This window comes from Acomys minous, assembly GCF_964271855.1.
Source record: "Acomys minous genome assembly, chromosome: 12".
Classification (NCBI taxonomy): Eukaryota; Metazoa; Chordata; class Mammalia; order Rodentia; family Muridae; genus Acomys; species Acomys minous.
Window position 1 is genome coordinate 27050666 of NC_140493.1, and position 141256 is coordinate 27191921.

General features: G+C 53.7%; 2 protein-coding genes across 15 annotated transcripts; one reads left to right on the forward strand and one right to left on the reverse strand.

Moving 5' to 3' along the window:
• The first annotated feature begins 2474 nt into the window (after positions 1–2474).
• LOC311609702 (maestro heat-like repeat family member 5) lies at positions 2475–38309 on the forward strand. 12 transcript variants are annotated; one of them, XM_084802994.1, is made up of 30 exons: positions 2522–3071; positions 3389–3572; positions 3690–3778; positions 4382–4554; positions 7701–7843; positions 9856–10004; positions 10990–11082; positions 11288–11404; positions 11652–11771; positions 12351–12497; positions 13035–13157; positions 13251–13327; positions 13862–13997; positions 17567–17662; positions 18684–18788; positions 22840–22975; positions 23176–23270; positions 24490–24639; positions 25088–25242; positions 26080–26224; positions 27404–27588; positions 27763–27900; positions 28072–28183; positions 28363–28506; positions 29049–29225; positions 30439–30594; positions 31521–31643; positions 32918–33020; positions 33217–33291; positions 33463–38309. In XM_084802994.1, exons 5-30 carry the CDS (start codon positions 7741–7743, stop codon positions 33561–33563), a joined length of 3261 nt encoding a protein of 1086 aa, XP_084659120.1. In that variant the 5' UTR covers positions 2522–3071; positions 3389–3572; positions 3690–3778; positions 4382–4554; positions 7701–7740; the 3' UTR covers positions 33564–38309. The 12 variants fall into 12 exon arrangements, 8 of the variants coding, with proteins under 8 accessions (XP_084659123.1, XP_084659117.1, XP_084659120.1 ...); XM_084802995.1 differs by lacking the exon at positions 3690–3778; XM_084802990.1 differs by lacking the exon at positions 3389–3572.
• Positions 38310–49008: 10699 nt separating this feature from the next.
• ADGRB1 (adhesion G protein-coupled receptor B1) lies at positions 49009–120904 on the reverse strand. Of its 3 annotated transcripts, XM_084751229.1 has the most exons (32): positions 120566–120904; positions 107017–108029; positions 98508–98669; positions 97582–97692; positions 97025–97189; positions 96771–96935; positions 96310–96474; positions 95630–95794; positions 95423–95524; positions 93750–93856; positions 93403–93597; positions 92898–92966; positions 92129–92237; positions 89450–89593; positions 88852–88927; positions 88577–88679; positions 86629–86672; positions 73571–73712; positions 68360–68463; positions 66621–66723; positions 65867–66017; positions 65179–65248; positions 63833–63899; positions 62104–62189; positions 60559–60657; positions 57168–57339; positions 55452–55547; positions 54013–54067; positions 51125–51828; positions 50397–50432; positions 50121–50228; positions 49009–49781 (listed from the first exon to the last, which is right to left on the reverse strand). In XM_084751229.1, the coding sequence occupies exons 2-32, from the start codon at positions 107798–107800 to the stop codon at positions 49584–49586; spliced, it is 4857 nt and encodes a 1618-aa protein (XP_084607355.1). In that variant the 5' UTR covers positions 107801–108029; positions 120566–120904; the 3' UTR covers positions 49009–49583. The 3 variants fall into 3 exon arrangements, with proteins under 3 accessions (XP_084607355.1, XP_084607357.1, XP_084607356.1); XM_084751231.1 differs by lacking the exon at positions 60559–60657 and having other exon boundaries at positions 54028–54067; positions 120566–120902; XM_084751230.1 differs by lacking the exon at positions 60559–60657 and having other exon boundaries at positions 120566–120902.
• Between the last annotated feature and the right edge of the window lie 20352 nt (positions 120905–141256).

A 141256-nucleotide genomic window follows, 5' to 3' on the forward strand; every position in this document is an offset into this window, starting at 1 on the left:
GTCTATCTGTTCGGTGTGCCTGGCCAAGAGGCATCCCTTATCTGTTAACTGGAAGCCTTGCATCCTTGCTCTCACAACTTTCAAGCCTGCTTCCCTTTCAAGTATGATCTATATGATCGGCTGATTGGTCAGATTCAAAGATACCTACTTTCTTTTATTTCAGTTTTGAAAAAAAAAAGACATGTTCCAGGAATAAGGAACTCCAGCTATTAGAGTCTAGAAGTTAAGAAAAAAAATCCCTTTGGTTTTGTCTGCTTGCCACATTAACCATAGCATTCTCTCTTGCCTAACCTTGGAGCCTATGCAGGGTATGGTGAACCCTACGCATCCCCCTCCCCCGGGGGCTAAAGATCTAACTAGGAAAGTTTGGCTCAGACTGCTTTGCTGACTCCTGGTCTCTGAAGGAACAGATGTTTCCTGTCTCCATGGTGGTCCCATGAACTCAGACTTTGGTATGAATATATTAATAGCTTCAATAATTACCAGCTTTGATAAATTATTAGCTTCAATAAATAATAATAGCTTCAGTAAGGCCTTTTTAGTAGAACCATGCATGTCTCAGGTTGTCATTACAGTCTACCAGAGGTTAAGACAGCAGCGGGCTCGCACGGACTCCGGCTTGAGAAGACACAAAAAGAAATAAAAGGCTGAGGCAGGAGGGGTCTAAAAGGCAAAGAAAGGCCTGAGTCTTCCCTAGCAAATGCGCATAGCACGCAGCCATTCCTGGTTGCTCAAAACAATAAAAATAAACAGCTGTCCAGGGGCGCTGGTCTCAAACAGAACCTCCACAGACCTGGGCCTAGGCCAGTCTTTGTGTTCTGGATGGGGCGGGGCTTAAAAGAGTGTGGGGACCCTCTGTGGTAGACAAGCAAAGTTTTAAGTCCAAGGGAATCTGTGGACTGTGGGTGCATGGGAAGAGGCCGCCCAGATCCCCAAGCTACATGCGTGCTCAATGACACCATGGCTGTAAGGCTGTGTCAATATAAGTTCTCAAAAGCAAAGGAGGAGGGAGGTTGAAATGGGGGTGGGTTGGGTTGGGGACGGGGCAGTGACTAACAGTCTAGTGGGACCTTTGCTTGCCCTAACAGGAATATTCCAAACACAACCACTGCTCAAAAGGTTGCAGCCATTGTCACTGTTGCATAGATAAAATGAGATTCTATTTCAAACTACTCCCCAAATCCCGGCTCTTCTGCAGCCGTGGCCAGAGTTTCCGGCTTGCCCCATCACCTTTTGCAGAGTAGGGAAGGGTAGTATGCTAGAAAATGCATCATGATTTTTTTTTTAAAATGCTGATAACGTCAAGGTTGAATCCCAGACTCACACCATCAAAACTTTGTAGGAGGCAACTTGGATGAATGATATAGGAGACTCCACTCCCCACACAGGTTTGGGACAGTTCAAAAAATTCTCCCCCAAATTCAACCAACCTGGTTTCAACCAGGGCTATGAGGCCTTTGGTAGCTATCGTAACAATTCTGCTACAGACCTTGGATCCTTGACCGCCTGAGACTGACATGTCCCCTAAAGAGCCTTAAGATTTATCTCAAGCTAGCCACTTAACATGTCTAATAGTGATCCCTGAGCGATCCCCTTACTCCACAGGAAGTGGGCTCAGAAGGAAGGTCTACACCCCAAAGTTCCTCAGGAATGAGAGGACAAAAATGTCTCAGTGAGTTCGGAGTAGTGACAGCGTCCAGGGCTTTTCTGGAGAGGAAAGAGAACTCTCCAGAGGACCTGAGGCAGCCACAGCAGCTGCCCTGAGGTTTCTTCCCATTCAGGTGTTTTCTGGAGACCTGACACCGGCTCCAATTCCTAGAGCCCGGTTCTTCTTGGAGGGACCTTCTCTCTAGACAACATATGGATGTCCCTGGGTTATTCATGGCGGCAGCTCTTCTCGGCAGCTTCCTCTATGGGTCAGCCTGACCTGCTTTGGCTGAGCAGGGCCTGGCTCTTGTTCTCCTAGGAGTAGCTTTGCATCCAGAGAGACCCTTCCTGCCTTACAAAGGCTTCCACCTGCTGACTTTTCTCTGCCTCAACTTACAGAGAGTCACACCGCTCATCAAAATTCCCTCAAAAGTCCCCAAAGCCTGGCTGTGAACAGGCCCTGACTTCCAGAAGCCCAGTCAAGGGGACTCAGTATCTCTCACTAAAGAAACTAAAAATAAGCAATAGAAAGCCTCGTCACGGATGGGTCACCACGCCTATTTAAACAGGCTTTTGGGCATGAGCCCTGCACTGAAGCCAGCTGATTTCCAGATCAGGGGTTCTTCCCGAGGCCCAGTGAGAGCAGTGCCAGGGGACTTAAGGGGCTGTGTGTTTCTCTACGACAGCTAACCTTTCTACCTCCAGGCTACACAGCTGTTGTCTTCTCTGTTACCCTGGGGTGGGGGTTACTGGCAGTCTTTCAGATCTGCGGGTGGCAGTTGGCTTAGCCACACCCCTTCCAACTGTCATTCTGAGGGGCATTGCAAAGCCTAGTACAAACGCTCTGAGGTAGCCTAGGTGAGTCCACAGGACTGTGTATGTCCTGAGACCATCCAGACAATGTTCATTGCTTGGCCATCAAGTCATCAGTCAGACTTAGAGCCTAGTGGGGACCATCACAAGCCAGATGCAGAGCTGCATATATCACGGGAGCCCTAGGGAGGGTCCTGACCACTTGTCCCAGCCCATCCAAGTCATGAAGCTGACTTTGCCAAGCAGCTGCACATAGCGTTCAAGCCTCCTAGGAGACAAAAGTATCTTCCTGGGATGGTCAAATAGCCAGCAAAGGTTTTTATAAAAAGGAGCTCCTCCTTGGAGCTCTGATAGGCTATTTCCAGCAGCCCTGGGTTTTTTCAGATGACACAAGAGCCTGATTGCCACAGGGTTGGGTAATACATCTGTCTCTGGGCATTACTCCTCAACTGCCCTCAGTGTCAGTTGAGTTGGAATCTTCGGGTGAGGTTTCCTCCTGCCTTCCAGGAAGTGGCTGTTGGGAACTTGTCATTCAAGGCCTCTGGGGCTTCTGGTTGGATTTCTCATGACACAGTCCCCACTAAGCCTTGGGGATAATAACTCAAAGACAGGTCCGTCTTTTGGGGAGGCATTCGTTCTCCCTTAGTGAAGCCCCATAGTTGACTTAACTGGGGACTAGTCTAGTTTTTGTCATCTCAGAGTACCGTTAAAGGCTGTCCCCTGCCTAGGAGAACCAAATCCCAGGGCGAGGGATTGGAGTTTCCTTTAGACTTCTCAACAGCAGATGACAGATGGACTCCTGGGTGCACATGCGCACACTCTGAACAACGAGAAACACCCTCTCTCTCCCTGATTCCTCTCTGTTAGCAAGTTCAGCATGCCTGCCCTGTTTTTTATTTTTTTACATCCTTCTGCTTTCTCTCCCCAGCCGAGGGCCCTCTCTGGACAGCCAAGTGACTACAGAGAATCTCAATATTAACTTCTCCTTAGGAATGGGGTGGGGGGAGGGGAGCCACACCTAGTGTCGGCTGGTCACCATCCCCCTACGAAGCCTGCCCCGACTTCAGGAAGCTGTCAGAAGTTCCAAGGCAGCTTCTCCACTCTTGGCTATGGTTAGTCTCATTTCTCCCTTCCTTGAATCTTGACACAAGCAGAGCCCAAGTCTACAAGTTTACTCATGCCTAGATGCAAACACCCCCTAGTCGCACAGCCTCCCTTTTTCTCCTCAGGCTGCTCAAGGCCACCAGGCCCAGGACTTCAGTGCTAGCAGAACCCTGGACTAGTCCTTGCCTCTCAGTTTCCCACCTCACAGCCAGAGGTATGATTTTACAGACTGTCTTCTGCTTGCCTTTCAGATACACACACATACACCACCGCCACCACCGCCACCACCACCACCAACCACCTCACAGCCTTTTGAGTTTTAAGTAGTATTTTTTTTTTCTGGCAATAGCACCCCCTCCCCCGCCTAGAAATTTTAAAAGAGGATTCAGAAAATAAAATCTATAACCACAATGTCTGGGGAAAGTGGATCTTAAATTAGAACTCTGAGTTTTGCCCCTGAGCAAGACAAGGTCCATGTTGTTAGTATCTTGGGAACTGGTTTCCAGCACTGCCCACTAGGCATCTCTTTTTGACCCCTGTGCCTATTGAAGGCCTGGAAACAATCATTAAATAGCGAATTTTTAGGCATCTCAAGTTCCCCAGTCCCTCGGACTAAATTCCTAAATGTGGAACCCAAGAACAAGCAGGCCATGCCCCCCAGATACGGGAGTCTTTGATGACAAATGACCTAGGCAGGTGCAGGTGACCAGTGACCATTCTCAGCACGTCTTGGTGCTAGCTGTCCTCTGAGTTACTATCCAAGCCACCCATGTGCATGTGTGAGCAACAGGTCTTTTCCATGTGTTTCTTTGCTTAGCCTGGAGGAGGTCACCTCTAAGCTGCCTTCCAGCACACAGAAGAGTCTTCAGCAGCAGCTGCAGTGTGCACAGGCTGGGCGCTGACCTCTTGGTGGCCCTCAGAAGCTCACTACCCACAGGAGCACAGCACTAACCCAGAAAAGGAGTATACGGATACGACTGGAGAGCTCAGGTGAGAGAGGCCACAGCAGAGGGCTGGAAGGGTGGCAAAGGAGTGAGGGGCGTATAGGCAGTCAAGAAAGAAACAGTCCAGGTAATAAGACAGTTTATACAAAGCTGGGGATGGGTTCCTTGCTTCTCCCTTCAAAGAACTAGAGAGGACGGTGGCTTCGTGAGGTTAGGGGGCTGTGGCTGAGTGGGCCAAGCTACGGAAGATGTGCAGGGGCTACAGGGACTGTGGCGCTGGGGACTGGAAGGTTGAGAGAATAAGGAGCTGAGAGTCCCTGGAGACAGTGGAACCTAGAAGGATCCGAAAAGCTGATTTCTAGGTTCTCTGGATGGCCTGGCTAGGTGCAAGCTGATTGCACTAGGTTGAAGAGGAGGGGACGTTTGCATTGGGGAAGCTAGCACAAGCAAGGAATCGGAGGGCAGGGCTGGGTAGAACAGACAGTGATGGCTCCTCTATTCTCTGCAGCCTCTTGTACAGACCTTATCTGCTATCTGTAGCCGCACTTGAATCCCCCTGGGCTTAGCGGCTCCCTCACCTTGGGTTATTGTTTGTTCCCTTTCTTTGGTTTCCTTGTCATATCTAATCTCCATGCGGCCTTCTAGACTCTGTTTCCCTTCCCTTCTACCACAGGCTTGGGAACAGTCACCTAAGAATGGCTCTTGTGGCTTCCATGAAGAGATTGTAAGGGGACAATTTGCAAACTAGAGGTTCAGCTTCCCTGGAGTTTTTTTTTTTGAGATCTGTGCAGACCTCGCTTGATGAGCTATTAAGGGCACTACGTGGTGGAAAGAATTCAGGATGGAACAGCCTAAAGCTGCCGAGGCTAGACATGATCTCAAGACATTGGCATGACCATTGTGGCTTGGAAATCAAGAGCCAGCTCCAGCTGAGGTGGACAATAACTAAAAGCAGATTGGGGGGGGGGGCTCTAGCCAGGGTCTCTTACACAGCTGTCAATAGGTCCTTGTGTCTCTATTCAAAGAACTAAAGAGGACTGTGGCTTCATGAGGGCAGGGGGCTGTGGCTGACCATAAGAGACTTGGCAGGGAACTGTAGGTCCAGGCACTTTGTTATCAGCTAGGACCTTGAGGCCTCAGATGATCAACAGGCTTCTGGAAATGGTGCAGTGTTAAATGCCACCAACACTGCCTGGGCCCAAGTCAACCTCTGGCACTGGGAAGGATAGGGCACAGAAGATGGGGAATGGGCTTGAGCCCCACTTGATGCTCTCCCCTCAGCTAGGAGCCCTCTCCTTGTTCTTCCCCATCCATGGCCATGCTTGCCCAACCAGTCACTCAGTCTTATACTCCTCGCTTGCTCATTCGCTCTCTAGCTCTCTCACCTGTAGCCACACATTGCTTATCTCGTAGTATTTCGTCCTTCCTGGTACAGTGGGCACCTACAGTGCCAGGCCTGCTGAGTGTAGAGGTCTGAAGGTAAACAGAGCTTTACTCTCAGGAGAGGTAGGTCTCCAGTGCCATTGTTAATGGGAGAGAGCATGTGGAAGCTTAAAACAAAAGTCATAAGGAAGCCCCAGGCAGGCCTGAGCCATCAGAACATGCAAAGAGCTACAGAGATGTGAATAGGATGGAGGCGAGTGTTCATGACAAGGAGCCACAGGTTGTGAGGAAGTAGGCTCTATGTTAATTGCTTGACTAGTACTTGACAGAAGCAAGGGGGAAAGTTAATTTTGGCTCACAGCTTCGGGGAGGTCTCAATCTACCACAGCAAGGAACGCATGGCAGAGAAGAACAGCTCAAATCCTAGGAGGCCAGGGCACTGGAGAATGTTGGCCCTCCACCCACTTTCCACTTTCCCCCTTTTATTCCATCTGAGACTCCCAGCCTATGAAATGATGCCACCCAACATTTGGTCAGGTCTTCTCCTCTTGACTGATCCCTTCTGGAAGCATCCTCACAGACACACTCAGAAGTGTGCTTGGCCAATCTCCTGGGTGCTTCTAAATCCACTTAGGTTAACAATGAAGGTCGGGTAGGGGACTGAGGTGAAAGTTTTGCAATAGAATTGCAAGTCAGAGGGGGAAATGCTAGGGAGTGGACCTCGGGGCAGTTGCGAGAGTCCTATACTCAACAAGGGTGTGAATGTGAGATGAGCTAGCTGGGGAAACTGGCTAGCCTGCTGCCTAGGGGTTTGGTGTACACCCCAAATGGGCAAGGCTGGGCAGATGGGACATTTGTTCAGGGTTCTGGGGAGATGTCCCAAGTATGGGGTGAATCTGTTGCCAACATCTGAGACCAGGTAGGTACTCTTAACTGCGGGCTTCCAGGTGGCCTTGTTGACACATAGGGTTCCCAGATCTCAGTATCATAAGGTGCATTTTTTAACAAATCCAAGGACAACCTCTGACACCTATGTGTGAGTGGGATGGCTGATCCATGAAGAAAAAGGGACCAGAGCCAAGTTTTGGGGCTGCCAGAAGAAAGGATTGTCAGGGTGAAGGTGGCAGAGTGGGCTCAGAGTCACCATCACATGCATGTTAAGCAGCTGTCTTAGTCAGTATTTTATTGCTGAGAAGAGACACCAGGACCAAGGCAAGTCTTATAGAGGAAAGCATTTGATTGGGGGCTTGTTTACAGTTTCAGAAGTTTAGCCCCTTATCAGCATGGCTGCATGCAGGCAGGCTCTCAAGCAGTAGCTGAGGACTTCATCCTGATCTGGAGGGAGACAGAGAGAGACAGAGAGAGAGAGAGAGAGAGAGAGAGAGAGAGAGAGAGAGAGAGAGGGAGATATTGGTCCTTGTGGCATGGGCTTTTGAAAATGTAAAGCCCACCCCCAGTGACACACTTCCTCCAACAAGGCCACGCCTACTTTAACAAGACCACACCCCCAATCCTTCTCAAATAGTGTTCCTCCCTGATGGCTAACTGCTCAAATACATGAGCCTATGGAGATCATTCTTATTCAAACCACCACAGTAGCTGAGCAGGAAAGACTGGACCATGGCCTTCTGGACCTCACACTGTCTACAGGACCAACTGTGTTGTCTCTGGAGTGAATAAGGGAGGCCAAGGAGATGCGTGAATTGACCAAGGGAGGAGGGAATGGAAAAGCTTGGGGAGGTTAAGAGTCCCTGTGGCCTTGCTCTGTCTCCAGGTAGGTAAGAGACATGGATGTCTTGTCCTTTCCAGGTCCTGCCCTCCAAAAAAAATCACTGGTTCCATTTTGGCTATGGTTGGCGATGGCTCCCATCAGTCCACACGTAGATTCACGCCTTCTTCCCATGGGAAGGCCAACCACCCACTGCCCAGGCAGGAGCAAGAGTTGGAGCTTAGTAAGTGGGGTACACAACAAGTGGGACTTAGGGGGTTGGCACACTGCTGAGGGAGGCCAAGGACCCTTGAAATGAGCAGGGGCTGAGGTCATATGTTCACATCTATACAGCACATGGGTTGGGGTTCATTCAGACTCTGACTTCCTGAAGCAGGGCACAGGGCAGACAGGGCCTTGGGCAGAGCCCACTCACCCCCATGTCTCCATCCCCAGGAAGGACAGCTGAAATGGTGCCGCCATCCCTATATCCAAGAAGTCAGGTGGGGCAGACTCAGTACCATTGCCACCCCACTGAGCAGGGACCTCACAGCTACTCTTGTGTCATTCTTAGGGCTCTGGGAATATAAGGGGTGGCCTGGATCATCCAAGGACTGTTAAGAAATAGCTATGCTTACTGGGGTGGGGTATCAGTGCCTGGCCAGTAAATAGGCAAACGTTTTTACTGCATGATCAAATATGTGTAAGAATGAATGAATGAATGAATGAATGAATGAATGAATGGCTTCTAGTGGGTTGTGCAGTGTCCTGGCTACCAGCACAAGATAAGGTGAGTGATACCTTCAGATGCTAACAGCAGGATTCTTTCTGCCAGAACTGCACAGGGCTGAGACCAAGGCTCAGGTGAGGACCCTGTTTAGCCTTTCTGGTACCAGATCCTATAGGGCATAGTTTGCTAAGGTTGAGTCTGACAAGAGCCCTGTGGTGAGGGAGCCTATGTGTATGAAGCATAGTTGGACTTTATTTGTACTTCATCATGACTGGCTTTGCAGCCATTCAGAACTTTGTCTGTGTGTCATAATACAGACATGATAAAAATCTCTAGGGTTTCCCCACTGGTGAGAAAGAGACTCTTTATATATGTATATCTTAGCTCTTTATGGTGATGACAATATACCTGGAGTAAGAAAGATGCTTTGGGGTTCATTGCGAGTACTCGGTGCATGATGGGCTACTTTTATGGCCATGGGCCTACACTAAGCAGAACAGTGTCATGGTAGAAAGACCAATGGGCAAATCTCACCAGATGGTGGTCTGGGAGCAGGGAAACAGGAAAGGGCCAAGAAGAAGATATCCCTCCCGGTACCCCAGTGGCCTACTTGCTCTATCCAGGCCACATCTCCCAATAATACCATCAATGCTGACCCCACCAGCAAAGGATAAGGCCATGGAGTGGATCAGAGCCCTCATGGTGTTGTCGTCTGTGTGGACCAAGACTTCAGCCCACAAGCCTTTTGGGGAGGAGCACATGGAATCCATAATGGTGTGGCTCTAACCATGCCTTCCTGTTTGCCCTTGCAAACTGAGGGATTTTTCAGAGAAAGACTCCCTTTCCAGCCACATGCCTGTACGATGCAACTGTCTTTCCTCATATTTACACATTCTCATCTTTGTCTCACAAGTAGATGGCAAATTACAGCTCCAGGGGCCACCTTCCCACTCCATTGATAGTGAGCACAGCCTTTTGGGTCTGTTTATGGGGGGGTGGGCTGAATGGCTAGTTAGTTAGAAGCCTCCATGTGTCCACATACCTCTTGCCATAGATGCATGCAACTCCTTTCCAGCTCACTGGGGAAGTGTCTGCCCCCTTGGAGTGCTGCTTAGGCTTGGAGATGACAAATCCCATGGTGGCTTATGGAGGCTTGCTTTCAGCTTTGTGATTTAAACAAGGGAGGTGGCTACCATGTCAGCATGTTGCTCCAAATGACCAGCAGTTGTGGCCATATCCTTGGCCTCTGTCTAGTCTCTGTCCCCAAGCCAACTGGCTGAACCCTGATCTGATGCTGAGCTGGCCGCCAGGCCTCCTTGATGTGTCTATGTTGATGGAAGCAAGTGTGCCTCCAGAGTCTGTCCCTTCAGTGTGCCAAGCAGGGACCTGGTGCTGGGTGGACCTGTGATCTCCAGCAGCGTTCTCCTCCTCCTTCGCACCCAGCCCAGGAAGGTTATTGGTCCTTTGGTTTTGAGGGACTGGTGGGTGGGGCTTGTACTGCCCCTTTGCTTCTGGAATCATTACAGATAACTTGGATTTGGGGCTCTTGGGAGAGCACTTGAGTATCCACCCATCCTTGGAGGACACGGTAGCCAATAAGATCAAGAACATGATGTTTACAGAGCAGGGCCTGGCACTAAACACCATCTGCCACTTCCTAGAGAAGCACAGCAAGGTAGGATCAAAGAGATTGATGCTCCCCACTGGGTGGGAGATTTGTGAGGCCAGGGAGAAAGTCAAGACACCCTCCAGGACCTGTCCCAAGTCATTATGTTAAATTCACCAACCTACCACCCCTGGACTCCTACAGATCTTGGTCATCCCTGAAGCTCCTAACCATCTATGGGAAGGTGTTGGAGGGCTTCAGGGAGTTGGGGAAGATGTCTAACTTCCCACCTACTGGAGGGAAGGTGGTGTCTACTCAGGGTCTCTTCCTGTCAGGGTTGGCCAACGTATCTCCAGGCCCATGAAGGCTCCGAAAGCCCTCATGGCAGAGTGCTGCCGGACTGTCTGCCTGGAAGTTCCCTTGTCCTCTAATGCCAGAGTGGAGGCCAGAGAAAACACCAGGAGTGGCTGAGGTCTTGGGATATATAGGACTGTTCCTGGTTCCTCACCATCAAATTAGTTTTCAATGACTAACCTCTCACAGCTGTTGTCCCGCTGCGTCAATTAGAGTGGAGCCTTCTTTGAGGGCTACAGCAGGACTGTGTGCTTAAAGAGGGAGGCTAGGGAGGCTAGCCAAACACTCACAGCTGGGCATTGGGACTGGGAATCTAAGCTCAGGTAGGGAGGGGGAAACCATCCAGTCAGAACAGAATGGGCAAAGGCCCAGTGAGGCCAATACAGAGGCACGATAAGCTGGGAACATATCAGAGGACTACAGGACTGACTGTGTCTGCTAAGAATGTCGGTCTCTGTCATAAGGGTCTCAGGGCTACAGCAGAGGCAAGCGTGGCCAAATTTACTGAGACTCTAGCCCCTGGAGCATCCTTACCTTTGGTTTTTTTCTCACCTGTTTGAGAAAAGGCTGTCCTCCATCTTCTCAGGGTCCTGGTAGCCCTACATCTGTCCTGGTGGTTCTAGCAAGCAGTGTAAGACTGCATCTTACCCTGGTGATTGGGTAGGGACAGACAGGGCCTGAGTGCCAGTTTTCCCCACAGCTCTGGGGAAAGCAGGAGGTGTCATACAGGGATGCTTCTGTGCAAAAGCTCCTAGAGTTCCTCAGCCTGGACCCCTGGAGGGTTGCTGATAAGGTGAGCAGCCCACCGGCAGCCTGCAGCTGCTTTGACCTGGTAGAAATGCTTCTGGAGGGTGACCTCCGGATGTCTTGTCCCACACAGAGGGAGGGGAAGGACTCCCTCTTGGGGAGGGAGTGACTCTGATCACACAGCCCAGCTGTGCTCAGACGAGTGGGTTTCTGACCCGCGTTAGCCTGCTTTCCACTCTGCCCTGCCCTAGGCCTTCCTCTTCTACCTCTACGGGCTGATCCTGCGCGAGTGCCTCAGCGTGGAGCAGGTGCAGTGCCACCTGGCCAGCCTCCTGGAGCTGTCCCATGAGCACTCCAGCCAGCGGGAGGTGGGTCAGCACCCTCGGGATATTGCCTTGTGCCTTCCTGTGAGTTCCCGGCCCTCAAGCTCCATTCATCATCACTGTGGTCTTGTGTGGCTCTCACTGCATGGGACACTTTGTCAACTTTGTCAGCTTTCCACCAGCCCAGTCCCTGGGAGGCAGCCTTGGTGGAAGAAGAGGCACCAGAGAGCTTGACGAGGAGGGGCCTGCACTCTCACTTGTGGCCTGCCTCACAGGGTCCTCTGGTCCGCAGGGCATTGCACTGGCTGTGGGCCTGGCCTCCACCAAGCACTTTGAGGAGGTATGGGCCCTGTTGGAACACCTGGGCCGCACCAAGTTTCTGCGTTCATCTGTCATGTCTGAAGACAGCCAGGTAGGGAGCATGTCAAACAGGGCAGCACTGGACAGAGAGGGTACCAGCCGCCACATGCCCATTGGTGACACCAGGACTCTTGCCTTCCCTTAGGGGCTGGTGAGGGGGGGGGTGACACAGGAGGAATGAAGTACCTATTGTGTACCCAGGCTTCATTAGGTGTCCCTTCCGTAGGACCTTGGGAATGGAAACTGTTGAACTAAGGATCTTGGGCCAGGGAGCCCCTAAGACTTTTGAGTGCTATGCCAGGCCTTAGCCTCAAATTCTCACCTGTGCTCTGGACCCAGTAAATACACTGAGCAGCTCCACTTTCCTGGCCAGTTCCAAGCCTAGTAGTTGTGCTGGGTAGTCATCAAAAGAATCCCAAAGGAGGAGGCTTGCCTGGGGAACCAACCAGAAGGACTTCCTAGATAGGAGGGCTAGTGGCAGCCCTAGGCCTGGCCCTGCGAAGGAGGGATGCTTCTGGCTAACACCCTACGTCACCCAGGAGCTTCAACTTTCTCCTTGGCAGGAGGGAGGTGGGGGCTGGGTGGGCTGAGAGCTTGGCGCCCTCCAGCCTAGCTGTCACCCTGCCAACAGCCATCAGACAACCTTCGATGGAAGTGGGTCAGCAGCACCTCCCTGCTCTGCTATGGGCAGATAGCCAAACACGCCAAGGAACAGATCCTGCCCTGGGTGGACAACATCGCCTCGAGGATGGTGTACTATTACTCCTGTGGCCCCTGTGTGAGGCCTGCCCCCACCTCCCCGCAGAAAAGCAGGGTGGGCCGGGCACCTGGGTTAACTCACCGTAGCACCCCTGTATGCATTCACAGGACATCCCTGGTGTCTCAGGAACAGAGCCCACTCGGGGTCTGCTCCCCACACTCTGGGGTCCAGTGCTCTGGCTACAGGTGGCTGGGATAGGGCTGTGTCAGTCCAGGGTAGGGAAGTTGACCCAAGGAGAAGGGAGCCTTGTACTTGGTTTCCTCACCCCACAGAGGTCTGAGTAAGATTGCTGCATGAATGCAACGGCTCTGTGTCCTGAGTATGAGCTGTGTTGTGTATTTTGTATGTATTTGTGTGTGTGTGTGTGTGTGTGTGTGTGTGTGTGTATGTGTGTGTGTGTGTGTGTAGGGGAGGTGTCTGTGTGTGTGTTGTGTGTGCAAGGTACACACCTCGCTCGCCCCCTGATCGAGGTGACTGCTTGGGTTATGTGACAGGATACTAGGGGAGTGTGAGAGTGTGCCTTGACTTGGTCTCTGGCTCACCTGTGGGGGACAGGATGAGATCCTGAAGTCAAGTTTCCTCTCTGCGGCCATCCTGCTCACGAGATCACTCCAGGAAGAGTATGGCTCCCAGAGGTACAAGTTCACTCAGATCCCAGAGATCATCCAGTGCCTCTTGGTGAGTGATATTGGGGTCCACTGTGGGTGTTCCCAGGGATCAGAGTGGCCAGCCAGAGGCTGTGGCCTCACTTGTCCTTCTTCTGCCCTCCAGGGCATCCTCCTGAAGGAACCCAACTCCTTAACCACCTTCTTCCGGCAGAAGATTATACTGGTCATCTCAGGCCTGAGGTAACTCTGCTAGGGTATGGGGAAGGAAGACAGGCAAGGTCCTGGGTTTGTGGTGGCAGGCAGTGTGTGAGGGGGTGGGGACTAAGGGGGACACCAGAATACTAGATGTGCTGAGGCCCTTCATATTGTGCCTAACAGATTAAGCGTACTTTCCTCCATGGCCAAGATAGATTAATACTGGCAAAAGCTGAGCTCTGGCCACAGGCACACACTGAACATCATCCTGAGCATAGACTGGGCCCTAACCTGGGTCATTCATTCAGAAAGCCTACCTTTTTACCTTTAGATGCCGGATCTTACCACCGTCTATCTAGTTTGGACCTGACCTGACCTCTGACCCTAGAAAGTGTTTAGGTTTCCCCCAAGCAAGTACCAGTGAATTAGAACAGCTCGGCACAGCCCCTGTCATGTTAGCTCTTCTTATTCCACTGGGCCAAGACAGGGCCTATTTTCATACTCTAACTGTGCTAACACCTCTTTGCTGGGTGCTGGGAGCCCCTTGGGCCAGCCTTGCACCCCTTTCTTCTCTTGCAGTCACCTGCCACCCAGACTCAAACCCATGCTCAAGTCCCAGGTCCTGCAGACCTGTCTGCAGAGCATGTACATGCTTCCCTCTCCCGAGGCTTTGAAGAGTGGCTCACCTTCTTTGGAGCAAGCCCCAGATGTCATGGTGAGGCCCTGGGCTTAGCGTGTCTCCCTCCCAGCGGTGTGGGTTCCTGGTGCTAAGCCAGGGGGTTAGCCTTGTCTGGTGATTGGCAGAAGGAGGAGCTTTGTGTGGGTTTACAGTCATCTTGCCTGGGAGCACAGACTTGTTCCAATCTTAGGAAGCCTAGGACCTTGGAGGTTTTCTGCTCAAACAGACCCTGGTCTCACTCAGTGCTGCTCTGCTTTGGCAGCATTCTTGGAAGCGTGCCTTCCTGTACCTTGTACTCATTGACTTCGAGTGAGCTGACAACCCTCAAAATGCTGCGATGCATTCTAGTCCTTGGCTGTGCAGGTCTACCCTGCTGTGTCAGGGAGAGTTGAAGCAGGGACAGGGCTGGCTGTCACTCACATGCCCCTATCACCCTCGCTGGCACTCAGCTAAGACATGTTCCATTCCAGGCTATACCCAAGGTGGGTTAGACCACTTCTGTCCACAGCAAGTGAAGGGAGGGTGCCATGTTGCTGGGAAGAGGCCTGTTTTGGGGAAAAAAGCCATCCAGCTTCTGAGGGTGGCTAAGCTTTGCTCAGCAGAATAAGCAAGGAAAGAGACAAAACCTCTAGAGGCAGTTTGTTTCCTGGCCCTGGAACCAGGGTCCTTAGAGAGGCCCAGTGGATGTGGGGAGCTGAACTGTGGCCTTAGGTTAGGCTCCCGAACACACATGAGACACAGCCTTGTGGATGGTCTAGGCTCGTGCTAAGAAAGCCCAGGGAAGTGAGAAAGATGGAGGCGTCTCTCTCAAGGTGAACTTCCACTCACCTCCGTGTGGTCACAAAGGAGGTGGCAGCCATTCCTGTGTGGAATTCAACTGGGACCATCTGCTACCGCATCAGCTGATTGCTGGCAGCTGGCCATAGCCTTGATTCACTGTTACCTGCATTCTGGCTCCTGGAATGAGCACCTTGCCATGCACTCAGCTTTGGTGAAATGTATACTCAGCTCTCACAACTAACTTTAAAATAGGATACTATGTAGGATTTTTTTTTAAGACTAAGTTTTTAAGACTGTGTGTGTGTGTGTGTGTGTGTGTGTGTGTGTGTGTGTGTCGTCTGTCTGTATGTCTGAGTCTTGTGTGTCTGTATGTCTGTCTATCTGTGTGTCTGTCTGCTTCTCTCTCTGAGTCTGTGTCTATGTATGTGTGTATGTGTGTGTGTGTGTGTCTGTGTGTCTCTGTATGTGTCTGTGTGTGTATGTCTGGTGTACAGTGACACACATGTGGAGATCAGAGGAGAGCTTGTGGAAATTGCTTCTCTTCTTCCACCATGTGGGTCCTAGGGATCTAAGGCAGGTCTCCTGGTTGGACAGCAAGGGCCTTTACCCCCAGGAGACATCTTGCCAGCCCTACTATGCGGTTTCTAAGGCTCCTCTTGCACTCTAGATGTAAGCTTGTAGTCGGCATTTGAAAATCTTTTTCTCAAGTTCGGGCTTTCTTATATTCTCTGGGCTGTGACTTCTGAAGGAAAATTGCTACTGGTTGCAAAAATGCTGTTGTATTCTTTTATGGCCTGGGCTTAGGTATGATGTCTAGGGAGTTTGCTTAACCCAGGGACACAAAGGCTGCCTGGGTTTCCTGTTGGAAGTTTTGTAGTTTGAGGGTTCAGCTATATTTTGTGGAGGCAGCTGAAAGGAAGCACCATAGCTATAAAGAACAGAACATTGCTTCCCACAGGCCTGGAGGCTGCAGGCGTCCTCCACAAGCCCATGTGTCTGAATTCTCCGTCTCCAGATGGTGGTGCTGTTTTGGAGCTGGGGGTGGGGGTAGGGGGCCGTTAGATGGAGGAGGTGGGTCGCTGGGGTGAGCCTGGCCCTACTTCCAGTCTGAGCTTTCTCTTTTCTCTGAGTCATGTGAGAAAGTCTGCTGCAAGCTCCTGCCACCACAGCCCAAGTAGCTAGCTACGGTCACCATGCCTTGCCATCAGGATGCACTGTATGGGCTGAGCTGTGGGCTCAAACAAAGCTTGAAATCGCTTCTGTTGGGTATTTGGGCACAATAACGATGCTCTTGCTGGTCAATGCAAGTCGGGGTTGGGTTGATAGGTCCACAGGTCCATGCTGCTGCCTTCAGAGGCCTGAGGCATTCCTTCTAGGAACACATATTCAAGGAAAGCCAAGGTTCTTGACTTTGAGCAAAACAACAATTCCAAGACGACCCAGTCTGAGGCAGCATTGGGTATTATTAGGAACAGAGTTTATCATAGACTTAGCACAGGGTTGGACAGAAGTAGAGGCACCCAAAGACATATCCGACATACTCAAGTGTGAAAAGGTCAGGCTTAAATGTCTTAGCTGTGGGCACACAGGTGACTGCTATCAGTGTCTCTCCAGCTCCAGCTCACACCTTCTTTTGGTAAATGGGATTCTTAGGTGCTTCCAGAAGCGGATAGGATGGCAGTCTGATAGAGCGAGAGGATGCGTTGCTAGGGCCACATGAGGGGGCTAAGCCATATCTTTCACTGGGAGTGGGTTCTCCTCTCTTGCCTGTGAGACTCCTAGAACACTGCAAGTTTCTAATTTGGGAAAGGAGTAAGGCCGTCCTCAGGTCTACTCAGCCTTAAGCATGCTCATTGCTATTTTAACTTTGTTGTTGGTTGGTTGGTTGGTTGGTTGGGTTGGGTTTCTTAGATTTTTTTTTTTTTTTTTTTTTTTTTTTTGGTGGGGACAGGGTTTCTCTGTGTAGCCCATGCTGTCCTGGAATTTACTATGTTACATTCTTGTTTGAAATATCTCTACAAAAGAGCATTGCCTCCATGTCAGTAGCCGTCACAGTGGATGGTATTGGCTGTGCCAGAATTCTCGACCTCTTTTAATGACCTGCTTGGGCCTTCTGGATGTGTTTGTTCCATCTTGGTTTTATTTCCATCTTAGATCCATCCTTCACCTTGACAGAAAATTATCATCTAAAAAAAATCTTTTCATCCAGATTATTTCCTTTCTCTTTTAAACTTTATCAAGAATATGGGGGTGGAGGGAGCCTGGCCATGGTGATACACACCTTTAATCCCAGCACTTGGGGGGCAGAGGCAGGAGAATCTCTGACTTTGAGGCCAGTTTGGTCTACAGAGAGAGATGCAGGACAGCCAGGGCTACACAGAGGAATCCTGTGTTGAAAAAAAAAAAAGCTAACAACTAACTAAACAAACAAACACAATGTTTCATTTGTATCTGCTATGTTTTCAATGGCTGAGACATAGGCCAAAAATCCTTCTTGGGAAGACAGGTGAGCAGGAAAGAAAGCAGAACAGCAGGTATTATCAGTGGCTGCAGGAGATGAGCGAGCAGAGCTGGGAGGGACATGCCTGAGCAGCTGCAGGGACCTGTATGCTCACCCCACACACCTCCTCCTGAAAACACCCCCCATCCCACAAACAAAAACAAACTAGCCTGGAGGCAGGTCTCACTTTGCCGGCCATTGCCAACTGCGTGGTCTGGCCTCACCTGTCAGTGAGTAGATACCTCTCAGCCCTCGGGCAGGAGCTGGAGAGACCAAGAGGTGACCTGGTGGTCATGTGATGCGAACTGGCCCTGTCCTTTGCCAGGTGGTGTACAAGAAGACGGAGCGTGCCCTCGTCCTGCTTCTCCAGAATTTCATCACTGAGAACCCGAGCATGGATGAGATTTGCTTCCTCCTGCAGGTGAGGCCTGTGTACCACAAGTAGGGCTTCCGGCCCCAAGCAGGGCTACTGCAGAGAGAGAGAGAGAGAGAGAGAGAGAGAGAGAGAGAGAGAGAGAGAGAGAGTGTGTGTGTGTGTGTGTGTGTGTGTGTGTGTGTAGTACTAGGTAGAGACTGAACCCAGGCCCTCATACATGGATCTTCAATATGCTGGATAAGTGCTCTAACGCTGAGCCATACCCCCAGCCCTCCTGTGACAGGCTTCATGAAAAGTGAAGGGGGTTCAGAAGAAATGGGCACATAGGTGTTTCCTCTCTTTGATGTGGTGTCCCTTAATGCCTTAGGCCTCTGTCACCAAGAAGGCCATCACCATTCTAAGGCCAATATAAACAAGCTTCTTTGAGCCAGGTGTAGTGGTGCATGCCTTTAATCCCAGCACTTGGGAGGCAGAGGCAGGTGGATCGCTGTGAGTCCAGAGGCCAGGCTAGTCTACAAAGCGAGTCCAGGACAGCTAAGGCTATATAGAGAGACCCTGTCTTGAAAAACCAACCAAACAAAACATAACAACAACAACAACACAAGCTTCTTTGTAAAGCAGTCTGCTTTGGGTAATTTGTTATAATAAGGAAAGGTGGACTAACATTTATAGTGGGTTGGACTGAAACATGAGCCACAGCTGGGGCTTGTGATTGGCTCCAGAATCAGAGAGGTGGCCGTTAACCTGTGGGCTCTGACATGACTTCCAGGTAGATGGTATTGGAGTTTAGTTGAGTTAGAGGATGTCCCACTCCTGTCTACCATGGGATTCTTTGGCTAGTGTTGGAATAATCATGTTGGCTGTGTGAGATAGGAAGGGTTCTTGGGCTTTCTCTGTATCTCAGGTGGCCCAAACTTGTGAGGCACCCCAGAGCTGAAGGAGTGAGTAGTCTGATGAACAGCAGCCAATGATGTGGCTGGGTGGCTGTCACCCTGCTCTGGGCTCAGGTTGCGCTGGGTGTGATGGGGTCTGTGAGGCCCAGGTTCTCATGCTCTGCATGTCTCAGCACACAGAGAACTGGCTGAAATCTGACAAGAGCCACGAGCGCAGTCGGGCAGTGCGCTCCATCTTCCTGCTTCTGCAGTATGTGGCAGACTCGTTGAAGCTCGCTGTGAGTTCCCTATACCCCAAAGCCTCAGGGAGCACCTGATTGGGGGTGGGGTGGGGAAGTAGGGGGGGGGATGGAGGTTAGCATCCAGGTACAGGGTGAAGTCTTGTCATAGACACTCTCTGGGCCCTCAGCCCAGGGACTGTGGCTAGAGCTCAGCATGATGGCCTGACTAAATCCCTAAGCCAAGGGCCCAACCAACAGAGGGCAGAGATTGGAGGAGTGAGACACGTAGGGGTTCTGAGGAAATAGCTTGGGTCTGGCCAAGAAAGTTGCAGTGTGGAGGACCCATGTCTCACCCAGTCCTGAAAACAGCTAGTCTGAATGCTGGGAGTGGAGAAGCTTATAGGAAGGGAGTCACCTTGTCCCTGAGCTCTCACACTCCAGCTGCTCCACATGGAGGCATCAGGCTTCGACGGGGAGGACTGAGACAAGGCAAGTTCCTGAAGTGATGGGCCTCAGCCACCACCCCACACCTCAGGAAAACTGTAAGCAGGCTTCTCACAGGCCAGGTGTGGCTAGTTTAGCACTCAAGAAGAAAGGCAGGAAAATCGTATGAGGCTAGCATGAACTATACAATAAAACCCTGTCATGAGGGGGCGGGGATGGGAAAGATGAGAGAAGGAGAAAATAAAAAGGACAAAGAGGATAAGGATGACTAAAGAAAAGCTGAGAACCTCCAGGTCCCTAGACCCTCCTCATAAAGGAAAGGCAGGACGCCATTCAGGAGGCAGTAGGTATAAATAAGGTGAAACAGGCTGGGGCCATATATAGCTCACTTGGTAGAATACTCACTCAGCACTCAGCAGGTCCTAGAGACAGGAAGCTCAGAGGGTCAGGGTTATCCTTGGCTACATATTGCATTTGAGACCCCCTCATCTCAAAAACAAACTTGATAAAATTGACCTCATCAAAATAAGGAACTTTTGTGCACCCACAAGACACAGGACACAGATGGGCAAGAAGCGTGTGCAATATGTGCATCTCATATGTGCAATGTGTGCCCGGAAAACGAGATCAACTGTAACTCGGTGAAAAGCTAACCAGCCTTTAAAATGGGCCACAGATGAAAAGAGACATTGCAGAGCCTGTGAAAATAAATGTGCCCCCGCATAACTGGTCATAAAGGAAATGCAAATAAAACCACCACGAGGTACTGCCATCCACCCACTGGAAGGGTTAAATTAAAGACTGGGAACAGCAAGTGTTGGCCAAGGTGTGGAGTCCCGGAAACGTCTCGTCTAAGCGCTGGCAGCGTAGGATGTTCAAACTGCCTGCCAGAACTTCCGGCAGTTTTCTTTGAAAGTCAAACACGTACTTCTCCTCTCACCACATAGGTCTGCTCCTAGGTATTTACCAAGGAAGAATGAAACTGTAGACCCATTAAAAGATTAATGCAAGCACACCTGTATGGTTTTATTCATGCAGGAGCCGAGCTGGGAGCCCTGTAGATGTCCAGCAATAATTACAGGCAAGCAGCTGCGGCGACACCCATGCAGCCATGCACAGGGGAGAACGGAAGAGACACAGCAGGGGAGCTGAGTGTGGGGTGTTGTGCTTGAAGTGTGGAGATTAGTAAAGATGTTGGGAGGTCTGTCAGAGGGCATCATGGCTTTAGCTTACAACTGGAGTCTCAGGAGTTGGTTAGCTCCTGAGAGAACGAAAGGCTCCTTTGCCATCCATGCGCTGTTCTGACATGCACTCCCGCCGTGCGCTATCCGACACCCAGTGATGCGGCCAGAGGCCTTCTCCAGAAGCCGCTGCCAGATGCTAAGTGAACAGCTCTATCACTTACCCAGGCCCAGACACTGTCACAGCAGCAGAAAGAGGATGCAGACACGAGAATCTATTCGAATTGCCAAAACTATTGAATTTTGCACTTAATATTTGTAACCTCTCTATAACTGTAATATTAAATAAAAACGACCATAAAAGCTGCTAACAATTTCTGTAGCTTGGGTTTTTTTTTTTACAGGTATGCAGTAATATGCTGGCATGAAACTTTATTCTGTACATTATTCTAAATATTCTGAATTTTTTGAAACTTATACATGAAGGAAGTATGGAGGGGTCTGGATGCAGAGGTCTCCTGCAGACAGACAAGGACCTCCATCAGAGAGAAAGAGAGCATGGCTCTGTGCTAGAGTTGGAGCCAATCACTTGAGTCTCTTAATACATGCGGTCACCTACATATGTTTGTGTATGTAGTGATTTCAGCATGTATCGGGCTTTGTGTGTTTGTAAGGTGTGTGAGGAGTGGTGTGTGTGTGTGTGTGTGTGTGTGTGTGTGTGTGTGTGTGTAGTGTTGTGTGTGAAGTATGACTGCATTGGGACAACTGATGAAGTTTGGCTATAGACTGTGGATTTGATAATGATATTGATGTTGAACTTGACTTTTGTGACCATGACTGTTCACTTGTCACTAAGCGTCCTCATTCTTATGAAACAGACAGTGGAATGTTTGAGTCAGACATCTCCAGTCAGAAGAAGGGGTGAGGGGGTGGGACGGAGGGAACCAAACAGCAAAGAGTAACTCAGGGGAGACACTGGCTGGAGGACGCAGGAGAATTCTGAGCTAACTAGGTGTATGGTGGCTGCTGCACACTCAGGCCACAGTGCTAATCTGGGTGTTGGAATGTAGCAGGAGCTGAGACTTCAGAAAAAGCATCCGATATGGGCTTCACAGGGCAATGGATTCACAAATGATACAAAAGGCCCCAAGCTGACAGTGAGGGAATAGGGTGTCTGCTCTGTCTTCCCCCAAGCCTGGAGCAGAAGCTTCACTTTGAGAGGACAGGAGTATGAACCACAGAGGAAGAAAAGGCCACCTCAGATCAGGGCTGTCCCCAACCAAAGTCCTTGTCCTCTATGCTTCACACTCCTCATCAGACCACTTTCCAAACCACAGAGTCACTGCCAGTGTAGAGCGGCCCAGCCTGGCATGGTTTCTGTTTGGGTCCAACCTAGCACAGTGGCGCACGCCTTTAATCCTGCCCAGCACTCAGGAGGCAGAGGCAGTCGGATCTCTGTGAGTTCAAGGCCAGCCTGGTCTACATAGCGAGTCCAGGACAGCCAGGACTATACAGAGAAACCCTGTCTCGAAAAACAAAAACAAAAAAACAAGCAAGCAAGCAAGCAAGCAAACAAACAAAACCATGGTAACCACAAGAAAGAGATTGGACTGCAAACAAAACGTGGCCTGAAATGAAAAGCTGCTGGTTCCTTTCACTAGCAGCTCAGGTCCCTCAGAAGAAAGCAACCTTGGAGCCAAGACAATTTGGTACGAGGACAAAGGAGCCTATCAAGACCAATGGGAAAGAAAGCCCCGAGGAAAACCAGAAGAGCCCACTGGGTATGGGACAATGTGAAATGGATGTAGAATCCCAAGAGAAGCCAGATGACACTGTCATGGTGGAAACTGCTCACACCGGCTGAAAAACCACACCCTTACAGATAACACTATCAAGAAATCCCAAACAGGGCACACACAAATGAAAACACAGGAGAATACACCACAGCACAAATGATTAAAGACCAGCGAGAGACAGGAAAGTTCTAAAGCAGCCAAGATAAATGGATCACACACACATGTGCACACACACACACACACATGCCCATACGTGTGGATATATACTGGCACACACACATATTCGATCATGCATGTACACACACATGTGCATTCACAGACAGACACATATCCACACACTGGCACACATTCATGCACATCTCATCATGCAGGCACATATACACACACTGGCACGCATGCATGCCTACACATACACACATGCATACAAGCATGCAGGCACATAAACTTATCCACAGGGACACCTGTCTGAAGGACGTAAGAGGCGTACCCAGCCTTTTATTGTTAAAAAACAGAAATGTCTTTTCCCAAGGGAAAGGTCAGAGAGGTGAAGGCCTTCCCAAGATGGGACGCGAGCTCCTCTCAAACCCTAGCTTGTGTGTCTCCCAGAGACCCCAGGGACGGGAGTGGCAGGAAGAAGTGGCACAAGGAAGCTAGACCTGGCTTTGCTCACTGCCCCACTCTCCCCAGAAAGAGGCTGTGCCTTCTGTGCTGGGCCACCAGATAGGCCTACTGACTCTGCTGTGGCGGGACAAAGATGAATATATACAACAGTATTCTCTCCGCTGTGTCTTCCTCCTCATGCAGCTTCTGTTCCAGCAGAAGGGTGAGTGCAGCAGGGTCAGGGGGTGGGGGGTGGGGGGCTGGGAGGGTGGGTTGTGGGGCCAGCACATGATGGCCAGCGGGGCAGGGGAGGGCACCAGTGGCTCAGGGTAGGCTCTCCTTTGGCGTCACTGTGAGTGGAGACAGCAGTGCTGGAGAGAGGAGGCCGCACAGGACAGCCCTCCTGAGCACAGCCGTACACAGGGAAGTTGGTGGAGTCCACAGAATGGAGTAATATGAAGCCCTTTGAAAGCAACACGCCTAGAGAGTGGGAGATAAGCCTCTACCACATGGTGAAGGTGAGGCTGCTCAGGCTGTGCCCTGGGCCTCTCGTAGCCCTGGAACACAGTGGTTATAGGGTCCCGCCTCCCCACTCCCAGCCCTGAATAGATGGGGCCAAAGGGTCCCAGACACCTGTGCAGGCAGGTGGGATGGAGTCCTGCTCGTTCCGGGAACGTTCTGGTTCTGTACCTCCCCTTCCAGCCTCTGCATGGGTAGGACCTTTGAACCCACAGGCCGAACGTTCTCACTTGTAGCTCCCTCTGGGGACAAGGGAGGCCAGCCTATCTTGCTTTTCTGGGGGGTATATTCACTTCTTAGCACTGCCCCTCCATCCTAGGTAAGCTTGAGAGACACCCCCTCTCTGGTCTTTCATGAGACAGCCTTTCCCATATTCTTGAAGCCTGGCTTGCCTATTACATTAAAATTGAGAAGAAAGGGACTGGGTTTGTGTTGAGGCTCCATGACTGGGTGACCTTGGGTCAATCATTCCATCTTCCTGGCCCATCTTATTACCTTCCAAGTGAGTGTCACTTGAGTATGGATCCAGCTGCTCCTAAGACAGGCTAGGTCAGAAGTGGTGATACCTTCCAGCATCTGGCGTCTCCTGGGCCATGCACTAGGCTGAGTCTATTTTCCTAGTGGTCCCTCCTAAGAAGAGAAAGGCAATTTGGGTCCCACAGTTCCAAGGCAGTGGCAGAGGAACACTGGAGCTGGTCATCATTCAGATCCAGTAGGAACTGGATGCTGTGACTCTTTTTTTTTTTTTTCAAGACAAGGTTTCTCTGTGTAGCCTTGGCTGTCCTAGACTTACTTTGTAGACCAGGTTGGCCTCAGACTCATAGTGATCTGCCTGCCTCTGCCTCCCGAGTGCTGAGGATGATCTGGCTGCAACATCTGTCACCCCATTGATCATCAGGGTTGAAGCTGTGACTCTTTCCAAGGCTGTTTATCATGTTGTTCCCAGGGAAAGTCTTTGGACAAGAAGCAGCTGGGAGCTTATGGCAGGCATGCTTGTAGCTACCCAATAATGGCCCCAAGCTGGGGAACTACAGTTCATCACAGCCTGGGACAAGGGCAGGATGGGTCCTTTGGGATCCTGCAAGTCTTTGTCCATAGCACTTATGTAACTGTGTATGTGACCTTCCCTCCTTCTCTGGTAAGAGGCTGGACACTCTGCGTGGCCTGAGCCACTACTGACCAGAGATTCCCCATTCCCCAACCTTTGCCTCTACACAGACCTTCAAGGACAACCTGACAGTGGCACAGCACACACAACTGACCCTCACGCTGGTGCACAGTCTAGGCAGCTCTAATTACCTCCTCTGTGACCTTGCTGCCCAGCTCACACTGATGATCTGTGAGGAGCCTGGCTTTAGAAGGGAGCAGGTGAGGCTGGGTGGGTGTGGCTGACCTCCCTTCTCCCTATCTGTACAGACAGGCTCACGGGAGCATTCACCACACCCATTCATTCACGTGTGACCACAGTGACAAAGGGTGTTGAGCCTTGTAGCCTTTGAGTGGGATCCCATTGTACATGTGGCCAGCTGCCTTTGTCCAGCAGGTTCCTGGCCCACCTGCTGCTGCTTGGTGGGAGAGGGCAGATCTAACTTGCCCTGCAGTTTGGCTTGCCCAACTAAGTTAAAAATTCACCCTTGCAGACTTCCAGGCCCCATCCAATTGAGTGCTTGTACAGGATCAACGATGGCACTTCTCTTGGCTTGTTTACACTACCTTCCTTAAGACAGGCATGGAGAGGGAGAGCGAGCTGTAAAGCCAAGTCCTACCAGGAACTCAGAGGGCTTTGCCCTGTCTGAAGCTGCCTTCCACCTTGCAGGTGGCCGAGATCTTGCAAGGTCTGTTCCAGGAGCTGCCATATGTCCACTCCAAGAGTGTCCAGCAGACCATAAGTCATGTCACCATGGCTCTGGGGACCCAGCATACTCAGGAGGTGGTGGAGGTGGTCTTATCCTTATGTCATCCCTCAGAGAGGTAGGTCTTCCCTTGACCCAGGCACCCCAATATGGTCATCGTCCAGGCATGTGGTGGTCTTCCTTCCCTGGACCATAATTAATTACTTAGCACACTAGGCAAGAATAGGCATCTGAGGCATCTGTCTTCTTCCTGACTCCAGACTCTGGCCAGAGGGGTTCTGAAGATGCTCTAGCAGTCCCCACGTAGAAACAATCTCAGACTCACAGTCACCAGAGGTCAACCTGTAAGCAGAGTCACAGACCAGTCAGAGACTGTGAGAACACACAGTGACATCCCTCCACCTATCCACAGGCACTCCCATTGTGGTCCCAGAGCCCCAGTGGGTCTTGATTCCAGCTGCCACACTGGATAGTCTTTCAAGTGGCATTCTGTTGACAATGAAACCTTACTAATTCAGAACATGCATGTGGGGCTGGCAACAGCAGCAGAGCAATAAGCCTGCCAGGAACTCATAAGCCTGTGGCCAGCCATGTTCTAAGCACCTCATGAATATATATATATATATATACACCCTTTGACAGGAAGGCAAGTGCAACTGTGACGTTATGAGCTCTGTCTGGATTGGTTCCTGACTATACTGCCTTCCATCTTCTCTTCAGACCATCTGAGGGGCTTGCTCCCACTTCCCAAGAGAAAAGACAGGCTATTTGCTTGGGGTCCTGGAGAGAGGGACTGCAAGACTGGGACTCATGCAGAGATAAACAAAGTATCAGGCTCTGACCTCAGGGCCCCTCACCTGCTGCTCCCAAGGGCTCCCTTTCTCACATCTCTCTAATGGCCAGCATTCATAAGAGGCCTCTCTGTAGTGATGCGGCCTGGACCCTGTCCCATCAGGTGGATCCTACTGCTATGGAAGGCCCTGGCCACCAACTACCGTGTGGCTCGTCATGCTATAACTCTGCTCTACACAAAGCTGAAATTGCGGCCACCCAAGGGGCTTCTCCAGTCCACGTATCAGACCCGGCTGGTCTCCCTGATGGTGAGCATCATCCTGTTCTAGACCACCAGCTTGGTCCCCTCAGTGGCGGCAGCAGTATCCAGAACCTCAGTGGGCTCCCAGGGGGACCCTGTGCTGCCTCCAAGGACACCACTTTCAGGCCTTTATCAATGGTTTGTGGTCACTTGTGGAGATGGACAATGCATTTCACCTGCTCCAAATGACTCTTCCGCCCTGCATGCATGCCCCTCCCGTCCCCAGTGTCTGAGGTACTCACCGATGGACCAGCCAACTAGCTGCTGCCATTAGCACTTGTTTCCTCATGTGGATGCCCCATCATAGGCCATAACAGAACTAAAAATCCCATGAGCGCTTAGCAAGTGGTCCCTAGACACAATGCGAAGTAGGACAAAGTCTGGCCTGTCCTGACAAGACTCACAGACACAGTGACCATGCACTGGGCTGTGGTTGGATGTAGGGGCAAGAACAGTGAATAGAGATGGAAGAGTGATGAGAAGGCTCCAGAAGGATCTAAGGAAGTCAGAGGGATTTCTAACAGAGAAAGCAAGGCAGAGGTCTGAGGTGAAGGTGACCAGCACTGATTGGAAGCCAGTGCTAGCACCTGGACTTCCCCCAAGCTTTGGAAGGGCCCGACTTAGCAGTGACCCACTTGTTATCTCTGCCCCTTGAAAAGAGACCTTTGTGTTCAGGAGAGGACCAGTGGATATGGCACCATAGGACGGGCTAGTGGATGATTTAGGGAAAGAGCCAGGAGATATTATGGCCAAACACAGCCCAAGCCCAAAGAAATAGAGCTGGTTGGGGATAGCCACCAGAAACTCAGGGCCAGGGACAAAAAGACAATGGGACCAGGAGAGCTATTCATGAAGGAAGGTCTGAGAAGGGCCTCCCCAGAAGATGGGCATGAGGAGAGATCCATCTCAGAAGGTGGAGCAAGAAAAGTGCAGCCAACAGCACGGAAGGCAGGCTGAGCAAAGCCTGGAGGTCAGGGCCCAGCCCCAGGGAGTACAAGGGGTCCTGGTGGAGCTTCAGGGTTACTGCAAGAATCTTCAGGGATTTACCCAAAACGGGGTCTTGATGGTGAGCCCAAGGGGGCCAGATGAAGACAGTGAGGCCTGGATTAGAGTGGCTTTGTAGCTGCTGTCTCCACTCTTCTGCTCAGGGCTCCCTCTCCAGGCTTAGCTCTGTCACCCACTGCAGGCTCTGGGTACCATTTATGAGCTGCTCTACACCCTGGAGTACAGGGAGACAGTCCGCTGGGCTTTCGCAGGGATCCTCATGGGCCTCCTCACAGAGCTCTACTACCTGCTGGAGGTGGGCTTGGCAGAGAGCATCTTTGACTACCAGGAAGACAATCTGGCCTCTAGGCCCCTCGGGCCCTGCAGGTGAGCCAAGATAACTAGCTGCGGGCCCTTCCCTTATGGCCACTAGCCGTGCTGGTTCTGTGGACCCATGAAGGAAAGGATTTTGAATAGAGACGGGCTAAGGGTAGGCCAGAGTTCCCAACTGAGCCAGTAGAGAAACTCCGTCAGGCACTTACTTGATTCTTCCATGCCCAGGACCTGCCTGGAAGCACTCAAGGGCCTCTTTTGGACCAACAAGTACTGGGAAGTGTTTGCTGATATGAAGCTGATCCAGGGCTGGGAGCTCTTGGGGCAGTTGGAAACTTTCACAAAGGGAGTGACCCTTTTGGCCAGGTGAGCCCTCAGCTTGGGCACCCTCTCCCTGGGAGGGCTTTGAATGGAAAGCCAGCCCATCCTCCCTACACTGGACCCTGCACTCCAGACCCAGATATCTGGCCAGTGCTGAGGCCTTGCTGGCAGGATGGAGTCTTCTGGGACTCTGTGCTTGCCTCTTGCACATGCTAGGATCATGACTCACTATAACTGCGAGATCAAGGCTGTCTTGGGGCAGGCTCTCATATCCCTGAGGAGCTCCGAAGAGCGAGACAACATCGTGGGCATCTGCATCATATCTGAGGTCAGCCTCTTCCCAGCTGCCCCGGTGGACTTCCCTTGCAGGCACCTGGGTCAGGTGTCAGCTGTGCTTGCTGCTGGACTTGCGTCTTTAGATCTCACTCCATTCTTATGACATGGGGCAGACTAATTCTTTGCCAGCTGTGGTTAACAGGTGGACTGATGGTGCCAACCTCTACCCAGTTTCTCAACAGCCCAGATGTCTCCCAGCATGTGTCCCGGAAGGCCATGGACAAATCCCTGAACCTGGGCCTTTCCAGCCACAACCAGATGGTGCAGGCTATGAGCCTGAAGGGGCTGGGCAGCACCCTGATAGTCCCTAAGAAGGTAAGCGGGATAGAAGATTGAGAGAAATGCCATCCCAGAAGGATCACAGGGATGTCTGGGCACAAAGGGAAGTGTCCTGAAGGGTATTTTCTTGCAAGGGGTGGTAGAGAGCCCAGCAGACCTGGTTGACCCAGCTTAATTGTTTTGGATGGGACTCCTTCTAGGTAGGAGTCCTTCATATGATAATCCCCTGGCAGGTACCCAATATCCTACCTTTTTGAACCTTCCAGAGCAGAGCTAGTCTGAGATAGACCTTATGATAGGGCTGGGATGGAGCTGCAGATTTGGCCTAGCCCAGATACATGGTGTGGTTTTGTCTGTTTTTCCATCCAGCCTGTAGGGGAGATAGGGAGTGGACCCTGGAACAGCCAGCTTCGCCACTCAGACCTCTTCCCCACCTGTACTGACTCAGAGATGGGTTGATAACACCTTCTGAGAAGGCCAGGAGCCCCAGTAGCTGCCCAGGGCTATGACCTGTCTCACTGGGGCAGCTGGGAGAAACTGGTCAAAGGTCCCATTGGAAGGTGGTGGTCTCCCTGCAGGTAACTCTGTTGAAAAGTAAGTTGATAGAGCTGTTGGACAACTTCCTAGAGCCTGAATTCAAGGACCCAGTGGGCCTGATGGAAATCATGAACCACCTCCTGCAGTGTCTAGGTGTCCAGGGCATTGGAATCATCAGCCTCAAGATCGCTCAGCACCTTCTTGGCCTGTTCAGAGATGTGAGCTGGGCACGGGGAGGGGTGGGTGGCAGGACAGGGCAAGGCAGGGCTGGAGACAGCAATAATAATAATAATAATAAAAACTGGTACCTGCAGACAGGCATGGTTGTGTATGCCTTTAATCCCAGCACTCGGGAGGCAGAGGCAGGCGGATCATTGTGTGTTCGAGGCCAGCCTGGTCTACAAAGTGAGTCCAGAACAGCCAAGGCTACACAGAGAAACCCTGTCTCAAAAGCAAAAACAAGACAAAACAAAAAACAAAACAAACAAAAAAACCCTATTACCTGCTCTCTGTACCGTCCCCAGACTCCAAGACTCTGGAGACAGGCACTAGTTGAAGTTTGTGAGGGTGCTGAGTCCTGGTCTCAGGATTCTGCCTCCCAGGCTCCCAGATTGCCTTCCATTGGAAGGCAACATGAACTCCTCCTGCTGTGGAACAGGGCCAGTTGATTTCAGGGGGTTGAGGTTGGGAACGACGAAGGCTTGAGCTTGGCATGGACAGTCCCAGGAAGACCACCACAAGGTGCCTCTGAGATGCATTAGAGCCAGGGAGATGAGAGCTAGGAGGAGCCCCAGTTGGGGGTAGGTAGGCAGTCAGCAGCCACTGTACATCTGGGATTGAGGAGCAGGCAGTGATCCAGTTTGGGGCAGAAGGTGACTGCCTTCCATGGAGGGGAGCTGAGTCCTGATCAGGGCGATCAAGAGAAGAAGAAATGATGGCATTTGAAGGCACTCCCTTAGAGGCTGGATTCTGCACTCCCCTCAACCCAAGGACAAAGATGCTGTCGTTAGAAAAAGTGAAACAGAATACAAGGAAGGAACCTCATTCGGGGTCCTAAAGGTAGAACGTCAACAGATGAATAGTCGGGTGTGGGTAAGTGTGGAGGTACGGCTGCTGTGACCCCAGAGTCTTGCAGAGAAGCCCAGAGATGAGAGGCCAGGAAGAGGGACTAAACCAAAGGAGGCTGCCAAAGGATGAAGGAAGGCGAGGAGATGGAGCCGATGAGAAGACCACATGACAGAAGGAGTCAGAGTCAGGGGCTGAGTGGTCACTGGCTCCTGGGGTTAGAGGCAATGAAAGCGGGTCCTGAGCAGCACAGGGGCCAAAGTGAGGCAACCAGAAGCCGCCGTGGGAAGAGAGAGAGGAGGGAAGGTTGGCTTGTTGCATGCCTGAGGATAAGACCTATGTCCCCCCCCCCCGCCCCCACCCCAGGAAAGGGCTGAGGTTCGGGAAGGTGCTATCTTCCTGTTCGGAAATGTCATCTACTATGGTGGCAAGAAATTTCGGCTGATCCTCAAGAACATGGCTTTCCAGGCTGCAGTGCCCCTCCTCTTCCATATGGCTGACCCCTGCCCAGAAGTGGCAGTGGTGAGTGTGCTCCAGCTCCGCTGGGGGTAGCAAGGAGAACCAGGCTGATGGAGGACCCAGTTAGAGACCAGAGTGAGGCTCGCATTCAGGAGGGGCCACCCGGGCAACAGAGGGGGGGCTGGGTTTTTTTTTTTACCCAGCAGCCACAGAAGAGGAGTGGGATCCATCTTGGTGGTATTCCTCAGCCAGCAGCTTCAGATTCTTAACTCCCATCCACCAGGCCCATGGGGAGCCTCTTCTGCCTGAAGAACTCCGTTCCACCATCTAAAATGAGCTGCAGACACCTGCCGTGCAGGACCCTTCTTCCTTTACTTTCCCCTCGCCAGCCAGTGATGTGACCATGTGCTGCACTGGAGCACCTGCTTGTACCCTGCCCACCTAGTGCCATGACCCCAACCCAGAGGAACTTTGTGCCACCCTTCAGGGTGGCCCTGAAACACTTGGCCGTGTCTTGGGTGCCTTGTGTTTTGTAGGCCATGCCTTTGCAAGGCACCCTGATCTCTTGGAACTATCCTCTGTCTCTGCTTCTCCCTAGAGCTAGCTTAGCTTATACACACTACCCACAGGCCAAGCTTAGTCTCTTCAGGCCCTGGGAATAAGCTCTCCCAGGCTTCTGAGAGTAAAGCCTTGTGTTTAACAAGCCAAACCTGGCCCAGGCCCATATCCATTGTGGGAGTCCTCAGAAGGAGGCCTAGGCAGCTTTTCTGGCAGCTCTGTGTGCATCAGAGCAGGACACCCTAGGCTTGGGGGGTGGGTTACCTCTTCTTCTGGTGATGTATTCCCTTCTAGTGCCCCTGCAGGCTGCGTGCCCAGGGCCCTAGGAGTCCAGGGATGGGACCAGTGCTGAAACCCCCACCCCTTGGAGTCTGTCTGGAATGGGCCGGGTGATGGTGGGTGGAGGCAGAGACACTGTTTTCTGCCTACAGAAAGCCAAGTTCACCTTGCTGCGCTGTGCCATCTTGCTAAAGTGGGAGTTCCGGAAGGAGTTGTTCGGCAAGCTGGCATGGGGCCAAGGGCTGGGTGCTGAAAATGACATTTTTGTCTACCTGGTAAGGTGTGGGCCCCTTTAGAGGGGAAGGCTTGGGGCCCGAGAGTTGGTGGCTCTGTGCTCACCCCTGACCTCTCTGAGGACAGGGCATGGGGACAGATGTTTAAGTAGTGGGCCTCTGTGAGGGACATTTTTCCTTTGTAACAGAGGCCAGATTTTCTGAAGTGGGCTGTCCAGGAGGGGTGGGAGAGTCTCCACCACGTGCCTAGGATGTGCCCAAGGCCACCATTGTAAGGCCTCTGAGGAAACAGCGCCCCCTGGTGTTCCAGTGCAGATTGAAGGCAGACACACCTGATTGCCTGAGCCCATACATGGCAGGGCCCAGGAGGGGAAGACCAGTAGTAAATGCCACCCCTTGCTGCCTAGCAGCCAGTTTAATCATTGACCTTACTGGGTCTAGGCTGTCAGAGATATAATCCTAGACTCTTGAACAAGACCAAAGTCACATGGGCATGGGCAAGGCAGGTCATGCCTAGAACTGTGGCTGCAAAGAGCTCAAGGTGCTCTTTGGATATGGTGGGGCTGGCTACTGAGCTCTCGGCCTGCTTACCCATCCCATGCAGTGCACCATGTGGCACCTTGATGACTGTGACAGTAAAATCATGGCCCTTGAGAGACCCAGGGTGGCAGCCACTAGCTGTTTCACGCGGTCCTAACTTGGTGCCATTAGGGCTCATGAAACAGGGAAAGCTTAAAGACTGCAGGAAGGACACGGAGCAGCAGCGCCCACAAATGACGCAGGCTCTTGTGTCATGTCTGCGATGCATGAGAGCCACCAAGGGTGAGTGCTCAGAGAACCTCTCCTCCCACCTCGAAAGTGGCTTTGCTCTTCCAACAGCAGAGAAGCAACAGGGTACAGAAGCTGCCAGAGATGATCCTACCTCTTCCTTTTCATGACATGGGCCTTGCAGGGGACCCTGGGGTGGGTAGGGGTGGGGGTGACATAAACTTTTGGTTTGTAGAGGGATGGCAACCAGGCAGGGATGGACAGAAGCATGTTGGCGGGTCTCCAGAATGATGTTGGGAAGGGCTACCAATGTGGGTGATCCCAGATCCTTGGCATCGGCTCCCTTCATTGGACCAAATGAAGGAACTGAGCTGTCACCACCAGCTACCCTTTCCCCATCCTCTGTGGGACTTGGATGCCCGCCCTCCTCTCCTCCAGGCTTTGGAAGTAGACTTTAATGCTTGGAGTCCCTCAGGAAAGCCATGTCCCTGAATTGAGTTGCCACACAGATCCTCAGTATGGCTACAGGCCCTCTCTTCTCTCCTCAGATAGAAAGCAACATTGGCAGCTACCAGAAGTTTCTCAGTCAGGCCTTAGTGTATCTGGACAGCCCCCACAAGACCCTGAGGCTGGCGGCCATGAAGTTCATCGGTAGGTACTGGCTAAGCAGCTCCAACCCTCACCTCACTGCCTGGGCTTCCATGATGGATGGTCAGGTTCACATGTCTGGGGTCTACCACAGGGGCGGTAGTAGACCTAGGCCAGTGAGGAGACAGGATGTCCTTGCTGGCCAATGCTCTCAGTGGACAAGTCTTGCCACTACTAACTACTTCCTTGACTGACCCAGGGGGATTGCTTCAGGACTATTTCACTGACCTCTGCTACCACTTGAAGAAGGACGATGTGACCATCCTCAAGAACTGTGAGCAAGCCTTTGTACCCTCGGGTGGCTGAAGCCTGTCTTCCCCTGGCCCTTGAGGGAGATTTCTGGTGGGGAGATGCTTCTCCAGGTAGTCTCCCCTCCAGACTGTGGGTTCGCTGGGCCCTTCAGCTCTACAGCAAGCTGGTTGGGCCATGTGGTCTCTTGCTGCAGATTTGGAGACCCTCAGCTATGACACAGACTCCAGGGCCCGGAAGTTCTACCTGAACTACTGGAATGATGTCATAGAGCTGTCTCATTACGTGACTAGCTGAGGCCGCACTTGTTCTCGTTCCTGTCTCTGCTGAGTGCTATCTTTATTAAATGCCGCAGAGTACTCCTGGCCTCCTCCCAGACATGTGTGCAACAGACCAGGCCAGCTCTCTACTTAAAGCTTCATGACTCAGAGCTCCAGAAGGTGCCATAGTATTCCATTGGCTGCAAGAGCTAGGGACTTCAGAACAGATGTTCCCACACCCAAGACTCCAGGAGCCACCCTCAGCAGCCCCCTTCCCCAACCATCATTTGTCCTCAGCCAGGCAAGGCTCTCCCGCATGCCCACTTGGCCTATTGCCTACCCTATTCATCTGCCAGTCGGTATCAATTCCGCTCTCAGGTAGGTCTTATGCAGCCCTGCTACTCGCCTACCTCCCTCTCGTGTCCGCTGAACCTCTCACACTTGCCCAGGACCTTCGCTTAGCTGATATCCGGGCCTTGGTGGGACTTCCAGGCTTCTTGAGACACCCTTCCTACACTTAGCTTGGCTGCTTCTCTGCTGTTGTGTGGTTCCCTGTGGATACCCATTCTCTCTGGAGAAGGCACCTTTCTGCAAGCCCATCCAGGGCCTTCAGTTATGCCCAGTGCCCTTGCATCTCACAGCGGCATTAGTGCACTGCAGAGGCTACCAAGGTAGACGCAGGGTGTTCTTGGGCCACAGCCACCAGACAGTGATGAGATTGTAGATACAGCTGGTGCCCTGGGTGTGGCTCAAGGGCACATAACCTCGTAAGAGATGCTCAAATGTACTGAGGGGTGATGTTTCAGGGCAGAGGTGCTAAGTCACATCAGGTGCTCAGAAAATACTGGAAACACCCATCTGCCAGCCCCGTCCCCTGAAGGGGAGGCCGATGGACAAGGTCGGGCCTGAATTAAGGGGAATCAGAAGCAGGAAGGAGCAGAAGAGGCTCCAGATGACCCCCTGGGACCAGAAGTTCTTAATTAGCCCTAAATTCAGAGAAGGCCCATCCAGCTCCTGATCCTTCCCAGTGGGTGGATCCCAGGCCCAGAGCCCTATCCACCACAGTGAGCATCACGGTTACAAAACGTGGTGTAGTTGGAACGGAATGGCCCTATAGGCAACACACAGGATAAGTGGCCAGAGCAAGAAGAGGAAGCTGGAGGCTACGTGAGCTATGGGAGGCAGGAGTGGAGACGACACGAGAAGGGCAGTCCACTGCTAGCTGGGCTGCCCACAAGAGGCTGTACTGAAGAAAGGGACTGCCATGTCCCTCCAGAGTGCTAGGGGACAACCTATTGGGAGGGGGCAGCTTTTGCAGTGTTCCACCAAAATACAACAGCATGCCTCCATCTTGGACACATCACAGTAACTATTTTTATGTGTTGCTGGAAAATTCCAAAGGCGTATAAAAAGAGCTAAGATCCCCCAAGCAGTGGGCTGATGCAGGAGTGGTGAGGGAAGGCACTGGACAATCCAGGCCCACTGAAGAGGCCATGGGGCCAAGGTTAGAGGAAAGGCCCTGACTCTCACAAGGAGGGGGGGGAGGGTGCTGAGCCCAGGCTACACTAGACCATGACTCCAAAGGGTCCTCAGGATAGTAGTACCCACCCTTCCCAAGAGGCAGGGACAGAGCTGCCCTGCAGTGAGGTGCTCCCACCATGTAGTCCTCTCTTTATGTAGACACCTGGGTCAAACCACACATGGAACCCCTGACAGTTGCTTAGAGACAGGAGGACAGAAGCCTCGCCATGGGAGCTGAGAGAGAAGTTACAGCAGATTTCAGCTCCCAGGAACTCGAGATGGCCACAAGGAACAGTGTAGCAGCAGTCAAAAAGACCCATGCACGCCAGGCGTGGTGGCACACCCCTTTAATCTCAGCACTCGAGAGGCAGAGGCTGGCGGATTGCTGTGAGTTCAAGGCCAGCTTAGTCTACAAAGCGAGTCCAGGACAGCCAAGGCTACACAGAGAAACCTTGTCTCAAAAAAAAAACAAAAAACAAAAAAGACCCATGCATAAATCGTTAGATAGGACAGAAATTAGCATATCAGGAAGGGCTAAGGAGAATGAGATGAAATTTTGAGAAATTCTCCAAAATAGAAGAAACATACACAAATCCATAATCATAAGGACAGTGATATTTACCAAGTAACAGAAAACAATGTAAAGAATTCAAAGTCTTGGAAATGGCTAGGAAGGAAGTGATACTCCCCCGCTTGGGAATAGCAACTTTTGAGCAGTGGTGGTGTCGCTGAAAGTACAGTGACACCTCTCAACTGCTGCCCAGGAATATAAACACTAGCTTCCAAGCAGAAAAGCACAAGCAACAGAGGCAGGAAGAATTCAGTGTCCCTTTAGAAAGGGATCGGCTGGCTGGCCATACACACAGAGTGCCTAACTGGCTTTTTCTCTGGGTTGCTACACTAAAGCCAACACCTGGATAAGATAGGCTGCATAGAGAACAGCTTCCAAGGTATCAGGCTTTGGGAGTGAAGATGTCACCTGTGGGCAAAAAAGAACATATGGATCAAACTTCAAATGCGCAAAGTATTCTTAGCACTTAGGAGGTTGAGGCAAGAGGATCACAAGTTTCAGGCAACCAAAATTAAGATGGAGAGTGATATGGCAAGTGACAAAACAAAAATCAAAAACAAAAACACAAAAACAAAACCCAAACCAAAATAAAGTGAAGCCCCTGAACCCAACATCCTGAGAAGCATCACCACGACTGGGTATGCTCTTACAGATATGTGGATGAAGTGAAAAAGCAGCTGCAGTAGCTGTGATGCTGTGTGCTGCGATGGTTCTCCGATGATGTTACCATGGAAACACATCTGGGTGTGTCTGTGTGGATGAACCCAGAAAGGTCTAATAGAGGAGGAAAGACCCACCCTGAATAGGGGTGTCACTGTCCTGAGGACTGGGGTCCCAGACAGGATAAGGAGGAGACAGACGGCACACCCAGCACCAGCACTCTGCTGCCCTTGCTGTAGCCGGCAAGGTGACTGGCTAGCCACATCACACTGGACCACGGGGCCTTTTCTGCAATAGCGAACTGTATCCCTTGAGCTGTGAGACATACTAATCCCTTCCTTCCTCAAGCTGCTTTTGTCAGAGAAGTAACTAATGCAGGAGGGTTACAAGATACACAAACAGGGCAAGGACAAGCAGCAACTCCAGCAGAGTAATGGGTCAAGAACACAGTGGGAAGTTCACAGAAGACTCAGGGCCAACAAACACAGGGGAAGAAACAAGACACTTGGGAATAATGAAAGGCAATGTGCCTGGAACAAAGGCCCAAATCCATCCGTGCTACTTTGGTATGCCAGACAGCTGATGCCTGGTGTGGGTGAGGTGGTGGCACACCACTTCAGGGTGCAACTGGAGCACAGCCTGGGGTCAGGTGACCCAATGAAGACCATAGAGCACAGTTGGCCGATGCTCCAGCTCTTGAGCTCTCACATCAGGCTGCAGAAAGCCTGTGTGGGGATGTGTCCAGCACGAATGCTGGTGAGATAGTGTTTGAAATAGAGAAAGCTTGGGAAGTGCATGCACAAAGCCCTGTGAGGCAGGACTGGGCCTGATAGAGTGAAACATCCCTCCTGCAAGATGCAGTCATATTTCACACACTGCACAACTGCAAAGTGCCCTGGGCTGGTCTCAGGTCTCTCTCTTTCCTCTGGTATTTCCTAGCCAGTACTCAAAGGCTATCTAAAACCTAGACATAGTCAGCAAGTGCAGATAGATAAAGCTCCAGGAGAAGCCGCCTGTTTGTGGTCCAGGAGGTAGAGATGGCTCCTATAAGGGAGGGAATGTCCTGCCTCCCTCGTGCTTCTGTCTGATGCTCCAGTCCTGGGTAATCTTGACGTGAGCAGTACCAGTGCAGAAGACACAAACCTCAGAGGCAGGAGTGGGGACCAAGAGAACAGGGAATGTGCTTGCTTTTCTGTTTTCTCTTTGCTTCCTTGGGGCCTGACCTACGAAATGACCAGTTGTACAGATGCTTCATAGAGCCAAGAATATAAAGCCCCCGTTTGGAAATCCGGTTTTGCAATCCAAAATTAAATGACCTATAAGGAATCGGGAAACCCTCAACAACCGCAGGGGAAAGGACATGTGACAGACATCAGGCACGACAGGGTCCTGAGGGAGAATTTTCAAAGCCTATAAGCACCATTTGTCACCTTGCTCTGAGAAGTATTGTGAACAGAGCAGAGACCTTGCAACAGAAGAGAAGAAGACTGAAGAAACAGGCATCAGAGGGACAGAGGAAGAGCAGAAGGGTCACGCAGAAGAACAAGACAGAAAACAAGAACCAAACAGAAAAACAAGACAAGAATAGAAAAATCAGGACACAGGAAAAAAAATCTAATAGAAGGATGAGGCAGAGAGAACAGAATAGTCAAACAGATAAACAGGGCAAAAATAAAGCCCAAAGCAGCAGTGTTGATCAGAGACAAACTGGTGGGTAGAGCCAACGAGAGGCCAGGAAAAGCCTTGTGTGCAGTTACCCGAGCTGGAACCAAGGGACACAGACAGCACAGCATAGCTCGGACGCTCTTAGCTGCCTTCTTGCACAGACGGTATCAAACCTGGGGTGGGGGGTGGGGAATGGCTGGAACGACAGCTCACGGGTTAAGCACACTTGTTGCTTTCTTGGGGGACCCAGGTTTGGTTCCGGGCACACACGTGTAGCTCACAGTCATCTCTGACTTTGGTTCAAGGGTACTCAACACCCCCTTCTGAAATTTGTGGGCATTGCACACACTTAGTGCACAGACATACATGCAAGCAAGACACCCCCCCCCAATACATAAAGTAAAAATAAAGGTGGAATTGTACAAGATTGGTTGTGTAGGGGTAGTGGCTCACATTTGAATGACTGAGCCAGGACAGGTGCCATTAGACACAGGCAAGCCTGGACTTACATACTGTGTTCCAGGCCAAACTAGACCAAAGAAATTAGATGCAAAGCTAAACACTCCTAGAAAATAGGGGGGAAAACCCATAATGACCTTGAATTTATCAATGAATCCTTACAGTCAACACAAGAACAACACCCAGGCTTTTAAAAAAAAAGTGATGTCTTCACAGAACATTCTGCTTTGCAAAAGACATTGCTTGGAGAGGGAAGAGGTTGGGTCCTGGGCTGAAAACTGTAGTGGAAGCAACAAGCTAAGTCAGTAATAGGCACTGTGTGTGTGTGTGTGTGTGTGTGTGTAACGCAGAGCATGACACCAACAACTACTGGTGAGGGAAGGCAGGTGAAATGGTGGCTGAGGAAGACGAAGGACAGCCGTGACCTTCTTGGTCTACGCATCACAGTCCAAGGAATTTACCAGAAGGAGGTGAAAACGTATGACCACGTGGGGAAAAAAAAAGATTTTGACAACAGAGCCATAACTTCCCCAACATAGACACAATCAAGAAATGGCTCAGAGGTTAAGAGCACTGTCTGGTCTTCTAGAGGTTCCGAGTTCAATTCCCAGCAACCACATGGTGGCTCACAGCCATCTGTAATAATGAGATCTATAATGAGATGGGTTCTGGTGTGCAGGTGTACATGCAGATAAAGCAATCATATACATGAAATATTTTTTTTAAAAAGATACTTGTCAGTGGCAGAGCGGATTAACTATAATGTGTTCAAACAATGGGCCATTGTTTGCTAAAACATGCAACAATGCTAAGGCATGGCCCATACCCATCCGCAACCCCAGGGTTGTGAAGTGCAGCCAGGCTGATCCCAGAGCTCCCTGGCTAGGCAAACAGTGGGTTTAGATTTAACGAAAGACTCTAATGGTGGCAATACACACACACACACACACACACACACACACACACACACACACACACACACACACACGCACACAGTGTGGAGAGCAATAAAAGAAAGCATTCAGTGCCCTCTAGCCTCTACATGCATATACAGGGGTATGTGCACCAATGTGTATGTGCACATAAGCCTGAAACAGCTGCTAACTGTGCAAGTCCAGAGACTAGAAGGCTGAGGCTATAGGATCACTTATTCCAGGCCAGCCTGGGAAGCTTTCAGAGACCCCCAGCTCAAGGCTGAAACAGGAAGTAGGGTATGACTCAGGAGAGCGTGTTTGCCTACAATGCATAAGGCCCTGGCTTCAACTACAGTGTTGAAGATTAAGAAAAAAACAGGCCTGGGTTCCATGGGAGGACTTGATGAGGAAAAAGGTTGGAGGTTTGGGACACTGCTCTGTGTCCTGCCCATCGCTACAGTTACCCATGCCTAACTCACAGAGCTGTGGAGCAGACAAGCACACACTTGACAAAGCTCACTGAACACTCCAAATGCACAGTTTAGTGTACATGTATAAATGGCGTCCTGCTACACTTGAATGAATGAAACTGTGAAATCCAAGATCCTATGGCCGCGCTCATCAGCATGTGCGGAGAAAGCTGTTGAGTATAGCTTTGTGTTATTTGAGCTATGTACTTGGCTATATATTTTTTTTTAATTAAAATAACCCATGTTGAGAAAGGAAGAGAGGAAAAAGTAACAGATCGGATGCACACGTAACAACCAGATGGGTGGTTTTTAAAATGTGCTTAGTGGAAAATTTTAAGATATGGGCTAAGATATAGAGCGATATTGAATTGAGTTGGTGCTTTGATCACTGGGCCCTGGTTATGCAAGTCACTAGTGAGAGGAGAAGCTAGAGAACAGGCCACCAAACTCACCACACTCTCTTTGTGCCTTTCTCTAAGCCTGCAACGGTCACAACAATTGCAAAGAAGCCTTTAAACAGGAGTCACACACACCAACTAAGTCGAGCAGTTCCTTACAGGCTTGGGCAGGGTTATGGGGGCACAAGTAAAGCCTGGGGCTTCCCAGAGGTTAATGGTAGAATATGCCAATGGGTGGATGAAGTGACTCAGTCTTTAACTGCAGGGAGGCCAACTGAAGGAGGGAGGGAGGGAGGGATGAGGGACAGAAATCAGTAACAACCCAATAGCTACCTACTGCAGGGTTGAAAGCTTACCTCCCATGAGGCCAGCCTCAGACCTCAGCCAGCGCACCCAGATGAAGCCCACACATAGGCAGCACCTCACACTGCCCTACAGAAATAAGACAATAGTGCCCCACTTGCAGGGTTATCACATCAGAGTCCCTGGGTGAGTCCAGGGACCCAGAGCAAGTTTCTGAGATTTTTTTTGTGCTGTTGGTAGAGGTGTGTGTGCCTCCTTGACACATCTTGGGTCTTCTGGCCAGTAGGATGCAGAGGAACTAACAAGATGGAAGAGAAAGAGCCCCTGGGCTCCCCACACTAGGACAAGATGAGAGTGCATCTGAAAGACGTATACAAGTTCCACTTAGTACATAAAATCAAGATTGGGGGGGGGGGACTTCGTAAAGCTACCACAAAAAGACAGGCAGATCCAGACAGCTGAGATAAAGGAGAAAAACCAAAAGATGTAAGTCCAGCAAGTGTAGGAAGAGATTTTTGTAGCCAGTGTAACTGAATTCTAAGAGAGGACTACCCTGGAAACACCATCAAAGGGCAGAGGGTCTCCAATGCTAGCTTCAGACAGGGTAGCCTTAAAAGTCAGAAGCAACAACCCTGTCGGGAGAGATGGCTGCTTCAGAGTGTGACCCAGAACCTCGGCTCCAGAAACACACAGCTGTCCTCAACTTGCATTCCTCAAAACATACAAAGAGGCAGTTGACAAGGACTGCAGGGAATTTTCCACTGCGACAGTGGGAATTTTCCACACGTCTTTTGCAGCCACTGAACGGATGAGCAGATACAAAATACCGAAAGGTTATGAGAGAAAAAAAACAGCAGGAAGGAGTGTCCTGGCTGACTAGTCACTTCCGCAACCAGAGGAGCAGAGGCTGTGTCCTCAGTGGCCCCGTACCTTTCAATTGTACCCCACGCCTTGCACCTGGACGAAGTGTCAGACTCCCCCACAGGCTGAGGACCCCATCCCCCAAGATACTCAGATGTAGAGTGTCCTCTGGGGCTTCTGAGCACCCGGCTCCCATGCGCCATTGCAGGCTCCCAGACCCTTCTTAGGCACAATACTTAGGGGACTCCATGGTCAGGCACTTGGCAGCTTCCTGAATTCAATCCTTTGGGGCTTTTGTGGGGTTGTCAGTATGTAGGCATGGTTAATAAATCACCAACCAGAGCAGAGGGAAGATCTCAAGGACACAGGAAGATGGGCCGTGGGCCAAGAAGAGAGGCCTCAGGAGAAGCCAGCCCCACCCACACCTTGATCTTGAACTTCAGCCTCCAGAACTCTGAGAAACGCACACATCTCAAATAATTGCTTGGCCACTGGTGGCCAATTTAACCTTCACCTTTAGTCCTTCCCTGCCCCACCCCCAATCTCACTCCCCCCCCCCACCCCCCCCACCCCCGACTTCCTGGCTGTTTGAGGAGACGGGCAGTCTCCACCCCATAGCCCTACCCCGGGCTTCCCTGTAAGCAACCCCTTCCTCAGGCTGTGGAAGAGCCCCCCAGGTAACAGCCTTTTCATTAGCTTATCAAAGACACTCATCACCCTGAGACTCAGCAAGTCTCGGGAGCCAAGTGCGCGCGCGTCAAAAAAGCAAAGGCAGGAACCGGATTTTATAAGATCACGGAAGTGTAGATTTAAGCCACAAAACTGAGCATCTTGACTTAATGAACATGTGAGTGACTCTGCTCTGGGTTGAGAAAGATGTGTGTTGAATATTTATGAGAGTGGCCACATCTTATGTAAGAGAGCATTTGTCATACAGACTACATTCTACCAGCATGGTAGTTAAATTAGAAATCACAAATGGGGGTGTACGCCTCTGATCCTAGCACTTGAAAGGGGCGGGCGGGGGGGGGGGGGAGAGACAGGATGATTGAGAGTTCCCGCCTAGCCCCGGATACCTAAGAAGAAAGACCCTGTCAGAGAAAAAAAAAATCATAAATTGAAAGATTTGTTTTTCAAAATACTACAGTTCAGAATTCTTAAAGCATGTATAAAATAACTTGTCTATCCCAGGAAGTATTCTTGATAAAATTAGAGAAATAATTACAACTGGATGATAAAAATAATGCGTACGGGAACCTGTAGGATGGAACTCAAGTGACATGCTGAGACAAACTGGGTGCCCTAAAATGCTTCTATTAGATGCTAAGAAAGGCTGGCAACTACTGTGGGTGGAATCCGAGTGGAGCTGGTGGTTGGTATTCATTGCTGCACTCAGGCAAAGAAGCAATTAGCAAAGGGGCCCAGAGGGGCACACAGCTGCGTCCTGAGCAAGGTGACCCAGAGAAAGCACAGTTCCCATGCTGGGGATGACAAGAGGGACCCGATATGTCAGCAGTTCTGAGACTAACGAGAGGTTATTAAGTGCACTGCAAGGCAATGTGGCTGAGGTAGATTCCTCCTGAAAAAAAAAAATCAAATAAACTAAAAGTCACTTTTAAAAAGCCCCAACGCAAGCTATAATTAACCACTGAGAAATATTTAGTTAAGGGGGGGGGTGTGGAAGAGTGTGGGGTGGGGACAGCCATGGGTGAAGGGTCCGGTGGGGGACTCTAGGATGAGTAGTCAGGCAGAGGTCTGAACCCAACAGAAGCAGGAAGTGGGGCAGCCGGCCGAGTGCTGGGACGTGTGCGGCTTTGGGAGGAAGATTAAGTTCTACCTGGCCCTGGGTTGAGCCACCCTGACTCAGACACACTGGGTGCTGGAAGCTGTTTAAAATATTTGCCCTCACCATCCTCCTTGGTTCAGCACAAGGCGACAGACATGCGAAGACTTGTTCCTCATTGACCCCTTCTTGACAGTCTCCACTGGGAGCCGCTATTAGGATGCACCTGTGTGTCCTCTACTCTAGGGTCCCTCTCAGCCGCCATACAGTCCAAAGCTTCCATTTGAACACATCTTTCTGTGTGCATGATTCAAGGTCCAGGAGAAGCAGCCTGATATGAGGTATATGACGAGTTTAAATAGAGCAGGGGTGAAGCAGAGCTGGGGCCAGGCCATGCCAGGACACCGAGAGGGAGGTCTTACCAAAGTCTGGGGCTACTTGCTTGTTGCAGATACAGGCAGACTGAGGGAAAATCCTGATGTATGAAGAGTCATGTCCCTTTGGTTGAGTCACTTCACCTTTATTCACTCCAGACCATGTCCTTCCTCCCTTTCTCCCATTCTGGTCTTTGTCCCTTGTGGGGACAAAGTCTGTCCTAGCAGGGGAGCCTTTTTAGAGAATCCTTGACCCTTAGCAGAGCCTGGGGTGGGGTGGGGGGGTACATGCAGGTGCTAGCCAGTGAGAAATGTCCCCAGCTCTGTGTTCACTGTGAACTCAGAAGGCACAGCCACAGAAGCCACTCAGCACTCGGAAGTCCTGGCTTGCAGCTCCATACTCCTGTCAGGAACTCCAGGGAGAGAGAATGGGAGGATGTTAATGGAGATGCTGCCTCTAGCCTCCCCCATCCTTGAGTGAGGTACATATGGTGTTCTCAGGAAGCCATAAGGAGCCCAGCAACACCTCCTCTGCTTGGGGACAGCTGTGTGTCACTGTCCCGCCCCATGTCAGCCTCCTTATACCCATCTGGTCCCATTTCCCAGAGAGGCCATGGTAGTGGTGAGGGGTAGCCCCTGGACCTCCATGGTATTTACATAAGCCCACACAATGTCCACTGAGATTGGGAAGGGGTGATTGTCCTATAAGATTCCATCCCTCTAAGTTCATGACCCCAGCTAGCAGCTTCTAAGGTCCCCAAATTAACCTTAGAAGTCCCAGGACCCAAGAGCAGAGTGCTTTAATGAATTTCCCAGTAAGCTTTAGGCACCCTGAATGAGCTAGCCTCCCAGGTCCCTGAGTCACATGGGCTCTGGGGAGACTCTGAGGTGCAGGGAGGGAAGGTTCTGGAATCCACGTCAGTGGTGATGAGCTTGGATGCTGTCTTCCGCTTCGCCTAGGCCTTATTTGGAGGTGCTTCCGCTGCGTGGGGGTGCTGGCTGGCACATTCGCTAGCTAGTCAGAGTTCCTCCTGCCTGGTTATTTTTAGGGCCTGACAAAGGGGTGCCTGAAGCTTCTCAACTACTCAAGAAGATCTGAGTTTAAAATCAGGGGCCCTAGGAGTCCCCAGGAACTCATGGCCCCAGTAGGGAACCTTGGACCCAGAGGGGGCATGTGAGGCATGGTGAAGAGTGGACTTGACCTTCTTTCCCTGGTCAGCCCCAGGTCACCAGTGAGGCCACACTTTTCTTTCTTTCTTTCTTTCTTTCTTTCTTTCTTTCTTTCTTTTTTTTTTTTTTATGGTTTTTCGGACAGGGTTTCTCTGTGTAGCCTTGGCTGTCTTGGACTTGCATTGTAGACCAGGCTGGCCTCAAACTCACAGGGATCCACCTGCCTCTGCCTCCTGAGTGCAAGTGAGGCCACTCTTAACAAAGTTGCTCTACACAAACCCAGCTCAAACCCTTCATGGGCAGGTGCTCTGAAGCCAACTCTGTGATGCCTCTAGAGTCCTGACTTCCTCCTCAGGAGGCCAGTTCCTTAGGACCAAGGCACTAGCAAGCATCTGAGGGCAGAACAAACCAGGATCACAGGATTTACCATCTAAGGGGGCTACCTGGCCCCCTCTGCCCACGCAGAAAGCCAAGGGGTGGTTGAGCCTGGGTGGGAGTGGCAGCTCCTGGTTCTTTGGGCGATTTATTGGCCACCTCATAACCTCCTGGCCATTCAGGAAGCCAGGAGGAGCTGGCATCTCCTCAGCCCTCACCCTCCAACACAGCTCCCAAGGCCATCACAGGGAGATGACCACAGGCTAAAGAAGGGAAATTCTAGCTGGGTGTGGTGGCCCACACCTTTAATCCAAGCACTCAGGAGGCAGAGGCAGGTGAATCGCTGTGAGTTCGAGGTCAGCCTGGTCTACGGAGTGAGTCCCAGACTGCTAGGGTGACACAGAGAAACCCTGTCTTGAAAACAAAACAAAACAAAACAAGGAAATTCTATCTAACAGAAGATTCTGGAACAAGTCCTAGAGCCAATATGATCTTGTCCCTTTATTCTCCTCCAGGGCCTGCCCTTGGGAAGCAGGGCCTGGGGAGGAGAATGGGGCAAGGGGGGAAATTAAGGATAGACTTTTCAGGGCAGTGGGATCCTTCATATGCTGGAGCACAAGGCCAACTGGTTAGATGTGAAGGACTTGCTCATAGTAAGTCTTTTTTGCTGAGTTGGGGCCGGAAAGTGGCAGAGAGGTCACAGTAGAACTTTGCCACAGGGTCTCCATCCTGCCTAGAGGCAAAGCATTATGGGAAGGGCTGGAGCACCTCTAAGGCAGCTTCCGGTGGCGGCGCTCACATTAATCACAGGTGGGGAGTGAGCAGACTGACCAGGTGAGGAGGGCCATCCTCCAGATGGCAGGGGTGTGGATGTTGATAAGAGCTCAGTACTTGCTGGCGGCTGCTCCTGTTGGCTGCAGTCACAGTTGACGCAGCAACCTACTGTTCTCAAGGGTCCTCCTTTCTTCACATTGCCCAGTCCATAGGAGCCAGGAACCAGTGAACTGTAAGACCCAGGTTATAATCCCATCAGCACCATTACCATCCACAGGGAGCACTGTAGCTCCCATCTTCGGCACTACCAGGGCCAATGCCAGGCACAACCATGGTCACCACCAGCAACACTACCGCTCTTAGCTCACTAGCCTCATTACCCCTATGGCCGTGACTATCTGTGGATGTTTCACTATTGCTGTTATTAACCTTATTATCATTTCACCGTCACCATCATCATCACCACCACCACCATCATCATCATCACCACCACCACCACCACCACCATCATCATCACCACCACCACCACCACCATCATCATCATCACCACCACCACCACCACCATCATTATCATCACCACCACCACCACCATCATCATCATCATCACCATCACCACCACCATCATCATCATCATCACCACCACCACTACCACCACCATCATCATCATCATCATCATCATCACCTCCATCACTATCATCACAATTATCACCAGCCTCCCCACCACCATTTCTCCCACTGTCTCCATTAATATCACCGCCATCCTCACCATTACAACTACCACTAACATCATTGCCACTACGCTCGCGATGCCACCACTATTATTGTCAACCTTACATCACCATCCTACCTTACTTTCACCATCATCAGCGCCGTCATCGCTCTATCACAGTTACCACCACCACCACCCTCATTACCAGTAAAATCTCCACTTCTGTGTCTGCAGACAAGACTTTCACCACTAGCAGTGTTCCAGTCATGATGGCGACCACCATCACTCCAAGGTCCCACATCTAAGGATGGCAAGTGGAGGGTGATAGAGAGTTGCTAAAAAGGGTGGCCTGGGTAGCGAGGAGCTAAGGACAGCAAAGTCATGCAAGGAGGGCCCAGGAAGACCTCTCTAGAGGGCTAACCATTTGGGGCTCCCAAGGAGAGGAGTGACTTGTGGTGGTAGCAGCAGCTAAGGATGGTGTTGGTGCCCTCAGGAAAGACAGCCGTTGAGGGGGGAGGGGGAAACATCCAGGAACAGGTCCCAGGAAAGCAGAGTTCCATGTGACACCCTTCCTGGCCTGTGGGATACCAGCAGCAACTTCTAATCACCCCAAGCCTGGGTCTTCACTATAGGTGGGATCATGGCCTTGCTTGCCAGGTGTTAGGAGCACAGCACTCCAAAAAGCTGAAGAAGAGCAAAGGGACCTGAAAGAGGTCCATGGCAAGGCCTCTGTCCCCACAAGGGTTCTGGGCCAAGGCGACACTCAGTAAGTACAGCATTCCCTTTGGAATGTAACAGGGAGCCTCCTGGAGTGGGGCTCTCTGGAACAAGCCCAAGGGGCCCATGAAGTAGAGCACACACCAGCCAGCTTCCTATGCCAGATGTAGATCACAATTGCTGTTATGAGTCACTCTAGGAGGAGGTGGTGGAACCCTGGGCAGCCATGAGTCCTAGGCATCTTTTAGCACAAATGTCCCTCTGGAGGGAGGGCCTGCAGGGGAGGAGAGCGCTGCCTCTGGATACGCAGTGCATCTTGTCAGAAAATTTGTTTCCAACAGTCTGAGTCTCTCCCTTCATATGGAGGGAGTGAGTGGCTGGGTGCTCCTTGTTGCTTTGCGTTTTGTTGTGGGTTGTGCTGGATAGGCAGGGACAGGGAGGTTAGGGGGCTGGCTCAGGGTGCTCAGTCACCCCATGAGAACAATGGTTAAGTCTGAGCAGAGTCCTGCCCTCCAGACCCAGACCTGGCCCACATGCCTGTGCTGCCTGCATAGGCAGAGTGCTGGGACCTCAGGGCTTCCTGCACCCATAGGCCATCCCGGCCTCTTTTATTCTATAATATCCAGGGGTGAGGAGGAGATCATGGCCACTCAACTCACAGGAAGCTCTCCAGTCCTGGAACGTAGGGCCTCTGTGCAGTGTGTTGTGAGAGTGATATCCAAGTATCCTGCAGGGGGCGCTGTGATAAGGCTCAGAAGCCCTTCCTTAGCAGAAGATAAGCACTGGAGCACACAGTTCACATTAACCGTGATTTGGTCAAGGCTGGATTATATTTGGCCAAATCCCACCAAAACATTGGTGATTTTTTTTCTCCTTTGTTGTTGTTTGTGGCCTGTAGCGGGGGTCTTTGCTGGGTTCTATATGACTTTCCCTGGGCATCTGTGGACACGTCAACTCCTCACTATTTACCCATTCATGTTTGTGCACCCAAGGGGTGTGCATGGCCATCACAATTACCCGAGCTCACTGCGGTCACTCTACCAACAAGCACTATCCCTATCTTGTCTCTGCCTGCCAAAAAGGATGCTTGGGAAGTGGGAGTGTGTCAAAGACATACCACAGTGAAAGAATGAAGGGAGAAGACTCAGGTGAGGGTCTAAAAGGGACCCATCCCAGGTGCTACTCCTCTTCCAGCTCCTAGCACTTTCTTTGGCGTGCTAGGGGCTCCACATGCCCCTCAGGGCCAACGGCCTGCATCTGGGTTCCAGCTCACATTGTGATCTGAAGGGTCTGTCAGTGGAGGTCCAGGTTTGTGCAGTCCCAGGATTCCAGGGGAAAGGAGACCTCCTGGCTTCCCAGCCAGACTCCTTGAATGGCCTAGGCTGCCCCCTGCTGGAAACTTTGGGAAATGTAAGAATGCTGAAGTACTGGGCTGCTAATCAAAGCAGTGGGGCAGGCATATCCAAGATGAGCGCAGGGAGGATGCAGGGGGGAGGGCAACACTGGAGTCCAGCTACACCCCATATTTTGTTTTCTTTTCTTTCACCACTTCAAGTTGTTAAAAAAAATTGCTACCTGTTAAATCTGCCCTTCCCAGGAGGCCAGGGAGTCTAGTGTTCCTGAGGTGGAAAATGGACCTACGTCCACCCTCATAGGATCATGTAGAGAGCAGACACTCTGGGCAGGACAGGACTGGAGCTGCCCACCTACCACTGAAGTAGGGCCAGGCTGCTACAGAGAAAAAATAAGAGTACAAAGTTGGGTTTTTAATTCTTTTTATTGAAGAAAAGAAAAGGAGAGAAAAAATAGATTCCCCACCCCGCTTCTTTCCAGAGTGGTCTCAGTCCTGCCCCTGGGGGTCTGGGCCAGGACCATGCTCTCTGCCTGGGTCTGGGAGGGGCCCAGGGTCCTGGAAGGGAGTGGGGGGTCTGGCTGCTTCCCAAGGGGTAGGGGTGTCTAAAAATCGGAGCCAGGCTGGTGGGCCACAGGCAGTCCTCTGCAGTGGTGGCTGAGGTGGGCATCCTGGGGACGCTGGCCACACCAGGCCTGTCCGTGTCCACAGCTGCCCGCTTGCCTGCCCGGGCTTGCCCAAGGAGGGCAGAGTCTGAGGCACCATCCGGCCTCTGGAGCCCTGTACCCGCGGGCCATGCCACCTCCTGTCCTGTGTCTGGCTCTGGTCCCAGCACCGCGGGCCTTCTGCCTGGCCGCCTCTGAGCGCCGAGGCCGGGGCTGGACCCGGCCATCACCTCGAGCGCATCTGTGCCCATCCTGTGACGGAACGGGCAGAGCAGCATCCCACCTCCTGGCCCGGTGCGGGGCCACGGCCCGCCCGCTCAGACCTCGGTCTGGAGGTCAATGATGTCCTGGCCAACCAGTGGGATGGTGGCGCCCGCCTTCTCCCACTCCACACTCCGCAGCTCCAGTGGAGAAGGGGGCAGTGGCTCCAGCTCCTTCTTCACCCAGGCGGGTGTCCCGTGGGGCTTGCGGAGGCTCTCCCAGGCCCTCTTGTTGGGAGTCTGCTGCTTCTCTGGCTACTCAAGGCCAGCGGTGTAGGCAGGGCAGAGGCGAATGGGAGTGGTGCAGGGGAGGAGGGAGAAGAGAGAGAACGGTTCTTAGGCAGGGATTCCCAGAGAGAGCAGCAATCCATGCATCCCACAGCCCGGGGCCTGTGATGGGGTCAGCGCTGTGAGGGAGGGCAGTATGGAGCCTGCCAGGCAGAGCCAGGCTCAGGATCCTCCTGTCCTGCCCTCTGCATGTCTGAGATGGGGCAGACAGCACAGGGAATGGCCAAACAAAGAATCCAGTGAGTGGGCGTGTGAAGAGAGTGGGCAGAAGCCCATGGTGGCCGGAGCAGAGCCCACCCTCCTGACCTTGCTGTCTGCGCCTGGCACCTCCTTCTCCTTCTCAGCCGCATGCTGCAGCTTCCGGTTCAGGTCCTGGAACATGTCCTGGTGTCGCTTCCGCGTGTGCATGATCTTCTGTAGGTTGGGGGCCACGAGTCCTGAGCCAGGATGGGCATCCACAGCCACCCCTTTGTCCCACCTGCTGTTGGCCCTGCCCCAGGCTTGAGCCCCTCCCCAGCTTCTACATACTGAAACGGCCCTAGCACCCAGCCTGTCTGTCCAGAGAGAGGCACCCGCACTTACCTCAAAGTCCAGTTCTGCATACCGTGATTTCCGCCGCTGCAGGAGAAAGGTGTTATGTGCACAGGCAATGTGTTCCCTAAAACTGCCCAGACTACAAGTCCAAGCCCTCTGGCCTGACAATTGGGGAGATACCAATCTGCCTTTAGGGGACACACAGAGGTCCTGTTCCCTAGGGACATGGCCCACCTCTGGGTTTGGAGGCTCTGCTGAGGCCAGAGGGAAGCCCCTGACAATGATGAAACGTGGATGGGGTCTCAGAGGCCTTACCAAGGCTATCCTAAGTTCTCTATGAGCAGTGAGGCCTCCCCTCTCTCCTCTAGGCCTCTTTGGCCCTGCCTTCCCTGTGTCCAGCTCAGCCAGGCCATACAAGTCAAGGTGATCTGGTCTTGTAACCCTATGCTTGGACAGTAAACTCAGGGTGCCAGCTGCACAGAAGAGGTTGAAGGCTAGATGGTGGCACATCCAGGGCAGGGCAAGGGGTTCCTAACGGTCTCATCCTGTCCTCAGTCCCATGTCCTAAAGGCTAAACAAGGCATAGGTGAGTACAAAAAGTAGGGTGACAACAGACTATTGGTCTGCTCTATCAACCATGAGATGGGCTGGACTGAATAAAGATCCTGTCCCCGGGCCAGTCCTAACCACTTCTGACATGCCCAGAGCCTACAGGGCAGGGAAGTGCCAGCCCTTGGCACCCATCTTTGCCTCTGCAGACTCCGAATTACCCTCACCTCCAGTGAGCTCACTGACAAGGTGGCCACGTTCTCGTTCTTGGTCCCAACACCTGAACTGGGTCCTGGGTGGGCCGCCGCAGGCTCCCCTGTGTCCCCCAGGCTGGGAGGTGCAGGCTCCAGGGTGGGTGGTGGGGGTAGGGGCTGCTGGGGTGGAGGGGGTGGTGGAGGCGGAGGTGGGGGAGGCTGGACAGGGGGAACCTCAGGGGGTGCACCACCTGGGGGCTCACGGGCAGGTGGGCTGCGGGTGGGGAAGCCGGCGTCAGGCGCCATGCTAAGGTGGATGAGGCGGGTTTGGGGCATCTGGTCAATGTTGATGCTGTATTTGGGTTCCTCCTTGGGTTTGGGCCGGAGTGTGGCCGTGGCCGTGGGGAGGATCACGTAGCTCGTGTCCAGAGCCTTCTCCTGGGCCCGGCTCAGCTCTGAGTCCAGTTTCTTGAAGATGTCCCCATCGCCGATAAAAGAGGACTTGGGGGCCTTGTCCTTTTTGAGGGTGAGTGAGTGGTTGGGGAAGTCAGGCAGCGGCCCACCAGGGTAGCGGGGCGAGCCGTGCAGGTGCAGCTTGGACACGTTAGCCGGCAGACTGTTGAAGGTGGTGGGTGGGCCCTTGGCCAGTTTCAGCTTCTCCTCTTCCGGCAGTGATGGCCGCTTGAAGGTGCCTGTGATGGTGGCCGTGCGGCAGGCTGCAATGTCTTTGTTCAGTACTAATGGGGGGGGGGGGCATCGGAAAAAGACAGCAGATAGGAAGAGGGGGGTCAGAGTGGTGAGGGTGGTGTGCAGCAGCAGGGCCTCAGCTTAGGCAACACTGCTGCCACCCTGGCCTCTGCCCGTACCAGCCACTCCAGACCCACTTGGATAGCCAAAGTTCCTTTGCCTTTTCTAATGAGGCTGGCCTACGGGGCATCTCTGTCTGCCTTCCAAGACAACTAAAGATTGCCACTCACGTGGCCTACCATGGCAAGTCAGAAAGGCAAGTGAGGGTGCCCTCTGCTGGAAGCACAGGACAAGGTACCTCCAGGTGCAAAAAATAGTCTCTTCTAAGGAGCGCTCCCCCCACAACCCACCAGTATTTCTGGCCCACACAAGCCCTTGCAGGAGGGTGTGCTTGGCCTATGCACATCAGCCCCAAGGACCATGAGACCTAGCACGTGAGCCCAACACCTTTGAAGAACGCCCCTGTCTTGACTGCCCCTGAGCCCTGATAAAGTCCCTTTTCCTGAAGTTTCCCCTCTGCCACCTCTCTGAGGTTAACCATCTCAGGCTGTCCAGCATCTGGATCACCATACATCTCACTTGCCCATCAACCCCACTGGCCAGGAGAGTACTAGACTAGCACTGACTCAAGGCCACAGTCATCCACACTGCTCCTCCTGGGTGCTCTCTCCAGGTGCATCCCCTCCTTAGGAAGCCTGGGCCAGGTCTGCATACTGCCAGTTCTGGTCACACCTAGCCCACCCAGCCTTGGGGACCACCAGCAACTCTTATCATTTTACCAACAGTGGTCACCCACAACATTATAGCTTCCCAGGCCAAAGGTCTCTCACCCTCCCAGCTCACCTCCGATGACAACCTTCGGCTCTTCCATACTATCACCCAGTATGGTGGTTTGAATAAGAGTGACCCACATAGGCTCACAGATTTGAATTCTTAGTCTTCAGGGAGTGATATTATTTGAAAATGACTAGGGGGTGTGGTCTTGGAGGAAGCACATCACTAGGGATGGGCTTTGAGGTTTCATAAGTCCATCCCAGGCCCAAAGTCTCTTTGCCTATGGACCATAAGGTAGCAGTAGCAGTGCCTGCTTGCATGCCGCAAAGCTCCCCACCGTGATGATGAACTAAGACAGAAACTAAGCAAGCTCCCAACTAATGCTTTCTTTTCTAAGAGCTGCCTTGGCCCTAGTGTCTCTTCACAGCAACAATACAGTAACTAAGACACTTGGCATTGTCTTCCAGCCATCCACCAACACCCCAGCAGTGGACTAGCCACCTTTCTTATCAATTTGTATGCCCCTCTCCAAGGGTCAATATCATCTCAAGGACCTCCTTGGCCTGCTCACATTCCAACCCTTCCGAGAAGGGACTCTGCTCCACCGTGGACATCATCCACAGACACCTACGGTGTGGCCACCAGCCACAGTCAGCCCACAGCACCAAGTGCTCTATGAAGTACAGCTGGGCACAGGGTCATCTCTTGGGTAGGCTGTGGCACTGGATCCTTGAAGACCAAGGAAGGATCTTGCTGCCCCATCCCAAAGTCACCTCATCTAGGAATCCCACTCAGGAAGCAGTTGACATTCTCCACTTGGGAACCGGATGGAGCAAAGCCAGATGTCCCCTCCACAGCCAGAGATGGTCTGCCATGGCCCTAGTCCTTGGCTCACATGGAACACAGGGGAGGCACTGAGTCCCCTCTTGACTTTGCTTCCAGGAAGCTCAGCATTAGCTGAGCACCACAGCAGCAGTTCCTGACCCCTTGTTTTCTTCCTGCCCACACAGGGGTCCCCCAGTTCTCAAAGTGCAACTTGCCCCTCCCCTACCCCAGGTTAACAATGAAGGAACGAAGACAACACAGAAGGTGGGTGCTTGAGGGAGGGCAGGCAGGAGGCTGGTGACAGTGAGTGTCCACGCAGAGGCAAGAGCAGGGTGAGTCTCACACAGAACTGGCCCATCTGCTCTGCCCTATGAGGGGAGAGAGGAGAGACAGACAGGTGAAGGGGTACCAAAAGATGGTCCTAGCCCAGCATGGGCTCCACAACAGGCCCTTGAGGAGGAGGGGGCCCAGGCTGGGCCATGAGGTGGCAGGTGTGGGATGGGGACAGGTAAGGCACACGGATGCTGGGAGTAAAGAAAGAAGCAGATAGGCCGACTGGCCACCATGGCTCTCACCTGTCAGGCGCTCACCTGATCTACAGGCCAGATCCACATCCTTCTCAAAGTCGGTCTGCAAGACAGAGACCGAGGGCAAGATGAAGGCAGGGCTAGGAGCAGGTGGGGCTGCAAGCTGCAGGCTGGTAGGACGGGGGCCACCAAAGCCACACCCACACCTCAGAAGTCACAGATATGCTGATATTGTCACCAAGAACCCCAGCCCACATTATTAGTCCATGGGCCACATGGTGTGGCCATGCATCTTTACGCTTGTTTGTGCAAGCATGGGTGTGTCTGTCAGCATTCACATGCATGTGTGAGCTCTGTCTCTGTGTGTTTGTGGTGCTTCTGCCTTTGTGAATGCAGAGGAGCATACTGTGTGAGCATGAACATATATGTTGAGAGGAGCATTGTATGGCTCACTCATGAGTCAGTTTACATGTATGCATTTACATGAAGAAGCATATGCACATCTCCATGCATGTGTTTGTGTCTGTCTGTGTGGGCGTGCGGCCAACCATGCGTGCTCTCCCTCCAAGGCGTCACGGAGCAGCCGGCCTTTGACCCTCTGGCCATGCTCCCCCAAAGCCATGCAGCCACCAGGGCTTCCAGAGCCTCTGCCATTCCATCCAAGACAGACAGCAGGGGACAGACACAGACCTGGGCCAGCACCAGCCTCCCCTAGAGCAGAGACATGGTCCCCCCTGCATCTCTGAGGACAGCAGCTGGGGAGGCCAGAGTGGTGACCCAGGACCACCTTAGGAGCTTGGGTCTGCAAGACCCATCCAGAGGCCACAGGGCTCCAGGGGAATCAGCCTGGCCTTTAATCTCAAACTGCAGGTCTTTCCCTGAAATGCAGGAGCCAAGATGCTGGGAAGGTGGCCATCTTCCCCTGAGGTCAGAGGTCGGGCCAGGAGAAACATCAAGAGGAGGGAAAACGGTGTCCCCAGATGACAAAGTACCTGTCCAGCTGACACTTGTTCCCTCTAGATGGTGGTACTGAGGCCTAGAGGGTTGGCCCTGTGTAGACACCACCCGGAGATGCTCCCCAGTGCCTCACCCCTAGGGGTGCTGAACACTTGGGACAACATATGGGTGATGCCAGAGGGGCCGGAGACTGGCCAACAGAGCCAGAGCTCTGCTGTGAGGCTACTGTGCCTAGGTCCCATAGTTGAAGCAGTCTGCATGAGTTAACTCACAGTTGGCTTGTGCACAGTCTGGAAGGGCCAGCTTGAAGGAAGGCAAGAACGCAAACCAGCCCCCACCCAACTCACCAACAGCCTGTCCCAGCTCAAAACCCTCGATCAAGGAGTTCAACTTGGCCTCAGTTTCTCCAACTACAAACCGAGGTCAGAATTCCATCTACTAGGGTTCTAGGGCACAGCAGAACTCTGGGAACAGGGAAGACCTAGAGGTCCCTCGTGGGACAGCTTATATCTCCAGGCAGTCAGTCCTACCATGAGCTGAGCGTGGCCATTCTGGAAGGAGCCCCCCGAGTCCCCGTTGCCCTCCTCTTGGCGGTCTACTACACGGCACTTCACAGCATCCTGGACCTGAAGGAGGGAAAGCACGTCAGCAGGGAGCCACGGCCCTACACAGCACCTCGGCAAGAAGCCTCCTGGTAGCACAGTAGCACTCCTCATGCTAGGAGGAGAAAGGATGTGAGGTGAGGACGTCCAGAGTTCCTGATGCCGAGAAGGAGCTGCAGACCCTGCTGGCTGGAGGCCACTGTTAAGAACGTTAGCTTGAAGCAGTCACCTGGCTGCAGCCTGCACCCCCAAAAACCTATCCTGACTGCAGGTGATGAGTCTGATCCTCACGGCAGGCTGTATGGGCAAGGCTAAGGCCGGCATAAATCTTGGCAAGTAGAACCAGGAGAAAGTGGCCGATCACCCAGGATAATCATCACGAGGAAGGTTACGAATCAAACATTATCCTAAAGCCCAGCCTCTGAAGACAGCAGTGAAGTGCTGGGCCTGCTTCCAGAGCCACACACAAGGGCTGCAGCTGACTTCGCATGCTCACTCTGCTCAAGTGTGGGCCCTTTCGCTGTTGGTCCATCTCAACTTCCTGACCTCAAGGCTTTGTGCAGGTTCTACTCCTAGGGCCAGATCTTAGTGGGATGTTCTGCTATTCTGCGGACATCCATCCTGCTACCTTCCTGGAGCTGCCTACTTTGAGGCAGCTGGTCCTGCAGACCCCTCCTTCCGGCTGATCTTGCAGTCTTTCTTCCTATCTTACATGCTGGGCAGGGGAAAGCCTCATTCTCCCTGGCCGAGCTCTGAAATTGCTGTTCTGGAGTTAGGAATGCTCAAGGGAGGAACAGAGAGCAAGAGTGTGACTTCAGAGTACTTCAGTAGCCTTAGAGGCCGGACTTCACCTGCCTGAGGGATGAAATCGTGGTACCTGGGGGAGGGGCTTTCAAGGAGTGTTGGTGCGGTGCTTAGGTGGCCAGGGCAAGAGGGCTCAGAGTCTCTTCTCTCCCTGTGAGCTGCCAGTGGTGCTTGGTGGCTTCCCACAGTAGCTTCCCAGAGCTAAGCGGCACAAGACTAGCACAGGGAGGCGGACAGGGGTCGGGGGGTATCTTTGTGGGAACATTTTTGCAACTTCAGGCAGCCCTCTTTCTGTGCTCCTCCAGCAGCATCTGGATGCCTCACTTCCCTGCTGGCCTGGTCTCTTCTGTCACCTGAGGTTCCCTACCCTGATTCTGTGGCTACAATGGATTATGTCTTCATCAAACCTGCTGCCTTTCAAGTCCCTGGGCAGCATTCTAGGAGGTTCTGAAGACAATGGAGGCAGCAGGCTCTAGGCCCTAGCCATGTCCTGGCTCCATCTGGGGCAGAAGTTGATCTACTGAGGTAAAATACACTTCTATCCACAAGGCAGCCTCTCTGGTTAGTCTCATTACTGCCCCCTGCTGGTGGCCATCAGGACATAGTTAGATAGGAACCTCACGGTCTCATCTTCCAAAAGGTTCAGAAAATACTTGAAGCATCTAGCGCTGGCTCTCCGACTCTGCCCTGTCAGTTGCAGACATCCCATAGCTGATAAGATAGGTATCTTGGGAAATAAGCTATCTTTTAAAAGGGGGCCATTCCTAACAACCCTTGCTACATGCTGGGCACAAGTCCACCTTGAGGGACACAGGTGGACCCTAGGCCCAGGACGCCCACCTCTCTGCGCAGGATGCAGTGCACCATCACGATGACGAAGCCCTCCAGTGAGTCAAAGACAGCAAAGAGGATCTGGAAGAGGGCGGAGCGGCGGTCGGTGACGGCAAGCACGGCAGACATCCAGGTCAACGCCAGCAGCGGCAGCACCACGCAGGAGCTCCACAGGGAGGCCCTGGGGATGGAGGGCATCAGGGCGGCCCCATGGGCACGCCAGCTCTCCTGAGGACACCCCTTTCCCCCATCCCCATGCCTGAGGGCTTGGAAGGGACCCAGCAAAATAGAAGAGCTCTTTGGGAGAAAATTTGGGCCCTGTCCAGGAGGTAACAGAAGGGAGACAGACAGGAAGGGCAGCGGGACAGGAGAGATGCACGGAGCAAGGCAGCCCCTGACTCCATCTTCCAGGCCCTGAGCCCTGGGCCCAGAGATCCAGGGCCCCAACTGCAATACAAGATGGCTGTGAGGGACAGGAGTCAGGCAAGATACTGAGAGAAGGAGAGAGAGAAACTGTGAGGGAGAGACAGGACAGACAGTGGACAGTTGGACAAGGCCAGAGGGTCAAAGGAGAGACCAAGACAGACAGAACAGACACGAAGGGTGTTCTTCCTCTTCCGAGGCTGCAGGTACCCTCCCAAGGCACAGCGCCGTCCTGTGGCCGCGACCTGAGCCACCCCTGCCTTCGGCCCTCAGTCTCTTCTTGGAACAACTGGCTGGCACAGGGAGTCTAGCAGCCCAACGTCGGTACCTGGCCTGCACGCCTGCCTCCAAGCTTGTCTCTATGCTAAGGTGCCGACATGGTGCTGCCTTAGGCTGGAGGATATGTGAGTGCTTAAGAATTGTACCTTGACACCAACCTCAACACTGCTGTGGTTCCCAGGAGCCACTGTGGCCTGTCTGTAGCCCTTGTCATTGCCAGGAGACAGGGTCACTTGTCCCTTCTCCCTTCTCCCTTGGGTGGGTGAGTGGGGTCATCCTGCTGCCCCTCCCAAAGATGGGAGAAGGGGACTCAGGGCTGATGGGAGAGGCTAGAGGATCTGAGGGACCAGTTAGGCAGAGGATCCCCCAAACTCCCACCAAACCGAAGAGTACAGCCCTGGCAAGGGTCCTATGTGGGGTCTGGCCTTGCAAGGACACAGCCATCCTCAACACCTCCCTGGCCTCTGAGGCCATGTAGCTGGCTACTGTAGCCCTCTTCCAGGCCTACCTTTGTGCCTTCTGTAGCCATGCTATGCTGACCCCAGGGATCTTCTCGCCTCCAGCCACAGCTATCACCACTTGGTGAGCATAGCCTTCTGTAGCCAGGACACTCAGGACTGGCTCTCTTAGCCCTTCCCCTTCGGCTCACCTTCCCCACCTCAGGCCCAAGCCAGGAATGAACTTTGATGACCCGCCCTTCCCTCACTGCCCTGAAATATGGGCTCCTAAACTGTACCTCATATAGGCCCCCACTTCCAGTCAGCTATACAATCCATCAACCCCTCCTTAGATGGGGACCCATGTGAGGCACAAAGCCCCAGGTCCTGGGTCCCTGCTGACCCCACCGTGACTTCTGGACCAAGGATGGAGTAGAGCACCACCCCCCCCAACCCCCCCCCCCACAGCGCCAGCTACTCGGCCTCCCTCTGCTGTGGCTTAGCCAGCAGTACCCCCACCCCACCTCCCGCTGTGAGCTCATCTGTCCCTGAAGCTAGAACAGGACAATGGCAGGCTGGCCCGCTAGTAAATTACTTCCTGTCACTGACAGAACATTCTTGGGGCTCTAGATTTGTTCCTACCACCACAGCTCTGGGCCCAGTGACATCTCCCCTCTACTTCAAAGCAGACATTCTTTGAGCCAGGACTCCTGCCTCTCAGGTCACCCACGTCTGGCGTAAGAACAGAGCTCCCATCAGCAGAAACCCCTTGGCTTCCGACAAGGGCAGCTCTGCCATTTCTCTATCTCCTCCAGGCCACCAGTTTCCAAATCACTTCTCCAGGAGCCCTGATGAAGAAGAGCCGCAAGCTCCCCAGGGACTCAGATACCCCGGGCAGGAGAAGAGCTCCGGTGAGGCCTGGGTGTTACGACCTCTAGCAGCTGCCTGACCTTTGGATCCCTGACCCTCAGTTGGTTGGCTAAGGCTGGATCTCAGTTCTGCATTCTACCCAGAAAGACTGCTGATCCAAAAGCTGGCATTGGGGCTCCCAGCAGTGTGGGCCAGCATGGGAACAGGCTAGCCTACGTGGTTGGGTCCTAAGCCATGCATATCTCCTCACCCTCTCAGTCAGTCTAATATCTGTCTGAGGCACCAAGAGTCCTGGGTTCCAATGTCTGCTCAAGAGGGTTAGAGTGTGTGTGTGTGTGTGTGTGTGTGTGTGTGTGTGTGTGTGTGTGTGTGCATGTGTTATTGTTATTGCTATGACCTGAAGGAGGCAGGGGCCTGGACAAGATGACCTTTTGGGTTGGACTTCCTATGTTGAACTCCACTCACCCAAAACACAGCTATGTTGTCACAGCCAAGTCAGGGGATCAACACCCCTTGGGCTTAGTACCCTGTTCCCATGGTTGTATCTTCCTGAGTACCCACACAGACACACAGCACATATACCCGCAGAGTATAACACATCTCAGTTATATATGCATCTATACACATTTGCCCACACCCAGTTACATTCTTACAGCTACATGTTTATAGGTACATCACACACACACACACACACACACACACACACACACACACACCCTGCTCACCATCCATTTGTTTACAAGTTCACACTTGCATACTTTTTCCTTATGTCTGCACATACCAATCATTCTTACTGTTATGTGCAGCAAGCACACTGTCCATATACCCAGCCACTCTCACATACAGAACCTCATGCACACCTGCATACTGTAAGCATACCCACTCCCACACATAGGCACCACCCCTATGCACACTGGCACATATCTACTGGATACATATCCAACCACTCTTACACATGAGCAATGTGAACAGGCTCATACTCTCCTAAACACTCATAAATACACACTCACATGGATCCAGCCGCTACCCACTTGTCTTGTGGAGGTGGGGGCTGAGGGCCAGGCTATGGGACAGCATTGTTGAGGGGACTTGGAGAGCATCAGGAAGCAGTGCAAGTGTACCCCAACTGTCCCTGGACTCAGTCCCATTCTACTTAGCTGACCCACTCCTTGCCTCCCAAGTGTCTTATGTGCTGCATAGCAAGCATGTCTTGAACCGGGAAAGACAAGCCTGCAGGCAGAGGGTGGGTGAGAGGGCAGAGCTGCCTTGGAAACCCAGAGGGGACTGCAGAAGTGAAAGAAATGAAAGAAAAACATAAAAACAAATAAATGTGAGTCAGGAGAGAGCAGAGCCCATGCAGGGCTGCTCCAAGGTGGTGACAAGGCACTAACATGGCGTTACTGGTAGCGTCGGAGGTGGCTTCGGCCGCAGAGAGGACTCCGCACTCAGCACACGTGAGGGCACGCCCGTGGGGGGGCGAGGGCAGCTGACTGCAAGTGAAATCAAAGGCTGAAACAAAAGCAAACAGGTTCCCTCGAAACCGCGAGGCAAGGAGCAGAGACGGCAGCCTGAGGCTCTCAGACATCTAAGGGACCCAAGCCTAGGGCAGGGAGTAAGATGGGCAGGGCCATAGCTGCCGGCATCTGCTGGCTGACAGCCCACCTCAGTTTCCATGTGTGAGAACAGCGAGATCTGCAGAGGCTATCCTTCCTCCTCCCCACATAGGCACACTAGATATTGTCACATGGGCTGACCTCAGAAGGAGATCAGAAATAGACAGGCTGCGCTGCATGGGAGCCCTGCCCATGCGTGTCCGAGGATGTGTGAGGGTGCTATGCAATGCACACAGAGAGGGCAGGTGCCTCCCCTTGTAGGCACTGGCCCAGGCCACCCATACCTAGGGTCTGATTCTAGCTCCCCCAGATTTCTCCATTTCCTAAACACTCTGTTTGCTTTGATATGAGGGGATACAGACATGGAAGCTTGCCCTGTGGCTATCCTAAGAGCAAATCAAGCAGGTCAGTGTTAGAGAGTCCAGGGAGACCTCCACACCTACAATGCCAGCCATAGTTAAACCCACATGTGGGGTGGGGCTTGGACTCTGATGTTGGCCCACTGTTCTGGAGCGGACAGCTAAGAACTCAGGCCCTCCGCCACAAAGGTACTCTCAGCACAGTGACAGAGCACCCTAGCCCACTCAAGAGTTCTAACAGGGCCAGAGCCCACCAGGCACCCAGGGAAGTCACTGGGCAGAGAAGGAGGAACCAGAAAAAGAGAGACAGTGAGAGACAGAGAAAGACACCAAGCAAGACAGGCACAGGGGGGAGGGGCAGGGGCAGAACCCCCACAAAGACACCAGCACACCAGCTGCAGGATTGTAGAAGGCTGGACAGGGAGGACTCTGGGCAGGGCAAGGCTACCACCCCAGTTTCCTGTGACACCCCCCTCCTGCATGTCCCTGAGGCTAAGGCGACAGTGACCCCCATGTCATCCCTCACTCCTAGGACAAGCCACAAAGTAGGTGCCTGAGCAGTGTGGGAGGAACCTTGTTCCATCTGTCCCTAGCTGTCCCCCAGTGATGAAGGCACCAGATAGGCCTCTTGTGGAATTCAGGGAACAGGGAAGAGGCGCTCCCAGCCTTGGGCCTGGGGTGCCCTCCCACCATCCTGAGCCCAGCAGGGGGGACTCTCTTTGAGAAATGAACACTACTGTTTCTGAAGATTCTGCAGGGTCCCACCTTGTTACAGGTCAGAAAGAGAAACTGAGGCACAGAGCAAGGCAGAGCGAGGGGTAAAAAAGCCTTTGTACTCTCTGCCCCAGTTTCCTAACCTGCTTTAGGACACCTGAGTTTTCAGATTGGATTTGGGACTTAATAGTGGGTGGGCTCTGGGTCTTTCCAGCCAAGAAGGGCAAGGTGCCAGGGCCACAGGGCCTACCCTGCCCGCTCCTTCAGCTTCTTGTCCGTGATGCCGTCCTTGGACACGAGCTTGTTGAACACCAGGATCCCGATCACCATGTTCACCTGCCGGGCAGAGGCAGGAGTGGGCCAGAGCCCATGGGTGCCCAGATCAGCAGCGGCCATGCCCAGAATGTCCACAGTCCTCCAATTCAGACCCTAGTGCTGGCCAGGCGGATCCATCCAGAGTCCTGTCCTCAACGTGCCCCATACCACCAGCACCCCTCCCCTGGCCCCTGATTATGGTGAGCCCAGGGCCAATGATGGCTTCACCAACTGACACTAGGGTACCCCTTGTTCCTGATCTCCTCCAACCCCTCAACCCCACTAGCAATTTCCATTGGGTACCTCCTGGGGGCTTCTTAGGGCCTCAGGCACATCTTCCAAGTGACTAACCAATTTACTACCCAAGATAAGAATCATTCCTAAACCCGCTGCCAGAGCCTCCGTGCCCTGGGGACCCTGGCGCCTCGCCTCTCTTTGGTTATCTCTGCCAGGGTGTGGGGCAAGAAGCAAGGTCTTGCTCAGATCTCACTTCTCACCCTCACTTTGAGAGAATTCCTGAGGGTCTCTAAGCAATTCTTTTTTTTGTAGAAAGTCTGCCAGACCCCCAAGGCCTTGGCCTGGCCCTAAGGGGCAAAGGTCAAGGTGGAGAGATGCTCTGGACTCTTGTGCCAGGGACCAGGCCCAGAGGCCCAGGGGTTGACAGTTTCCCTGGCTCTGCATAGGCAGGATTCCACACACAGGGCTCTGCTTCCTGGTATAGCCCTGCCTCATAGCTCGCTGACCACACAGCTGGGCTGCAGGTATTCTAGGCCTGGCTATGCTCCTGCAACAGGCTCTGCTTGGCTGTCATAGGATGAGTGGTCAGGACACAGGACCCTATGATGCAGCTGCTGGAGCCTGCTCTTAAAGGATACTGTCTAGCTGGCCCGGCAGCTACCCTCAGAGGCACTGACCAGTTATATCCACCTGGCCTTCCGTTTGGGTGCCTTTGAGGAACAAGGAGCGGGAATTCTGGCAGCCACCCAACTGTCTCTACCCACCTACACACTCACCCCAGACTCGCTACTCACACTCTGAAGGGTCGGTTACTCAACTGTGCCACCGGTTACTCCTGTGCCACCTGCCTACCATACTGACTTGAGCCAAGCTCCCTGACCACCCCTCCCCCACAGAAAGGAAGATGGGGAGGCAAGGACTAGAGAGAGACAGCATCTACTCCCATGCTGAGCCACGCCAGTCCTGGCTGTGGGCCAGTCCCCAGCTATAGTTTGGACTCCTTTCCAAGTGGGCATGCCAACCAAAGGACCAGGAAAAAGCAAGGTCCCTCTGACACCACCAAACCAGCAGCCTCAGCTCTTGGCACTCTGGGTGCTGACAGCTGTGGTGGACATGCATGACCTGAGCCAAGTCTGCTCCAACCCTGCAGCTTCAGCTGTCCATCTGTCCATCTGTCCCCACCTCCCCGTTACTCACCAAGCCTGCAAAGGCCTCCTGGCAGGTACATAATCAATGCCCAATACCCAGGCAAGCCATGCTCATGGAGATTAAGAGGATGACAAATGCACCACACTGAGCGACTGGAGTCAGGGGAAGGAGCTGCCACTGCTGCTAACCAGATCCCCATAGGCCAGCCAAGGGGCAGGTAAGGACCCAGGGGTCCTGGGGGCGGGGTGGGTAGGGGAGGAGAGGGGCTGGGTAAGTACCAGCACAACTGCAGCCGCTGGTCCCACGAAGGCATACAGAAGTCCCCCCTCCAGGGAGAGCCAGCAGCTGGGGAAAAAACAAGCCGTCAGTACCCAGCCCCATGCCCCGGGAGAGTAGGCCACCAGTGTGTCAGGAAAGAAGAGTATGAACTGGGTGGCCATGAAAGGAATAGGGAGATTTGCACACACATTGAGGGGGGTGGCAACGCAGCCACTGTCACCTCTACTTACAAGTGGAGGTGTGGCCCAGTGCAGAGAATGGGACATGCCTCCTAAGAAGCCCTCTGTCCTCTGCGAGGAGCGGGGACATTTCTGACTCTTCTTGCAGACTCTCTAGCAGACCCTGCTTGGCTTGAGGTTCCTGGCCTAGGTCACTAGCCTTATGCTCACTTGCCTAGATCTTCACAACCCGTCCCACCATCAGCCCCTGGACACCATCCATGACACCAATAAGAGCTCAAACCCGTAGAGCGGTGCTTCTCAACCTTCCTCATGCTACGACGACCCTTCAACACAGCTCCTCGTGCTGTGGTAACCCCCCAAGCACAAAAAAACATTGTGTTGCTACTTCACAACTGTAAATTTTGCTACTGTTATGAATCATAATGTAAACATTTGATATGCAGGATATCTGATATGCAAGATATCTGATATGTGACCCTTGTGTAAGGATTGTTCAACAACCCCCCAGGGGGTTGAGACCCACTGCCATAGAGGCTATTTAACACACTGTACACTTGTCCCCCGCTGTGGCCCAGGGCATTCTAACCAATGCTGCTCAACACACTCCTCTTCATTGTTCAGGATCCTACAAGTGTCTCCAACATGGCTCAGATACAAGGGCTCCACAGCCCTAACACCCCCTTCCTGGGGCTTCAGAGGAAGATAGGTTTCCTCCGACCCCCACACCCTGCTGGTTTTAGCCACCCAGCTCCCAACTAGTACAAGCCAACCCCATCCTGAGTCTGGGGTCCTGCCTCTGCCCATAGAGCCCACACTGCCTTAGGCCAGCTGTTGAGGCCCCAGGGGCTTAACTGACTTACCCCTATTCTGCCCACGGGGAAGGTGCCTCTGCTGTCCTCTGGGTTACCCTCACATTTGCACATGGAGATGATGACTCCGGAGGCTCACAGCCATCAGGGTCATCCACTGAGGAGGCAAGAGGCTCTGAAGGCCCTGGGCTTTCTTCTCATCTCCCTGACCACAGGCTGGACAGGGCCTGACTGCTTAGGAGTGGGAGACCTGCCTGATGGCCCACCCTCCTAAGCCTGGTGATACAATGCCAGTGAGGTGGGGCGCCTCTCGGGTCTGCAGAACAGTAGTCTGTCCCCGCCTGCCCGACTCACTAGTTCATGGTGCTGTACCCCTTGGCCTTGGTGAATCCCACGGAAATGGCCACCACCAGTGCAGGGAGCCCTAGAAGAGGACCAGAAGAAAGGGGGATCAGTTCTGAAATCCCTTCCCACCTTGGTCGAGGGACAGGATGCATGAGGGGAGCCCCAAATGAGGGCAGTACTACAGGGAAGAGGTGCACAGGGGCAGGACGCCAAGGGCTAGGAGAATGCTGCACAACTGCAGACCAGAGGGCGAGACGTGGCCTGCTACCACCCAGCCTTATAGAAAGAGAGTGAGGGTATCATTTTTAGAGCATGCGTCCAAAGTCAGTGAAAGATACGGTATATTGTTATTGTCATCTGGATGCTAACGGGGCTGTTCGGGCTGCGTTTTCCTTATAAAGGAACAGAGGCTCAAAGGGGGAAGCCAGGGTGACAAATGCAGACTCTAGGAGTGGTAGGAACAAGCAGAGGGCCGGGACAAGAACGTCAGGAATAGAGATAGCCCATCATCTTACCCAGGCTGCCCATCCCCTGAGGCTCTGCTGACCTCAACCCACTGCACACCAGCTGTGTGCCCTCATTCCCAGCCACTCACCCCAGCCTATTGCCCACCCTCACTCCCAGCTGCCGATTTATACCCCAACAGCCTTAGCTGCAGTCCCCACCCTCACCTCCCGACCTCAGCTGCCCTGCTCACCCCAGCCCAGGCAGAGAAAGCGCTTGCGGACGAGCCGGCTCCGGAGGCGGCCAGTCACGGCCATGTAGGACTGCCAGGCCTCGGTGAGCACCCAGCAGAAGGAGGACAGGAAGAAGAAGTGCAGGAAGGCAGCCACCAGCGTGCACACAACCTAGGCAGGCAGGGGCCAAGGGGACTGGGCAAGGTGCTCAATGGCTCTCACCCATCACATACGTGCATGTGGCAACAGATGAGAAAAACCTAGCACCCAATGACTTTGAGACCAGCCTCGCAAGGAGCAACCTGGTCCTCACCCTGAGATGGACCACCGAAGCCCAAAGCCTGGGATGGATGCTCATCTTTCTCCCCCAGCTGTGAGCAAAATGGGCCCAGCAGCACACGGAGAAGCTCTAGTCCACTCTACCCTTCAGCGGGGCTGAACCTGAGGCCCAGGGGTCGGGGGTGGGGGGAACCACACCATAAGACCCGCGGAACCACACCATAAGACCCGCCTCAAGTCACAGGCAATCCCGCTGTGACTGTGAGTTTCTGCCATGGAATATAGCACCGTCTGGGACTAGGCCTTCTCTCTGTCTCCAACACACTAGGGTGGCCCATGAAGACCCCCCCTCCCAAAGCCTAGCCTCTGGGTTTACATTTGGCAAGACAGGGAAGGAGCGAGGGAGGGGTCCTAGGGAAAGGCAAACGGAGGGTCCCCACACCGAGCTTCCCAGAAAAGACAAGGCTATGCAGGGCAGGACAGGAGGCTGCCTACCTTGTTGCGGGTCTGAGTCTGCCCGATGAGGATGAGAGCATTAGAGGAGATGATGGACAGGCAGAAGTTGATGAGGATGACGGACCGCTCTGAGCGAATGTACCTGTGAGAGGGGTCAGGGCCTGAGGTCAGCACCTAACAAGGTCATGTGGCCTGCCCAAGAACCAGTGTTCCGTTTCCTCCCTGAATGTACTGCCTGTATCCTTACCATCATCACCATCGCCAGCACCGCCATCAGTATCATCACTATCCCCATCACCACCACCATCACCGCCACTGTTACCACCCCAATCGTCACCACCATCATCTCCACCACCACTACCATAACCATCACCCATCATAACCCTCATCACTACCACTCCCATCAGCACTACCATGGTTGCCATTATTACCGCCATCACCACCATCATCAACAGCACTGCCACCGCCATTACAATCAGCCTCACTACTGTCATCAACACCACCACCATCATCTCTGTGGATACCATAGCCATGGCCACCATCACTGCCATCATCATCATCATCATCAAGCATCGTCACCATGAACCACCACCATGAGACCCGCCCGTAGAGAGCAGAGGGCCCTCAGCTAAGCCTTGGGGCTTGAATTGCTTCACATAGGCATGGCCCTTATTTCATTTGTCCCTGTCTCTCTAACTGCTATCAGAACAGTCCCTGTGTGCAGCTCACGGGGGGCACAGTGGTGCCGGCAATGCTCAATGAGAAAGGTGGTTTAGAACACCAAGTCGCCTCCTCTCCAGGTTAGAGTTGAACTCAGCCTCCGAGCTCCGGGCTCCAGATGCTCTGAGACCCTGAGCGGCTGGTGAGAGGGAATCCTGTGGAAAGCATTCTGGATGCCCTGCCTTTGGGAAGAACACAGAGGACACCTGATGCTCGAAGCTGCGTGGACTGTCCCTCTCCCGGCAGTCACATCGATCTCTTGCTGCCTGACTGCAGGCAGTGACTGGACACATCGGTTTCGATTATTGGCAACCACCACACGGGGTAGAGACTAGAACAGCCAGTCACAGGGGCCAGCCATCACACGAGGAGCCCCTAGAATAGCTCTGTGTACAATGACCTTGAACATACCTCAATGTAAACTACTGCATGTGTGGCTGGATGCTGGTGAGCAGGGAGAAGGACACCCTACTGGCACATGCCCATGGTTACATATACCTACTGGTAGGGGACATGTATGGAGACACATCTGTGACCCGAGTAGACTCCTAATGCTTTAGTCTGAAGATCACTCACAATGCAAGCCTTCTATGCCTACATTTGCCTGGGATTTAGCCTCCGCGTGGGCAGATAGGCCCTCAGTGGGCATGAGGGTCCTTGCTGATCCACGTGGCCTTGGGATCCTGGGGCAGGAAGTTATCCCTGACCCCAGGAAGTTTGCAGGTCCACATATGAGAGTACATAGGAATTCTGGGTAGCCACAGGAGCCCAAATAAGCAAAGGATAACTGTTCTATGTGTCCAGCTGGGGCCTGGGCTCAGAACCGTTGTCTGTCAAAGGATATAGTCAGGTGACAATAGGCTTGAGGACCTGTATATTCAACATGCCCCCCCATTCTGCTCTGTGACCACCCCCCCCCCCCGAAGAGATACAGCAATCAGAAACCTAGAATAGAAACGGAGGCATCGTGGGGCAAAGGGGTCAGGATAGTCCAGAGTAGATGGTACGAGGGAGAGAAAGGGAGGGCTGGGTCTCCGGATTCTGGAGCAGGAACCTACCTCCACACAGACACGTAGATGATGACCAGCATGAGTAGGGTGAGGGAAGACACGCCACAGCCCACGATGAGCGTCACAGATGGCACGGTCACCTTATCCATGGTCTGGGGAGGAAGGGAGACAAGGAGTGAGACATGACCCATGGCGAGTGAACAGAGGTCTGGCCAAGGCCCCATGTAGCCCCAGGAGACTTGTGCCCTTCCAGGCCAGTTCTCTGTCTTTCTCGGCTGTGAAGTCCCTAAGGGCAGTGTTTTTGTCCCTTGTTGAGGACAAACCCTCACCAGTAGAATGGCAGTTCCAGGCCATGCCTGGCAATACTCTTCACCTCCTTCATGTCACAGCCCCTCAACTCCAGGAGGGTTCACCCCACATCACAGGTACGGTGAGGGAGGCACAGACTCAGCCTTGCCCCCACAATCATCTCCCGGGCTGTGGCTGTGGCTCTGCACTGCCAGGGCCCCAGGATAGTGTCCACTCCCAGCTCCCACTGTATCTAATTGGGCAGCCAGCCAACACCCCTAACTCCATGGCTACCCACCCCAAAATGAAAAGAGGCCTGAGATGGCGTAACCAGACTCTACCCTCAGGGTGACACAGACCACGTGTGTGTGTGTGTGTGTGTGTGTGTGTGTGTGTGTGTGTGTGTGTGTGTACCCCCAGTATAAGCAGGCAGATCTGTGCTCTGGCCCTAACACCAAGCCTGCTCTTCATGCATGCTGGGCACCTATGCTCCAACCAAACCTACTCTGGAAAAAGGCTCAACTCCTGCTATATGAAGCAGCAGGCTCCTATAATTACCCTAGGCCTCTGGGCCTTGCAGGTGACCTGGGTGGCCATCCCTGTGTCTCTGCAACCACAAAAGTCTCTGGCCATAATTGCGAAGGGCAAGTGGCGACATCACTGCATCTCCTACAATGAAGCGGTAGGCATCGTTCTCCAGGCATGGGCCCCTCCAGGGTCACAGCCCTATCAGACTTTTCCTTTACCAGTGAAGAACCTGGGTCCAAGCTGAGAGGAGGCCAGGTGACATGGACAGGTGGGGGGTTGTGGCCAGCAAATATTCCAAGGCTCTGGGAAAGTCACAGTCAATTGAGCAAGTGGCTCACACCCATGCCATGACTGACTCCACTTTCGACCTCTATGGCCATCTGCCTTGTCTGCCCTCATTAGACCTGGCAGCCGCCAGACACCCCTAGCCCATTGGCTTCTCCCCATTAGCTCAGGGTCATTCAAGAAAGCCTTAGCTCTGTGTGCTTTGGGGGTTGGGGGCAGCAGTAATCTATGAAACAGGAGTTTCAAGAGAATGCTAGGCCTTATTAGGAGGGTCAGACTGGAGACCCCCAAGGACAAGAAACAGGCCCCAAATCCTGGGGAAGGAGACAGGACCGGGCTGGCCCACTGTGGGAGATCAGCTCCAGTGCCAAGCTCAGCATGCCCCAGGGCCTTTGCACAGGCTGCTCCCATCACCCATCGTTTCCCCTCTGACCTTTATATGTCTGGCTCTTCCCTCAGCTAAAAGGTTACCACCTTCTGGAGACCCTCAGAACATTCCATCTGAACCAGCCTCTGGTTCTCTTCCTGTCTCTTTCCCTCAAGCACTCCAAGAAGTGATCTCCCAACTCACCAATGGCCTGCCTTGGTTGCATGTTACATAGTTGCTGCTAATGTGTACAACATAAATTTCCCCCACTGAGTCTCCACACATTACCTCCTAGAGAGTAGCTTCTATCCCACAATGCCACATCTCTCCTGTTCCTTGCCTGCTTTATCTATAGCTCCTAAGTGCCCACAACCTTAACCACACCTCGGAGACTAACACCCAACTCCATCACAAGTACATCAACCCTCACCAACAACACATACTAAGTCTTGGTCCCAGTCACGTCCCCACCCTGCATCTTGATCTGGAGCACATTCTGAGTACCGATACCAGCTAAGCATTGATCCTTGTCATAGGCTGAGCTCTGGCCACAGTCACATACTGAGTCCTGATCCTGGTCACAAGTTGAACTCTCACCAATGCACACACTAAGCCCTGATTCTGGTCACAGGCTCAGCCACAATCCTGGCCATACAAAGAGCCCTGATCCTGGATACACTCTTGAGCCCTGATCCTGCCACTCCTGGGCCCTGACCCTACTCACACACCTGCCCTCGTCCTGGTTACATGCTGATCCCTGATCCTGGTGACACACTGAGGCCTGACTCAAGTTGCATGCTGATATCAATCTGGGTAACACACACACACACACACACACACACACACACACACACACACACGGCTATGGCCTGGTCCACTACCGGCTATGTCTGAGGCATGTCCCAGAAGCAATGACACCAGCGGCTGGCCTCACATTCTGTTTACTATGGCCAGGCTGTGTTGGGCACCATAAACACACCGCCTAGTCCATGCACACAGCTCAGGCAGGTGGTACATCCCACTCACAGGTGTGACTCAGAGCAGTTACTCACCTCCCGCAGCCCGCAGCCCAGCAGCAGCTGCGCCCACACCCTGGCTCGCGGCCAGCTCCCAGCTCTTAGGCCTGTCTCCCTCATAGCCTGCCTTGACCAGTTTGCAACCCCAGCTTTGGGTGCCACACACTCTACCCCCACCTCAGGCCCTTTAGACAAGAGTCCCCTGAGTCAGTGTGTCTGGTATAGCATCTCTACCTGTGCTGAGGCAGCTTCCAGCTATCTGATCCAGCCCTGTCAGCCAGGGAGACGAACACCTGTCTCTTTGGCCACCTAACTCAGCTGTGGCCAGGCTGTTCTTTGCTTGTTCCTGCTCGAGTCCCACGTCTCCTCTGCTGGTCTCTACTCTGTCCTTCCTTCCCTTGGTATGAAGCTGAGCCCTCCCTCTCACCCTGCCCACCTTTTCTCTCCTGTCCTGTACCCCACTCCTCTCTCACAATCCCTACATCCCTGGCTGCTCTGTGCCTTTCTCGCCTACATGGGATGACTGTTACCCACTATCCCAAGCTAGGCTAGGGGATGCCTGTGCACCCCCCGTACCTCACTCCAAACCTCCTCTTTACATATTCCTAGATGCTGCCGAGGAAGGAGGCTGCTGCCTGCTTCCAGGCACCCCCCTCCCCTGGCTCCCTGGAGGACACCACCTGGGTTTTCCTAAAGCCCCAGCCCTGGGCATTCAAATGTCAGCAGAGGCCAAGTAAAACAGCTAGGGGTTAAGAGCACCTTAATAGGAGCACTTTCTGGTCCCTCCCTCCCCGCCTCAGCATCTTAAGTGAGCTCTCACCTCTAGGGCAGCCAGTATGGGTGAGATAGGAGGGCAAGATGGAAAGGAAAGAAAGAACAAAAGGGGTTCTGGTGGGGAGTAAGCAGAAGCCACACCCACAGTGGTCACCCACCCCCCACCCCCAATGCCTTGCTCAAGCTCCAAACTCAACACAGGCTGTTTTGGGGAGTCCTGCAGGTTGGAAGGTCCGATGACTATCCTATCACACAAGCCAGGAGAAAGGCTCCAGGAGGTACCACCTGGCTCTGAACTTAAGCTTCAGCTGCCTTGTCTGGGCTACAGAGCTGGGGAGCTCTGAAATGACACCCTGCAGAGACACTGCTTAAGCCTCCAGGGTATCCATGGAAGCCTGCCACCCAAAGCAGAGATGGGGCAGTCCATCTTCTCCTCCCACTTCAGGGTGGCCTCATTCTCCTCATCCCAGGCTCTACCTGTGAATGCCCCGCACCCAAACCCTCTGCTCACTCCCACCATCGGGAGCATCACACCAGCTATGGCTGCTCCAGGGGTCCAGCTCACGGAGAACAGTGCTCCACCCTAAGGGCAAAGGGCCTCCTCCCTTTTCCAAGGGTGGCTGAGACCCTAAGAGACAGAAGGCCAACCCCAGGATAATGCTGTGTGTAAGGAGCAAGCCCATTATTCCAGTTTACAGTCTCCTACAGCCTGATCTTGGGCTGGGAGAAAGGAAGGGGGGGACCGGCTTCTGCCATTTGCCCTGTTCTGGTCCTGCTTCCCTGTCCTAAGGTACAGCAGCACAGGAGCCCAGGCTAGACCTATGTTGCCCAGGCCCGTCTCTAGAAGCCCTGAAATGGATATGCAGTGACCATCTACACAGAAGCTACATCTTGTAGGGACTTTCCAGGGTGGCCCCAGCCACTGCCTTTGTCTCATCCACAGACCTGCCAACATAGGCAGTCCCACTCAAGGATCTGTCCAGTTGGAGAGCGTAGGGGGCCCAGACTCACCACAGGACCCAGGGCTGGCCCTTCTTGGCCTCAGTTTTCCATGACTTCTAAGGAGAAGTTTGGTAGCAACTGCTGAGACCCCTCTGGTTCTGACACCCCACCCCACCCCATGAGACCTCCTTGCTTTCCAGAGACTAAGGGGGTGGCCAAGTATCTACGTGGAGTTTCGGCTCTTAGAAGGCCAAGATCTGTCTGCCCACATCGTCGTCGTTGAGAGCCAAATCCTCTCCTCAAGAGTCCTCCATTCCAGCCCCAGGCACCTTCCACAAGAGAGCTGGGCTGGGCTGGGGGCCAGAGCTCAGACCCTGGCTCCTTCCCTTCTTGGGCCAGTCTGGCCCAGGAACTCTACAGCTCCAGCCCCTACCCCCACGCTCCTGGCCTTCCTTTGCCTGTAGGACAGGAAAGCCCACCAGTCTAGAGGGCTGGGCCAGCACCCAGAGCCCCAGGCAGCAAGCTGGCCTGAGATGCTGTCACCATAGAAACCAGCAGCCCCCACAAGAATCACAGGAACAAAAAAAGGAGGCCCCTGAGACCATGGGGCCTGTCTAGGGACTTGGGCCAGGCCCAGAAGCCTCAGCCACCCCCAGAACCCTGCCTGGGGACACAGCCACCTCCGCAGCCCAAGCTCCAGTGGGGCGGGGGCAGGCAGAAGCGCTGTGAAAAGGAGCTCCTCTTCCCCTGTTCTCTGGCAAGCCAAGCGAAGGGGTCCACAGGCTCAGCTCCCAGTCTCAGTTCTAAGGTCTCCAAGGCCCCAGGCCTCCAAGAGAGTGGAGACAGGACCCACCTGGCAGTCACTTCCTGGGGGTCTCTAAACTCCACAGTGCCGCCACCAGCCTCCCACTCACCCTTTCCAGGACTTCAGCGGGACACTGTGACTGCCGGGCTCTGGGACCCCTTGGGGGCCCAGTCGGGCCCTGCGCCTCCCGCCCACCCGCGCTCTCGTCCCCGCCCGCGTCCCGCGCCCCGAGCCCCCCGCCGCCCGGGTCTCACCGCGTCGGCGCTGAGCTGGGCTAAGATGGCGAAGGTGGAGAGCCGGTCACACAGGCAGCGCGTCCGGAGGGCGTCGAGGGGCACCGTGCGGCAGCCGCGCCACGACCAGGGCCCGAGCTGCGGGGGGGCGGAGGAGGAGGGTCTGCGGGCGGCGGGACGGGAGACAGCGTCAGCGGCGGCGCGCGGGCCCCGCGCCCGCCCGGCCCGGCCCGGCCCGCACCTGCGCCCGCCGCGCGACCGCCCCGCCGCCAGGACCCGCCGCCCCGGCGCCCATGGCCGCGCTCTGCACCGCCCGCCGCGCGCTGGAGACGCGGAGCGCGGCCCGCGGGAGCGCGGGCCGCGGGAGCGGCGGGAGGGAGGCGGGAGCTGGCCCGGGGCCCGGCCGCCCCGCCCGCCAGCTTGCCCGGCCGCGAGCCCGCGCGAGCCCGAGGCCATGGCGCGGGAGCGCGCGAGGGGCCGCCCAGGAGTACCCCAGCCCCACAGCCCAGGGCCTTTCTGAGCTGGTGACCTTGGGATGGCTCCATCCCCCGCGGCCGCGTGGCCGCATCCTCTAGGCTAGGCTGCCAGGGTATCTGCGGCTCCAAGTCCCAGACTAGCACAGCCCTCCCTGCAGGGAGCTGGCCAGCAGCTGGAAACTTCCCTCTGCGTGCTGACCCTGGCCCCTCCTGCTGCCTCCGGGCCTCTGCTGGCCCCATTTCAGTTAAGCAAAAGTGCTAGCTATGTTCTGAGTGCACCAGGGTCTGAACTATTCCAGCAAATACCCACTCCTCCCCTTTCTACCCCCACACCCCATGAGGCCTACCAGGCAGCTCTCTGAACACAAAGTTGCCAGCTTCCATCCTTCACCCTCTGGCTTTGGGACTGAGCTTGCCTGGCAGGAAATGCCAGAGGGCACCTTTCTGGGACTCAGTTCTGTTCCTGTGCCAGAAGCACCCCACGATTTGGGCTTACAAGCGTCCCCAGGTGGGATTGGTCTCGTAAACCCAAGGCCAGGAAGGCTTCACCCCTTCCCAGTCCAAGGCTTTTTTTTGGGGGGGGGGCAGCCAGAGGTCCTCTCTGTGCACCCAGGAAGCCTTCAAAATGTAGCTTCAATGTTCAACCAGATTGGTGGTCTCTTCCAGGCCACCTCCACGGTGCCAGTGAAGACTGTAAAGTCCACAGACAAGAATGGGCCTGCCTGTCTGTCTACGCTGTAGGTGGGTTCTTTGGTCGCTTTCCCTGGTGGCATTGGAGAGCCTCCCTGTGCACAGCACTGACCAACACATAGCCCTGACTGCACATACATATTGAAAACAGAAAGACTAGGCAGATACCTAGGCTTCACCAATACCTCAGCTGCTTCCTAGAAGCACAGTTACTTTCAGCCCCTTGCTTCAGTTTTCTTGTCTCTAAACAGGGAGTGGCCCCTAACCCAGCACAGGGCTGTACAACTATGTCTGGCCGTAATGCATGCTGGCAGCCAACAGCAGCTCCAGCTGTCAGGAGCCTGTGCCCCTCCCTTAACTCCTAGTGACTCCTGCCTTCCTCCTCTTCTCAGAGCCCAGTGAGTTAGGCCCAGGGAAACAGGACCCATAGCATCTGTATCTCCCTCAGGGTCCCTCTGCCCCTCAAAAAGAATTACCCCACAGAAGCCTGACTTAGGCTAGGGACTAGCGTGGGGGCCGCAGCGTTACTCTGAGCTGTGCAAACGAACTCCTCTCCATCCCCTATGCTCACTCTGAGGTGCAGTGCAAATCGAGCTACCAGGTCCCTGGCCCATGAATGCCAGGCTTTGGAGGCCCATGGTTCTACCCAAGTGCCCTCTTTTTCCACAGAAAGAGAAGGGATACAACGTGAACACAGGCTAAGGAAAGGCCCTCCTCTTGCATGATCTTTGCCTCTGAGCCCTGAGCCCCTGTCTCATCAGAACTTTGCAGATCCCCAGAGGTCAGCCACAGTACCAACTCCGGGGAACCAAGAAGACTGCTACCCAAATAGCCTTTCCCCAAGCCAGCTGCCCTGCGTACCCAGCACTACGCATCCCTGATTATGGCCCAGGACAAAAACACATCTTCCTCATTAAAGAAGAATACAGGTCCTACTGGGAAGGGGACAAGGAAGGGAATGTGGGTTCCCCAAAAGCCGCTTGCTCTGAACAGTACCCCAGATTCTGCCCCATCCACAGAAACGTCCCAAGGTCACCCTTGTGTGCCAGACATGCCTCTGGCTACCTCTCTCCATGCCCACCCTTCAGGTCGGGAGCCATGGAGTCCTGGTTGACTGTGCCCTCTCTCAAGTTTAGGGGAGGCATAGGGACAGTCCCGTGCCGCAAACAACAGAGCAGACACTGAAGGCCAGCACAGACTAACAAATGTCATGAGCATGCACTTTCCAAGAAAGCCCTGTGTGCTGGGCCAGCATGCCACCATTGGCCTGTCCATGTTGTTGGCCGGGTGGCAGCTCTGTAGAACAGGACATCGAGCTCCCAGCTATCCTACCTGCCTGCCTGTTCCTGGGAAGACTTCAGGGGACAGCACCCTGAGACAGGGTGATGGGACCTGGGCTGGCAGCCTGGCAGTCTCCCAGAAGCCCTGTCGGGTCCACAGGGCGCCAGGCCGACAGCTGCTGGCCACTACCTGGGAGACTGCCAGCCTGAGAGCCAGTGCTGCCCAGAACCTCTGCTGTGGCACCAATTAGCTTAGCCTCCCAGGGGCAGGAGAGTGGCTGCTACCTTACCCAGCTGAGGGTCACCAGGGCCAGACTCTCCAGTCCGAGGCTGTGGAGAGCAGAGAAAGGTACCTGTGTGGGCCCGGAGAACCAGCCAGCCATCTAGGCTGACAGGATAAGAGGGCAGAACTAGCCTCTGTAAGCTGCCCAGACTGCCATATGGGCCCGCCTCTGCCTGCCTACCCCTCTAGTCAAGTGCCACGTGTGTTAGGAGTATCGTGGGCACCCCACGTGCAGCCCGGGGACAAGTCCTCCCCTCTCCTCCCTCCCCAGCTTCCGTTCTGCTCTGAGGCACCTGTGTGTTTCATCTTCCGTTCTCTACCACAGCTTCAGGTCAGCTTTGTAGACACTAAAAGGAAGCTGTGCGGGTGCCGCTGACCACACAGCAAGATGGCAGCGGGGCCTAGATTCCAGCTTCCCTCAACTGCTGCCCCCAGCTGTCCCCACCTGAACCCTGCCTGAATGTAGATCTCACCAGCCCCCTTCAGCAACCCAGAATCCTGATGGGGCCCCAAGCCAGGAGGAGCGCTCTGTTTGAGAAGCCATGGAGCCATTCCTGAGCCACAGCCATTGCAAGTGTGGAGGCTGCCCTGGTGGGTGGACTTCTGTACTTTTGACACCCCACCTGTTGAAGGTGGGGGGAAAACCCCCACGCCACCTTCTGTAAGATTTTAGCAAGGTATCCTCTTATACCCAGGTCCTGACTCCTAACATCTGGAAGTTTGTCCCCAAGCCTGACTGAAAAACCATCCAGCTGCTGGGATGTCTATTTTCAGCTGTAGCACACGGGGGGGGGGGGGGGGCATCACTTGCTTGCTTGCTTGCTGCTCCTGCAGTGGAGGCTGTTGCCACCGCTCCCCTTAGCCCCAGAAACGTGATCTGGGCCACCACCCAGCCAGGTCCCTATCCTGCCTGGACCAGAACTAATGAATCTGGGTCAGTCATACCTGTGCGCCCCCACCCCCACCCCCACGTCCTGGCAACAGATCCAAGACTAGAGAAAGAGCTGGGTCAATGACACCTTCCTGGGCCCAGAATATCAAGGGTCTGGGATCGAAACAAGGAGCCCCCTCCTGTATAAGTGGAGGCCTGCAACCCTTAGACAGGGCTCAGGGAAGGGCCTCCTGTCCCAGGGCCCCAAGATGGGTCTGGATACTCATGACCTTTCCCCATCATGGACATTCTATTTGGCTCCTGCCACGATCCCCAGTGATATACACATCAGCACACGTGGCCCTGGGGACAATTCTCTGTCCCATCATTCCACTTCTAATGATCCGCTGGCCTGATTGAATTCCCTCTACACCTCAAGCACTGACAGGTCAGTCAGCTCCTGCCTTGCAGGCATATCTGTAGGGTATCCACTGCAGACCCCAGGCAAGTAAGGCAGAAAGGAAAGATGAAAAGCCAGTAATGCTCTGTGGATACCACTCACTTATCCTCCCCAGCTTGTCCACTCCCCGCCTCCCCAGCACCTGCACCTGTTGTAGATTATCTACCCCAGCAGCCTCCATCAGAGTCGTTGCCTCACGTTGGCCTGACCCTCCAAAGGAACCTGCTGGGACCTGCCACCACCTGGCTTCAGCATCCCAGCTCAGCCTCGGCCCTGCTCTCCACATGCCATCCTGCACCACTCATCTTCTGCCCAAAGGACATCTCAGGCTCACACAAATCCAAGGCGGTACTGCTCCCCAGAGTCCTACAGGACCCCTGGGAACTGGCTACACTGTCTAAGAACCTTAGCTCCATGTAGCTTTCCCTAAACCTGGGAGGAGCCACAACTCCCACTGAAGCCCCCAGAGCCAGTGTAGCCCCCTACTTCATCTCATCCTCAGCTCTAAGAGCAGGGTCACAAGCCTACCCCCAGGTCCCAGGGACAATGGTACAAGAAAGGCATTACCAGTTGACTGCCTAGCATCTCCCTACCGGCACCTCCAGTAGTGTCCAAAAGAGGTGGACCCAAGAAGTTTAGAAGACCCTGAGGGGATAGCCTTGTGGCTGGCCACACAACTCAGCTCTGGTTCCACTCCCCTGGTACCTGACAGCCTAGGCCAGCCCTAGAAGGGAGAAGTGAACAGAGAGTCCTGACCCTATCCAACTTGGAGCTCAGCTGCCTGCTAGGCAGTGGGTATTGGGGTATGCAGTAAACTGTACTTGCTCATAGAATAATAGATTCTGCAGGGCCTGGGTGCTCGAGGAACGGGAGGGAACGGTATGCAGAGAGAGCATGGAGCCCACCTCCCACACACTAAGCAAGGGCCCTTACTGCATCGTGATGCCTCCCGCCAGCCCACAAGCAGGTGCTATTCTAGGACTGTGCCTGTCGGGGTCCCCTTGGATCTGATGGGCTAATTCACACCCCAGTATGAATGACTCATAGGGTGTCCACCCACAGGGTATAAAACAGCCAGGAGTGGGCACAGTGCACCCCAGTGGGGGATCTTAGGTTTGGGGCAGGAGAGGGACTGAAGCCTCTGTAGTTAAGGGGTTTTCAACTGGGCCTTCGAGATCCTTCATGACCCAGCTTCCACCTGTACCCTAGAAATAAACTCCAGGATCCATCCCATCCCAGACCCTAGCCTGTTTAGCCACGTCTTCTCCATCAGGAATGCCCGTTTCCCAGACCCATCTACTGACTTCTCACTACACATCAACATGGGTGCTGCTGCCTCCAGAAGGCATACTCAAGCACCCAAGCTCTCAGTCTTTTCTTCCTGTGAGGGCTGGACCACCGTGCCCAGCCTCTGGGCCACCCCATCCTTCTGCTGAGTTGGCACCTTTCCTGTGCTGTTTCTGAGATTCCCAGATCCTGGCCTGGGTTTCTGATATTTAAACACCGGTAATCTGGTGCTCTTATCTATGAGAGATGGGGGTCACGTGAGCCCCTCTTTGCATCTCAGATCTGTTCAGGGCCTTTGGGGCTTCTTCTGTTCCCACCACCCAGACTCTAATCTCTTCTTCTCCCCTACCTGGCGCCAGACACTCTGCACTGGGCCTTCTGGCCTCAGACTGTCCTCCTCTATGGCTAGTGGCTCCTCTCAGGTTACCCAGGCAGGACACATAGGTCATGGCTGTCTGTGGGACAGAGCAGGGAACCTGACGACAGTGAACAGTGGCTCCACAGTCTGGCAAAATGACCTGATGACTGCACCTGGTTCAGGAAGGTGCTTGATGCCTGCCCTAAGCCACTGCCCTTCTCCTAGGCTCCTGTCTATGGGGCCTAAGGGCACATCCACCTGGCCTGTCACCCTCCTGCCAGACAAGAGTCTACTGCCCGGCCTCCAAAGCCTTCATACTCTATCATTTTGATGCCAACTGGGCTAGAACCTTGCTGGGCACTGGGCATGGCTGGTATCCCCTAGCTCAGGCTGATCCACGCCCACCCTAGCCAACCCAACCTCATCTCCAAGACATCTTCCCAGACTTCTACTTGTAAGCCTACTTGCCCTATCACATCCATATGGTCACTGTGGCCTGACTCAGGACCTGTGCCATGGGAGAAGGAACCTGATGTCCACAGGGGACCTGCAAATCTTTCCAGAGTCAGCCCTCTCCCATAATACCTATGCCCACAACCTGCACCTTCAGAACCACTACCAAGACACTGAATAAGCCAAGTCTAACAGTGTCTCCGGTCAGTTAAGTACTTATAACTAGCCACACGCCCACCCCAGAATATTCCCACTACCTCCACCACCTCTACTGCTGCTTCCACCAAACCCACCTCTGCGGCTACCACTATATCACTACTGCCATGTCACCATCACCACCACCACCTCTATGGCCACCACCACCATCATTGCCACCTCCGTAGCCTCTGTCGCATCATCATTACCACATGGCCACCATGGTCACCACAGCCACCACTACCTCCACCACCACAACTGCCTCACCAACACCCCATACATCTCTGATACCCCCTCCACACCTGCCGCCTCATCACCAACACCACCCCACCTCCATAACCACTGCCACATTATGGCACCGCCTCCACAGTCACTACTGCATCACCCATACTTCTGAAACACATCCCCCCGCCCCGTGGCCACCACCATGTAACAGCCATCAGCTCCATGGCAAGCCCCACAATGCCAACATGTCTCTTCCATTGTCAGTACCATCACCATTGCCATCATCCCTATCACATCATCAGCACCAGCAGCCGTTATCGCCAATGCTATCGCCAACAGAAGCATGCTTGCCATCATCACCTCCATTATGCTATCAACACACCCCTCCATACCACCACAATCACTCCCATCCACAACAACACTATCATGAATGATGGTGCAGCACTCACCACCAGCTGGACCCCAGATTTGCCAGCAGTAGCATCACAGACCACAGAGCCATGACCACCTCGTCATCAGCACCTCTCTCACCACCCTTTCCCCACTGCACCCACTCAGTGCACTGACCCCAGCAGTCCTATTCAGTCCCTATCACCTTCCTCCTCCATCATCACCACATCTTCAAGCCAGCATCAGCATCACCTACACCAGCAGTCAGCCGCTGGTGTACCGCCAATGCCGAGATCATCTGCACCAGTCAAAGCTCCGTAGCATGGCTGTACCACCTTGTCCATTGTGCTCTCCTTCACAGGCACCAGTGATCACCTGCTTGCCATGAGCGTGGCGCTGCCCTGCCAACAACATCAGCCTGTCTTGAGGATGGACACTGTCCCCAGAATTCCACAGTCTTCTTCAGCTTGACACACCCAGCACAGTCCTGGTGCATCCTCTCTCAGGAGCCTCAACGTGCTCCCTGACAGCCCAGGGCAGTAAGAGCAGACAGACAGACAGACAGACAGACAGACAGACAGACAGCACTATCGCCTTTACCCCTACAACCCTCCTTGTGGCACCTCACTGTTCACCTGATCCAGCAGACATGGCCACTTCCATCATGCCACTGTTCCCAGGCTAAGGCCGGGAGCAGGCTCCCACACCACTCAAGCCTCCCAGCTAACCGGAAAGCCCTTCCCTTGTGACTTCCTTCCCATGTGCCCTGTGATCTGAGAACAGGATCCATACCAATTCTATCTCTGTTAAGTCATTTCTGAGGCCAGAGGGTCTAGTCTCCACATCTAAAAAGATGTATGGTGATTTCAGCCAGGGACCCCCAGCCCTGGGCAGCCACTTCCTTGCCCTGTATGTTCTCTGCCCTCCCTCCCCTTGCAGCTCCACCAACTCCAGTTGCACTCTGCTGAGCTTCTGTGCACCCTGTGCTGTGGCCTTGGGCTCCCACGCCCTCCTGCCAGGGTGTACTGCAGCCAGCATGGCCCTCCAGCCTGTGAGATGACACTGTGTCTATGTGGCTTGCTGCTGTCCTCTGCTGACACTCAGCACACCATCAACCACGACAACAGGCCATTTCCTAGGTGTAGAAACCAAGGCTCTGCATGATGGGAGCCTGCCCGTGTAACCAAGTGGTCAGACAAAGACCCCTGTGTGGGTACGGGGCAGGGTTCTCTTGTATTGAGCACTGTGAGTTCACATGGGGAGTGAATGGGAACATGGCTAGCAAAGGCCTAGCAGTCTGGGTCAAGATGGGAACCCTAAGAGCAAGTGGCTCCCTGGAGTGCCAAAGGAAGGTGGGAAAGGCCCTCAGTTATGCCCCAAGTCCATCCACCCTGAAGCCCCACCTCAGCCATGGAAAAGGGCAGCCAAGAACCAAGGTAATGCTGAGACAGAAGAATTGCTGTGAGTTCTGGGCCACCTGGCTTACTGAGTATGCTTCCTGTCTCAAAAAGGGAGGGAAGAAAAGAGAGGCTAAAAGACAAAGGTGTACAGGGGTGGTGAGGAAAAAGGCAAGTCAGACAGGGGCAGCACGGTGCCGACAGTAGCACCTCCCTAGCCTGAGGGCCCCACATAGTCCTGAAAGTGCGCCCCCACCCTTTCTGTCCCATCATAGAGTTGGGGAACTGAAGTCTGGGCTTGCATGGCCAGTGTGGGCAGAATCAAGTACTCTGTAGCTAGAAGAGATTATGGTACCCCAAAGACCTGCAGCCCTCAGGACAGGACTCAGCTGGCACTTAGGGGCATCCTGCTGGGTGTGTTCACAGGTGGGTGAGTGGGGCTGTGTGTCGCGGAGATGGCTACGGGCTTTGTCCTGTGTTCAAGGAGTAAATGACAGAGTGAATGAATGAGTTACCACTCTCCCCAGGAGGAAGATAGCAGCAATAAGACGGGGCACACTTGATTCCTGGACATCTATTGCAGGGTCACTGGGTGCCTTACAGTCAGGACCCTGTGTATAAGATCCGGTGCCTACCCAAGGGGGCAACACCGGAGACAAACTGCATCACTGCTGGAAAGATGGGGACCAGAAGATGGGAGCGTGTAGAAAAGTGGGTTCAGGGCAACAGATGCTTCAGCGTACCCCAAATTCTAGATGTGACTTCATGACCCTGTGCACCACCCCCAGCTCTCTAACCCAGAGGCCCCCGTAGGAAGCCACCTTAAACTCACTCTGCCCTGCTCACTTCTGCTTCATCTGCCCCAAGAGGCACAAGCCCCACGGTGAGTGACAGACCCAAGTGGCCCCATCAAGTCTTACTTCTTGGCATTCTTACATCTCCAAGGAGATGGACTGTTGAAGAGGCCAACACACCTTTACTACCAGAACTTAGGAGACAGAGGCAGGAGTATCTCTGAGTTCGAGGCCAGCCTAGTCCACAGCGTGAGTTCTAGGACAGCCGAGGCTACACACACAGAGAAACCCTGTCACAAACAGACAGACAAACAAAAAGAAGGGAAGATTCTTCAGATATGGTTTTGTCAGCATTCCAGAGAGGGTCCCTGAAAGTAGTATTGAGGGAGCTTCAAGCCGACAGTCAGGCTTTTTGACTGGGAACTCGGCTGACAAAGGACAGTGGGGCAGGAAGCTCTCTGAGGGAAACGGATAGACCTAGTGCTACTTGGTAGATCCACCCATGATGGGATCAAGAGTTTGAATGTGGAGAGGGACAGCCCTGCCAATGCCTGAGGTCAGGGCGCCGGCCTTCCTTCACTTACAAGGGCCCACTTCCTATGACATCTGGCTCTCTCTCCTCAGAAACCTGCTTGTCCTCTGGATCTCATCCTCCATCCAGTCATTTGCCCGGTACCCTCACAGTCCACACCCCACCCCTGAGCTGCCTCCCTTGCTCACTCCTTGCCCAGCACAGACTGCCATGACCTGTTCACCCATCTAGCCCTGATGCCCACCCACAAATCACTTCTTCATCCTAACAGGCGGCAGGAGACTCCGGGAATATACATGTGACCGTCACTGTTCCCTTCAGTGGAGACACACAAAACTGGGGCTCTCTAGGGGACGCAGCATGGTCAGCATATTCCAGCAAGGGCGCCCTTCCTCCTTACTTCTTTCCCAGGTGCTCTCTCACACTCAGTGGCCATGCTTCTAGAGCAGTGTCAAGAGACAGCTGTCACACGTGACTGGAAGAGAGGGTGCTCCTCTAAGTATGTGCCATACATGGCACGAGTGGAAACAGGCACAATTGGTTCCAACAGACACAAGGAGCAGTGCTCACCCTAGGACCAAGATCAGAGCTCAGTGTGTGGTGAGGGTCAGCATGCAGTGTGTGACCAGGGTCAGAACTTGGTACATGACCAAGTTCAGGGCTCAGTGAGTCCAGAGTCGGGTCTCAGTGGGGGACCAAGATCAGGATTCAGTGTGTGATGAGGGTCAGCATGCAGTGTGTGACCAGGGTCAGAGCTCGGTACATGACCAAGATCAGGGCTCAGAGTGAATCCAGAGTTGGGTCTCAGTGGGGGACCAAGATCAGGATTCAGTGTGTGATGAGGGTCAGCATGCAGTGTGTGACCAGGGTCTGAGCTCGGTGTGAGACCAGGGTCAGGGCTCAGAGTGAGCCCAGAGTCAGGTGTCATCAGGGTTCAGTGTGTGAGCCAGATCAAGGCTCAGTTTATGTCCAGAATTAGGTATAAATGTGTAACTGGAGTCAGGGCTGAGTTTGTGGTGAGAGTTAACGTTTAGTGTCTGAACAGGGGCTCAGTGTGTGATCAGAGTTAAAGCTTAACCTGTGACCATGATGAACATTTGACCAAGATTGGGGTTCAACATCTCACTTAGGGTCAGCACTCAGGGTACAACCAGTGATGGGTCAGCCCACTTCCAATTAGGGATCTAGACTCTACCCTAGATTAGGATGGTTTGGGTATGTGTCACCAATTACAGTACAAAATGGTCATTCTCTATCAGGTGAAAGTCACAGAAGGCTGTCCTCTTCCCCCTAGTGGTCAGGCTATTCCCTGTTCTTGGCCAAGCACGGGCAAGCACAGGCCACAGCAGGCAGGTCAGGCAGGCTGGTGCAAGTGGGCCAGTGCTCTGCCACTCATCCCTGCCTCTAGGCCAATAGGAAAACACTCACATTCACAAATCACAGTAGAAGTAATGGCTACACGCTGTGGCAGGGAGCAGAATGGTGGCTGGGGCATGGGGAAGTTACATAAGCTAGCCTGTCCACCATCTCTCCTCTAGCCTCAGTGTAGGGGTCTAGATGCCTGTTTTGAGCAGTTTGTCTACTCAATAACCATTGGGATTCTGGCTTGTAGCCTCTGGAGGCCTTGTAACCTGCAAATGGGGGTGGAGGGGTGGTCTCGGGATGGACTTGCATCTTTGCTTAGGTGTGGGCCACTCAATTAAATAGGTACCGTCCTGTTGTCTTGGGTGGGGTCTGACCTTCCATGATCCGGCTCTCTGGGGCTGGGACAGAACACTGAGGCCAAGGTCATTGCCCATAGCTGGAAGAGGAGGGCAGATGGATGGATGCCACAGTAAATTAGACTATCTGAGGGTTCACCATGCCCCTTTAGCTGCCCTGATCCCACCCGATATCAAGCCGCTGCCAGCTCCAAGGATAGGAGTCTCAACTCAAGGGGCGTCTTATGGGCTATATCCTGGTGAGGGACAGTGTCCTCAACTCATCTGGGAAGTTAGAACCATTGGTGGGGCTGTCCCCACCAGAAGGCTGGTCTTTACGGTAGTAGGAAGAGGGAGGGCTGTGCAGGGTACCAGTATGGACTAAGGGGGTGAACAGGCTGGCTGCTCCTCAGGCACCCACCACACAGAGCTTGCCAGAGCTCTGTGTAGAAATCAGCCTCCGGCACAACATAGACACACAGAGGCCACTATGCCCCTGCTCAGGAGGGTACCCCACAACCTGCTTCAGAGCCTCCTGAACTCCTTGTGGTATAGGTCAGGACCTGACACTCATTTGGATCACTTTTTTTTCCTGTGCACTATTCCCCTTCCCTGGGATGGAGGAAATGAGGACTGGGACCTCAGTGCGGTCATCAGTAGTCATAGTAACCAGAAGATGGATGGTAGATAACTATACCCCACAGGACAGCTAAGTGTTTGCCACCATTCGCCCTCTGGCCATGCTTCCCCAGCATCCTTGTATCCTCCAAACCTTCCTGCTGGTGCCTTGCTTGCACCTCTCTTGGAACCTTCGTCTTTTCCCAGGCCAGTCACTCAAGAGACCTTTCCTGATGCCTAGGACATGCCCATAACGACACATCCCACAGCATCTAGGCTTGCTACACACAACTGCCAGTACCTGGGACCGCTTGCACTCCCATGCCACCCAGCCTTGGGAAGGGAACAAGGTCTCTGTACTTAACTTCCAACCAGACCATCCTGAACACACGCCAAGGCCCAAGGGCACAGTGCTATCACTAGGCCTTCAGTTTGAAAACCTTCACCCCAAGCCTCCCTGGCTTCCGTGAACACTATTCCAGATGTCACATCCTTCCTTCTCCTTCAGGAGATGCCGCCCCCATTTCCCCCTTCACTTCACCTGGGACCCTTATGCCAGCCAGGAGGCTCCACTCGGTGACCGTGGGGCCCTGGAGCAAGCTAGTGATCGCTATGTGCTTGACAGGGTCTGAGCCCAGGGCCTAGAGTCATATCATGCTGCTAGGATTGCCCAGAGCCCTCACCCCAACTGACTGTTTGGAGTTTCAGGGTCCTTAACTCTGAAGCTGTCTTATTACACACAGCCACATTCCCCATTCTTCATGCTTGACACCCCAAATGCAACACCAGGGCAGAAGAGACTGGTTGCCCCATTTCAGCGCCTAGCTAAGACATATCTCTTTCGCCTTCCCCCCCTGAGCCACGGGCTTCCCTAGGAGAATAAGGAGGGCAGGCCAATTGTCTCTGAAGCCAGACCTGGTCAGGGAGAAAGGGAGGACCATGCAGATGTACCAGTGGTGAGAGGGAACAGTGGCTTCACCACTTCAAACCTGCCCTCCATGACCCAAGCATGCTGCAAGCTTTTCCCACCACCCCAGGGCGCCAGAGCTACCAAGCTCAAAAGAACTTACCCATCAGTCTCATCCCACAGGATACAGGTCTGGTTGGTGGTACCCTAAGAGATAAGGGAGGTGGGTCAGGGCCGCTGCCACCTTTAGGCCTAACCTGGGTCACTGAACCTACTCATTGGGGCATTATACATGCTGTTGGTGACATTCCCCAAAAGACTTCAGTGTGTGTGTGTGTGTGTGTGTGTGTGTGTGTGTGTGTGTGTGTGTGAGCTCCTACCCATATGTAGCAGATGTACAGAATAGCCATCATGTGGGTTCCCTAACAACAAGGGTAGGGGCTATCCCTGACTCTGTTGCCTGCCTTTGGATCCCTTTCCCCTAGCTGGGCTGCCTTGTCTGGCCTCAGTAGAAGAACATGCACTTAGTTCTGTGCTGCAACTTGAGGTGCCAGGGTGGGTGGGTACTCCCCTTAGGGGGCCTCCTCTTCTCTGAGAAGGAGAGGAGGGAGTGGGGTGGGGCTGTGAGGGTGGGACCAGGAGGAGAGGAGGGTGGAGGTTGGGATCAGGCTGTAAAATGATTAAATAAATAACATTTTAAAAATTAAAAACAAAAACAGTGCCTTTAATCCCAGTACTCAGGGAGGGAGAGGCAAGCAGACTGCTGACTAGCTTGGTCTACAAAGTGAGTCCAGGACAGCCAAGGCTACACACAGAAACTCTGTCTGGAAAAAAACCAAACCAAACCAAACCAACCAACCAAACAAAACCCTGACGTTCAGCACAGAGAGGAGTGGCTCTATGTGGTCAGTTAGGCCTGGCTTGATCCCTCCCTCCTGCCGCCAGCGCCCAACACAGGGCTCTAGACAGTTCCTGCCCCCTCTCTTGTCCAGACCCCATGAGAGCACTGGGTTAGAGGACAAAGCTATGCCTTGTAGGGAAGAGGTAGATGCTCCTAAAGGTGAGCTGCCCTGTTGCTGTCCTTGGTCCTGGAAGCAGGACCAAGCTGAGCAATGCAGGCCACCATCCCTGTGAGGGCTACTGGGCTCAGCACTGGAGAGGTGGGCACAGCCACAATGGGGTTTATGCTCACAGTAGCTACATGCCCTGAAAATTCATGGGAATTACTTGTTACAAATACAAGTTTGATAAGGGAAAGAAAATAAGGCATCGAGAAGGTAAGCAGCTCCCCCAAGGTCACACGTGAGAAAAAGGGCAGGTTTGAGTTCTTCCTGAGAATTTCCCACACCCCTAGCCTAAAGACTAGGGCCTGGGCACTACCATATCCTGGCTGGGTGATGCAGATGACTTACCCCCTTGGGGTTCTTACTCAACCCAACCAGAAGCAGAGACAGGGGGGCAGCCAAAGCTTCAGCTCTAGTGTCTGAAAAGCCGTACAAGGGGACTGACAGCCACCAAGGTCTCCTCATGCCCGTCAAGGTCTCCAGGCATCCCTGGAGCTGGGAGCCTGCCCAGGGTCTCACAGCAGTAGTGGCCCGGAGTCCTAGGGAGTTTTGGAAGGACGCTCTTGGCACTGTCATCCCAGAGGTCCTGCATGATGTGGCCTGGTGGTCAGCCCTGACTCTGGTAGAAGGTGGTTCTCACATGTTCCCAGCAACCTGGACAGGGAAGGGAGCAACTTCTAGGGGTTTGGAGACCTGGTTTGGGGTAGATGGCCTGTCACACTGCTCCCCCAGGATGCTGGGCCATGGGCACAGGAAGTAGCAAGCAGATCCCCCTTCAGGGAGCAGGGTCTGGAGTGGAGGCCTAGAGGATGGGAATTCAGGTCAGGGGGGCAGGTCAGAAAAGGGCTGAATGTCACCATCCACATCAGTCTTCTATGTGGCCCTGGGTGAGTCCCTAACTCTAAGACTCAGTTTCTTTGCTTGAAATTCAGGTGGGAGTCACTCTGGCCTATGACCCCCAAAGCTACTGCCTGAGAGGATTGTGCAAGGATGCACTTCAGAACTGAGGAAGGTGCCCGCACATCCACGCATATGGGAAACACTCACATTATACATGTGGGCAAACTCGATCTCCAGAGGTGTGAGCAGGGATCGAGGTGGGGGTTTCACGGTCACGGAGATGACCTTAGAGTTGAGGACAGTTGTGTTCCTGGGGACATCAAAAAAGCAGAGGCTGTCAGAGGTATGGGGTGGCACGGAGCCAGCCTTGTAGCCCAGCCCCAGCCCTAGCCCCATGCCACAAGTCACCACCATGCCCAGCCTACCAGCCTCTTGCTGGCCTCCTGTAGGAGCTCAGGCTATCCCTTTCCCTAGTCACGTACCTCTGCAGGGCCAGGAAGCTGCCCAAGTTTCGGTAGAGCACAGTACCGACCACGAACACAGACGAGTCATCAGCCTCTGGAAGAGAGCACACATTACCCCAACCCTGCTACTTCCCACTAGCCTGGACCTTCCTTGCCCTTTGGATTCCACTACCTCATCTATTGGGTCATGTCCAAGGTCCCGACAATCGAAGGCCTATCCTACCACAGACGTTGAGGTGTTGCTGAGATCTGGGGCACCAGCCGGGACCTACATGGGAAGAGGGGACTTTGCTCATCTCCTCAAGTGACCCCCACAACTATGGGCAAGCAGGATACACTTCTCTCCCTGGGAACTTGTGTCCTTGTTGCTGTGTGAGTCACTTATTCCCTTCCACTCTGCTTAGCCTTCTGGTTGAGGTTGGTCCCCAGGCACTCTCCCATGAAGGAAAAGGAGAGCTCCCAGCGAGGAGACGGCCCTAGGGATAGCAAGGAGTACCAGGGATGCACCTGTCACTGGAGACAATGTACTGAACCCTACAAAAAGTATCTCAGGAAGATGAGATCAAGGTTCTAGGACCTTGGATCTTAGTATGCCCATCCCACTCCCAAGCCTCACCTGCCAGCCCTGTGGAAAATACACTCTTGGACACAGTGACCCTGTCCTCTGGCACCTTGGCCCAGTCTCCTGTGGCACGCCAGCCCTTCATAGGGAAGCTGATGTCGGTGGCCCCGCTGGCCGGAAGCTTGTGGATGCTGAGCACTGAGGCAGGGTAGAGGCAACACAAACAGAACATCACCCACCTGGAATATCAGTGGGGACTCAGGCAGTGGGCTTCCTGAGTTTCCTGAGGCTCGGAGTGAGCAGGGCCCACGTGGCCAGGCTTCTGTCAGGCATGAGCACCAAGCACTCACTAGGTTCTCCACAAGCCCTCACTCTCAGATGAGCAAACTCCCCAGAGCCTAGGCCTGATGGGTGGGGACTGTGAGATAGCAGGCCAGAATCCCTATAGGAAGTCTTCTTGGGGATCCAGACCTGACCAGGCCCGGTCCATCCTTGTACTGAGGCTCAAACTCAGTCACTGAGGTCAGAAAGAACTCAAAGGTGGATTCTGTAGGCACGGAAAGATCTACAGGAGCTAGGCACCCATCTTGGTTCCTTCCTACCATCTCCTCACCTCGCTGGGGTCATGCGTCAGCTCTGAGACCCATTCTCTAGCCTACAGTCTCTCTGTCAAAAGAGGTTGGGGGATCAGGAGAGGGAGAGAGAGTGAGAATGAGGTGACTTAGCTTGAGGCATAGGGTCTCTCTATTTGAGTGGGAGGTCTTGGTGAGGGAGGGGCAGCAGGTATGGGGGAGGGGGAATTCGAGGTAGTGTAGTCAGGTAGGATGTGGCTCTTCTGCAGCCCATCTTGGCAAGACTCTACCAGAGGAATCAGTCCCTGGAGCTCCCACTTCACTCAAAACCAGGCCTAGCACCAACCTCAGCAAGATGATCCCTTCTCTATATCAGGGGGCATTCTAGAGGACTTCCCTGCCTGCCACCTCATCTTCCTCCAGCACATGCACACTGGCCCAGTGATTGAGGGCCCATGGGGACAAGGTGAGGAGACAGGGAGAGGGCCTTTGTAAGAGAGGTGGCTTTCCCAGCCCCCTTCCATGCCCTGTAACCCACTCAAGGGATACAATCCACCCTTCAACCAGTGCCATAGTCCCCAGGCATGCTGCCTGTCCTTTCTACCTTTGCTCTGCCACACCTACCCTGCTTGGCCAGGCCCAGCAGCTCCCCAGATGCCTGCCACACACACACACACACACACACACACACACACACACACACACACACACACCTGGCCTTGCCCTCCTGGGATTATAAGGCCTTGGGAATTCGAGGGTTCTCTCTCAGTGTTCCATAAGATATCTGCCTTGCCAGAGGCCAAGAAGACAGAGACAAGCCTTGTACTGAGTGTCAGCACCCAGCTGGCCTTTGATGCTGAGAGCTGCCCAGGGAAACAGGCACAACATCTCATTTGGCACATATTCTGAGTCTGCACGCAGGGCCATGACAGGTGCTGGCTGAGAAGGATATGTGGGCAGCAGTTCCCTCTGGAATGGGGACAAGGCCTGTCAGTGGTGGCAACAAAGGAGGGGGGGAGTGATGTCTCCATACAGAGTAGCCAGGGTGCCCCCTACAGAAGCAACTCATCATGAACCTTGGAGGATAGGAAAAAGAGGGACGTAGCCCAGGGAGAGAAGAATGGAGGAAAGAGCCTAGAAGTGGCAGAGAGCAGGGGGTGAGATCAGAGTGTGACAGTGACCCTCTGAAAGATGGTCCTGTGAGTGGAAGGCAGGGAGGCGCAAAGGCAGAAGCACATGACCCCTAGGTCCTGTGAAGGGGAGCAGAATCAGGGGCCCAGACCTGGGATGGCAGGGCAGAGTGTCTCTAGACCTAGGACGGCAGGCTCAGATGGACACTGGAGGCTTTTGGCTCAACTGGCTTGCAGGCCTTGACAGGATGAGGAGGTCACGGGCATATAGGTTGGAAAGGCATTATCACTAAAAGGCCCATGGAGCTTGAGGCCGTGGCTGGAGGGTCAGGGAAGCAAGAGGCGTAGTGAGGAAGAACGGCATATTTAGCCTGTGGTTCAGAGGGCCAGTTTGACTGGCAGAAATAGAGGAGGAATGAGGGCAGATGTCGGTTTGGGGTGGAGTGGGAAGCCAGGAAACAGCTGCCTCGCGCTGGAAGAGTGGGCAGTAGTGACTGAGGTGGGGACAGAGCCAGTGGAAGAGTAAAGCTAAGGGCTGGGGGGAAACTTAGAGTGGGAGGCTGGGGTCACATTGTTAGAGGGGGGTCCAGGGGTGAGGCCTAGATAGGAGAACATCTGGAGCACTGGTATGTATTTGTACAGCTACCCTCAGGTCCACTGACCAGTCTCCATCACTACTCTTACAGGAAGGAGGAAAAGGGCAGCCAGGCAAATGCCAGCCTCCTGCCTCACGGCACCTAGGCTTCGTAGAACTGGAGGGCAGAGAAACAGCAGCTGCAGAGGTGGCTCTGGGGTGACAGGATGAAGTGAGCCCCGCGAGTGGCTGGGGTCTTGCATGTGCCCCTGGCATGAGATCTCCAGGCCCCTGCCTAGGTCTGAGGTCCCACAGGGCTCCTGATACCAACCCTCTGGACTCGACCTAAGACCCACGCTAATATGTGCCTGCAGGTGGGCGTGGTCATTAGTTCCTTATACGAAACAAGGCAGAGAGTCTGCCAAGAGTCACAGGACCAGGCCACGGAGGGGCTTACCCAGATTGTCTGTCACCTGGTAGGCATCCCTCAGATCCTTCATGCGGAAGCCGATGACGTCCACAAAGTCCTCCACCAGCCGGAAGAGCTCCTTGGCATTGGGGCCCATCTGGGATGGAGAAAGGAAGGCAGGTTCAAGCCAGGGAAGGCGCCTGTGCCCTCCCTTGTCCTCTTGCTGCCTTCCCGCCTCTGCTACCTCTTTTTCTGCCCCCCCCCCTTCCGTGGGTCATTCCCTTGCATAGCCTGGGGGGGGGGGTAAGCAGGAGCATAGCAGGGGGTACCATGACTCTGACCTCTGTGCGCCCACTTGCATTTTAGGGACACATCAGAGAAGCTGCTGTGCACACCACAGGGGTCTCTAAGCTGGAAGAAGAGAAGTGTCGTCCCAAACACTCCCCATGAGGGTTACCAGCCTGGGGTTATGGGGAAGACTCACCACACCCCATCCTCTGACATACCCAGTGACTTTAACATAGTTTCCAGCTCTCCTCATGCAGCCCCAGGGAAAAGGCAATGGTGGAGGGGGGAAAACTCCATGAGGTTAGGTGGCCTTTTCAACATCGTGCAATCAACAGGAAGCAGTGTTGAGATTCATATGGAAGATCCAACAAGCCCCCACCATGGCCTAGAGCTGCCTGCTCCTATCCTGGTGCCATGGCTAGCGCTGAGGGGACCTCCACACACACAAGCCCCCACCATGGCCTAGAGCTGCCTGCTCCTATCCTGGTCCCATGGCTAGCGCTGAGGGGACCTCCACACGCACACATACCAGCTGCGCCTCCTCCCACTTGTCCCGGTTCTCCTCTGCCAGCAGGTTGCTGATGATCTGGACAAAGTTCTGGAAATGAGAGCCAGTGAACGGGAACGGGGAGTCAGTGTGTGATGGACGATCACAACTCAGCCTATGACTAGGATAAGGGCTCAGTTTATATACTAGGACCAGGGCTCGTTGGATGACCAAGAGCAGGACTCAGTCAGTGACCAGGATCGGAGAACGGAATGTAGCCAGAAATCAGATGAAGGCTTAGTGTGTGATCAGAGTCAGGGCTTACATGTGACCAAGACGAGGATCAGGACTCAGTATATGACCTAGAACAGAAACCATCCTATGACCAGGCCAGGATTCAGCGTGTTTAAGGCTCATTATTACAGTGGGGGGTCACAGCCCTGCCCGCACTCAGCACTGTGGGATTGATCTCTGACTAGGGTCTGGGTTGGGTCCTCTGACAGTTTCTTAAGCGTCCTCCTTCCCTGGGGCTGCCCTTGGGAGCCACCTGCACATCCCCAGGGGTGGGGCTGTAATAAGCCCTGCGGAAGATCTCTGTCATGTTCCTCAGGACATCGATGGTGGAGAGCAGGTCGCCGCTGTAGCTGGTGCCATCCTGAGAGATTTCCAGCAGTGTCTGGATGACCTCTGAGACCCCTTCCCCTGGCAGCCCGCGCTGAGCCTTGGCCAGGTGCTCTCGGGTCTGGGGAGATGGAAAGGGCTGGATGCTGTCACCGCTGCAGGTCACAGTCAGATGGCGGCCAGAGACCTCCGATGCCTGAAGCCCCCTACAGCCCCCAACTTCACGTCCAAAGAGTGGGGATGGTTTTCTCGAACCCCTGGGGACAACCTCACCATCATTTGGATGTTCCGGTAGTCGATGGAGACACAGCGGATGTAGGTGGGGGGCTCCCAGTAGGCGATGCCCTCCTCGTCCAGCTCACAGCGGCGAAGGATGAGGCCTGGGGAAACCTCCTTTCCTCACATGACTGCTCACCAGGAAGCTCTGGGGTCCCACCCACAACCCTCAGGCAGGGGTGTCCTATTTGGGGCCCTAGAAACCTAGAAGCAAGCCACTCTGGCTTTGCTCCTGTATGGCACACACTTCTGCTCTATTCCAGGTCCTGGGGCCCTTAACAGGAATCTTCAGGAACCTAGCTGTGTGAGGGTGAGATCCTCAGCTAAGCAGAGGCTTCTGGGTTCAGCCAGAGCCACTCTTGGTGTTCCTTGCAATCTAGAGACCCAGGGACGGCTGTCTTCTAGCCCCTTGTCACACCCTGGCACATTCACAGGGCTTCAGGAGACTTTCTGGCCACTGTCCACTGGTAGAGCTTTTAGGGGCCATTTAGTACCAAAACTCAACAGCTTGAAACACAAGCTCACTCTCAGACAAAAGAATCCCCCCGGGAAGACTTCTGAGCAGGGGCAGCACAGGAGATAAATACATGGTGGCAGCCACACAGAGTGTTTCAAGCTCTGTTACAAGACAGGAGCCATAGAGTGGCCTGATGCAGAAACCTGGGCAAGTCCAGAGGGGGTAAAAAGCAAAACAAAAGGGCTGGAGAGATGGCTCAGTGGTTAAGAGCACCGCTTGCTCTTCCAAAGGACCAGGGTTCAATTCCCAGCAACCACATGGTGGCTCACAACTGTCTGTAACTCCAAGATCTGACACCCTAACACCAATGCACATAAATTAAAGTTAAAAAAAAAAAAAGCAAAACAAAACACTGAGGAAAACGCAGTGTGACCGTGAATGTAGGAAAAGGCCAGCGAAGGATGCCATGAGGGATGAGCGTTGTTTTTATTCTGTGTCTCTGGGTTTTCAATATGGCAGCAAGAAGGCATAACTAAGGACAGGGACAGCAAGCAGGGTTCAGCACCCACCGCCTCCAGTGCCACATGGGCCGATTCCCCCATTGCCACAGCAGCCCAAGGCGAAGGGTCACCGGAAGTCCTCATTTTATAGAAGAGAAACCAGAGCCCAGAGAAACTAAGTCAAAGTTCCAAAGGCAACATAGCAAACAAGGGCAGAGTCAGGGTTTAAGCTGTGCTCCCAACCCCCCTCCCTGAGGCCTGCCAGGTACAGAAACTACCCAATGAACTTTCAAAGTGAAGAAGACCAATGCATATGGGCGGGCCCCTTTCCTATGGAGCCCACCCTGTTTTTCATGTCCTCGGAAATCACCCTGGCTTTGAACTACTGGCTTTCAAAGGCAGCTTCCCTCTTGTAGACTGCAAACCCAGGGTAGATATGTTAATTGCCCTTCATCTGCTTCCCAGCTATGCAGGGGCAGTGGTATAATGTTCAATGGCATAATGTCTACGCTCAAAGGGACCTCTGAAGCAGACGGGTTGGCATGTGCTCCTCCCCTTATGAACTCTGGACACAACGGCTGTCCTTACTCTTCCTACGTGGTGCCACCTGGCCTGAGAACACACAGAAGCTGCATTAACGTCGGGTCTCAGACAAGGCCTAAGGGGACAACTGTACAAAGACAGGGCAGACACTATCAGACCACCACTCTTACCTGTGGCATTGCGGGGACACCGGACTGCAGCCACCTCTCCAGCTGGTGTCTCCTTCCAGACTACGGCTCCAAAGTTGTCCTCGTCACAAATCTCATGGGGCTCTGCAAGGGGCCAGACAGAGAGGTGGGCAGGTTTTGGGATGAGGGCTTATGATCCTCAGCCCCCCCAAGTCCACTTAAACTAAAATATAGTGGGAAAGGGCTCACCAGGACATCGTTGGGCACCGCACTGTCGGTACTCATCCTGGGGGCCCTGGCAGGCTGCTCCCCCAAAGAAAGGCCCAGCGCAGACACGCTCCCGCCGCTGGCTTCCACCTCCACACGTGACGCTGCAGCCGCCCCATGATGCCCAGGCCTGCCACTTGCCATCCACTGCAAGAGTGGCCCAAAATAGGGCACAGATGGCAGGAAGAGAAGGTAGGGCCCAGGATCAGTAGGGACGTAGGGCCAGGGGGACATGGAAGACAAGAGATACAGGAGTGTTGACACAGGAGCCAGGAGGAGGCAGAAAATTCAGATCCATTGAGGAGAGGTCTGAAATCAGCTTGACTCAGACAAGAAGCCAGATCTCATAATGCAGCCGAGCTCTGTCACCTGACCTTGACCCCACTGCTCTATCCTGAACCCCATTAACACCTCACCCAAGCCCACCACTCTAAACTGCACCCAACTCCACCATTTCCATCCTGTAACTCGACCCCAATATACCCTAACCTGCACCCTGACCCTGCCACACCACCCTTAACCCCAACTCTACCTCCACCACCCAATGCATTCATCCTGACACCCTAACTGCACTGCATGTCTCCCCTATACCTACTCCCACAGCTATGCCTGCCCTGTGAGCCCCACCCTTTCCCCTGAGCCCCGAAAGAGCGCATCCTGACCTGGGCACTGCTGCACGAAGCAATCTCTTGTTTCCACCCAGTGGCCCTGGCACTCAGCGCCTCCATAGGAAGGACCATTGCACTCTCGCGTCCGCTGCTGGCGGCCTTGGGAGCAACTGGCTGAGCAGGTGCTCCAGCTGGACCATTCATTCCAGTTTCCATCCACTGCCCGGCCCGGGGGAAGAAGAGAACGTGACACTGGTGTGAATACCCAGCACCCCCAGAGCCTGGTCTGGGACGCACAAGAACACACCCCCCCAGGGGCACCATGAAATAACTCACCTGGGCTTAGGGAAGGAACACCACAAGGTCACACCTCACACTAGCAGTGGTCTGAGGTTTTTTAACCTCTGAGCACCCTGAGGTGAACTTGACCGTGGGTCACACTGGGCTTCTGAACTGACAAGTGTCTTGCTTGGGTCCATTACCCCACGCCCAGCCATTCCCTCCCTCTCACCTACCAGGGCACAGAGCAATGTTGCAGAACTTGGTTTGCTTCTCAGGACCCTCACAGGGGTTGCCTCCAAACTGAGGAGGCCTGCAGGTGCGAGTGCGGTCCCGGAAGCCACGGCCACAGGTGCTGGAGCAGAGGCTCCAGGGTGACCACTCATCCCAGGCCCCATGCACTGGGGAGAGAAAGAAAGTCACAGCTGTCGCTTTGCCCAAAGGCCCCACCCACCACCCCAAGCCCCACCCTGAGCTCCGCCCCTCCCACCTGGACACACAGCCGAATTGTTGCAGAGGCGCTGTTCCCTCAGAGGTCCGCTGCACTGAGTGCTGTAGGAGGATGACACGCAGAAACGGGTGCGGGTCTGCCAGCCTTCGCCGCAGGTGCTGGAGCATACGCTCCATGGGGACCACTCCTCAGCTGCTGGGTCACCTGTGGGTCCAGTCCTGCAGCATCACGGACCTGCCACGCCCCTTCCCACAGGGCGGAGCCAGATTCGGAGGCCCACTGGGGGGGAGGCAGAACCTTGCTGCGGGGCAACAGGCCACAGGCTGGGGATCTGTTGGTCTCAAGATGACCTACTCCGCCACTGGCTGGGTTCCCCAAAGTCCGGATCTGATTTCTACTCTCCTATCAGCTCCCCTAAGCCAGTCTGGCCAGAGCAGGAGTCTGGCACCAACTAGATGAGATGAATTATAACAGTAAGTTGTTGGAATCACAACTGGCACCTAGCAGCCATTACTAACCTGGTCCCAGAAGCCAGCACTCTCCCCTCCCTGCCTTGGGCTGTGTGTAGGCCTGCCCTACCCGCCCTGCCAGCTCACCAGTCTGGGGGGATGGGAACCCAAACTGCTGCAGCTCATCCCCAAGCTCCTCGCGTCGCCGGGCATCCGTGGACCTCAGGGACTGGCTCCGTGAGCTGGTGCGCCCAGTGGCTGCGGGATGAGCTCAGGTTAGCACCCCCCCGTGTGATTCCCTCTGTCTTTGGCCACAGCTGGCCACCTACTGTCACCAGAGCAGTCTAAGGCCTATGAACAACTGATAGGCCCCACCCACCCAGAGCGCTTTCCCTGGCACCAGTCGCTATGGGTCCTTCTATAAGGCCCCTGCCTGCCCTCTTTCTCAGCCTCCAGGGCTGCAGGCCTGGTGACCCTGCAGGACAACTCTAACTTAGAGTGTCTGCTGCCCCTTCCTCCCCAACATGCCATCCTTTCCTCCCTGTGAGATGCACAGGGGCCTCCCCAGGCTCTCCTTAGGAAAGAGCATCCAAAAAACAAAAAAAACAAAACAACAACAAAACAAAACAAAAAACCCAAAAACAAAAACAAAAAACAACAACAACAAAAAACAAAACCTGAAGAATGACAGCCTCATTAGAACTTGATTTAGCTTTATGGAAGCAGCTAAAAAATGCATGAGGTCATTAGAAAGCCTTATTAAAGAAATACATCCCGAAGGCCTATCCTGCTGGAGCTGACTGGCTTGGCTGCAGCTTGCTTGTGGGGCCCCTTGAAGAATCCCAACCCACATCTAGCTTCGAGGACCCTGGGTCCTGCCTAGTCTGGGTCAGGCAGGGCCTTTCAAGGCTCCACCTCTAAGCGCTCCCGGTCCTTAACCAAGCTCATCTCATTAAAACCCCGCCCACCTTCTTTCTGTTGAAGAAGCCCTACCCCGCCCCTTTCAGGCCCTGACTCCTCCCTTACTTGGTCCCACCCACCACTTCAGCCCCACTCTTGCCCCGCCCACTTACGGCCGCAGGCCTTTCGATTGCAGAGGCGCCCTTCTTCCAGAACGCCTTCACAGCCTCCGCCCTCCATGCCAAGGGTGGGCAAGCAGGTGCGGGTTCGAGTTTGCAGGCCTCCCCCGCAGTCCCGCGTACATTCGCCCCACAAGGACCACAGTTTCCAGCCACCTGGGGAACATGAGGAGGAAGGTTCAGGGTCCTGTCATCTTTGGGGTCCAGTGGAGGCCAGAAAGGGTAGCTGTGGGCTTTGAAGCCAAGAGGAGGAAGACAGCCAGGTAGGACAAAGGCATGGGGAGCTTTGTCCCCAGGTCCTGACACCCTCTAGAGAGCTGGTGTCAGCTGTGAGCCAGTAGGTCCTAGGTAGGCCACAGACAAGAACACACTATGGCCCCAGGCTGACTTGCTGAGTAAACATTCACCTCACGCCCACTGTACTGCCTTATAGTGTGAGGCCTGGTTGTGGGCCACCATTCATAAATACCTGGATCCAGCCTCCCCATGGGCCCTCAAACCCTCAAGACTCTTTCCTGGCACTCTTGTCCAGGTGAGGTCACTGCCAAGGCCTCCACATCTACACTCCAGAGCTGGGGGGTAGGAAATAGCCATTCTCATAACTAGCAGACCAGAAACCTCCCCTAGACTGTAGATCTGCCCACCCTCTGAGCAAGGCCAGGCCACTCAGGGCTACACCTGGCCTGAGCAGTGGTGGGACAAGGCTCCATTTCCTGATCTGAGGACTCAGAGATGGTAGGTCCCAGAGTGTGAGCAGTCCGGCCCCGATGGCCCCATGGACCTTCTCTTTTGGCCTTATGGTCTGCCTGAGGAGAGAGGCAACTTCTAGGGTTTGGAAAACCCAGCCAGAGCCAGCCCATGGCCCCTTGCTTGTGCTCAGCTAGGCCAGCAGGGGGCGCTGGGATTCCAAGGAGTGACTTGGGGGGGGGGATGGGCAACGGCACTCTTGAGGTGGGTAGGTTTGGAAGGGCTATCTTCCATGTTCCTATGCCTGTTGTAAAGCCCCACCCCCCTCCATCCCCCACCCCCCAACCTCTGCTGAGGTGCCAAGCCAGGAAGTCAGGGCTGCACAAGCTGAGTAACAGCAGCAAGTACAGAGACTGCTGTCTCAAGTCTCAATACCATCTCCGCCTTCACCAGGAGGGTCCCAGGGGTGAGGGTAAGGGCACCACAAGGGTACAGGAGAAGGTAAGCAGTGATACCCACAACAAGACAAAGTTGAAAGCAGAGGGCAGAGAGTCTCCCAGCAGAGCCCCACACATACACATACTAGGTAGGACAGGGCAGCAGCTGTTCACAGACGGGGCCCAGGTGGCTGCTCTGAGGCTGCCGGTCACGGTCACATGCTCTAACTCAGGACAAGCAGGCACAGCTCTCAACCAGGTCAGACTCCAGGTCGTGAACCAAATCTGATGCCAGATCCCTGCCCCACCAACCAGCCCCAGGAAGGCCACCTGCCAGGACTAACCGTGGCCCAGCTTTCTGTCCTCAGGAGTCTCACCTGCCGCAGCCATTCTGGTCCTATGATTCCAGACAAAGGAGCCAGGAGTCTTGGAGGCAGGCCTAGGGTGGGGTCAGGGTTCTGAATCCTGCCTGCACCCCCCCATCCCCACCCCTACCTCACTGCTCGAGCCCAGCCCCCCACAAGGAAGCCTGAGTGATGTGAAAACTGGCAGTGGGTGGGAGAGAGGGTGTCCAAGCTGGGCTAATCGGAGGATGCCACTCAGTTCCCATGGCAACTACTGCAGCATACAGCCTTTCAGGATAGACCCAGGTTAGGCCTCAGCTGCCAAAACACCCACTATTTTGGGGCTGGTTACCTTGGTGACCCAGGTGGTAAGGATGGGGGAGGGGGCGGGGATAGAAGAGGTGGGGCATATCAGAGGCTGAGGGAGGGGGGACCCTATGCCTGAGGATGGATCCCCTCTTCCGGCCCAGCCCTGACTGTGGTCCCACTGAAACCTGATCTAAGCCACACAGAGATTCCTAGCCCTATTCATACACTGAGCCCTGACTCTGATTGTATACTAAGCCCTGATCCTAGATATATATACCGATTCTTTGTCCTGGTCACAGACCAATATCTGGCCATAGCAACACTTGTCCCTGATCCTTATCATAGACCTTAGATCTATAGGATCCCTGATCCCCCATTGCATACTGGGCCCTGATCTCAGCCACAGACTGAGTCCCCAACATTGGCCACCCTCCTTCCCCTAATGAATGTTCAGAAAATGGTAACTGCTGTTTTTATTATCATTTTCATTTTTAATGTGTGTCCTCACACACAGCTGACTTGATAAATGTTTGCCCAGACTGAACGCATCCATGCCAGAGGGAACATTATGAAGGAAGAGGTCCTGGGGCCAAAGTGAAGGGCACCGGGGGACACAGAGGTGTGCGTGCATCAGGGCTGGGTGGGCACAAGGGGGCAGCGAAGGAGCAGGCAGGACTCAGGGGTGGGCTGCCCCTCCAGGCCCGGAAAGAAGCTGTCATTCTTCCTTGCTCAATGCTTCCTCTGTCTGGCGACCTCATTTCCATCTCATTACAGGCATGAATAGAGCCAATTATCGGCCAGGCAGGCCGGCCACCCAGGAGGGAGGGTACCAGTGAAGAAGCTCTGGTACCCTTCCCACCCTAATGCCCTGGCTTAAGGGTGGTGGGTTCCCTTGATCCTGCACCCCAACTGGGCTGAAATGGACAAGGGAAGGAGATCCCCCTCCCCCAGGCAGTCTCTTCCCTGTTCTTGGGATCCCCTTTGGAGGAGGGGAACCATGCACTTCCATCTTCTACCAGCAGAGGGAGCCCTACTCCAGCAGGTTGGGCAGTGGATCATTCCTGCACATTGCCACTCAGCACTCATGGCAGGTCCAGGGACAGTCCCGGCCCAGGAGGCTAGCAAGATCCCTACGTCCCCAAGGACCCAGCTGCAGTAAGACTGTTATGAAGTACTTAGACACTGGAACCAACAGCTGGGTCTGGAAGTCCTGGACCAGGAACAAGGAAGATACTAAGGGGCTGCTGAGGAACCTGCCCTCACAGCTCCTCCATAGCCCTTCTCCAGGCAGATCCTGACTCAGCCAGATGCAACCTCCCAGCAACTGTCAGGGCTGACAGTGAAGGGCACTCAGATCCCGGGCTAGATTGGGAGGCCAAGTCCACTGTCCACTGTGGAGCCCTGGACTCCCTGATCCCATACCACACAGCCTCCTTCAGGCCTTAGGCAGACTCTATAAATGAGTATCATCCCAACCTCAGATCAGGAAAGGGGGTCGGAGGAGGGAACAAGGCACGGAGAGTGAGCAGGCCACATCTGTAGGAAATTCTTGCTGCCGGGTGTTCCCTGTCCTGAGAAGCTGTCCTATTTAAAGGCCCAAAACATGTCGTTCACGCTGGAGACCTTAGACAAGTGGCCTCTGTCCTCGGTTAGCAGAGTGGGCGGTAGAGGCTGCTGAGCCTCCTCCCACCATCGTGGGAAGCATGACCCAAGTTCAGGTCACAAGGACTTCTTGCCACTGGCCAAGCAGATGCAGCTCTGGCACAGAGCTGAGGCAGGTGACACGGCAGGAGCTAGGGCACATGGGAATTTCCCCGTGGATGATGGTACCCACATTTAGCACTTCCACGGTGCCCTGTCTTGTTCTTTGCTTCTAGGAGTGTCGTCTGTGATGTGCAGCAAAGCCTGTTTTCTAGATTTTTCTAAACTAAATGTTCTCTCTCTCTCTCTCTCTCTCTCTCTCTCTCTCTCTCTCTCTCTCTCTCTCTCTCTCTCACACACACACACACACACACACACACACACACACACACACATTTGGGGGTGGTAGGAGACACTCACACTTCCAAGATGGCACCTGCCTCTCTATTACCCCGATCACTCTCACAACTCCACTGCACCCCAAACCACACCCCGAGGCTCTCGCCAGGCCCAGCCTCTGCTTCTACATGCTGCCTCCCCTCCTTTTGGGGGTCTCCGGGGACTGAGCCTCAGAGACTTGGGGATCCCTGACCAAGTAGGATGAAGGCTGTAGGCACAGTGAATGGATCAGCTCTGGTCTGTGAGCTAGGCATGAGCCTCCAAGCATTCCAGGACCCCAGGCAATGTAGCATGTGTACACACCCTAACATGGAGACTCCACCCAGGCTTCCATCTCAGGCATGTACACACAGACACAGATGGCACATTTAGCATATGCACAGGGATGCATATATATGCTGGAATACACGCCCACAGCAACACTCACAGGGACACACCCACAAGGACTCACACACAAGGACTCACACACAGGAACACACAGGAACTCACTGGCAGGTACACACACTCACAGAATCTCACAGGCCTGCAACCCCAGAATCATGCTTTTTTTTTTTTCATTATCTTACAGGTCATTTCTGCAATAATATTCTTTAATTAAAACATGAATATTTAAAGCAACCCTTGAGAAAAATGATCCATCTCACCAGAGGCAGAGACAGGAGAGAGATGGAGGAGGAAACAGAGAGAGAAGGGATTAAAGACTGTGCAAGGTATGGGTGAGTGCTGGGGCCTGGCAGCCTGAGAGAGACCAGGCAGCAGGGCCAGTTGTCCTAGCCTGAAATCCAATGTGTGACAAGGCCATGTGGTATTTGGACAGGCCTTGTGTGTGTGTGGGAGGGTGGAGTAGGGCTAAAAGTGGGCCACACCCTCAATGGCGTGTCTGCTGACTCCCCACCTCAGCGACACATTGCCTGTCTCAGGAGAGGATGGAGTCCCCAAGCTTGACTGCTCCCAGAAGACAGTGAGGGCATAGGCCCTGGTAAGAGCAGGGCGTCAGCTGCACATCCTGGCACAGCTTCCTCTCCGCTGAAGTGTTGCCCAACTTGTGTCCTTAGCCACCCCTAACACCCAAAGTAGAGCTCAGTGCACACAATGGCACCTGCTATATCTATTGTCAGTCCATCTCTTGCACGCTTGTGTGACCTGACCTACCTTGACATCTCTGGTCCTGACTTTTATAAGCATGTACAGAGTGACTGCTTTGGGCCTGGTTCTGGCCTCCACTCTAGGGACGCATCGGTGATTAGGGCGCATGCCCCATCTTCTTAACCAGACAGGGAATAAGAGGCCCGCTGAAAGGGCTGTCAGGGAAGACAGAAAGGGGTAAAGTGCCTCTCTGGGAGATGACACACATAAGCAGGGCTCCAAGGAAGAGGCCTGGGGGTGGGGGTGGGGGGACTAAGGAGGAGGTCCTGGGGAGGCAGTGCCCCTGTGAAGGTATGAACAAGACAGGGACAGCCTCTGCTGGAGCCTGACTCATGGCCCTGTGAAGGGGGGGACTCATCTGTGTGTGATGCTTCCAGAACAAAGTTGGCACTCAGTGGCCAGCCGTTGCTCCCACTACTGGGCTCTTTCCCCTCCCATGGCCCGGAAGTGGTAGAGCCTTCTGGATGCAGGGCACAGGCACCTGAGCTGAGCTGAGCAGCCATGGGCTACCCTGCCCACAAGAGCTCGCATTCCCTGCCTTGTATCCTGGGCTTTGTGCTCTCCAAACCATCTTCTACTAGCCTAAGCAAGTCAGACAGATAGAGCCCACCCTGGATACACATATACACACATACACACTCACCATGTACACATGAACGTATATGCTCAGTGCATGGTATATATACAGTCACAATGTGCTACATGAACACTCATGTGTTCATACATGGATGCATACAATTTTTTCATGTGTTTAAGCATGAACATGGTGTGTTACATGTGCATATGCACCGATGCGTACACGTGCCTTAGCAATAAACACATGGGCTCACACAATGCTGACACTTACATCCATGAGAGTACACAAGTATATGCGAAAGGTTGCCAACATAATAATCAAATCAGTTATACTCACTAGGTGTTCATGTGTCATACATGAACACATGTGCAAAACACAGTCCACATATGTATATATACATGGGTGCACCCACCATACACATAAGCATGAGTGTGTATGTGTATACACAAACAGTGCACTGTACCTATGCACACATACGTATAATTCATGCATGTACACTCATGTGCTCACACCTCCCACTTGCCTCTGAGTACCACTTGCCAACATTGTCAGAATCCATGCACACACCTCAAAGTGCCCAAGCTCAATCTGTACACAACCCTTGCCTCTGCTCCTAGGCCCCAGGAGTCTGCCTAGCAATAAACAACAACACTGACTCTTGATCATCGGCAGTTTCACTCAACTTCCTATCCTCATGGAGACAGAAGAAGGCACTCTCAGGCCTCCAGAGATGAGAAGTGAGGGGCTGGCCTAGAAACACAGGTGAGCCAGGCTCAGACCCAAGACTCCAGGTGGGGTTCCAAGGCCATTGCTCCAACTTGGGCCTGTACCCATTCACCATGTACCCCTCGACTTATGTTCTACATAACCTCAGGTTCCGTTCTGAGCGACCTCAGCCGTGTCCTCAAGCTGCGTCTTACAGTCCTGCTTCCTCTGTCCCACATGGATGTCCTCATTTCTGACAGGATCCTGGGGGCCAGGCTTGCTCTTCTGCATTCACACCCACACCCTTTCATCCCGAGTCCATCCATCCGGCCCTCAGCACCAAAGGCTCTCCTCATCCCCCGACCCCGCTTCCCCACTGCACCCTGACCAGGCCAACATCCACCACCTCCCCATCCCGGGCTCCTGTGAGGAGCTCAGGTACATCACTCCTTTGCTCTGAGGCCTCCCAGAGTCCCTCTGTTCTCAAGGTCATGTAAACACTCCACAGAGAGGCCTGGCTACTTCACAGCTCCTGCAGCAAGGTGCTCACATAGCCATTCCTCGGGAAATAAAAAAAGAGCTACACACTTCCTCCAACCAACTCCGTACCACACAAGCACTTCCATTTGGTGCCCCCAGCCTCTCTCATGCCAGCCCTGGAGCGCCTCGGCTACAGACAGCTATGCCAAGGTGTTTGGAGCAGCATTCAGCAGCTCCCTGGCACAGTAGTTGCCCCAATATGCCACTGAGGACAGGCTCCTGCCCAGGGGGTATGATGTGGCCCCAACCAGAAACAAAGAAAATCAATATGATGGTGCAACCCTGAGAAGCATTTTGCAGATGTAGGAACCCAGGCTCATACAGTTAAATGCCGAGGAGAGGTAGAGCAGGGCACACGGCCAGATCGGCTGGTGACAGCTGGCCCTGCCATCCTGTGTCTTCCCACCCCATTTCTCTAGTCCCCCAGTAAGCATTCCATTCCTCCAGGGTTCCCCCATGGGCCCACTCCCATTCCTGCCACACAAAGAAACCTGCCCTTGTCAAGGTCACAATGACCTCCAGCTTAACCAGCAGGAGGGCCAGCCCTCTGCCCTTCTACCCATCATAATGACATGTACAGAACTTCCTCTGAGGACCCTGGAGAGGTCAGCTCAGCCTCAGTTTCACAGAGGTCCTGACCTGGGATCTGCCACAGGGTCTTGACCAGAAATGTGCTCGGGGTTGGGAACCTCCTATGCAGACTGTACGGCTTCATGGTCTCAGAAATGCTAAGGTGGCTGATGCTCTAAGGCATCAGCATCCTACTCTGGTCCTCCTTGGCATCAAGTCCTCAGCCAAGCCTCTCTCCCTGGCCCTGCTCACCAGGCAGGGAACAGACCTGAGCTCTCATATCCCAGTGTCCCCTTGATGCTAACTCAGCTCATATTTCCAGATCAAATCCAGGATGCCCTTACCACCTCTCTCTCCCCAGGTCACAGAAGGCAGGTCCCACCTTCTGTTACAGGCAGGGCACTCATAAAGATACATTGATAGCTCCATGACTTCTCCCAAACAGGCCTGGGCCCTGCTGTCTTTCCCCTAAGGCCACTGTCCTCAGGTGTCCAGCCCATGAGACCTCTTTAGCTTAGATTTAAGACAGCAGTTCCCTCAACACTGGGCTTCTGGGGGTGTCCTTGACACCCTGGTCCTTTTTGCGATGGGTACATACTGTTGGGTGGTGAGCCTTCCTCCTACCTGTGACCACTGGACCAGGATGGCATTTTTGTCCCTGCTCTCATTAACCACACCCCAGTGGCAGCTGCTGTAGACATGCTACACTGAACCCCAAAACCTCACCTCCTAGCAATAGCCTTCTGAGTACTCTGTCTCTGCACTGTCCTATGCTCCGCCCTGGAGTGTCACTGACCTTCATTTTAGTCCCTAGACACCAGGTACTGCAGCCTAGGAAAGGTTCAAAATGTCATTGTTGAAGATAAGTCGCGTCCTCCTACTGTGGAAGATTTAAACTGAGGAAGTGGCTTGTGAAGAAACTGGCTACTGATCCTTTCTTCCCTCGTTCACCCACATGCCCCCCTATCAGACAAGGCTTTCTATACTGGGCACCATTGATGAACTTAAGAACTCTCTAGACATGGTCTCTCAACCCAGATGACAAAAGTGATGCTGGACAGACGCCAGCCTTGGGAACTGCACTTTCCCCCGTGGCCTCGCTCCATCTGTTGCAGCACCATACAGGGTCCTTTTTTTCTGCCACTCACCTGCTGAGCCGTGCCCACCCCGGTCCTGGGTCAGGCTGGTGAGGCAGTTCTCAGGGCCACCAGCTACGCCATCCCTCAAGCAGACGTCCCCACGGGGGACCAAGGGGCTGGAAGCAGGGTCTCCAGCATCTCCACCAAGGCAGGCACAGGGAGTCTGCATAATGCCACAGGGGTGTGAGCTTCGGCTGCCGGCTAGACAGGCAGCCAGCCAGCGGCACAGCATCTGACAGGCAGCATGGCTGGGGTTGCGATTGCCGACCACTAGGTACTCCACAGAGAAGTCGTCACCAGAGCCGGGGAACTCGCCCTGGGGACCGGGGTTGCCTTCTTGGGGTGGCTGTTGGCGCTGCATCTGTAGGAACTGCTTGCTGGCCTGCAGGAACGCTAGGGGTGCAGAGGGATCGCAGAGCTGTAGAACTTCGTCAAAGCTCTCCACACCCAGGTAGGTGCGCGTGGACTCCAAGAAGGAGTCGAACTGGTAGGTACGGACACGGCCAGGGCCGAGGCAGGGTGCGGGCGCCTTGGCCACCTTCATGTAGAGCGTGTAGCGACGAGGGTCCGGGTTGCGAAGGGTCCAAGAGCAGCGTGAGGCGTTGGCCGGAAACACAGCGGCTGCCGAGAAGTAGCCGAAGAACTTGCCTTGCACCAATGTGGTGCACTGCTCCGTCCCAGGCCCTATGTCTGCCCCAGAGGCAGCACGTGCCCGGCGCCCCAGTAGCAATAGTAGTAGCAGGAGTGGAGCAAGGATCCAGATGGGGCCCGGGGCAGCAGCCTGGCCCCTCATCCTAGCTCGCGGGGCCGCTGGGGTTCCGCGGGCTGGGCAGGCAAGTGCAGGCCAGGCCTTGACATGCCAGGGTCCGGCTGCAGGCAGGGCCGTCCAGGGCAGTAGACCAGAGGCAGGGCCTGGGTGAAGGCAAGGTGGGGAACAGGGGCACTGTTTCAGGAGACAGTGAGAGCTGCGATGACTCCTAAAGTCCAGGCTCCTGGTATTTGCTTGTGGCTTCCAATGGTAGCTGGGGGGGAAAAAAAGGCATGGTCTCAGGACGTGAAGAGGCAGGAAGTCAGGAGGTCTAGTGAGGCTTTGGGCAATACAATATATGGCCCTGGTGTCTTCCCACGCACTCACTCTGTCCTCTTGTTCCTCTGTCTCCACCATAGTCCGACCCAGGGCTCCCCCTTCCCCCTTCCTGAGTGAGGAGGACAAGCTATACTCCTCAGGCCTTTCCTGTCATGCCTGGTTAATCATTGGCCCTGGGTGTGCTCACACCCTCTGGACCCCCAAGAGTAGAAACCTGGCTCCGTCAGATCCTCTCTTCACTTCCTTCAGAGGCCTCTTTCTCTTCCTGAAATATCAGCCAATCAAACAGGCATGGTAGCAGGCAGGAGGGAAGAGGAAAGAGGTGACCATGGCCTCTCCAGGGCTCCTAACAGACCCCATACCTTTCCATAAACCTGGACCAGGTATGGACCGCCATAAAAGGAAGATTCGGTGCAGGCCTGGGGATGAAGGGACTCAGACATGGCCCTGCTATGACAGCACTCACCCTCTGCTTCCCATGCATGGCAGTCCCCTGCCCCACACACTCTCAGCTGGGGATTCCCTTCCTCACTCTCCTACCTGCCTCTTGTGTCCTCACCTTGCCTCTAGCTTGGTGGCTATGCTACCTACATTCATAATGAGGAAGCTGAGGCACAGAAAATATGTGGCTTCCTCAAGGTCACAGAAAGTGGGTAAGAGAAGCCCACCCAAACCCTGGAGTGAGCTAGTGCCTCTGGGAACACCTTCCATCTATGGGGGGTGGGAACTAGGTGATTCCTTGTGCACCTCTAAGGGTAAAACTCGAGAGCTAGTCTGGGTTCCGCATGCTGTGTACCACCCAGCTCAGCCCTGCCTTGTTGGAGACATCAGTTCCCCCACTGTCCCTCTGCAGCTGAGCCAGTAGGGAAAGAAGGGAGGTCACAGCCAGGCCCCTCCTTCCTTGGCCTCTCAGCCTCTGGGTGCAGACCCGATGGCTCTGCTGACACTGTGTATGCAGCAGCTTGTCCCTACCCCAGGGACTCTCCATGCCATGCAGCCTGGGCCCAACTGACCAGTGACTCAAGGTCAGTCCCAGCTCTGCATTCCACCCTGGCGTCCTTCCTGGACTGCCTCCTGGGCAGGCAGCAGCCTCCAGGCCAGTGCCCAGCCTGAGTGGAGGTTCTGAGCTGATGGAAGCCAGGATGCCTGAGGCTGGACAGTCTTCTCGGAGCCTCAGGTTTTGTGCCTCTGTACAATGAACAGGACCCCCATTTCCCAACTGCTTCCAGAAGGAGGGTCAAAGCACACACATATCCTCCCGCCCCATCCTGGTCTTTAAAAAGTCCAAACGTGCATGGCTAACTTCTAACCCTGGCATCCCCAGGCCCCCTGGAAAGCACTCTCCGTGTCCTCATCCTCTACTTCTGCCAGCTCCGAGGTAAACTGTTTTAGGGGTGACCCTTGATGTAACCTCACCAAGCCTCCATGACCACCCAAAGAAGCCATGGCCTGAGTCCCACAGTCCGCCCCTCACTCTATTGTTCTTGATACCAGTCTGTCAGCAGAGGCCTACTCAGGGCCGTACACTCCCTCTATGAAAAGCAGAGGTCAGTATCAGGCCCAGGGTAATGTTGGTAAGATCTGGAGGAAACGTTCATCCAATAACCTCCCATGCTATTGCTACTCTACCCCCGGGGCCAGTGACCTCACCCTGCCCAGCCAACTCATGCACCCAGGAAGCCCAGGCCATCTTGTGAGACACACCTCATAGCTGAGATCATCCCCATATCCACTGCCTTTTACCAAGGGGCCTACATAGCTTGAAAGGGCCACCGGCTCCCAGGAAGACACTGACTCTGGAGCCCCCACCTGTAAATCTGAGATCAGATATAAGCATCCACCACCAGGCTCTTGCATCCATTTGGAAAATGGGCGTGGCCTGGGGTATATTCTGCACTCACAACCTAGCCAGGCAGCATGTGTGTGTGTGTGTGTGGGGGGGTGGTTTATCGGTGGTGTCCATAGAGCCGTGTGGACGGTGGCACTGTCCTCCACGGGTCAGCTAGGTAAGAGACACAGGCAAGCTCATCTGAGTTCTTGGAAGGACAGTGCATGATGATGCACATCACCCTATGCCTGCCTACACTCTGTCGCTGCAGCAGAGAGCCTAAGGGATCCACGTCACAGATGGCCGGAAGCTCCGCAGAGAACCCTTACCTTGCCCTTACTTGCCACCATCCTAGGACCCCAGGGCACTAGCTGAGCACAGGCCCTTCCAGCGTCCCTGCTAGCTAGATTCTTGTCACTGGTCAACAACTGTTGAACAGTTATCCCCAGAGTACTGGCCAGGTACATAGGTTCCCAGTGTCTATTCCAGGGGAGGTGGCCATGGTGGCCAGTGGCAGCATAGCCACAGAACTGTCCCTTAAATGAGCCACCACTTGTAGGCTGGGGGCCACGAGAGGCTATAGAGGAAGCAGGAAGAAAGGCCTAGAGCCAGGGCCAACTAACGTAGGGGACCAAGGGGAACATTTCTGGACTGGATGTTAAGGATGCAGAAGGTCATAGTGAGAGAGATGGGAGAAGGGGCAGCTGAAAGCCATGATCAACATCCTCTCAGGCAACCACACCCCTGCAAACCCCTAAGCCTTCAACAAACACCACCCATGGAGTTCTCAAACAGGGCACCTAAAACTCTTGTAGGGGTACAGAGTCTCCAAGGGAGGGAGGTGCTGAGGCTCAGGCCTCTCGCAGATGTCCTGGCATCTTCTAAAGCAGTGGTTCTCAACCATCCTAATGCTGCAACCCTTTAATATAGTCCCTCATGTTGTGGTGACCCCCCCAACCGTAAAATTATTTCATTTCTAGTTCATAACTGTAATTTTTCTACTGTTGTGAATCATAATGTAAATATCTGATACACAAGGTACCTGATATGTGATTCCCCCACCTCAAAGGGATCACGACCCACAGGTTGAGGAGCACTGTTCTAAGGCATCTTAGATTTGAGCTTGCCTCATCCTCATCTTTGGAAAAGGCACGGCTGGCCCAAAGGCATCACAGACAACACAAAAGAGAGGCATGGCAGGGCCTGGCTGTACTCTGTTACGAGGCAGGTATAGGAAAAAGTCTGGGTGTCACTACATGAGGCCCCTGCCCATTCTCCAGCCTGTCCCCAGCTGCCTTCTGCAGATGCCTCTTCATCCACCTGCCTGGCTCCTCCCACGAGTTCTCTCTCATCCTTCTCAGCCCAAGCAAACCCACTAGTCGAGAATGCTGAGTGGGTGAGTGGGACACAACAGGGATTGGCTCCCTGCTGGCAGGGGCACCTTACAGTTGACCTCTTGAAGGCAGAGCCCAAGTGGGGTTGTGAGAGCAAGTTGTGATTCAGGCCTCATTTGATCTTCATTAGAGGCATCTGTGGCTTCAGGGGACACAGTGGTGGGACAGGGTAGGGTGGGGTGGGGCAGAGAGAGAGAGAGATAGAGAGAGAGATAGAGATGCTTTTTATCAGTGGAGACAGAAGGTTCCAGAAGGACAGCTGTGTTGGGGAGGTGGAGTAGACATGTGTGCCTTGCATTTACATGTGTCTGTGTAAGCCCTGTCTACACATGTGTGCATGTATATGAACACAGGCAAGGTGTGTTTAGATTACGTGTTGGAGAGCCCAGCCTCAGAAGTACAGCCTCTGGGGCTGAGCCAGTCAGGCTGAGAATAAAGGACTCACCTGGGCAGCAAGTCTCAGAAAGCCTTGGTGGCCAGGAGCTAGAGTAAGAGGCCATCTGAGTCACACGCTCTCCCCATGAAAAGTGGCCCTGAAGCCACTGTAGCATGCACAGAGACCCTCCACCATATGTAGCCTGTGTCCGTGCCCCCTGCTACAGCAAGTACATAGGCTGCTCCTTGAGAGGGTACCTGGATTCCCCAGGGCTGGGCCAGGCTCCCTAAGTTCCGCACCTCCTAAGGCCACGCGCTGTATTTCCCTGGTGAAAGCCTGGCATCCCTTGCAGGAGCTTGCTAGCCTCGCTTCCCAGAGATGCCCCAAGCATCCGCCAGGAACCCTGAAAGGAGCTGCAGCCTGGCCTGCCATAGGCACCCCCATAGAATTTGAGAGCCTACAAGCTTTGACAGGCTAGAGATGGTTCCTATCTCCTATCCCAAGTGTTAGAAGACTCTCAGGCTAAATGTTCCCAACTTAATATGAGGCTGCCACTGGCCCTCTCTCCAGGAAAAGGAGTGCCTGCCTTGGCCTCCAAAATCACAGGTCACCTCTCTGGTAGAGAGTACCCATCTCTAGGTCCGAGTAACACTGGGCAGTATATATGCCTTCTACTCAATCTGGTTCCCAGAGAAAGTGTTCAGTTTGTACCCAATCCTGGGCAGACCCCTCTTTTTCCCAACTTTTCCCAAGGCTCAACTGTTCTACATCCAGGAAGCTCTTCCTGGTGTCTAACCACCATTGTTCTGCAGAGAAGGCTGGCTTGCCTCTACAGGACAAGGCCTCTTCTAGGGCACCCAGAGAAGCCTCAGGGGGGTAGGAAGTGGTATTAGGGTGTCAATGGGAGGTCCCACTGATGGAATTCATAGATGCCTCAGCAGTTGGAGTGAAGAACAGGAATCAGGAAAGGGAAAAAGGGAACTGGTGACTTGGCTCCCTGAGTGCCACCTGCAGGCAAGAATAAGCATAGCACCTCATGACCCTAGATTCAAGTCTGGCGCGCTGGGGAAGAGAGGGTGGGGGTGGGGTGGAGGTAGCTAAGTGCCCCAGGCCATACCCAAGGGCCACAGATTCCCACCTAGATCCACCCTAGCCAAGGAAGCAACCACTCCAGTGCAAAATCAAACAACACACACACAGAGCAGTCAGGCCCAATAACTTGGTCTCCACATCATGATCCAGGGTTATGGATGGGATGCTGTCAGAGGGCCTCCTCCAGCCTTAGGGCATCCATTTCTTCTCAAGGCCCTGCGCTAGCCCTTATCAACAGACCAAGCAAGGGCCTGGGCTCGGTGCTCCCTCCCCACCCCAGGCTGCCCATGGCATCCTAGACACCAGCCACAAAAGCCACTCTGTAGTCCTGCGGCATCCAAACAGTGCCCGCCTGTGTACTGGATGAGGCTGCAATGGGGGAGGGGCAGGCGCCCCGGGCACTGAGGACTGCCCAGGAGACGAGGGTGGGGGTGGGGGAGGGAGCTGGGGGGGGTGTCCTTCTTGCTCACAGTGCCCTCCCTACCCCCACTCCTGTGGTTGTCCCAAGCCTGGGTCGCTAGTTGCAGAGGTGGTCCTGCCACCTGCCTCTGGGGCCCTAGTGGGGCCTCTGATGTAGGCCTCAAGGCAACCTGTGTGACTCCCACAGGACTCAGGGCCAGAGGGAGCCAAGAATCTGTGAAAGGCCTTCCAGGAGGCAGAAAGACAAAGAGGGGGCATCTGCACGGCTTGCTCCCCAACGATGGCCTCAGGCTCACCTACCAGGTGCAGAGGGAGCCAGCAAGGCCTCTTGAAGCTCCACCCATAGGAGAGAGGTGGGGTGGCCCATGCATCAATCCCACAGGAGACATGGGACAGAAGACCATGAAACAACAGAACTAGGAGCCTCCAATTCATCAGACCCAGCAAGCCACCACTACTCCACGACACAGGAGCCACTCAGGGAGGTGGCTGGGAACCACACTGAACTGCTAGGAGGAAAGATCCGGTAGGACATGGGGCTACTCCGGCAGTGTCTAGAGGGGCTCTGCCTGTGCCCAGCTCTTCTCTAAGCCAATGCATAATCTGCCTTGGCTTAGACCGCCCAGAATCCCCACCACCATGGGGAAGCCGAGCAATAGCCGCAGGTCCCCTGGGAAGAAAAAGACTGTCATCTTTTACCCCGCCCCATCCCACTGCCCATTGCACCTTGACCCCTGTGTTATTGCATCCTGTCTCGTAGCCATCATTCCAACCTGTCTGGCACTAAAGGAGCTCCATATGCCCCGCTCCCTTGGCCCATACCATGCCTCCTTCCTGCTGCTCAGGCCCAAGAAATCCAGGGCAGGTCTGAGGCCATGGCAGGCAGGCAGGGCTCCTGCCGCCAGAGCTCAGGTGCTAGGAAGAGGGAAAAGGGGAGGACGTTTTGGCAAGTCTCCTAAATGGCCAGCTGCAACAGGACTCACCTCAAGCCAGTGCTCAGACGGGGGATCTAAAGGGGGAGGCTATGGTCTGGAGAGCAGGCCCCACCCCAGCCACTACCAAGGCCAACTAGGAGCAGCTAGCCTGGGAGGGCAAGGCTGGGGAAGACAGGGCAAGGCTGCGAGCGGGCAACTGAGCACTGAAGGTCTTAGTCAGTGTATGCCTGGGCTGACCGCTTCTGGGGGGCGGGGCTGACTTTCTGTAGGGCCTTCGGAGATTCTCCAGGCCATTTGAGGGTAGCCTGGGCTCTTGTGGCTGACCTTGGCAAGCTTGGATGTGGGGATACTGAGGAAAAGACACGACGCTCCAGGCCTACCCGCTGACATCCATGCATCCATACCCATAGTAGGCCAGAAGCTGCAGAACGGAGACCTCAGCCCGGTTGCTGGCACTGTAACTTTAGAGCAGCAACTGTCCTGCCCTGGTGGGTGGATGGAGGTTGGCCAAAGTGAGACTGCTAGAGCAGAGGCATGCAGGGTAATACCCCAAAGTAGTGGTACTGGACCAAGCCTCTTGCAGAATCCAAGTGGCAAAGGATATGGTTTCAGTGCTGGGGAGATAGATGGCCCCCTGAGCCTGTGCCCTGCCTCTATTCCATATGCTCCTGCCACCCAGAAGAGCCTCCAACCCTCATACAGACCAGGTTATCATGGCTCCGGCAGCAGCATCCCGTGACCATAGCATCCCGTGACCATAGCATCCCGTGACCCTCATGATCACAACCTTACCCCAATATGCCACGTTCTTGTGCGTACCTGTTCTCCTTGTACCTGTACACTGGCCATTCACAGCATACTGTGCTTGCACACTTGGAGTTGCATACAATGCTGTGTGCATACCACAGTGCCCACTCACAATACCACATGTACACTGCACACACAACACTGCTAAAGTGAGCAGCCTCACACACTTATAACTCAGGGAGCAAACACACACTGTCCATACAAGTATACATGTACACCATTCCTCATATATACTGTAGGTGTACTGGTGTACTCAGAACTGTGTGTCTCATACCCTACCTGTGTGCACACGCACGTACGCACGCACGCACGCACGCACGCACGCACGCACGCACGCACGCACCCACGGCTCTCACTTCCTTGAAGAACAGCCTTCAGCTGCTGATCTTCTGAACCCACTGGTCATTCCAGGGACAAGTGACATTCTGACTCAGCCAGGTGGATTCTTGGGAACTGAGCTGCAGGGTTGGACCATAAGAAGTGCCCAGGCAAGATGTGAGGACATCCCACTGGGACTCTAGGTAAGACAAATATAGGAGATGTGGAACTAGAAGGACCCAGAGGGTCCTAGAAACCTACAAGAAGAACATCGTGACAGGTGGATCGGGGGCCCCAGGGCGGTCTGCTCAAACTATTGCACTAACCAAGGACAATACAAGTAGTAAACATCGAACCTCTACTCTGATCTAGCCAACAGTCAGGACATTCTCTCCACAGTTATGTGGAGAGCAGGAACTCACTCTGACATGAACTCTGGTGCTCCATATTTGACCACCTCCTCTGGGTGGGGAGGCCTGAGGGCACTCAAAGAAAGAATAAGCAGGCTACCAAGATGAGACTCAATAGCCTATGACCATATAGAGGGGAAGGATGTCCCCCTCGGTCTTAGACCTAGGAGAGGGGGTAGGGTGAAAGCAGGAGGGAGGGAGGGAGGAACGGGAAGATACAAGTGATGGGATAACAATTGAATTGTAATCTGAATATATTAAAAAAAAAAAAAAGAAGTGCATAGGCAGAAGATGGCTTCAAGGAAGAAACAGTAGCTATAGGTCCTGTAGTAGCAAAGATTAGGGGCCCACAGCACTCTTGACCTGGCATGGACCCATAGACCTCCTGGCAGTGGGAAGATAGGTGATAGACAAGTTTGGGGGGCCTCAAACAGTTCTGAGGGAGGGGTTTGGGGGCGATGGTGTGGGACAGTGATGGACACTTGTGCATGGGCATGAGATGGTAGGGGTGATGGGTGGGGTGAGGCGAACCCCAGAACCCAACATGATGCCAGCTGATGATGGTAAGGAGGAAGGGAAGAGGGCAAAGGGGTTGAGTGTATATGGACTGTGGAGTGGAAATAGCCACAGCCTGTCTGGCAGAGGGTGCAGGAGGCCACAGGCCTGCTCCTCCTCAACCTGGATACTCTTGGAGCAGGTGACACGGACCTTCCCAACTACCAGTGTATCCCCTGAAGCCTGTAGCACATCCCCACACACCCTTGTGCACATGTGTGGACACACACGGGCACGTGTGAAATATGTTCCGCTTGCTCTGCGCTTGCGCCGACTAGAGTCCTGGTGAGGCCACAGTAGGCACGGGATTTGGGCAGTGGTGGGCTCTCCGTGTGTCTCTCTGTGGGATATTTACATGTCTGTTGCACACTGGCACATGGGGGCTACCTTGGGTCACATCAAGCCTGGGTACTCTCCTATGTGGCAAATTTACCTATAGCTCCTGTGCCATGCAGCCAAGGGGTATGGCAGCCCCGTACAACAGAGCATACATTTTTGTCTCCTGATTGGTACCTCTGAAACCCACTACCCATCATGGCAAGTCTATCAGTCCAAGTGACCAGTCCAGTCTATGGCCCTGAGAGGCCTCCCAGCTTCCAGAGTACAGGCCAAAGCCCTTAGGTCCTTGGGTTCTGCCCTTCACCTTCCTCTCCTGAGTCTGCCTTGTCCTTTTACATCTGCGCTCATTCTCCCAGGGCCTTTGGACAGGTATTCCTCACCTTAATATTTTTTCTGATCTTACCACTGCCTTACTTTTTGGCCCTCCTGGGTGCCTACACCTCCGGGCTACCTCAGCCCCTGGGAGCTTGTCAGGCCCCTATCCTATATGCTCCCATTGACACAAGAATTTGGTGGGGGACACTTTGGCCTCCCCTATACTTCCAGCATGTTTGTACAATGTCGTGCAACACTTCCTCTGTGTGTATTTGGGCTGTACACGGGGGGCCCACAACCCCCGTGTTTTCCCAGAATTCACAGTTCTATGCCTTGGTACAGGTGCACCCCCAGGGTAGCACAAGGACCATGAACAGTGAACTTTCAGGCATTTTAGGGTTTACAGAAACCTTCAAGGTCCAGACTTGCTCGGGGAGGGAGGGTGCTAGGGCCCCTCCCATTAAGAGGGAGTATATGCACACATGTGGGAGGCTGCATGCTTGCACACACATGTTTGGAGCCTGCAGATTATCCCATAAGCACGTGCATCCGTTGGCTCGTAGGTACACGTGTCCACAAACACACAGTCACACTTGTGCATTGCACATCCAGGCAAGGAGAATTTGGGAGAGAGTGATGCAGGCTCAGTCTGAGACACCAGATGCGTCATTGGCTCTGGCTGCAGGAGCCAAGGGACAAGAGAGGGCGGCAAGGGGTTGCCCAAGATGGGGCCTGGAGCGCGGGTCCGCGGCAGAGGAGACGGAAGGGGCGGGCAGGGCCAGCGCAGCGCGGTGCGGGCGCCCTCTCTTGGTCGTCCGCAACAGCGCGCCGGGCCGGCCCTCCCGCCCGCCCTCCACCACCGCAGCCCGGCGCCGGTCGCTTGGGCCTGGAGCCCGCGGCATCCCCTGGGGACTGACTCCGCGTCCCCAGACTCGCTCTGGGAGGCAGAACTGGGCCAGGCGGGCAGCCAGGAGAACAGGGCGCCATGAGAAGCTGCTCAGGCCCCTGCCGCTCACAGGGCCCTGCCTGGGGCCCGCTGCTCCCTGGCCTAACCGCTGTGTCCGCAGGCGCAGAGCCGCCTCGGAACCCAGGCGGCCTGGACGCCGCAGGCCCAACACACTGCGGACCCGGAACGTCGGGATCTCCGGATATGCACGAGGGGTCGGGGCTGCAAAGGTTCCAAGAACATAATGCGCGTTCCCATTTCGCGGTCTCAGCTACCGAGGCCCAAGAGCCTATGAGCAAAGGAAGGGTCTTGGAGGGCTCAGCAACTTGGCGGCGGCCCCTCTGCGGCTCAAGGTCCATAGGAGTGCGGTATGAAGCCAAAGGCGACAAAATCGCCTTCTCTCCGCCCCCGCGCGGGATCGAGGCAGGGACAAGCGTCCTTCTCTCAGATCCGAGGCAGCAAACTCCCTGCACGCGCTTCCAGCGCATCGCGCATCCGCGGGCCCTGGCACATCCTTTGGCCTTGGGGCTCTGCCCCGGCCTCTTGGGCTATGGAGCTACCCCGCCGGTTTCCAGTCCCCCGATTGAGGCGCAACAAGTCTGAAGGCAGTGCCGAACAGCTGCGATCAAGGGGAGCGGGAGGGCGTAGGGCCCCGTGCGGGGCGAGAGGCGCTCCGGGATCCCCGAACTCACGCTATGTCCATTTCTCAGTACCGGGAGCCAGGCAGGCTCGCGGGACTGACTACGAGCAACCCACACCCCCTTCGAAGGCCCCAAATCTGCGCGCGCGGGGACGCGCCCAGGAGCCCCTGCCCCTTTCTCTGCCTGCTTGACCTTGCTTGGGTACTCACAGCCAGACCCTACCTACGGCACCCTGGCGGCGTCCGAAAGCAGAGTTTTGTGGCCACCCGCGGTCGAGAAGGGAGCAGCTACCTCCTCGACCTCCCTTGCTGCTGTTGCTGCAAGGGTCTCTGAGAAATGGAAGGCTTGAAGGTTCTGGGAGATGTTATATTCGCTTTCTCGGATCCCAAAATACGGGATAACGCCTCTCAGATAGTGAAAAAGGACCCCAGCTTCTCTCCCCACGCCTCCGCCCGCTGTTTGTGCCCCTGCAGTAGCTTTCACGAGGAGGGGCGTGTGTTTGTGGCTACAGAGCGGGGACACAGAGGGTCTCTTTGGGCCCCCATGATGCAGACGCGCAGACCTCCCAACCCCCTCCCCAACACATATGCCAAGCGGCTCCTCTGGGGCGGGAGTGCGCGCCCCGTGCCCACCCACGCGCCTTCGCCTTCATGCCTTTCAACTCCCTCGGAGTTGCCGCCTCAGACCCAGGGGAGAGGAACGTGATGGGGACTTGAGGGAGGGAAGGGGCGCTGAAGGAGCGGATTAGGGCTGGTCTAGTCCTAGCCCGGTCTGCGCGCTCTGAGAAACTTGGAAGCCCAGAATAAAAGTGGAAAGGGTAGGGGTGCCCAACAGGCCCGAGAGGGTGCCAGGCTGGTGCAGCCCTTTGGGTTCCCTGGGAGTGACCAAGCAGGAGCCACCGCAGCCAGGCAGAGGGATCCGAGCACAGAGCCGCAGCCCTCAGACCAGCCCTCGAGCCACCTAGCTTCGCCGCGATTCTCGGTTCCGCCGCCCACCTCTCGGGGCCAGGGACGTTTTCTGTTCTGCTTAGGCTGCGCAAAGGACCAGAGGAAAGGGCTCCCGACCGGATCCGGAGCCCTCAGACTTTCAGGAGGGGGCGGGGGCCGTGCTCATTCCTCGAGGCAGTGGCACGCAGCTCGGAAAGAGCGCAGCGGCCGCGGAGGCTGGTGGCCTCTGCCCACTGGAGAAACGCAGCCGAGAGTGCTCAGTGCCCAAACCCGCTGCTTCAGGCGGAGAGGGCAGCGGGCCGACCTAAAGTTCAGGGCAGCCTATCTGCGCCGCCTGTCTAAGCGAACAGAAAAGAACACCAGGAAGGACCGAGCTAGGGCGTATGCGCGTGTCAGTTGTGATGGTGGGGGCACTAGGATAGCCCTTTCCCGAATTTGGAGACAAGCCTCCGGGGGTCTCCGCTGCTATTGTCGGGTCTGTAAGGTGAGAGCTGTGAGAAGTCTGGGGGGTTCTTTGCCCGCCTCCAGCTCTGTGCGTGGGGTGGGGGAGAGGATAATGCAGCCGGGCCCTATAATATATGTAACGGGCTTTGGGTAAGATCAGGGAATAGGGGACACATCGGGTTGTCTCTCCTTATCCTCCTTGGGCCGGCATAGGGAGCCAGGCGGGGCTCCCTTAGACCCCTGCCAGCATCTATGTGTCGAAGCACCACGGGAACGCCTTCCCCAGCGCGCCTTGGGTCTGTGCTGGCGATAGAGCAGGGGGTCCTTCCCCGCCTCAGCCTGCCAGATTGGCCCGGCTCTGCCTGATGAGGATGAGGGGGAGGTGAAGAGCACCAAGAAGCCTCTCCCACGTCCAGGGCGCCCCCTCCTCAGCCCGCCCAATGCGGGAGCGCAGGGACCTGCCAGATTCCGTTACCGCCGCTGGAGGAGGAAGGGGGCTGGGGGAATGGGGCTGGTGTGTGTGTGTGTGTGTGTCGGGGTGGGGGGGGGTGTTCAAACTCCCAAGCTCGGAGCCTAATCCTAGGAGCTGCGAAGCCCAAACGGCGAAGTTGGTTAGTCCGGGAGGCCACCCCTCCTCCGACCCCCTCCCAGCACGAGACGCCCCCTTTCGCCGTGCCCCCACCCCCCTCCGGAGCCTCTCTTACCTTCCCCAGAAGCAGAGGCCCCGCGGGCGAGCAAAGACTTGATCCAGCGACTTGCAAAGCCCCCGGAGCGCACCGCGTCGCCAGCGGCGGAGCCGCGCGCCCGATCCGAGCTGGGGCTACTGTCGCTTGCCGCCCCCGACACGCTTTGGGCCCCGCCGAGACGTTCCCAAGAGCGCACCCGCGGGCGCTCTCAGACTCCTCCCCACCCCCTGCTTGGTGGAGCCCCCCGGGCGCCAGGAGGGTCCGGATGCCTGGGCTGCGGGCTATGCTGGGCGCGCGGGCCCGGAGCCGAGCCAGGACGCGGCGCGGACGCCTGTTCCGCCGGCTCGCCCGCTCAGCTCGCTCTGCCGGGGCCGCCGCCAACGCCGCGCCCGCCGCCGCCGCCTGCGCCCGCCGCTCCCTCTCCGGCCGCGCCGCCGCTCCGGTCCTCTCGCCTGCCCGGCTCTTCTCGCCTTTTTTCCCTTCCTGGGGGGGGGGGGCGGGGGGAGCGGAGCGGAGCCGGGGGCGGGGCGGCGCGGGCAGAAGAAGGAGGAGGCGGAGGACGCGGGGAAGGAGGAGGAGAGAGGCAAGCTGCTCCCCCGCCCGGCTGCCGGCGCTCCCCAATCTCTCGCTCTCTGAAACTGGATCCCGAATCGGGAGCCAGAGACTGCATTACGGATTACATCAGGCTTTATAGAGCTTCCAGATCACACATTAGAGGGGGAGCGCGAGCGGGGGGCGGATTGGGGGAGGGGAACGGGATCACGGAGAAGGGGTGCGACGCACAGGCGCGCGCACCTAAGACAGCCGGCTCCTGCCCCACGCCAGAAAGCTAAGAGTTGGGACTGTGCTTTCTTCCAGGAGCAGGGGAGTGGCTGCATCTGGGTGACAGGTGATGGACCAACAAAACGAATGGATGGAGATGAGGGGTTGAGGGCTGTGCACAGACGCACAGACCTATAGGTGTGTGGGAGGAGGAGGCAGGTGAATGTAGGTAGAGGCTGTCGGGAGGGTGGATGGATGGACGGACAGGTGGCCATTAGGGTCAGGGTCGGTGGAATTGTGAAGGCGGGTGAGAGTGAGCAGGAATGGGGGAGAGTCGATTCGGTGGGTGGCCCTAGGGAGAGAGGGCTACGTAGATGGGTGGGCCATGCAAATGGAAGGATGATGCATACATAGGTGGAGGGTGACTGGGTGGGTGGGTCGGATGAGTGATGGGCAAAGAGGTGGGGAATCAGAGGCAGGGACTGGGGCCCTTCCAAGAAGAGCAGGGGTGGGGCACTGAACTGTTTTCAGTTGGGTCCGATGGGTCTACACTTACCTAGGGGAGGACCTCCTGTCCTGTGATGCTGGGGTGGGGGAGGGTGAGAATGCCAGGGACAGAGTCAAAACAAAGTGGGCTTAAAGTGACCCTGCATGCCAGTTTCCGTCCATGGGTGGAGAGAGAGGCCTCTTCAGCTGACTTGTCTTCCATCATAAGACTTCTGGTTCCTTCTCTGTTAGGTGCCTAAAGTGGTCTCTCTACCAGACATGTTCATTAAGCAGCTCACCAGCCTCCCCACATCCCAGGATGTATGGGTGAATGTGACCCCACACGTTGGTAGACCCCAATGTCATGTTCCAATGTCAAAAAGTTGGACACTCCTGGGTCTAGACTGACAAGAAGAGTGATGGAACCCTGAGCTCAGGGAAGTCGCCTTGTGTCCTTCTCCATCAGGGTGCTTCTGCATCAAATCCTCTTTCACAACTTGCCATCCACTCTGAATTTGTACAGAATTTGTACAGACCTTTTGTACAGAATCCACTACTCTCCACACTTGAGCAGACCACTGGTACCATTGCTACCCAAGAACGCATCTGGTCCAGCTGTTTGCATCTCTCCTCAGGCCCACTGTTAACAACAACACAAACTCAAAACCACTATCAACACTCTCCCCCTGGGTGTCAGCACCCGCAGTGCTGTCCTGTAGCCCCCCCACCAAAACCTCTGATCAGTGCCCTCCATCAACATCACAGTCAGCACTCTTCCTGCATCTCTGTGTGTCAGGGGAGCACGTCGAGCCAATTAGGCACCCAGGCCCTAAACATGTCACTCTACACACCAGTTACTCCTCCTGCAAGACCTCAACTTGTAGGGTGTCCTTGAAGGACTCACAGGACCACACTGAAGTCCACAAGGTCCTCACCAGGCCATCCTACTTATCAGTACCATATTCACCTAGCCTTTTTGAGGAATGGCCTTCTACCCAAGGTATTTGGAATCACAAAAAGGAGACGGTATCCCTGGAGGCCTCTCAGTGCCATCATCATCATCATTGCTGAGCATCTTAAACTTTCCAGTCCCTGGAGTTAGGCCTGCTTTAGCGTTCTTGCTGCAGTAACAGCCTTTGGTCACCAGGGGGCCTCTGATTATCAGACCAAGAGGCAGCTGAGCAGCTGCAAGGCTATGAGTCAGGATGTAAGCGGTTTCCACACTTGTTTCTTGCTGATGTGGGAGGGCAGCAGAACTCCCTGGCAGGGATTTGGGATCTGGCCTGGAGGCTCTTGGGGAACCGCTAAGACCCCCTTGAACTGGGCCATCATGGCAAAGTGGTCTTGCCTCCCAGACTGGGGCTTCTAGGGACAAGGGCCTAACCCTCCTTCCTCTCTGAGAATTCATCCTTGCCCCATTGCTTTCATCAATTTTCCCTCACCCAAGTTTTTGATCCAGAGTCCAGACCGTGGAAGGTAAGACCTCAACAGGGCACCGTCATATCTTTGCAGACATGCGGAATGTCAGAGGCAGAGAATGCCACCCTGAAGTAGCAACATGCCAACTCAATTGCAGCCTCAGTTGTCCTCATCTCTGTCACTCCCTCCCCCAGACACAAGTAACTTTAAATAATCCCTCCAGCCAAATCGCTTCAGGGTCCTACAACTCTAAACCAGGGGATTTGCCACCAGTTTACAACCAAGTAGCTCCTCCCCCAATCCCTACACTAGCCTAGACCCACCAGGCACCACCCCGTACCCAAATCTGTTTCCTTCCAAAGGTAAGCCCTGAGTGGTCTCCTACTGAGCAAGCCCCACGTTGCTGGACCCCTACCAGGAGTCTCTTCATAGCCAGAGAGACAGAGACTCTTGGTACCTCTGGTCCCCCAACAGGGTTTCTCTGTGTAGCCCTGGCTGTCCTGTAACTCACTCTGTAGACCAGGCTGGCCTCAAACTCACAGAGATCCACCTGCCTCTGCCTCCCGGAGTGCTGGGATTATAGGCGTGCGCCACCATGTCCAGCCTCTTAGTATCTTCTAAGCACCATCCATGGCCAGAAAACAGACTATAACCACAGTTAGACTCAACCATGACATTGACACCACTGCCAAAAATCTACTCACAGCCTGAACTCTGACCCCGATCACGCACTGAGCCCTTAACGCAGTCACAGACTGAGTCTTGATTCTGGCTGCAGAGAGCCCTTATCCTGTTCATAAGCCAACCTCTGACTCTAGTCAGCCTGAGCCATGATCCTACAACATATTGAGTGTTGATCCCATTATGCACCGGACAATGATAATTAATACATTGTGTAAGTTTTCCAGTCAGGGCACAGAGTGCTGCCATTCTACAACTCAGCAAGTGCAAGCACCTCTCGTTACCAGCTCGGCACTGCCCCCTAACCCCCCAAATACCCTAACCTGCACATAGCTCAGCCTTAAAACCACCATACTGTGAAAATTTCAAGATGGAGTGTCAGAGGAACTGATGCTATAGAGCAGGTTTTCCTTAGCTCCCTCATCAACAAGGGTCTGCATTCTGAAACTCTCTAGGAGGCCCCAGGGGGTTCACAGGTACTCTGTCTCCTAGCCCCAGCCAAGTCAGATCCTGCAACCTCCTTGGTCCCCCTGCCCAAGGGCCTCTGTTCCTGCCTGGGCCCATTGAAAAAAATGTGATAGGCCTTCCAGAAAGGCTCTGCACCTTGAGGCCAGCCAGCTAGGATTAATGGCAGCCAAGGCACCCCAAGGGACTCCAGGAGCAATCGCCCAACTCCTTTGTTTCTGTGATGTACCTCAGAGTTTCCCCTCATCTCTAGTGCCACCAACCCAGGCCAGGGACAGACTGGGGCATCAAGAGTGCTCTCTGGATGCCATCCCTACTCAGGGCCAGTACAGGTAAGAGCAGCATTCCAGGGCTCTGGTCCAGAAGTGGGAAGACAGGAGTCTGGCCTTTGTAGCCCTACCTTTCCAGAGACCCTGCCTCCCTCCCAAGTTCCCCACCTAGATTCCAGGGTGACAAAGGGAAGAGAAGGCTTGGCCCTGGGTCCCAGCACTAAGGGAAGCACCCTCCTCTAGCTAAACATAGTCTCAATGTGATGGTGGCAGAGCCCACTTTCCACTCTGTCTGGATGCCCCATGTGCCACAGTGGCTACAAACTAGAAATGTCGCTTGTGGCCTGAGGATAGAAATTCACTTTTCTGATTTTCAGTTCATTTAAATTTCAACAACCTCAGGTGTCACAGAGATGGCGCCTGCTGTAGTGGACTGGTGTTCTGGCTGGGGCTGGCCCTACCAGACCCCCTCCTCACAGGCTTCAGTGCAGCATGTCCGACATTTGTCCTATGGTCTCAGGTGGCTGAGCAAGAGCAGCCCCAAGTCTTTTCTCTTTCCTATCAGGACCACTAAGTAGGGTGTGACACTTTCCTGAGTACCACAGCCAGCCGGGCTGTGTCCTGGATTCTCTGTTTTCCAGCCCTAGCATTCAGGAAAAATTCCCACGTTCTCTGTACTCTATCTGCCTCGTCTGCAAACACAGACAGTAGTGGTGCCTTCCTCTGTGATCCTTGACAGGATCAAGTGAGCATGTGGGTTCTCTGACCTAAGTGTGTGTGTGGTTGGGGGATGGGGAGTGGGGGTGGGGGTGGGGGGAGGAGCTGCTCCAGATACCTACAAGTCTCTGCTTAGTGTGTGATGCCTTCCTGTACATCACAAGGTTCTGAATTCTGAGATGCTCCTTCTAGGAAACCTTGGTCTCCTAATGTTCCCTGAGCATTTCACAGGCACCCCTGTTTCAGCCAATCCACCAGCCAAGTAAGATTCTGCGACCTTCTTGGTCCTCCTGCCCAAGGGCCTCTACCGAATCAGTGCAGTCTGCAGAGCTGGACCCTTTTGCCTGGCCCTCTGAGCAGCAGACATAACTGTAGCCAATGGCCTTAGTCTACTAACTGTCCTAGCCCAGCCCAGACGCCCCGCCCCTACTCACCTCCAGAACTTGGGAACTGTGACTGCTCTCCTGGTTAATACCCGTCCCCGTGGTGGGCCACCACCACCTTGGGAGACTGGGACAGCTGTCTGGATGACCTCTAAACAGGGAAGTGAGCAAAGAACTCCTGGGGCCCCAACTTTCTGTGTCCCTGGCCCTTAGGAGCGGATCCTGCATGGCCTAAGTGCCCTACTGCAGCCTTGCATGGATAGTGTCTTCATGGCTCCACCTCCTCTGTGTAAGACTCAAGAGAAGCCAGATCTGCCTGCCCCCAGTCCTGCGGCCACTGCCTGCCCTTGTGGATAGAGTTTTCAGGGCTCATACACGGTACCAAGCCTCGAAAGATTTAGTCAGGATATTTGCTTCCAAAGGTGCCTTGGCTGGGTCACTCAACCACTGGTTTGCTGGGAGTAGGGCCCAGAAAGCTGTGTTTGAGCTTATAGGGAGCATGGCTAGTCCTGACCAGGACCCCATCCAGTCCATATATGGTCACTGGCTAGCTGCCCTTGTCAAGTTGAGGCAAGTGACATTTACATTGGAAAAAGCTCAGGGAGGGGAAGGTCCTGGCCTGAGACCCACAATGGGTTCCTACTGGCCAGGGCTCTGGCAGGCTGGGGCAAGACAAGGAAAGAGACAGTGCACTAGACACTTGTTGGAGGCATGGGTGAGGGGAGAAGGTGCTTTGAGTCATATCTCCCTTGGTCACTGGCAAAATCTTTAAAGCTGACTTCCTTTTTAACAGGTCCTGCCCAGACCAGGAGTCCCCAGGGACTAGACCCCTGTCCAAGGGACCGGCACTGCTATCTGTAGAAGTATATACCTAACCTGCAGTGTTCCCCGCGCACGCCTCAGGCCTGCTCTACCCACCCCGAGGAGCTCAAGCTATTTCCAACCACTCCTTGTCACAGCTCTCAGAGTGCAAACCAGGTGCGATCAGCGGGTTTTCCCAACACCCCTCAGGGCCCAGGCACATGGAATACAGGTCAGGGAGAGGCAAGGTGGCACCAGCCAGGCTGTGTGGGTGGCAAAGCCCTCAGCCTCCTGAGGTGGAGGTGGTCCCCTGAGGCCATAAAGGCCCTTGCAGATGGTGAGGCCTAGACATATATTCTGGAAGGTTCCTCGACAGCTTTGCTGGCCTTCTGGCTTGTTCTCTACCTCCCACTGTCCTCACACAGCTAGAAGAGGTGGCAGGGCAGGGCCCCTATCCAAAGTGGGTAGAACTGATGCTGAAGAGGGGATGACTGCCCAAGGTCACACAGCCAGGGTCTAGGACAGACTCCAGGGCCTGAGTCATGGACTTGTGCTGTGAAGGAGGTCTTCGAGACGGGCAGGGAGGAAAGGAAAGGAGGGGAAATGTTCCAGGGAGAGTATGAGGCACTTCTGAGGGCCGTTCCCAGTCTGTGCCACTGCCAGAGTGCTGAGCCTCTTCCTATAAAGAAAGCTCTCTCCCTCTCTCTCTCTCTCTCTCTCTCTCTCTCTCTCTCTCTCTCTCTCTCTCTCTCTCTCCCCCCCACTCTGTGCATGTGAGTGTGCGTGTGTGTACATGTATGTGCATGTGTGCACATGTGTGTGCATGTGTGCACATGTGTGTGCATGTGAGTGTGCATGTGTGCATGTGTGTGTGTGTGTGTGTGTGTGTGTGTTGCTAAGAACAGAACCCAGGGCTTCATGCCTGCTGGGCAGGTGCTCTGCCACTGAGCCACATCTCTGGATCCCTAGAGAGAGCTCTGATCTTGTCATCTGCTGCGCGTGGGAACTGGTCACATACTTATCTCTGGTTATTTACTGATCCCTGTCCATAGATCAGGCTCCCCAGTCAACTCTGGGGGCAAACTGGCCCCTGCTCTTACACTGAGCCCTAACTTCTCAGTACTGATTGAGACGTCTCTGAATACATACTGATCCCAGACCACTGATTAGATACTCGTCCTTGATTTCGGACTGATTTCTAAATCTGGGCACAAATTTAGAATCATTAACTAAGTCTCGAATCTAGGTTATTCACTGGCCTAGGATCTAGAATCACAGCCTGAGCCCTGGTCCTCATCTCACTGGTGCCTAAAGATGGGCACCAATGGCGGTCACACAGTTTAGCAAGCCTCTCTTTTGGGCCTGGCATCTTGCCCACACTAGCCCAACCTTCCACCTTAGTTCCTAGAGCTGAGACTTATAAGTTGCAAGACTTTTGCAACCAGCTGCCCCAGATGCCCCGCCAGGCCTCATATCTGGACTTAGTGAGCCCACAGGAATATAACATGCCAAGCCAGCTCTCATTGGAAGGAGTTTAGGCGTTTAGTAAACAGTACAGTGAAAAATCAATACAGGCAGGCAGAGAGCTGGGAGCCAACGGGAACAGGCTGGAGGTGGGCCTGGCTGGCTCTGTGTGCTCACCTGTTCATCCTTGGCATTGCATGGGCTCCTAGTCAGCCTCTCTTGGGCACAGGCTATGCCTTATCTTTCATGCCTGCAGCCTTTTCAGACCCTCATTGGCACAGCTGTGTAATCTTTACCTACACAGTGACCTAAGTTGTCATCAGAAGATTATCAATACTACTGGGCAGCCATTTTGTTTCCCACACCCTAGGCGGCATCCTAGCCCTACAGTTCACCAAGACGGCATGTTGTCTTCGGCTGTCTTAGATGGTAACTGGTCTGGGCATCTCAGATCCTAACACAGCCTGGGTGGCAGGCAAACAGACAGACAGAGATAGGCACCATTTCTACCTCAGGGCTTTTCAGAGAAAAGCCTCAGACATAAGGCTTGGGGATATGACATTGCCAGGCTGGGGCCCCAGAGCCGTCTGTGAGAGGGTGGGTATCGGGCAGTGCCTAGGTCAGAAAAGTGGCCCTCCACCTCAGCCTTTGCTATCAGTCCTTCCCCTCAGCACACCTGTGGTTATCTGTTCCCATCTACACCCCTCCCCCAACTAAGCTGGCCTGTGTTGAGGCAGCCTGGGTCCTCACCAGGGTCCCTCCATGTATCAACGATCCTGACACTGCAGCACCCATGATATACAAATAGGGGGCCTCTCATTTGCCCCTCTTAGAGATAGAAAAATTAAAACTAGGTTGTGATAGGAAATCTGAGGCTAGGTTAGGCGAATAGCTTTAAGTCCTGAGGTTGGATCTTGAACCTCTGCCTCCCCTACACCCTCCTTTCTCTCCTCCCCACATTTACCATGCAGACCTCTCCTCCAACTGGACTTAAAGTGATGTGAGCAAACATATCTGCGGGACACCTTGGGACAGAGAGAACCCATTAAAGGCCCAGGACAACTGGGATACCTTCCTGCAAAGGCAGGGCTTGGGTGAGCTTCCTCTATAAGGATCAGAACCCAACTCTCGGACTCCCATCTTTTCCCTTGCTGGCAACCCTCTATGCTCTTCTGTTTGTTAGATGCAGGGTGTGTGTGTGTGTGTGTGTGTGTGTGTGTGTGTGTGTGTGTGTGTGTGTGTCTAAGATTCAAATAACTGACATTTCTAACCAGTGCCTCCCATGTGGGGTCCCTCCATCTGGCCCTCTTCCCCTCTTTGGTGTTGTACTTTTCTCTAGGTAGTTGTGTGGCGGTGGCATCTCACTTTCCCACCACCACCTCTAGGGCACAGGAAGGGAGGTGGATGGTGTCTGTGCGCGCAGCTCTTGCTTCCCAGGCACAGAGCCAGAAGAGCCCTGAGCCTGGAAGGATAGGCCTGCAGCAGGCAGGCGTGGAGAGGTGATGGGCCGAACTTCACATGCGCAGGCGCCCAAGATGTGACCTTTCTTCGAAATGGGGTGGTGAGATGAGTTTGTTCTGATGGAACAAACACTCAACTGGGGTATTCCCCCAAGCTGAGGCTCACCAAGGATTAGTAGGAGGGAGGAATGTGTGGAGCAGGCTCTTCCCTACAGCCCAGCAGCACACAGAACCGTGACCTTGGGCATCCCACCCAAGCAATGAGGTTCTAAGGTTTGAGTCCTCCAATGTGTGAGTCTGTTACCCTGGAGATTAGCATAGAACTTCTACCTGACAATATCATTGGCTCTAAGTGGGCACATGACCACAGGTGGCTCATCTCATGGTGAGAGAGTTACACCTATGATTCGATCAAACAGGACTCATCCATAGCATAGTGGCTGAACGATCAACCAGGTGTGAGGTACCCCTTGTTTCAGGAGGCCAGAGGGCCCAGAAATACCTCCCCACTCTAGAACAAGAAGGTGCTTGACAATAGGGCCGAGCTGTCAGATGTTGTGGGTATCTGGAAATATAAATTGAGTCTTCCTAAAATGATGCTGACTCGACTCGCAGAAGGCAGAAGTGACTTGGACAGCTACTGTTTGGCAACTTTGTGTCACCATGTCAGAATGCCCTCACAATGTCAGAACCCATCGTGAAGCAGGAAAAGTTTGTTCGGCTAATGGTTTCAGAGATTCCAGTCCTTGGCTGGCCAGCCCCAGAGCTTTGATAGCAAGGTTTGATGCAGAGCATCATGCACTGTGGGGAAGCTGCTCCCTGGTGGCAGCAGAGAGCAGGAAAACCCAAGAGCATCATGCCAAGGACACACATGTTTAATCCAGTGACCTGCTTATACCTAAGCCCAACCTCCTGCAGCGCCTACCATTTCCCAGAAGCCCACTCACTCACCAACCCAGCTGTGACGGTGAACACTGATCTTCAATTTGATTGGATTGAGAGGCACCTAGGAGATAGTTTAATGTACCCTGGATATTGGTGGTACTCTGCCACTGCCTCCTGGCCACCATGATGCAGGCTGCCCTTCTCCACCACGCCATCCCTACCATGATAGTATGAGCCATAAGCCAGAATAAATCTGCTTCCCTCTTAAATTGTGTCTAGGATACAGTTGAGGTCAGAATCCTCATTATCCAATCAGTTCCCTGAAGCCACACCTCTGAACACCACTGTCCACACATAATAAGCCCAAGGGGGCCACTTTAAAGTCAAATTGCACTAATGGTGTGGGTACTGTAGTTCCACTCACATGCTAGAATGCTCACTTTCAGAGCCCCTATTATGCAGCAGGCATGGTGGCACACCTCTTTAATCCAAGCACCCAAGAGGCAGAGGTAGGTGGATCTCTATGAGTTCAAGGCCAACATAGTCTACATAGTGAATTCCAGGACAGCCAGGGCTACAAAGAGAAATCCTGTCTCAAAAACAAAATGAAATAAACAAACAAACATAGAAAAACAGAGGCTCAGAGCAGCCAGGTGAAGATGTGAACTCCCAAGTTTGGAGACAGCACTTCCTGAACTGGAGTCCGGCTGCCCAGGCAGTGCCAACAATTGACAAATGGGACCTCATGACGTTAAAACTTTTCTGCACAGCAAAGGAAACTAAATAAGGAAACAGCCTACAAAGTGAGAGAAGATCTTTGCTAGTTGCACATCTGCCTAAGGATTAATATCTAGAGTATGTGAAGAACTCAAAAACCTAAACGCTAAAAATCCTAAGAATAAATGTTCTAATGAGATGAGCAGACGTTTCTCAAAAGATGAAATACAAATGACCAATAAATGTATGAAAAAAATAAAAATTTGGCCTCAACAGCCGTCAGGGAAATGCAGATTAAAACTGCATTGAGAGTCAACCTCACTCCAGTCAAAATGGCAGGCATCAAGAAAACAAATAACGCTGGGCGGTGGTTGCGCACATCACGCCTTTAGTCCCAGCACTTGGGAGGCAGAGGTAGTCACATCGTTGTGAGTTCAAGGCCAGCCTGGTCTACAAAGTGAGCCCAGGACAGTCAAGGCTACACAGAGAAACCCTGTCTCGAAAAACCAGAAAGGGGGAAAAAAAAAAGAAAGAAAGAAAGAAAGAAAAGAAAAGAAATGCTGGCACATATTTGAACAAAAGGGAAGCCTTATATATTGTTGGTGGGAAAGAAAAATAGTCAAACTACTATGGAGAGCAGCTTGGAGGTTCCTAAAAGAAGGAAAAGTAGATCTACCATGTGACTCAATGATGCCACTCCTGGGCATCTCCCTAAAGGGCTCCAAGGCAACATGTCACAGAAACACTTGCATGTCATTGTTGATTGAAGCGCTAGTCATAACAGCCAAATTATAGAACCAGACTAGCCATTGGTCAGCAGAGGAGTAGACTAAAACTGGGGTCCATGCGCATGCGTGAGGGACTCCATTTCAGCCCCAGAGGAGAAGGAAGTCATGCTGTTTGCAGGAAACGAGATGCAGCTGGAGACGACAATAGCAAATGAGCCAAGTCAGTCTCAGGCAACTATGTCTCCTCTCGTTACTGGGCATTACTCTACAGATTCACAAAATCATGTATGTATGGGTGCCGTGAAAACAGAAGCAAAATTGGGGAACAAAGAGTCCTAAATGGAAGGGGGGGTGTACACAGGGGATGGTAGCAGGCTACTGGAGAAATGGGCTCAGAGTTCATTATATGGCTGCATGAAAATAGTCTTATGTAACCCAGAATAATCAAATCAAATAAATTGTAAAAGACGAAACACTTTTTTTTTTCAAAAGGCACAGGGTTAAGAGAGTATGAAGAGAGTCACAGAATTGGGAGGAAAGGCATCTTTGGTAAGATCTGCTGGATACATAAGGATGACACAGCCAACTCAAACTCAAGAGTAAGAAAACAATTTCAAAATGAGCAGGAAGGCAGAGGTGCACCACGCCAAAAAGACATACGGTGGGGGAAATAGGCAAAACAAACAAACAGCAACAAAAGCAGCAACAACAGAAGAAGCTGTGAGTGGGGCTCAGTGCCACCCAGCACTAGGAAGGCGGACTCAGGAGCGATCACCATGAGTTCTAACAACAACCTGGTCTACACAGCAAGTTGCAGGTCAGTGGAAGGTACTTGGAGACCTGGCCTTTAAGAGGGTGGAGGATGTCACTGTCCTTGGGAAATGCAAACTGAAGCAGAAGCAAGAAATACCATGAACCTATGAGGAAGTCCACCTTTGGGAACCGGTGTCACCAAGTGTCGTCCAGGACGTGGGTCACTGAGAACCTCAGCTGTTACCGGTGACGATGCAGAACTGGAAAAACCCTACTATGAAGAGCTGGCAGTTTGCTACAGAACTGAACCTTCATGCTATCCAGCAACTGTGCTCCTTAGTATATAGCCACAGGAAACTTGCACTCACACTGACCTGAACATGCATGTTTATAGCAGCCTTAGCCATAACGGCTCAAACTTGGAAGCTACCAAGATGTCCTACAGTAGGCAAGGGAGCAGCTGCTGCTGCTGCAGCACTGAGAAGGGACTATGAAGCCAGGAGAAGGCCTGAGAGAACCTTACATGCATGCTGCTAAGTGAAAGAAGCCAGTGCGAGCTTAACCCTTCACTCAACATTACAGAAGAGGGCAAACTATAAAGAGCAATGGCTGACACGGGATGGGGCAGGCAAGGATGACTAGGGGAGCATAGTGGGCTGCTGAGACCGCTCCACGTGACATTATCATGGTTTATACAAGTCCTTGAATATGTGTCCAAACTTAGAAGACTCCAGTATCCAGTGTGAGCCCTGGTCCAGCTAGCGAATGAATTACCCAAACACAAGATGTAAATAATAGGGGAACTTGGAGCTGGAGAGATGGCTGAGGCACTAAGAGCACTTCCTGCCAGGTTCAATTCCCAGAACCCACATAGCGGCTTACAATCACCTTGAACTCCAGTTCCAGGGAATCTGATGCTTTTTCTTGACTTCTGTAGGTACTGAACATGCATAGTACACATACACACTCAGCACATACAAATACACATACACATAGAATAAAATAACACATCTTTACAAATGGGAGAACATAATTTAAAAATATAGGGGAAATGAAGGGCAAGAGACAAAGTGGCAGGTTAGACCATGTCCTGCCAGATCCAAATTTCTGGATGTTAAAATTGCTCTACAGAAAGATCTATTAAAAACAAAACAAAACAAAACATAAGAGACTGGAGAAATGGCTCAGCAGTTAAGAGTGCTTACTGCTTTTGTAGTGAGTCCATGTCAAGAAGCTCATAGCTACCTGGAATTCCAGCAGATCCAATGCTCTCTTCTGGCCTTTATGGGCTCTGCACACACATATACACCCACCCACACAGTACATATGTACATACATACATATATACATACATACATACATGATCCAGGTGTGCTGGCACAGGCCTGCAAGGCCTGGACTTGAGAGGCTGAGGCAGGATCACAAGGTCAAGCCCTGGCTACACAGAGACCTATTTTTATAAAGAAGAAAAAGAAACCTGAAAGGTATTTCATCCTGAGCTCTGAGTGCTAGGAGAAAGTGCAAGCCCCAGAGAGGCCCCAGCCACCCCCCCCCAAGTCCTGGCCCAGCTAAAAATCTTCCCTATCCTGTGTTCCTCCAGGGCAAGTCTCCCTCCTCCCAGGCCCCCCATGTCCTGGCATGTCACCCTTGTGAGGAATGTGCTCTCGGCCTCTATCGCCATGACTTTGAAGTTGCCTCACTTTTCCCCAGCACAGCTTCCCCTGGCGTGGATAATACAAGACCTCTGAGGACATTGGTGAGAGAAGGGAATGGGAGGGGCGAGAAAAGAGGCGGAAGCGGGTGAGAAGAGAGGTGGGAGGAGAGAAGAAGAAGAAGAGGAGGAGGGCACACTAGAGACAATGAAGAGCAGCTTGGACATCTGTGAAGACAGCTGATGGGCCAAGTACCAAGGTTTCAAAGCCCTTTATTTCCTCCTACGACATCCCCAACCCAGTCCCTCACATACATTCTACCAGAGGCGGGGCAGCCCGTTCCAAAGGACTGTGCCGATCTCTCAAAGGACTACAGAGAATTTGCCTGCTCATTTGCATACTGTTTGCATTCCAGTCAAAGGCAGAATCAATCTTCCAGATTCTGAGGTTGATTCCTGGAACCACATCCTCCCAAGACCCACAACTGTGTGGCTGCTAGGAGGGGCCGAGGAAGGGCATGGCTGGGAGCAGTGATGACCCAGAGCCTTGGCATGACACTTCAGAACTCACAGAACACATTCAGACAATCCAGTTATTCCACTCTCAGAACATGGACGGTAGAGAGGTTGGGGAGCATAAGTTCCTCTTAAAAGTGGGGAAACTGAGGTTCAGAAGTAACAAATTAGTGGACAAGGTCACATAGGAATCAACTAGCCTGGCAACCCTCTCATGACCTTCTAGACCAGTGGTTCTCAACTCATTGGTCCTGACCCCCACAGAAGTCAAATATCAGATGTTTACATCATAATTCATAATGGTAGCAAAAGTACAAGTATGAAGTGGCATGAAATAAGTTTATGGTTGGGGCTCACCACAATACAAGGAACTGCATTAAAAGGTGGCAGCGTTAGGAAAGTTGAGATTCACTGTTCTAGACCAAGCTGCCAAGCAGGGATACAGACCTTCCCATGGATTCTGTACAGTTCTCCGTTCATAGTTTTCTGGGGGAACACAGTGGCAGTGGTGGCAGTAGCAGTCATGGTGGTCATGGTGGTAGAAGTGATGACATTAGTGGTGGTAGTGAGGATGGCAATAGGGATAATGGTGATGATGTAGCAATAATGGTCATGATGAGTGTGGTGATGAAGGTGGTGGTCATGGTGATGGTGTGGGGATGATGGTACTTGTGCTGATAGTGCTGGTGGTAGTTCTGATTGTGATAGTGGTCATAAGTGGTAGTTATAGTCATGGTTAAGAGTGGTGTTGGTGATAGTTGTAGGGATGATGACATTGGTTTTGAAAATGTTAAAACAATGGGCCCCTCCTGCTTTGAATGACCCAGTAAGTAGTCTGATGCTCTTCTCTATTATCTACAGAGATATTTTCTTAATGTCTTTGTCATTCTGCTTGTGACCTCTCAGCGTACCTGTGGTAATTTGAATAGGAATAGCTCCATAGACTCATGTGTTTGAATGTTTGGCCCATAGGGAGACTAGTAGGAAGTGTGGTTTTGTTGGAGTAGGTGTGGCCTTGTTGAAGGAGGTGTGGTCTTGTTGAAGGAGGTGTATTTACTGTGTACCTCAGGCTCAGTGACACACAGTTCTTTTCCTGCTACATATGGATCAAGATGTAGAACTCAGCTCCTTCTCCAGCACCATGTCTGCCTGTGTGCTCCCATGCTTCCCACCATGATGACAATGGACTAAACCTCTAAAACTGTAAGCCAGCCCCAAAGAAATGTTTTCCATTGTAAGAGTTGCCATGGTCATAGTGTTTCTTCACAGCAGTAGAAACTTGAACTAAGACCATATTCTTCCCCAGTCTGATGGCCCCTGCTCAGTGGGCTATGTACACATGGGCTATGCCCACATGCCCTTTGGCAGTCCCCTAGCTGGTCATGAATGCCCTTACTTCTGCATTTATCACAGCCCTTAGCACAGAGCTGGTCCAGCGCATCTGATTTAGCAACTGTCGAGAAGCTGGAACATAAATGAGAACAGATATATAAGCAGACCAAGGCCAGGCACTCCAAGCCAAGCCCTTAGACTCCTCCATTGCTCTACAGTCATCTCCCGCTGTCCCACAGCGAGGGTCCAGATCCAGGGCCTCCCTTTCCTCTCCATCCTCAACTAAAACTGAGCCCAAGCAGCTAAGCTGGGTTCCACAGGTCCTCAGAGACTCTGGATATCTGCCTGTACTTGGCCCACTCTGAGCTGAAAGTCCCACAGCCTAGAGTCAGGGATGCCCATGTGTACAAGCCATGCAAAGGTGCACATTGACCTTCATACATGCACACATATGCACATGCAAGTGAGGTCTGGATCATACAGGTCCTCTCCTGCCTACAGGGTCCTTCTCACCCACCATACCTCACGTGTCCTGAATGCTTCGCATCTCTGAAGGGCCCAGGTGGGGGCTGCCTTAGCCTATGACTCCCAGAGAGGGAGCTCTGGTTGCAGCAGGATCTTGTTGAGACTGAGATGCCCAAGTTCTGTGAGCAGCCAGGGGCTCATGGGGGTGGGAACAAGGCTGTTGTCCTTTCAAGGGGCTGGGATGGAGAGATGAGACACCCGGGCACCAGCTGCCTGAGTCATTTGCATCAAGCCCAGGAAGATGTCCTTCCAGATTCCCTACTACTGGGTGGTAAGAAAAGGATCCAAGGAGCCTCTTTCTCTTCAGGGCAACCTGCATTATGTCCACCAGCCAAGGCTTGGGAGTGTGCTGGGTGTTACAGCATGCAGCCCTCTAGGTGAAACAGCTGCCATCTCCACCAGATTGTGACGATGTACCTGCTTGCTGAAGGTCCATTCCCATCAGGCTTATTTGACTGCTGACATTCTCTCACAGAAGAAAGCAGGGTCATTGGACCCTCACCTCAAATTCTAGTTGTTCTTCTGAGCTATTTGTATGCAATTCTTCCTTAACTGCTGGTGGCCTGAGTCTGTGGAGGTTTTAGGGTAGAGAGGCCAGGCCAGGGTAATTGAAAAGGGGTTCTATCTATGTGGCTCTGGGGAAGCCATCATCCATGCTCTCTTTCCAGAGCGACTGCCTTAGCATCACCCGTGAAGCTCCCAGTATCCTCTCACCCTTACTTTGTGAGTGAGCCCAATAACTCAAGAGTAAATTTGGACGGAATAGGTTTTTAGCTTGTTGTTGGAATATTATGAGGAGGGAGTAGACATTTGTGTCTCCCCAGGGAAGAAATGCTCATAACTCTGGATCTCTGAGTACGAATTTTCTTTGGAAGTTTACATAATATTTCAACTCTACTGAAAAGCAAGTGGGTTGCACAGGCCACCTCCCACTTTCCAGCCCAGCTTCAGGGCTTACAGGGTTCAGGTCTCACTTCCTGCTGCCTTTGATGAAGGCTCTGGAACATCCCTTGCTGCCTTCCTTGAATCTTCCTTAAGCTGCATCTCAGTCTGGATAGCACAAGGAGAAGTCCTCAGGCTCCTAAGGATCCCTGTCAGGGCATCCGGGCCAACAATCCTTCCACAGGGTGCTTTTGTAGTATTTTGCGTCATAGGAAACTATATTGTCAGCAAAGTTCTTATTCATTTTTGTGGCTGGATGGCAATCCACTGCGAGAATATGCACATTGCCTCTTTCACAGAGCTCAGCCCCTGAATGCCATCCTTACATAGCCAACTTCACCCATTCCTCCACAAACACAGCAAATTATCATATGTGGTACACTGAGAGTGGATGAATCTGTGTCACCAGGTTCCACATCTGCCTTTCTCCCTAGAGCTCCCAGCACTGCTGCTCAGGCATAATAGGAGTTCTTCAGCGTGAGAAAGCGCTGAGGGCATAAGGATTTGTGCAACTTGAATTTGTAGAGATTGCCAATACTTCATCTGGGGGGCACAGGACACGTGGCAATCGCTGTACCCCATGTTAGCCAACCCTGTCAGGGGGTGTGGACATGCATACTGCTGCCCTTTCGTCATTTCATGCCCATCTCCTGTTCCCATTGGTTTCAGAAGCCAAGAGGGACAGGAAGCAGGCTCAGGTAAGCAGACTCTAATGTTTATGCTGTGAAAAAAAAAGACACACATAGTAAGGTCAGGGCCTGGCCTAAGGGTAACCTGATGTATGATATTCCGATGCACATCAGTTGAGGCACATCCCTGTTTATTCAGAGGGTAGGGAGCCCTTGGGAGCTGGACATGTTAGATGACTGCCATGCTCCACGTTTTGTTTCTGAACTTCCAAGGCACCTCTCACTTGGCCAGGGATACCCAGAGAAAGTAAATGAACCGGCCAAATGGGGAGCACAAGAAAGACAAGGCCAGTCATCAGAGACTTCCCTTCAAGGTGAGCCTTCACCTATCCATTAGGAAGGTGGATGACTGCATGCATGTGGCAGGTGGAGTCTGAGGTCTCCCCTAGAAAAGCCCTTTCAGGTTTTCAGAGCCAGGCTTGACCAGGTGACACAGGATGTGAGCTTCTGCTTTCCTGTCTGTACAGGTATCTTAGTCCCTAATTAGGCTGGTTGGCAGGCCTGGAACTTTAATTCTCTAGTCTGTGTGTTGGAGCTCATGTCTGGTCCAAGGATGGTGTGGTGTGATGTGTGTGTGTGTGTGTGTGTGTGTGTGTGTGTGTGTGTGTGTGCGCGCACACCTGCACACACATGCCTGTCTGTCAATCTGTTTGCCTATGGCAGGAGGGACATGGTCTCTAGGGAAGATGTGGCTGTTAGCAGTGACCTCTGGATAGCATGAGGAACAGTTCCCTGCATCCACCCTGTTTGGGAAACCAAGGAGGTTAGGAGCACATTCTATTACCCGAACAGTCTGAATCTGGTCCACTCTACTGCAGAGCTATGGTATATTCAAGGAAAGTGCTTTCTGCCTACCCGAACCAGAGCCTAGATATAGGAAGGAGAAGGAGAACAGACAAGCCAGGGCCCAGGGCTCAGGCCAGAAACCATCTGCCTCAGGCCCATAGTCTCAGACCTCTCTCTGCCTGTGTCCACTGCCAGAACAGCAGAAGCAGAGTGGGTGCTGCAACTCACACCCAGAGGGGCTTGTTGAAGACTGGAGACCGCTGTCTGCCAGATTGAATTAGGTGCCTTGAAATTAAAAATACATATTTATTTTAACAGGTTGGGATGTTTGGAGGAAGAAGAAAGGAAGGGTAGATGGAATATTACAAATTAGATAATTAAGCAGCAGAGTAGAGCCGAAATGGGAGCTGGGTGGTGGGGTGGGGCTCGAATTATGAATTCCCCACACCGTGCCAAATTAGAGGGGAGAAAAAGAAATTCGAAGCAAAGAGGAAAAAAACAAACAAACAGTCCACAAAGCCCACTCAGGCAGCCTGAGCAGCTCCCATTACTATTTATTTAGAGAATTAGCAAGGAGGAGCTAGATGCTGATGAGCCAGCGCGTACAGCCTGTACAGCCTGGGGTGGGGGACTGCATGCCCATTTGCATCCCTGGAGTTAGGAGGCCACGCTCCATCTAGGCAGGGCCATCACAGGCCCCAAGAGCTTCAAGGCCAGCTGCAAGCAGATGAGTTTGAGCCCATGCAGGGGCAAGGCTGAGGACAGCTATGGTGGCTGATGATGCTCTTGGAGACCGTGAGGGAGACATGGGGGAGAGGGGACAATGGGCGGGCTGTGCTCTGGTTCTGGTGCTTGAGGATAACAGAAATAAAGACTTTGAGTGCTGGTCTTCCCTGATTCCAGCTCGGCAATTAAAAAAGAAAAGTGAAGGTGGCTGGGATGTTGGGAAGTGTCTAGCCATGGTGAGGAAGTTATAGTGATCATCCAAGGCACGCAGCTGTGGGAAGGACCAGTACACCATGCTATCTGGCCAAGGTCAGAGGCCAGGTTGATACCCACAATTCTCTGGGCATCTCTACCTTTAAGGTCTCACACTCAGTCCCATTGAGGGACAAATAGGAGCATCTGTGGGTGGTGGGGACGTGGCAGGCTGACTCAGTGGGGAGGTGAGATGAGGGGTTGTATAGGAGTTTAGGGGGAACCAAAGAGGGTGATGGAGGTGGGGGGATTTGTGTTATGCCTAGGGCACCAGGAACCTAGTAGGAAGGATAAAGTCTCTGAGGACAGCATGCCAGGGCATGTACGCCTGTGTACAAACGCACAGTCTCCCACACCCACACATGCCCTGGAGCCCAGCATCACACCCTGCCTGCGTGCACTCCCCGAAGAACCTGGAGGGGACAAGGAGGAAATGTGGGTCAGGAATTGGGGCTCAGCTTGTATAACTGGGCCCCCCTGGGCTGACCTGCTTAGTGCCTGTAGTGGTGGAGACCTGTGGGCCCCAGATTTAGATGGCGTGAAAAACAACGGCTCTCCAGCCCTTAGAAGGTGGGAAAGGCCACTGTCTACAAAGAAAAGGAGAACAGGACATGAGGCTGGATTCACCCATTTTCATCCCCGGGCTATGGCCATGGAGGAAGGGCAGCCATGGGGACCTGAACATTCTGTTCTCTTAGGCTGAACTGAGGCTGCTTGGCTTAACCCTCACTCCCCATCCAGCACAACTGATGTCCCTTAAATGTCGGGTGACTTGAGTAGTGGGGTTGCTGGAATATGACTTGACCAATGGGAGCCTGGCTTTCATTAGAGAGGTCTTTTTACAGAGACCCACACTCGGGCAATGAGGTCCCCTTGGGCTCTGGAAGGAGGCCTCTGGTCTCTTTTAGAGCCAGACAAGTAATCAAGATCCTGAGTCCCCAGGACTTTGACAAGAGAGTTAGGCTACTGTGAGGTCCCAGGCATGCCTGAGGTCTAGCCCACTCTTGACACAGCAACTCGGGGCTTTGGATGTCTTGGGTCAGAATCAAACACAGGGGTAGGGCAATTCCCCAGAGGTGGGTGGGATGAGAGCTGGGCAGCACTCTGAAATGAGGACACACCTCTACTCCCCCTCACTGACCCCAAGTGACCCCTAGCCTTCCTAGACCTGAGAGGGAGGCCAGAGAAAAGTTGAGATAGTATGGTGACTGGAGGACAAGGCAGGATCCGAGGCCTCTGATGCTGGCCTTAAAAGCTCCTCTTCCTCTCCATTCAGCTAGTTTCCCTCCATCTATCTGGG

Bases quoted from the DNA above. Each gene is read 5' to 3' on its own strand.
- LOC311609702 (XM_084802997.1), top strand. From the start codon at position 7,741: ATGGTTGGCGATGGCTCCCATCAGTCCACACGTAGATTCACGCCTTCT. The intron at 12,498-13,034 runs GTGAGGCCTGCC...TGTGGGGGACAG, and splicing joins ATTACTCCTGTGGCCCCTGT to GATGAGATCCTGAAGTCAAG. The intron at 25,243-26,079 runs GTAGGTCTTCCC...CTGTCCCATCAG, and splicing joins TTATGTCATCCCTCAGAGAG to GTGGATCCTACTGCTATGGA.
- ADGRB1 (XM_084751229.1), bottom strand. From the start codon at position 107,800: ATGAGGGGCCAGGCTGCTGCCCCGGGCCCCATCTGGATCCTTGCTCCA. The intron at 89,594-92,128 runs GTAAGCCCCTCC...ACCCTGCCTCAG, and splicing joins CCAGGTGACAGACAATCTGG to TGCTCAGCATCCACAAGCTT. The intron at 86,673-88,576 runs GTGAGTGTTTCC...CTTATCTCTTAG, and splicing joins AGTTTGCCCACATGTATAAT to GGTACCACCAACCAGACCTG.